At 38.1% G+C, this 144,179-nt stretch overlaps 1 protein-coding gene across 4 annotated transcripts; it reads left to right on the plus strand.

Annotated features, from left to right (window-relative positions):
- The first annotated feature begins 16,515 nt into the window (after positions 1 to 16,515).
- Positions 16,516 to 106,967, plus strand: Emcn (endomucin). 4 transcript variants are annotated; one of them, XM_036190619.1, is made up of 13 exons: positions 16,519 to 16,577; positions 16,608 to 16,720; positions 47,195 to 47,317; positions 53,955 to 54,029; positions 68,278 to 68,388; positions 82,586 to 82,624; positions 88,939 to 89,028; positions 89,262 to 89,315; positions 90,851 to 90,946; positions 94,575 to 94,599; positions 95,753 to 95,814; positions 100,764 to 100,837; positions 106,412 to 106,965. In XM_036190619.1, exons 2-12 carry the CDS (start codon positions 16,648 to 16,650, stop codon positions 100,796 to 100,798), a joined length of 783 nt encoding a protein of 260 aa, XP_036046512.1. In that variant the 5' UTR covers positions 16,519 to 16,577; positions 16,608 to 16,647; the 3' UTR covers positions 100,799 to 100,837; positions 106,412 to 106,965. The 4 variants fall into 4 exon arrangements, with proteins under 4 accessions (XP_036046511.1, XP_036046513.1, XP_036046514.1 ...); XM_036190618.1 differs by having other exon boundaries at positions 16,516 to 16,720; XM_036190620.1 differs by lacking the exon at positions 82,586 to 82,624 and having other exon boundaries at positions 16,516 to 16,720; positions 106,412 to 106,967.
- Positions 106,968 to 144,179: the final 37,212 nt, after the last annotated feature.

Below are 144,179 nucleotides of genomic sequence, written 5' to 3' on the forward strand. Positions count from 1 at the left end.
GTCCATGGCCATGAGTCCCCCGGTCCTTTCTTCACTGGCTCATCACTCTACACTCAATTGCTTTCCCCTGATTTAACCCATGGCCTTTCTCCGCACAAAGATCTCTGGGATTTGCAGTCCTCTTTCTCCGTCAGCCTCTCTCCTGGAGAACAGGCCTCATAGTGTTGTTGCTCCTTCACTCTGTGGAATGGAATTAAAGCATTTTCTCTCTCACGATACCAACATTGCAGCACTGTCTGGAACTTCTCTGAAGTCTCTTGGTCCTTGAGTAAAGTTCAAGCAAGCCTTTTATGCCCTGGCTCCTGCTCAAATTTCAGACTTGGTGTTGTGCCTTTCGTTCATGTTTCTATTAACCACCATGCCTTATTTTACTCTGCCACGAATATAACACATTTTTCTATTTCAGAGTCTATAAAATTTTTCAAACTCTATTTGTCAAACATTTACTCATTCTTTGGATATATATATATATATATATATATATATATATATATATATATATGTTTAGTGTAATTCCCTCAGATAATGCTATTGTTAGAATTAAGTCCCTTCACTGCACATTTTCACTCTTCAATATATTTCCTTTACAAATTCCTTCACATCTGAATAAAATAGTAATTGTTACCATTAAATCTTTGATTGAATTTCTATATTTTAAAGAAATAAGTATCATTAAATAATTTTTTTAATTAAGGCTTGTTTTCAAATCATGTATACTATGAAGTCAGGTATTATATATATCTAATTCATTCTTTGGTATTTATAGTCTAGAACAAGAATAGATTTATAATTTATATTCAATAGTTATCTTCTGAATGAGTGATTTAATCTGCATAAACATATTACGGCATTGCTTTGAGTCATTGTTTTCCTTGGACCCACTCCCCACATATCCAGAAAGCTCAGACTCAAACTCACCTCTGAGATGCTGAAGCTGAACACACCGGTACAACACTCCTGCTGTTTCTCACACAGGTGTGCAACACAGGGTGAGGCAGTGACCACAAAGACATGGGGGAAGCCACTTAACCTACCTCCTGGGACTTTCATGTGCATGTGGATTAAATGAGTATTTTTGTTCCTTTTAATGAAAGGGCGTTCAACTGAATGCCTTCTTTTTGCTTTAGTTTCTTGTAAAAACTCTAGCCATTTGTTTTTTTAAGATTTCATTAATGATCTATTCATCTGACTAAGTTGTCTGTTTATTCTGGGTTTTCCCAAAGGGAATTAGACATTTTTTTTTTCTGTGTGGTTTTGGGTTGGTTTCCTAGTTAGCATCTGCAGTATAATCAAGGACAAATGCTCAGGGCTCTAGGCAGAGGTTAAGGATGGCTCTCAGCACAAAATGAACTCTGTTCAGAGATATAAGCTTCAGAAGAATGAACTTTGCAACATGATTTGGAGTAAACAGAGGACAAGTGTTGTCTGGGCTTTTGTCCATTGTGGACTTCTCTAGCTCAGGATGACTGGGCTCTTCTGTAAACTGTTACATTGAGTGTGGAGAAGGTCTGTTTTATTCTCTAAGTATGGAAAGTGCAGCCAACCCATGAGTATCGTGAGTATGTGTGTATGTGTTGTGGTGTGGTGTGGTGTGGTGTGTGTGTGTGTGTGTGTGTGTGTGTGTGTGTGTGTGTAGGAAAGGAAAGGAGATGAGACACAGAAACAAGAAATGGAGATAGAGAAATGGAGACCAGGCATAATTTCAGGCTTGCTACTCAGTTCTAGAGTGTTTTCAGAGTCATGTTATTTAGTGACATGTTAGACAGTTTAATATAAACCATTTTTCTCCTCCAGGAAGGCCATAAACAGTTCTGAAGCTTATAAAATTTCATGGTCACTTTTAGAAAAAATTGTAAAGTGCTGGAGTAATTATTCATTTACAGTGGGAGACAAAAACACAACAAATTGTATATCTTTAAAATCCCACTAATACTATAAATGTCAAAAGAACTAGAAACACTACAATAAATATTCTTCTATTATAATAATTTCTATATATTTTTGTCTTTTTAATATTTGATTACTATTTCATGTGATTTAAAAAAATAGTATAAAAACCATTTTGTCCAGAAAGAAAAAGAAGTCCACATGGATTGATGGAACTTTCTGTTTAGTTACATTCTGTTATGATATCTAACCATGTCAGTGCAGGCACGCATGTGCGCGCGCGCGCGCGCACACACACACACACACACACACACACACACACATACACACATACATTCAGACAACATGCTAAATTATATTTGTTAGGATTCTTATCAAAACAAAACAAGTACATTGCATTATGTATTGAGTGTATGGAATTTATTAAGTGTCCCTCACAGAAGAGAACAGGAAACCACAAGCTGATTTGTCCTGATATGTTCGATGATTAGAATTTTCCCAAACTAGGCTGTCACTCCATACTTTTCAAACATTGTTTTGCTTACCCAACCCACAAAATTCCAGTAGGGAGAGCCATAACACACATTCTTATAATCATGCTCTGCTGAAGGACAATCAGAGCGTTGAACATTAGGGCACAGAGATAGTCACTTCTAACTTGATACCTAGACTTGACCATGAACCCTGGAAATATGCCATCAATCCTAACCAGACTCTTTATCCCTGTTCCTCTTACCTACATCCCCATGATACCAATTTCCAGTGCTGTTTGGCAGACAAAGGAGGCAATGGTGCAAGAGTGCTCAGGACTGATTTCAGCTAAAGCACAAACACTACAGCAGAGATATCACTAAGTGACTACGCCTCTGAGTTCCACCCAGAAGACCTTGAAAGGAACATCTGTAAATAAAAGACTCTAAAAGCTAAGTGCCATTAGCTTTGTGGTAATTCTGTCCCATCCTCAGTTTTGTCCCTGGTGAGGTCTCATCCATCAGCCTGTTGTGTTACTGCAGATCAGAATGGGAAAGGCCACCAAGTTAGACAAGAAATCTGGCCTCTGGCAGACTAGAGATTTGGTCTAGCCTCTTAAGGCACTGAGATCTGAGCTTCATGTCTTGTTCCTACAGCTTTTTGTCTTTTAGAATGTCAAGGAGAAAATAAATTTATCCCTGGCATAGGGAGTGCTTCTAATTTTCATTATGTTTACCAGGCAAGAATCAACCAAAGGGACAGCCTGCAATGTTTCTTTTGGAGGCTGGGTTTTCTATCTACAAAATCTAACTGCCATAACAAGAGCATATCTCAAATATGAAATTAACACCTTTCAGTGGTCTATGAGTTCTTATATCCCAAGGATGGCACCTTGCTAGCCTTGCGTTTCTTCTTTGTACATCCCCCTTCACCTTCAAAAGTCTCTGATCATGGCAAGCATCAGCTGCATAACATCATCCTGGGAGACAATTAGTCATCTAGTGGCAGGTTAGCAATGAGTAAATCTCCCATCTATATATTTTGCTGCACTGTGGCTGTGGGCATAACAAAGTAATTGAGGCTATAGTTTGTGGGGACTTGTAAGTAACGCATCACTCCTTTCCCTCTGGTCCTCACTGACTTTCCCACACTTACCCACATGCTAGAAAGCATGTAGTCGGGACAAGGCCAGCACGTGGGATACTGACAGAGCTCCTTATTTTGAAGCAGCTCTACAATGACCTATGTATGGAAATGTTAAAATACCTTCAGAAAAATTACATTCTTTGATTCAGGTGAAAAGGCTTGGTTCTCTTAGCTGTTGATTGACAAGCCTCAGGTTCTACCTAGAATTCACATGCAGGAAACCTTAAGGGGAACAACCACAACAATCTGAGGCAGGCAAAACAAACCAACAAACAAAAACCTCAGAGTGGTGCTTCTAAAACTTTAATGTGTATAAGATTACATGTGTGAGCTTCTCAAGACTGTTTTGATCAGATTCCTAGAGATTTTGCTTTAAAATCTGTTCTCCCCATCCCTCTTTTCTTCTTCTTCCTCCTTCTCATCTACCTCCTCCCCCACTCCTCCTTCTCATTCCTAATAAACACTCTTAGTGATTGTACAGTCACAATCCATTGCCATCCTCAAGAGAAGTTGCAACTATAACAACTTTTTTTTCTTTCTGTATGCTGTGAAAATATGTTGCTCTGATTGGTTGATAAATAAAGCCATTTGGCCTATGGCAAGGCAGCTCAGAGGCAGCTGGAAAATCCAAACATATAGAAAGGAAGGAGAAAGACAGAGCAGAGGAGATGCTGCCAGCCGCCGCCACCATGAGAAGCAAGATGTAAAAGTATCGGTAAACCACAAGCCACGTGGCAAAGTATAGATCTATAGAAATGGGTTAATTTAAGATATAAGAACTAGATAGAAAGAAGCCTGCTATGGCCATAGTTTAAAAATAATATTAGCCTGTGTGTGTTCATTTGGGTCCCAGCAGCTGCAGAACTGGCGGGTGAGAGAGATTTGTCCTGACTGCAGGCCAGGCGAGACACAGAAAAACTTTCAGCTACATATTTCCAAGCTCAAGTTAACAAACTTGAACTCTTTACAGAGTTATAAATCAGGTCAGCATCCAATTAAATTTGAGCCAACAGCTAGTCCTAATGTATACAGCTTATTCCCATTTTGTCTTCCACATCTAGAAGTTCTTCCTACATTTTGTCTGTTTTTGGAATCGCAATCCACTTAACTTTCTAAGTGCTAAATTGGGATGCTTTTCAGACAGACATATTATTTAACTTTGCATCTTCATAAACTAATACCTAAGAAGAGGAACCATGTGAAGGGTTCAACACAAGAAATCCACCAGTTTCCTGTCCCTTGGCCACACCTGCATTATAATTGGAGCTCAATATAATTTAGTTAATATGAATTGTGAGGCCTCCCAAAAGCAAGAATATCAGTGTAAACAATACACACCACCCATTGTTATTATTATTAATTATTAATTGTCTTAAGTGCATCCTTCAGTATCTGCAGAGATCAATGCAGGTTCCTTGCAGATGGCAAAACTGGGGGAGGCTGAAGTTTCCTGTATAGAATGGTGCGGTAACGACATACACCCTGTCCACATACTCCAAATCACTCCAGGTTACCTATACTATGCAAATGATATATAAGTAGTTGTTGGCACTTGTATCACAATAAATTTACCCAAGAGAGATAGAGATGATAGATAGATAGATAGATAGATAGATAGATAGATAGATAGATAGGGATGGATGGATGGATGGATGGATGGATGGATGGATGGATGGATGGATGGAGAATGGTTTAATTCAGGGCATTCACTCCATGATCAGTTGACTCTGTACACTTGCAAAGTGGGAAGAACATCTCAACTGTAGAATCATGTGCCAAGGAGCACTCTTTACTCAAGTCTGACCAGGAAGCAGAAACAAAGGGGATTCTCTTTTTCTCCTTTTATTTCACTGTAACCTCCAGCTCATAGCCAGTGCCAGTCATTATCTGGAAGGATCTACCATCTCAGTTACTCATCTCTAAAAACACACTCACAGATACACCCAGAGTTATGTCTCCCTGATCTCCTGGGCCATTCTAGAATTAGTCATGTTGACAATGAAGATCAACCATCACAAATCAAAGCACTGCTTTAAACCTTTACATTGATGTTGAGATCAGAAATTGGTGTGAATAAGTCTTTCTGTTTTCAGCTGTTGTTTTTATTATCCATTTTTATTATCTTTTTTTCCATGCCCAATACCACAAGAATTTGTCCAGATAAGTCTTAGTCAGAAGAAATCTGGTGAAACCAAATAGCCACTACGATCAACATTTTTTTTTGTACAAATTATCAGAAATTATATGAATTCTTTACATTTGGAGATACTTATTTCAGGATCAATATCAGAAATTGAGTTTCTTGACCCTAATTTAAATGTGCAGAAGGAGAAGTCTTCAGAAATGGATAAGGTAGCTTGACTGCAAAGTTACAATGAAGTCCTGCTCTAGAGGGCCCCAGTCATTGCCAGCACATCTGCTTGTTATTGTCTTTCCTCCCAGCATGCAACACATTTCCAACTTATATACATAAAATATATATGAAAGAACATAAAGTGAAATGATTACCAGTGTTTAGAGGCTGGGCCTGGTGCGGCCACATTTTTGGTGTCTTATTCAGAACTGAAATAAGCACACAGATTTGAAAGGTGACAAGAAAAATGTATTCAAAGCAATGAAATAGTCCAGGATGAAAGGAATATACTGTCAAGAGTCAAGCAAGGCACATGAGTAGGCCGTTAAAGGCCCTTGATGAATGTTTGGGGTTTCCTTTTATGGGTTTCAAGAGAGGAAAAGTTTTGTTCCTAAGGGTTGTTGTTTGGTGAGGCTTTTTTACTTTGATTGGCAGGCAGAATGCACACCCAATTATACATAAACCTAAAAGATGGTAAATGGTATTCTCCTAAGAGTTCATTTGGAGAACACTGTTTTATCGCACATGCAGCCAAAACTGAGTCAGGCCAGTGCAGCCTCTGCCCCTTGTGCACTGGACATGTCACAGTGTGTGTTTGAATAAAAACAGGGCATGGTCAAGGCGTTGCTAAGGAAAATAACTATTTCCATTGTCTGAAGCAGACACACAATGCAGGTGGAGGCCTAGCTGTGAGTAGGCTGCTAGGAGCATTGTTTGGAGAAGGCTGTGTATGTGCACATAGTACAAGTAGCTGAAGCTCCCAGGATGCCGAGTGGTCAGAAGAGGGATGTGTGCAGATCCCAGACTAAGTGCAGTTGCAGGTTCCTGAGCTGCTCTCCATGCTTGCCCCCTCTCAGAAGCCGTCAGTAGTGAGAAATAGGACAATTGAGCAAACCAGATCACTGATAGACTTACACTTTACAAACCCCCAATAAACCTGAAAATTCATCACTGGGAGGTCGTGACTGTTCATAAAATCAAGAAAGCGATATTAAGGAAAGATACAAACTTTTCCTTTACATTTGGAAACCCATGCTTAGAAACTCTTGAAGTTTAAAGAGTTATTTTGAGAAAATATAGAAAGGAAAGCAGTGTGATCTATACAGTGCAATGAATAATGAAATTCAGGGACTTTTATATTTATTTTTTGACTGTGACAGAAACAACAGTAAAATAATGTGTCCATTCAGTGTTCTCACCATAACTTGTCTTAATCGGGTCCCAGTGGTCTGGCTTGTTATTTAATAGGCCAAAGTGTCTCACATCTGAGTGATGAAGTGTGTCATATTCAAAAAGGCTACAGAAGCATGAGTTAACACATTAGTTTCAATAGAGTATAATCCCTGCTACCAAGCAGAGCCATGTGGTCTATGGCTCAGCACAGCGTAGTCCCAAAGGAATTCTACTTGGTATAAACCTAGAAGGCTACTTTGGAGGCATGAAATAAAACATGGGATGATTAAAAAATTAGAGCTAGACCCATTCCAGTGGGCTCATACCTCAATCACCATGTCTCAACCATGAGGGATTACAAAATATGTTGGTCAAACAGGAAAAAAAGTCTTCTGAAAACTCCCCTCTACAACTGTTTCTATAAAACCTAGAGGTTTTTTGTTGTTGTTGTTGGTTTTTTTGTTTTTTGTTTTTTGTTTTTTTTTCCTGTTCTGTAAACCAGTATGCCAATACAGTGTGATCCAATGGATGATTCATGGATGAACACTAAAGGCCTTTTGGAGCATATGGTCTCAAAATTAGAAAACACTAACTGTGCCTACCCATGGACTTGCCTTCTTGCTACTGGAAAAGATCAAACCCATATTAATCAGCATTTTATTTTGCCATATAAAAGGAATTTGTAGTTTAATTTAAGGTGATAAAAATGTTACAAAAGTAGATTTATTTTTAATATTGCTGTTACTGCTTTTAAAATTTTGGATGTTGCTAAGGAATCTTGATAGGAGTCAATTATGAACAATTAATGAATCTAAAAGGGAAGGCTTTCTTGGTGAGTCTGACAAAGAGGACCAGGAAATACAGATGTTTCCTTTTAGTAGCAAGCAAACATAAAAAAAAAAAATTTCCTAATGACCCATGCCAGTAATTACTAACTTGGAGTTGCCATTAGAATTACCAAGGGACGCTTCTCCCATATATATGCTGGATCCTACCTTGTGCTTCCTAAACTCTGTAGCAAACACTAAATATAAATGTTCTTGGACCTCTCCACAGGGTGAATCTGGTGTTAAGACTGAAGATAAACATGGACAACAAATCAGTGCTGTCGTATCAGGCTCCTCTGAGCTATCAACACCCCAGCCCTCCCTCACAGAGCAGGAAGTTTGTATTTTCTGGTTGGAAACACACTCAGGTGTGGCTCTGGTCCACAGCAATTGCTGTGTCATTTCCTCTGAGTAAAGGCGATATTTGGAAGGATGGTCAATAGAGTACTCCAGCTTTGTTGTTTATCCAAGGTATTTTAATGTTTAGTTAGATATATGTGGTACACATTGAGTGAAGTTGAAAGCATTTGTAAACAATTCTGGTTGGTCATGGAACGGAAACAGCTTGTTTTTGAGAAGCTTGTTGAGAAAGAAAATGATCTGCATTTTGTTAAAATGTTCCATCCTGATAAGTGAAGGGATTTTACATTGGCCATGCCCATAATTATTAACACCTGTTGCTAAAAATGAACGTATAAAAGCTTTACATGGTTTTGAGAAAATAAGCAAAGCGCTGTCTGGTTTTGACTTACAAATGAATAATGAAATATTTCCATGCAAACATTTTAAATAATAGTGTGTGCTTCATAGTTTCACAACCAAGGATTGTTATTGTGCAGGCAAATCAACCAAGACTTGAAGGAAGCATTTGGCTTCCTACTGTGTGTCATAGAATAGAAGAAGGTAAAGAGCGTCAGTTGTTGAGGTAAGTGATACATCACTCTTACGAGCTTTTCCAACAGTTCTACTACTGTGCAGGTGTGTTCCAAGTTCCCAAAGGGTCTTGGTCAATGTCCAATTAGTGTGAAGAGACACCAGAAGGCAACACTCATAGAAAAAAGCATTTAACTGGGGCTGGTTTACAGTTCAGAGGTTTCTCCCCATCATCAAGGTGGAAAGCATGGTGGCATGTAGGCTGGAGAGAAGCTGAAAGTCCTACATCTGTATCTACAGGAAGCAGGGGGCAGGGTTGGCTTGAACTTTTTGAAACCTCAAAGCCCACCTCCAGTGACACACTTCCTCCTACAAGGCCACACCTCCTAATGCCACTCCCTAAGCCTTCAAATATATGAGACTATGACCATTCCTATTTAAACTACCACACGTGCCTTGTGGTTGGAGGCTTGGGCTGTAGTGTGGTGGTACTGGAAAGTGCTATGTAATCTTATGGGTGGGTCTACTAAGATTCCTTAGGTCTCTGAAAGCATGAATTGGAAACCTTCATAGTTCCTGAGACACCCTGTAATTCTCAGGAGGTGATGGTTTTAAGAAAGAGCTAGCCAGCCCTTGCTGCCCTGCCTCCTCTCCTACCCCAGCTGGCCCTCCTGCCTCTGTCACCCCTCCCTTCACTCTTTCCCTCTGTCCCTGCCATTGTGATCCACCATTCCATGACGCACACACCAGAGAACTCAACTGATTGTAGTACCATCCCCTTGGCCCTCCCAAGCTGTGAGCCTGTGTCAGGCATTTCATTAGAATAGCACTAAACTAAACATAAGAGATAAAAACAGATAAACAAGAATTAGGGGTTCACCACCTGCCCTCATTCCTACTGAGACTGTGTTAAATGTAGCACTATTTCCCGTCAGTAAAGTAGATGTCTCTGTGACTCTGTGAAGAGTCATCATGAAGACGCCTCTGGACTTGGCCCTTCCACCCACCTCAGGTATTCTCATGAGTCCATGATGCACGGTAGACCTCAGCAAATGTCCTGGGATTCTGAAAGAATGTTGAAACTGGGCAGAACTGGTAGAAACTTAGGCAACTTGAGAATCAAACCCTAGACTGAAACAAAATCAAGGGCCAAAGAATGATGAGTGAATCCTCAGACGGGTCCATGAAATGTCAGTGGTATTATATATTGCTGGAGGTAAAGAACATCTGATAAACAGGGTAGGGGGTGGGGCCAATTGAAGACATCTCCTGTAGATTAAAAACAGAGCTGAGAATACAGCTTAATTAACATTAGAAAGTTAGATTGTGTTGTTAGCAAAACTGTGCTGAACTACAGAGACAGGTGAGGGACACAGAAGTTTTGCCATTGATGAGTTTACTATCCACCATAGGAGGCTGGTGATGTATGAATAATGTGCCTAGTTCAGTGCCAACTTCATCAAATTAAGACTTATCTAGAAAAGATAATAGGATTCTCCACTAGTTAGGATTTAGTGCCAAAATAAGCTTGACATACCAGGGGTTTAATATGACGCAAATGTTTCCAAGTTGCTCATGCAGATGTGAAATACTGCCCCACATAGTCACTCAGAAACCCAGTCCACGTGATCGGAGATAGATGACTTCTAAGACCATCAAGGAGGAGGACTGGAAGGCAGGAAGAACACACACCTGTGCATCTTTGCACTATTACACAAGTGAAGCATGTTTGAGCAGTAACAGGTCAGGGAGGGTAGAACATAGTCATTGGGGAAATCCTCTCACAGAACACCAATCTAAGATGTGTCACCCGAAGTTAAAGACCAAACTTAACTATTTGTAGGCATAAACCAATTTAACAGTCACAATTCTGAGAAAACAATCATATCTTAAGTCTCCGAGTACCAGCTGAGAAGCAGTTCCTTCATGACTGACCCAGAAGGGTTATAAATGAGCAACACCAGGCACTTTGCCTCCAACTTTAATTTCATGTTTCTGTGAATACCAAAAGCTGTGCTTGAAGTATGCTTTCTTTATTGAGAATGAAAAAAAAAAAAGGAAAAACTGACACATTTTTGTAGAACTAACTTAAACTTCAATTGATCTGGAACTTGAAAGAGGAAAAACAAATAAATCACCTCATCATGGCTTTAAGTTGGCTGAGTTGAACTTTTCTTTCGATTATTACAAAATGGCTAAAGAGAAAAAAAAACCGAATGGGGTGGTTCAGAAACTGAGAACAACTAACACAGGCAGGCAGAGAGGCATGTGCATACAGCCAGAGGGAAACTAGTAAGCCAGGTGGAGCATGCCAAGTGTGAAAAGGAGATGACACATAACTAATTCACATAAGCCTCACACTTAAAAAAAAAAAAAAAAAAAAGATTTGTGTACATTTATTTTGTGTGTCTGTGAAACAAAGGAATGCAATTCCTATGGTGGCCAGAAGAGGGCACCTGATTCCCCAAGAACTAGAGTTATAGATGATTTAAGTGCTGGGAACTGCCAACAAGGGCAATGGGCGTCCTTAATGCTGGAGTCACATTTCCAGTCCTAAATCTCACACTTGCATATGGAAATATCCAATGATTTTAATAGATGTCACTTGACATAAAAGAATTTTTTCCTAAAATGTTATTTCTTGAACACCAAAAATAAGACATATAGGCAGAAATATCAGACACAGGGTGCCACGTTGGCAACAGCTGACCTAATTAGGAAGTTTAGTTAAGGTTGTTTTAAAACTTATCCTGTTTGTGATAGCCATTATGACTGGGATGAAATAAAACATTAATGCTGTATCACTTCTGGGCATTGAGGTAAATGACTCCGAGTCAAATTTTGAAAACGTATGTATACACCATAGGAAAATATCACTTTTTCTAATGGTATGATATGATACGATACGATACGATACGATATGATACCAGACAATACAATATAATACAATCTATAATGATACAATTTCCACTGATAGAATCAGTGGAAACTACTGCTATCACATGGGAAGATTCAATATGTGGCAGTTTTCCTAAGGTTATAAACACAGGTGAAGGTGCAGGAATGGTTGCTGAACCTTTTGAAACAGGGGATTGTATTGTCTCCCAGAGAAGAGTGTTTTCATCATTTCATCTGCTGACAGATGTCTGGGTGCTTATGGCAGAGGATTTGTATATTTGCGCTGAAATAAATACATATCTCATCCCTGAGCTGTTGTTTTTATGATACCCCCATAGTCATGCCTCTGCGCCAACAGATTCGTGTAAGCTTAGGGAATCAGTGTGAGTCAGAAGATGATCTTTACATGTTGAATAAACAGCAATGGATGGATGGTTAGAATGTGGCCAAGAACAGCTTTGAAAACCCAAGGAGGCTTGCCACAATGTCTTAAGGAATGAACTGGAGCAATAATGAATCAGCGCTAGCCTGGCACACCTGGACCCAATTAACAGAACGTAAGTGAGGAAGAAAGATGCTTCTCTGGGTGCATAGGTTTGGCCAAATGGCTGAGAACTTTTACTAATGATGGTCATTTTGGTTCTGTAGGAGGGAGAATTGGTATCATTTCTACCATGAGTTCTAAACTTTTCTCATTTTAGTTCTCTTTCCAGTGGCTAAAAGAAACTAGCCAATTCCCATCTCCAGTAACAAGCAACAATGACAAGCTGTCATGTCTCATCTCCACTGACAGCACCTAACATTACACATAGCATGGAGCAGACTTCTGAGGATAAGGATTGGGTCTCTGTATCCCCTCTCCTCAGATCTATTTCTTTGGAAATCAGCTTATCACTCTGAAATAATGTTTCCTGCAGAATTCTATGGCATGAAGACATACCATTAAGCTAAAACAAGTTACTTTAGCCTAAACATTCCAGAAGCCAACATCAGGTTTCTGTTCTTGTTTTATTTTTTTTCCGTAGGCACTGTTAAATGACCTCGCCGAATCTCCCTTTTTCCTCTGTACACTATTGGAGATAGGCATAATGTCCACCCTCAATTTCCCATGGGGATCTAGGTACATAGAGGGCAAATAGTTCAGCCAGTGAGCACAGCACTAAAGGAGGGAACGAGGACTTGAAATCTGCCAGTTTGTGAGATCATCCCACGGCTTTCCAACCACTTTAGATGATTGTTTTGCTCAGCTTGATGAGCAGGACATGGAGGAAGGAGACACGCATGGAGAAGGCTTTAATTTGTGGCCTTAACAATGGTGCCACCTAAATAAATCTCAGTGACACAGGTTGGGAGAAGTCACCATTGTTACAGTCTTGGCATCCAAATCCTCTAGTGTCAATGATGTCACAGGCAGCCCTTGGAGTGTGCCTTGGAAGAACTCTGAGAGGGTTCTTGCATGACCTTACTTATAGCAATATCCTTTTCCCTTACACATGGAATTAAAATCATTTTTGTAAAGAAAACAAATACAAACACAATTTCTCCTTTCAGGCTAGAATAGTTTTGTTTTGTTACCTATTTTTCTTCTGTTAAAGTGCTCTTAAATCACATACTGTATAATGATTAAAACATTCAAGCTGGGTAGAACAGCGAATATTTAGTAATGCTTGTGTAAACACATATCCCAAATATTACATTTTAAAGTATTTACTCAAATAAAAATTGAAGGGCAGGGGACATTCTCTGTGACAGAAATAGAATGTGTTAGTTCCAGGAAAACATTTAAATCTCTCATATTATCATTTATTTAGATATGTGTGCACATGTGGGTGTGAGGTGACAACTTGGAGGAGTTGATTCTCTCTGTCACCTTGTCTGTCCCAGAGATTATACACAGGTTGACACAATTGGTGACCAACAACTCCACCCACCAAGGCACATTGCGGGCATTATAAAGACTTTTTAAGGAAAATAAATGAATCTAAGATTAAAATAACACGCTAACTCACTGTCTTCCAAGAGCTTCAATGCAGTGTCAAGTCGCTCTCCTCTCCAACCCAGGCAGGTCATACTTCTGCGGAAGGAGAGCAACAATCCTTGAATTTATGCCAAAAACAAGTATTACCCAAAATTAGACCTAATTATATTGGAAAGGCAAGAGTAGGTTAGCGTGCCATTCACCCATCTGTTTCTTTGATTTTGTAGGAAGATGCATCAACATTTTTGCTTCTTTGGTGTTTTAATTTTGGTAACATTTTGTTCATTTTTAGGTATCTGACTTTTGTCTTCTATAGAGAAGAAGTTATTTTTTAGGATATATATGTTGTTAACAGTTTTCCAGTTTTTCTATTTGGGTTTTTATCCTCTGGATATTGGGCCAAAAATGCTTTAATTTTCATGTGTCCTGTTATTGGCATCATTCATAAAATGTTCCCTCTAGCAAGTTCAATAACAACACTCATATTTTTCCCTAAAATTGTCTAAGTTTTGTTTCCTCATTGAAGTTTTTAGCATATAAAAGGGTTTTTTTGTTGTTTTTGAGGTAAGATGTAGGTTTAAATTTAACTATTTTAAATGGTCAGCAACAGGTTATTTACCATTTAGATTCACCTATCTCTAATCCATCTCTGTGCACATACCCACACATTAACGCACACATCTGTGAAATGTTTCTCTGTGCATGTAAACACACACACACACACACACACACACACACACATTGTATGTGTGCTTGTACTTGCTCTTTGGTACTAACCTGTCTCTTCTGGTTTTAAGTAACCAGCTTTAATTAACCCATTTTAATTACTAACCAGTTTTAACTAACCAGTTGTAATTAACCACTTTCAGTGTCTGGCGTATTGAGGCAAAGCTGGCCTCCTTTACTACATTTAGGTTGTTGTTTTGTTTCGTTTTCTTTTGTGTTTTCCTGTTTGTTCCTTTCTTTTTCAGCCAATGCTCCTCTGTCTTTTAAACAGCTGGTATTTAGAGCTGTACTGATAGCTCAGTGGGGAAAATGTTTATTTCGAAAGCATGAGGACCTGAGGTTGGGTCAAAGAGACAGAGGTAGTAGTGTGACCATGTGTCTTCAGCCCTAGTGCTGGGACTTCAAGACAGGCAAATCCAGAGCTCAGTGGCCAGGCAGTCTGGCTGAGACAATGAGCTCCACGTTTAGTGACAGATGTTGAAAAACAAAAAGGCAGAAGACATCAATGTCTGATCCCCCCTCATATCCATCTGAGTGAGCACAGCTGCACAAACAAGTGCATACACACGTATGTCACACACACACACCACACACACACACACACACACACACAATCAAGTAACAAAATAAATGAAATTAGCTTGAAAAGCTTTGAGAAATCAATTTTCCTGAAGTGGATGTCTAGTACCCATCATGAAAAAGCATGGCAATCATGTAGAGAGCCCCAAACTCCAAGGACCCATGGGAATTCAGGTGAGCAGCACTGGTGGTGAGGCCTCAGCCCCAGGAAAGCTCCCAAGAAGAGCAGCTTCCCAAGAAAAACATTGGCAAGCTGGAAGTGAGGCAGCATGTCTCACCCTGTTCTCACAGGGCCACATCCCAGTTAATTCCTGGGAAATGTATGTGTCATCTGTGCACACCATCTGGGCTATGCCTAATAAAGGGGACACCCAAAGGCATTCTGTTTTGGAAAAATCAGTTAAGAGGCTAAAACTACTCTTACTGTGTACAAAATTAAAATTTATAAACCAGTGCTTCTGAGACTGGACAGCAGTCAGGGTGAAATAAGCAATCTTTTCAAGTGGTTGGAGCCAATGATCTGCTCTGGCCACTTTTATATGGAGTCCTTCCATGGATGGTGTAGCAAGGAATGAGTATCTCCTTAGAAATGAGCTCAAGTATAACGCTGTAGCTTATTCTGGAAGACTTCATCATCACTCTTCTCTAGGAAGCCTGCACCTCATGATGTAGTCAAGAGCAGTTGGCATAGTGGACAGGTGAGGTCTGTGGCTCGGCACTCTTCTAAGTCTACTGTTCACAGGAGTGCTGTGGGGGATCCCTGGGACTCTGTGTCCTCATCAGTCAGCACTGAGAGCATTGGAAACGCTGGTTGGTATTTGGGTCCTGTAGAACACTTAATGCACAGGATCACTGATTTGCTGTGATGGCTTATTCTACCCAGGCTGTCCGAGGCACATTCCTTATACCCACAATGTTGTAATTTTTTCTTGTTCTTCGTAAAAACCCACCAATAAAACCAGAAATGCAAGGCAGAGATCTAGCTTAGTGGTGGTGCACAAGCCTAGTGTATGTTCAGTCTGTAACAAAGTAAGGGGAAAAAGAAATCTCAAAACCCAAATGAGCAGAGGATAGTCTGAGATCTTTGCTTAATTCTGTTAGGAATGTCTTGAAAAACCTCTCAGGATGTTCATTAGAGGCCAGTTTACTTTCTCAAGAGTGGAGCATGATCTAATAATTGCATTTGTCTCTAGAAGGTGGTATTCACTGATTTGGCTTTCAAGTAGAAAAGAGAGAAAAGAAATTCCTTGTGGATTTTGTGCTCATATCAAGCCCTTGGGAAGTTACAGCCTTCTTAGCAGGCTGAGCAGCTGCCTAATGCAGTGACTTTACAGTGACTCTAAAACGCACTTTCAAAACAAAAGTTAGAAAGCGCTCTGGCCCCTTCTTGAGCAGGGTCTCTTCCTGTTCAAATCCCATCCTGACCTTTTTGTTGAAGAAGAGCAAAATAATGAATGCAGTAACAAAAACACAAGTGGCCTGCCAAAGGAAGAGAGAGGAAAAAAGGAGTTCCTGTAAGGGGCTGAAACAATAAATCTCCTCTCCGCTGACCTCCCAAAGGGAGTGTGTGTGTTTCCTCTAGTTCTTTATCAGAGTCCCCAAAATAAGTAGGAATGGGCAGTGTCTGCTCACACACAGCACACCTTTTCCATCTGCTACTACGGCCTGCACAGGCTGGAGGAGTCCTTCTGTGCCTTGCCCTGGGAGAGAAGCCACCGAGACCATCCTAAGGAACCATGAGGCTGCTTCAAGTGACAGCCCTTTTCTTCCTTGTGTCCAGTCATCTCTGCCACAGTGAGGACAGCAAAGGTACGTTGCTTTTATCCTTCCGATGGTGTGGATGAGAAATGGGAGCTGGCGAGCTTCTAGACCCAGTTATCTTCAGGAGGTTTTCTCCTGCAATTCTGATGTACCAATTGATTTGCTCATGGAGTGCGTGGAGTGAGGCTGGGAGAGGCCAAGCAGGCAGAGCCACAGATTGAGAGTTTGTTTCTACCGAGGGGAAATGTTTGCTGGCCTGAACGTGTGTTTAATGGATTCATAAAACAACTGTGGAAATGTGTTGCCTTTTCAGAGACTAAGATAGAATTTTGGCTAATTCAAAGGAAAAAAAAAATGTTCTTTTATGTCATCAGCCCAGACTAATAAGAGAATCCCGTATGAAGGACAGGTTGTCATTGGAAACTGTGTTACTAAGGGCACTGGTGTCTGTCCCAGCTATCTCTCAGCTCTGGTCAGGTAAAGCTAGCTAGAGAAGTGAATGGTGATTCACTATTAGGAGACTATTAGCATCTTAGGTGAATGGGTAAGTGGAGATTGAAATTTATAGACTTTAGTTACAGAAGTATATGCAGATGTAAACATGATCCCCTAATATTTTGTATAACTTTCAGAACTTTAAAGATAGACATGTAAAACCCACCACTCACTGCACAGAAAGACCCTCTGGTGTATGTTATGCTGCCCTAGCGAGCAGTTGCAAGAATCATTGTTTTTATTTCTAACCATTCTTAAGTAACACAAAATAAACAGTTAGGCTTAATCAATAATTCTCTGGGCTCCTATCTTGTGCTGGGCAATGCAAAGAACATTAAAATGAGTAAGCTGCTTTCCTTTCCCATAGTAATAAATGTACTATTGAGAGAAATAAGCAAGTGATTCTAGTATTAGACAGCTCTAATAAGTATGAAAGCTAAAGCACAAGCTACCAAAAGTAGACACAATTGGGAGAGATTGGTTCTGACTCTGAGGGGTGTGGTGGGGGGAAGGGTATATGTGTGTGGGGAGTAATCCAGAAAACTCAATCCTAATTTTATTTGCTTGTGCCCTTTTCCAAAGGTTACTGCCTACAAAATTTTAATTTGTAGAACAATGAAAATTCAAAACAAAAATAAAACAAAGCCTGGTGGTGGTGGTGCATGCCTTTAATCCCAGCAATCGGGAGGCAGGGCCAGGCAGATCTCTATGAGTTTGAGGCCAGCCTGGGCTACCAAGTGAGTTCCAGGAAAGGCACAAAGCTACACAGACAAACCCTGTCTCGAAAAACCAAAAATAAATAAATAAATAAAAATTTTAAAAAAATGGTCCAACCTGAGTTACATCTTGTCAGTAATTTTTTAAAAAAATATTTTTATAAGTTTAGGATAAATCTGGAAGTCTTTCCACAAGACACATTTGCTTATCTTGCATCTGGCCAGAAAGTTATAAGAGCTACTGCAAATTTTGTTTTTTACAAAAGTATCCACAAGGTATCGGAGATCAATGGCTTGCTTCTCAGTAACTCTTCAGTATATATTAGAATAATTAATGAGAATATCTACTCTGCAACACACTGCTCAAAACTGTGTGGCTGATTAACATAAATTCTGAAAGCTTAGGCTAGGCTCTTCATGACTTCAGGTCTGCAGGCCTTAGAGTGTGCAGCATACTGCCAGCATATTTTAATGCTTCATGGGCTGTACATCTTGAAAATAACAAGGAAGAGGGTCAGCAGAACTGACCTCTACACTGTGACTGATTGTGAGAAAGAGAATTATCATGGAGGACAACCCAGAATGGCCGAAGGACTTTTCTACTGTGGTCATTTAGAGAAAACACCGGCCTCCTTCAGCTCACTGGTCAAGTGTCTACCATCCCTTTAGTGGGGCCAACTCTCTAAGGAGTTATTAGCCCACACTAGATATTTCTCACTGGGGCAGTGAAAATATTTAGACAGTATTTCCTTCATGTCTGCCAACAAACTTACTTGATAACTAAAGACCTGTATCTGGAATGAGGAAGACAGGAGAGAGGGAGAGGGAGAGAGGAGAGAGGGGAAGGGAAGAGAGGGAGAGAGGGAGAAGGAGGAGAGAGGAGGAGAGAGGGGGAGGGGGATAGGGAGGAGAGAGGGAGGGAGGAAGGGAGAGAGAGAGGAGAGAGAGAGAGAGAGAGAGAGAGAGAGAGAGAGAGAGAGAGAGAGGCTGATCTTAGAAAAGGAAGCTGCATCTCAGCACCACAGACTGACCCTTGAGAGTGGCCTGGGTGGGACTGAATGAGATTTTCCTGGCTGCTACGTGGATGACTTTGATGCACCTGGCTCTGCCAGTTTATGTTTCCTTAGCAGATTGGGCACAGGAAATGAAGCATTTCCTATGTTCATCTCGTCAGCTCTTTTCCTTACTCCCTGTACCAAGAGTACATTGAGTTCTGAGCTTCATCGGCTCCTCACACTTAGGATGATAAACACATTTATCAGCAGAGTCAGTTATTGGGGTTTGGGTAGGAGCCATTTCAGCTCTAACATTCAGATTGCCAAGTAAATGCGTGCTTTTTTTTTTTTTTCTCTGAAATTGACTGCTAAATACGATTTTTTTTTTTCTGAGAAACTGAGTGCTTCCTTTCTGCTGTTTTTGTCAGTCTCAGATTGAAATAAATATGATCTTGTGGTGGAGCTTTTGTTGAAATCCAGAGAATGATCTGAGTGGCAGCAAGTAGCTTTTGTTGATAGGATGCTAGCCTAGGAATTTATCGTGTCTAACTTGGAAAGCTGTTCTTTAGAAACATGTCCCAGAAGTGCCTGAAGGAAGCTGTCCCTCTTTCCTGAAGTCTCCCACATTGTATCTAAAATTGAACAGACACTCCAGTGGCTTGTAAGAATAGAGGAGTGAGCTTTTGACTGCCGAGACACAACCACATTCAATGAAGACTCCAGGAAAATGGAAGCCTGGAATCTATATGTATTTACTCCCTCTAACACTTTATTTTTAAACCTGGCATTAATTTAGAAGAGATTAAAGTGATTGGGGTAGGCAGAAACAGATGCCAGTCTATTGATATCAGAAGGATTTAGTTGCTTGGAGGAATTCATTTGTTAGTGACAGAACGTTCAGTTTTATAAAGCAAAAATTGATTGAATATACTATAAGAAGACACTATGCTAAATCCTGCAGCTTTATCAAAACAAATAGGTCCCATTTCTTGTATTAGGGAAAATGGGAAGAGTCAAGCAGTGCAAATTTTATCAGAGGTCTTGAGGAATGGAGAAAGAATGGCATAGAAAATTCACAAGTTGTTTAGTCTGGTGTGTTGGGAAATCACACAACTTCTCATGAAAATGTGATGAACACTGCAACTTGAAAATCGGGATGCTCAAGGTATTCAAGTAAAATGTCTTCAATAGGGACCTTGTTGAAAGAGTGGTGTATTCTAGTCTAGAAATAGAAAGAAGCTATACGTTGAGTATGGATGCATACTAGGAAGCTAATGGTGAAATTATTAAGGCCACTCCACATAGTTAAAAGGTATGGCGCAGTCCGGCAGTGTTCTCTAGAGAACTCTGCTAGGTCTACTTCCAGCATCCAGGGTCCTGGATCCGAGAGCACCCGGCATCCAGAACTCCAATCTTCAACATCCTCTCTCAGCTCTGCCTTGTAGGCGTGACCATTACCGAAGCCTCAATGGGGGTTGGAACTTCCAGATTAAAGCTGGAATGGTCCCTGGCGGTGGTGTAATACCAGCAATCGGGAGGCAGAGACAGGTGGATCTCTGAGGCCAGCCTGGTCTCCAAAGCGAATTCCAGGAAAGGCGCAAAGCTACACAGAGAAACCCTGTCTCAAAAAAACAAAACACAAAACCAAAGCTGGAATGGCTACCCACTACAGGAAGCACTGTGCAAAGTGTGGTAGCAGGAGATGTTGAATAGAGGATAGGAAATATAGATTAATGTCCCTGGAGCTGGAGCTCAGGATAAAGCAGATTCTTAATTTATATGAGGCCCTGGCTTAGATTCCCATACCTCCAAACAAATACAAAAGAAATATTGACTTATAGTTAATAATTGGTGCTTGTAGAAGGTGTTGAGCATGGGGTTTATATCATCAGAGTTATAAATTAAGAGGAACAGTCAGTAAGCAGAATACAGATTAGTCTGCTCAGGTCAGGAGAGATAAAGGACAAAGACCATTGCAGAAGTCACTGTAAGTCAGAAAGTCCACCACTGAGGTGAAAAGAAGGGTCTGGGAACCTTCAAGGATGTAGAGCCCATGGAGATTGTCTCTACATTTTACCACTGATGAGAACAAGCCAAGACAGGGTTGTGTGAATATTAGAATTGGGCAACTGGTTTTAGAGCAGAGACAAGGAAACATACAAAGAGATAGTTTAGGATAAAAACGGAAGCTGAGATAGTAAGTTTTCAATCCTGGTAGGATGTGTAAGCTGAGATGTACAATGGGAATCGAAATGTCCCAGGAGCTGGGGGGCATGTTGAGAGGTAAAGTATTCTCCAACTCTCAGTTCAAAGCTTGACATTCCTCACTGTGACAACAACATGGATACTCAGTTTCCTTTCTTCTGGGTGCCTATATGCTTTGCACATTATATGGAACTTAATTTCCATGATAGTTTTTCACTGGAACACCTTATTTCTTCCTCCACACTGCAAGCACCTTTCAGTTTGCCAGTAGCTATGGCAAATAAATAATATAATAAACAAATAACATAAATAAACATAATAGATAATATAGATAAAACCATAAACAAATAATATAAAAATAGTTATATGAAGTTGCTTAGTATTTCTGTTGAGCTTAATTTTCATCCATATTTCTTATATTGGAATAAGCAATCTGGTATAGTAAAAAGTAATTGCTATGTGGACTAGTTACAATGTGGGGCAAGTCCAGTAGGAAAAGTGTTTGGTTTTCAAGTCATTTGTTTAGTAGTCTTTCCTTCGTAACTCATTTTAAAATGGTCCTTTCCTAAAACTAAAAGTGATCATATGTTATCAATGTATGGAACATTTTCTGGACATTCATGAGATTTTCCTCAATAAATTCTCTTTGAATTTCATTTCATAGATCTGAACCATTCAGAAAATTGAAAAAAATTGTTGATACTTGAGGGTTTCCGAAATTAATTTGTTAGACAAGGGTCATTTCCCTTTTTATCTCAAGATTCAGGTAATTTTTTAATTCATGAATCATTATGGGATTCAAGTTACTCATATTCTATTTTTATTAGTAATCAATTTCCAGCCGCCTCTTCAACTCTAAGAATAACGTGAGATGGCACATTTCTAAGCATTGATTTGAAAAGTAAGAATTTTCTGTGACATCCAATTCCTGTGTCATAACCCTTTTCTGCTTCTGAACTTCTAGGGTCGTTGGGGCTTTACTGAGTCAGACAGTAATGTCTTCATTGTGTGGGAAGGTCTCTCAGAAGAGAAACTTAGGAGCTCAGGTTGGCACCTTTGTGCACCCCAGCACTTGACAGAAGAATAAACAGGAGAAGCATTAGCGGAGCCAGTGATACTCACAGAGGCCAAGAGGAAACTCACACTCTGAAGTTAAACAGGGGTTTTGTCTCTTACACATAGATACATCAGGAGAGCCGACAACTCTTCTCCAAATTAGAAGCGGCCACCGTGGGAGGATTAGACACCTGCTTTGCTGTTCCATGTAACTTTCCTGACCACATGTTCTCCAGCTATTGCTGAGGCAGCCATCTGTACACAGGTGTACCCAGATGGAGTTCTGCTTCACTTGGGGGGCTCTATTTGCTTTCTGTCTGATGCTATTCTGGTACTAACCTATGTTTCAGAATCCTACCTGATTTTTAAAAAAATCTTTGTGATTTAGCACAGTAGCATTAGCATTCCACAAGACAATATTGATGAAGCAGGAAGGAAGCCAGTAAGAGTACCTTCCATTTCCCCATTATTTATTTATTTATTTATTTATTTATTTATTTATTTATTTATTTATTTATTTGTGTGTGTGTGTGTGTGTGTGTGTACAGCAGGAGAATTATGTCTATGATTGTACAGGAGAAAGGTCAATGTCAAGTATCTTCCTCAATGTCTTTCCACCTAAATTTTTTGGAGACAGAGTCTCACTGAGCCTAGAGCTCAGTGACTCAGTCAGTGAGTTCCAGAGATGCTCTTGTCACAGCATCCCTCATGCTGGGATTATAGGTGTGCACCACCATGCCTCATTTTTTCCAGGGCAGGGGTGGATCTGAACTCAGATCCTCAAGCACTTTGTCAACTGAGCCATCTTCTCAGCCCAGTACTTTCCATTTCTTTCTGAATTCTTCAGACTCACTGCTCTAGGCCTCCACTCTTTCCCTTGCAATCCCAGTTTGTCCTAGACTGAAGGCATGCTCACTCTGATTTCACACCCTGCTTCCCAGGGAACTCACTTTTCTTAGGAGAAACGTTTGGATTTGGGTGGTGGTGTCCTTCACGGTACGGATCAGTTACAGCTTCTCCTTACTCAAATAACTGTAAAATGTTGATCCATCTCTTGTTGATAAGCTAAGCAATATTTTAAAAGAGCACCTGCTCTGAAGAAAGCAGTCGTGTTTGCATAGATTCAGTGATGCGTTCTATGTCTAAAAAACGTCAATACCATTGATTTTACTGAAGTGTGCACTGCTTATAAATCTCTTCAATGAGTCATCTTCTGCCTGAAATCGCTATTAAGTGTGGTAAAGACCAGAAAATGGTGATCACAATAGGATCTAGCCCACTTTAGCCCCAAGGGGTATTTGCAGAGCCTCTGAGCACATCTGCCTTTGGTGCTGCTAAGAATGTCACTCATTTCTTCTGTCACAGCATTTCAAGGCCATTGCTATCATATCTGTTTTTACCATCCAAGAAGCAGAGGCTTAGAAACAGTAGGAGGTTAAAGTGGGGTCATGTGTCATGAAATCAAACAAGGGCTGATGCTCTTCAGGACTTCCTGTGTAGCTTACTACCTGCCAGTGTGGTGACATTTCCGTAAGTTGAGTTTCCTGATTTAAAAAAAAGTTAGAAATCTACCACCTGATCAGTTGAGAAATGACTGCTGCCTCTCATGGCACCTATGAACTTCTGCTTAGAAGTAAAGTTTTTAGTATCCTGATTCAAATGATTCTTACATGATGGGTTAGAAGGAACTGCAGTGCCTTTTCCCATGCTGGCTGAAATAAAAGGGACTTACCTCTAATGTCAGTGAAACAGATAGGTGGTTTAGAGGAGAAGAAGGAAGTTAGGAATTCGTCACTTAATGCCAAATTGTAATAGTTCTAGACTCCGACTATCTGAATTCAGATCCCGTCTCTTGGATGAATGACTTCTGGTATTCTGAGTTATTAAATGGAGGAAAGTGCGATCCTTACCTAATAGGGAGATTGAAGAAGCCTATGAGGTGATGCACACAAAACAGTATAGAGTGGGTAGCAAGTACCATACACGTTTGGAACTTAATGTTCTGCCGTATATTATATCTCACCAATTAGAAAAGGTGCTTCCATTCCAAGCTGATCCCTGTCGGAATTAACTAATAAGTATGTTAATAACTAATAAGCTAACTCTCACCGGATGAAATATACATTCCTGAAATAATTTCACACAATGTAGTATTCTAGAAGAATGGATGCAGAGTAGGTTTTAGTCACAATATATGCAAGTGAAATTATACATGTGAATGTGTATAATTTCTAGAATGTTTTTCAAAGTTATATCACTTGTTTCATTAATCAATCACCCAGATCAATAGGCATGAAGAAACAGTGAATTTTATTTAATGGTGTGATTCCATTAATGATAGGTTGACCATTCTCTAGGACAGACACCACCCCCAAGACTATTTGTGCAACACAAATTAAACTTTATGGGTTTTAAAAAAAGAAAGATAACATGAAGTTGATTGGGTAGGAAAGTGGGATAGATCTGGGAGGTAGAGGAGGTGGGAGGGAATGTTATTAAAAGATATGTACAAAATAAATTCTCAGAATTAATATAATACTATTTTTTAAAGTTTATATTCAACGGAAATTCTTTTTGTTTGTAAGTCATCAGTATCTGCTTTTTAATTTTCTTAGAGGCAGAATCTAACTAGGTAGTACTGTCTGGCCTGAAATTTGCTTTGCAGACCAGGCTGGCCTGAAACTTGTTATATAAACCAGGTAGGCATCATAAACTAACAGAAATCTGCTGCCTCTACCTCATGAGTGCTAAGATTAAAAACATGTGCTACCACAGGTAGCAGCCCCACAAATAGTTTTAATCTTTCATAAAAATTAAGTATCAGTAGGTCTGAGAGGTGGCACATGTTAGTGATGGAGACTTGGCCATGGTGTGACAATGAAGTTTAGCCTTGCTTCTGTTTGTGACAGAAATGACCACCACACTGAACCTATGCTAGCATCAGTTCATCCATTTGACAATAATGAAAGGATATGTATTGACCAGCCCTCATGCCACACAGCAGTGAGCAATCTATTTTTTAAATGTAATATAAACTATGAATTCCCATTGAGTTGTTTATAATTATGGTAACTAATATTGAAATCACAGAGTCAATAAATTCTTTCAGAATTATTTCTTATTACCTGGGGCTCCATTGTCCCAATACTTCTCCTTTATCCATATACCTTTATGTTATTCTTTGTGGCTGTTCACATTGCAATGGTCATGTTTTAAAATAATGCTTGAGTTATAAAAATCACACACAAAACAGAGAAAACCATTTGTATAGCACATTGACTTTATTTTTAACTGAGGTGGGAAAAGAAATTTGTTTTGTGGTGAGAAGTGTGAAATTGCCCTCCTAGAGTGTTGAGCAAGTGTGAGGACATAGACATGTAGCTCCTAGATACTCTCCCCAGGGCAGAAAGGCTGCTGCTGCCTGCCTGGGCTCCTACTCCTCTGTCAGACTCTGGCATAGCTCCTGATTATGTTCCTCTGCAAATCTGATTTTTAAAGATGCGAGTTGCCTTTTACATCTACAGAATTAGCTAATTAGGATTTATTGATAGCAATCGCACAATCGAGGTTGTACTATTTAATGATTAAATCATGTGAATCAGTGAGCTTTTTCTAATTCTTTTTTTTTCTTTTGGTTTTGATGGCTTTGTTTATTTGATCTAATTTTATGTTGTATTCTCAAATTTGGAAGGATTACAAAATAAAATAACAATAACAAAAGACAATACTGTCAGTCTCCTGTGCACCTGTCAGTAGGACCCATGCACCACTCAATCTTACATGAATCTTCTAGCATGGAGGATAATGTCTCATGATCCCTTTTCCTATTCTCAGGCTCTATCTTTGGGTACATAGTAGATGGTTAGTTACTGGCCTTACTTTTATGTGGAAAGCTATATTTCACTGCAAGTCATCAGTTAGAAAGACACAGGGCATCCAAGATGTGTTCTGCTATTTGGGGGCATGTCTATTTTTATCCTTGATGATGTTTATCCTTGTTTGTTTCCCTGTTGCTGTGATAAAAACACCATGACCAAAAGCAACTTGGGATGGTGGGTATTTGGCTTTCAGGTTATAGCTAATCACTGGGGGAAACCAAGGCAGGAACTGAAGCAGGGACCGTGGAAGAGTGCTGCTTACTGTTTGGCTCCCATTCGCAAGTTCAGCTACCTTTCTTACACAGGCCAGGCACATTTGGCTAGGGATGGCACTGCCCATAGTAGGCCAGGCACTCCTACATCAATTGGCAACTTAGGAAATTGGGATTCCCTTTTCTAAGGTCTGCCTAGGTTTGTGTTGAGTTAACAAAACCCAACAGTGACACTTGGCTCTAGAGAATCTGTGAAGTCTTTCTTTTTGAGGTATGTTCTTGGTTGGTTATATTTGCTCTGTGAAGTTCACCTGCTATCTTAGTTTGTATGATGGAGATTGTGCTGGCCTTTGGATCATAACATCTGCCCAAATCACACCAGGGTGACCTGCAACTTCTGACTCAGATTTTCTTACAAAACAAACCCCCCAAAAAGTCCTGTAATTCTCTACACTATCTATCAGGTCATCCTGAACTTTCATAGTTCAAATAAAAGCATATGCATTACATTGTTTACATCCATCACTTCTCCAGTTAACTTCCGTCTAATCCTGAAAAAGTGGGGACATTAAATCATTCAGTCATTCTGAAGTTTTAAAATTTCCATAGGCCAGTAGTCATTCCAAATGGCATTTATGGGGTTGACATGGGTGTTAACAGTCTTTGTTGTGGTAAACTAGAGACCCAATCCTTCATAACACATTTATGTGAGTGTTATTTTAACAGGAAATTTTATCTAAAAATGATTGAACATATTTGGTAACGTAACAGAGCTCTTCTATTTTTCCCTGGTTGAGCCCTGGATGGCATCACAGCCAGGACTGAGCAATGTGGAGAATGCCCTGTCCTCTGAGCCAAGAGCCCTTATTCTCAGCCTCCAGCAGCTTCAGTTCATCTTGTGACTGAGACAAGCAGTTTTCGTGTCCTCCAGGCAGGATCTTCCACATCTCCAAAGCGAATGACTGATGAGACGGCCCCTTCCAGGTCTCCAGATTCACATTCTGACTGTAACAAACAGCTTCTGTACATTTTGCCCCAAGTTGCCATGTCTTCACTTCATCCTATCACTACTGCCAGGGCCGCCTGTTCCAGAGCAGGCCTCAGCTCTGGGGATTCTCACTAGGGCTGCTTGGCCGCCGGGTTTGGCATGTGAAAGGCCTGTGCTGCCAGGGATCACATCAACAAGACACCCTTCCATTTTCTTTTTTTTTAATGGCACTACTCATATGGCACTCGTTAACATCCAGGAAGATTTGCCTGAGAGGGAAAGGGGGTGGAAAAAGATCGGAGAATCTGCTGGGCTCAGAGAAGGAGCAAGGAGGGGCCTTGTGCAAGAGAGCCGTGATGGGGCACAGGCAATGGAAGGAGACGCCCTGAAAGTCCAGCTGATTGGGAAGTGAGCGCCCACGGGCCTCTGGCCATTCTTCGTTCTTCGGGCAGCCAACAAGGTTCCCCTCCATTACTACCAAACTCTTCCTTGTCCGTATGCAGTTTCATTCACCATCCCACCTCAAGGAAAACGTCATACTCTCCTACTTTCAGGGAAAATTTTGTTATGAATTGTATTTGCTTGTATTAGTTTAGGATAATAGGAAAGTAGACATGGCCAAGAAAAATATTCTCTGAACTACGGAAATTCCCTAGGCACTACAGCTTAAATTCCTACTTTGCCTGGCCCTCTCCTTTTAAAATGTCCCATTCAGTACTTACTCATAAGATATTGTTCACTCAATTCTGCTCTTCCCTTCCACCCTGTTAACCTGGGAGCACCCTGTAGGCTACTCAGGAAAATTATCCACTTTTAATAATAAGTTAATTAAGGAAGAAAATGCTGCATTCACTTAAGAGTCTCAGGTGGAGTGGGCATGTGGCTGATAATCCAAACATAAAGCTGGTTCCCATGAAACTGTTAAGATACAAAAAAAAAAAAAAAAAAAAAAAAGGACATTTATAGGATTAAATGACTAGAATTAACATAGAGACTGTGACTAGAGAGAGAAATTGAGATGTTGTGTTATTACAAATCCAGGCTAGATGTGCACATGTGCTTGATATATTGTGCACCCCAATAAACTTCTCCAGAGGTCAGAGAACAGAACAGCCATAATATTAAACATAGAGGTTAGGCAGTGGTAGCACATGCCTTTAATCCTAACATTCCAGAGACAGAGATCTATCTGGATCTCTGTGAATTCAAAGCCACACTGGAAACAGCCAGGCATGGTGACTCACATCTTTAATCCTAGAAAGTGATGGCAGAAAGCAGAAAGGTATATAAGGTATGAGGACCAGGAACTAGAGCCTGGTTAAGCTTTTAGGCTTTTGAGCAGCACAGTTCAGCTGAGATTTATTCTAGATGAAGACTCAGAGGCTTCCAGTCTGAGGAAACATGATCAGCTGAGGAATTGGCAAGGTGAGGTGGCTGTGGCTTGTTCTGTTTCTCTGATCATTCAGTGTTCACTCCAATACCTGGCTCTGTTTTTATTAATAAGAACTATTAAGATTCGTGCTACATGCACAAAAATGTCTAACATTGGAAGGCACAGTGACATTCAGTCAGCTGGCTCATCATCCTGGTAACACTCAGTCAATTAGGATCAGCAACCGAGAGGACTTAGGAACTGTCTCCCGGAAGTCCTAAACTAGACATGACATGAAATGAGAAGGTGTGTTGCTTGTCCACACAGTATTTTATGATTCCAGGAGTATTTCTTTAAAGAAAATTTGGTAGAACAGAATAGCCACAAAGAAATAAGAAAAAAATGGAAAGAGGAGAGGCATTTTCTTCATTTTCTTAGTAACCCTGGGGCTTGTATTTATTCAACATTTATACCTGAGTTACACGTGCCCTGTGGACATGCTCTCTTTCTTAAGTGTGTGTGCGTATCTACCCTGCCCGCTCCATGCATGCCCTGGCTGCCTATGGACTCCAGGTTTAACCCCATCACCTAATGTGTAGAGCCTGTGTTGCATCTAAGCGGCCAGCAGACAGTGTGCAAAACTGTCACCATGGTTTTGATGTTTTAGTGCATAATGAAGGGCTATTGTTTTACAGTATGATTCTGTACAACCAGATAGGCTTCCTGGCTCAATCATTTTCTGTTTATGAAGATGAAGAATCTTTATCTTAAAATATTGCTATAAATAATTAGTAGCATCAATTCATAACATTATTTTGTAGTCTTAAGAAATTAGAGAACTTAGAGAATGATTTAATTTATGGAGAACACACATCACCCTATGAGATTAAATTTGGATTGTTTCCCTTCATCTCCTGCTTACTAATTGTTGACAGTAAACTTCCTGTCCTTGATGGAACTATTGGAGGCCCATCCTTTTTCCTTCAGTCTCACAGTTCTGTGGAAAACTGAATTTGAAGGATGTATGAATTTCAAATTAGAACATAATCAAAAATAACAATTGAACTTTCAGTTCCGTAAGTCCTGACTGACGGTGATAAGCATGACTTCTGTTTTTAATTTTCTTTTTACATTTACTTGTTTATTTTGCGAGTGTGGAAGAATGGGTGCGTCCTCATCCATTTGGAGGTTAGATGTTAGTTGTTTCTTTCCCCCATTTGGGTTCAGGGGATTGAACTCAGGCCATCAAACTTAAAGGCACACTTCTTTACCCACTAAGCCACCTTGCCAGCCCCAACATAGCGTCTTTACGGGGTCTCTGTGTCTGTTTTCCTCTCCCTGACCAGTTTCCTTCCTGATCATTCCATGTGGGGAGCAGAGTTAGGAAGGAGTTACAGGGCTGAATGAAATGAATTCCTTAATGTGGTCATTTGAGTGAGAAATGTCCTCCACCATAGGGCCACTTTGTCCCCAGTCAGTGGCACTCTTTGGGGAAAGTTAGGGAACTTTTAAAAGTTGGAGTCTTGATAGAGGAATTACATCCATGGAGGCAGGATCTGATGGTTTTCAGCCTTGCCTATCTGTGGATAAAATGTGACTGGCTAGCTTCAAGTTCTTACCACCTGCCATGCCTTCTCTGTCATTATAGACTCAGACTTTGGAGCTACACACCAAATAAATTCTTTCTCCTTAAGTTGTCTTTGTTCATCATATTTTTATCACAGCAAAAGACACAAAATAAGTGAGATGCTATTCATCTATTCACTGGATTGCATGCAACAATAATAACAAGTGTATATTAGCCATCACTCACAAGATGAAAAATCTTATATTGAACAAGGCACAAAAATACAGATACATGTTTCCAATTATGTGAAATTAAAAGTTTCAAATCTAAAACCTATTACACTGAAATGAATATGGAGTCTACAAGAATTATTACAATGTCAGATAAAGGTTGCTTGTGTAAAGGTAGGAGGTAGGCCACTCATATAAGCACATTTCCAAAGAGCTTCCAGGTCACTGTTAGCCCAGGTTTGAGCTAAGATTTTATTTGTTGTGTGTGCATTCACTTTTTTCACTTCTATTTCTTACCTTTTATGATAAAAACAAGCAGTTTGAAGACGTTAACCAATTTCTGAAAATGTAAGCTAATAACACTCCCACTATATAGTTGGCACTTAGCGACTGTGTTGACTGAAAAAGAGTGGGTGTTCATCTGTGAGGCTTCAGCATCATACTATAGGAAAGCTGAGGACTGTGGCTGGGACAAATAAATATGGCTTCCTGTAGGTGGGACAACTCCAGCTTCAGTAGAATAGAACAGAGATTCTGAGCTAAGAAATTCAACAATTAAATTGCAATTTATTAAAACGAAAATAAGCAATTGTATTCAGTAGAGAAGAGTCTTCAAGGTCTTAGGAGTGATTATCACTTATCTGAGGTTGAATACCTTTGATTAGAAAACCTTAGGAAATGTCAGAAAGAAGCCCTAGAGGAAAAATGTCTGTAGCCTTCTCAAATGTTTGTTAGGAGAATGGATTCTTTTGCTAAATAAAGCTCCATTATTCTAAGTCCTAAACAATTTGTGAATACTCTATTTCTCCACATCTCTAGAATAATATCTATTAATACAAAAGTCTTTTATACTTTTGAATTTAAATTATGCCATGATTTCCTCTCATTCCACTTTGAGTCTCTTTAATTTTAGAATCTTTCTCATTAAACCTTGTTTATTTGACTTCAGAAACCCGCCTCTGCTCAGGCTTCTCCCCTGCAGTGAGATAGCTTTCTGCATGATGTAATTGCCTTCAATTATTTTAACAGAGGTGTTCATTGTCCTTAGTTAGCTGATGAATCTGGTGATGATAGTGGCTTACGTCTGTCATCTCACTAATCTGAAGATGGATGCTGCAGACTTAAGGCTAGCTGGACCACTCAAGATCCCTAGTCCCCCAGGAATGCTGAGCGTGAGGCAAGGCAGGATTTTAAGTCCACATTCAGGTTTGTTTGCTGTGTTTGTTGATTTCTTGAAGACAGGAAATCGTTATCTGGAACAACATTTTTCAACTCTCTCACAGGCTTTTAATTCTTTTTAAATTTTAACTTGCCCCAGAACCCCATCTAAATGAGAGTAGAAGTACTTTTAAAAATATTTGCAAAATGATTAAACATTTATCAAAAGCACTCTTGAGCAAAGCAGTGTGCCTTGTTTCCCAGTGGAATTCTTCAATACCAAAGCATATCTTCCTGGAATTCAATAACAAGGGTATAGTACTTGAATATCCTTTGGGAATTACAAAGAAATTTTATGTATGTAATCTCTACAAACCACTAAAAGCCTTCCAATGAAGTACATATCTTTTTAAACTTATAATAATCTTTTAAATTCTTTTCCTTTTTATTTTATTTTATTTTATTTTAAGGTTTATTTACTATGTATACAGTATTCTGCCTGCATGTGTCCTTGCAGGCCAGAAGAGGGCACCAGATCTCATTACAGGTGGTTGTGAGCCACCATGTTGTTGCTGGGAACTGAACTCAGACCTCTTTCCAGCCCTAAATTATTTTTCTTAAGATTTGTTTTTATCTATGCACATATGTGTGTACCTGTGAGTGTAGGTGGCAAGGAGTTCAGAGAAGGATATCAGATATCCTGGAACTAGGGTTATAATCAGTGTGGGTGCTTGGAACTGAACTCCAGTCCTCTGCAAGATTAATATATGATTTTAACCATTGTGTTACCTCCCAAGTCCGTAATTTAACAAAATGTGATTGAGACTATAGGTACCTTTAAAATGATGCTAAATTTGGTATACTAATAAAGAGAAAAATAGCACATGTAAATTAAATTTGGAAGTTTAGCCAAGAAATAATTGTATTTTTCTGTGACTTAAAAAAATTGAATATTAACATCTAAAAACTAATTAACCTATGAAAAATAATTTATGCATACAAGATGTGCACTCAAAGACATTTTTAAAAATCTCAAACAATACACCTACAAAATGCACAAAGTGTGAGCTTCATGATTATAAAATACAAACATGAATCATTTTAGTTGATAAGTAACTATCACTTCCATCTTTAGTAAACCTAACACATAGTGGATTTTCAGTAACTATGTTGGGTGAAAACAACTACTAAATGTCCCCTTGTGGGCTCTAGGACAAGAATGCTGGGGAAAAGAGTATAGACAGTACAACTGAGCTTTAGTGAAAGAAAAACCATTCACGTTCTAGAGGTGCTTTATTAAATAAAAAGATGGAGATATAACACCTGTACAGCTAACAAGTAGAAATAAAAATGTCTTAATTAAGAGATAGCTGGGAATGCAGCTTATCCACTGGAAAGCCATGGGAATTAGGGTAAGTAAGTTCAAGTTCTATAAAAAAAAACAAACAAAAAAAAAAACCAAAAAAAAAAACTTCAAAGATTCCTCTAGGGTGCAGAAATTCATGCCTTAAAATCTAATCATCTCTGTCCTTGACAGTGACCTGCCATAGCCAATCTCAGCATGCACACTGGTCTATGTCTAGTGGTATTGAATCTGAGTAAGTCATTTCTACAGTGTGTCAGAACTGGGTTGTATGAGTAGCAGAGTACAATGAAGTTACATAGTAACAAGCTGTTTTCTACCTTGCTTTCTTGGATTGCTTTATTTGGGGGAAGAATCAGGAACTTCATGGGGACCACTAATGGAGAAAAACCCAGCACCTACTTAACCAGCCATGTGAGTGGCCTGAATCCGTTGTCTTCTAAGTGGATTCTTCAAGGTCACCCCACCTTTGGCCTTGCCAGTCCCAGCCAACACCTGACAGGTGCCAGAGAGTAAAACAAGCAAAGTCACACAATTCTCAAATTGCCACGGTAAAGAGAAATACTAGATGATTGTTTTTTTTAAAACCACATGTTTAGGGATGAATTACATTGATGAGCTACTTAATACAACTGCTGTCAATGAAAGCTTGCACTATATTTAAATTTTTGAGACAAATTCATTCAGATGCTATGAAATATCATTTCACATCTTCATTTTCCTCCTCCTAGAATTCAATTTATACCTTTACCAATGTTAGTTTTTCTTTGTTAACTTTACTCTTGCTTAAAATTCAAAGAGTAAAAATGAAATTCACATTGTTTTAACAATCAAACCATTGTTGAAGACATAGCAATGGTTACTTCCTCGTTTTTATATAACAAAACTTTGTCAAGATTTAAAAATAAAGTATCACTTTATTCCCAAGCTTGAGTTTTCTTTTGTCTTTTGAAATTCTTATACCATTCTACCTTTTTCTAGTTTTACTTTTACACTTTGGTTTTTCATTCATATTTATTTCTTCTAAACTTTATCCTATAAATAAAGTAGTAATTTCTCTAACTCTCTTATTTGCCTTTTCCCTTATTATTCAAGATATTTTAAAGTGCTGTTTAGTTTACTGCCCTTTGAAAACTGGATTCCACTGACTACTCAAATGTAAAGATGAGATGTCTTTGAAGACAGTTGACAGCTGTGTCCTAGATGAAGGAGTTCAGCGGTTTGTTTCTTTGTTAATCTGCTCTGCTGCTCACTATGGTGTGTGAAATGAGAAATCAAGTCTTGCTTAAGGCTATCTAGATGGTTGTAGGCCTTTTGGCTCCTTTTTGTGTACAATATTTCCTCCGTATTGGTATTTGAGACATTAAATGATTTTCAGTCATCTGCTCAGTCCTTATTTTCTATTTGTTATCAGATCTTGAAATAATACTGATTGTGTACCCCCCCCCCCATGGGACTGGACTAGGCCCTCTGGATATGGAAGATGGTTGTTTGGCTCAAACCGTTTGGGGGGCACCCATGCAGGGGTATTGGGATCTGTCCCCAGTCTATGGGCAGGCTTCTAGAATCCAGTGCCTGTGGTGTGACACCTTGCTCAGCCTTGGTGCAGTGGGAATGGGCTTGGACCTGCCTAGGCTCAGTGTGTTGGGCTCTGCTGACTCCCCATTGGAGACCTTGATTTGGGGGATGTGGGGATGCAGGGTGGCTTGGGAAGGGGGGTGGGGGGTGGGAGGAAGGAGGAGGGGCGTCTGTGGATAGCATTGGAGTGAGTAGAAAATTTCTTAATAAAGAAAAATGAAAAAAAAGATATAGTGAAAATAATAATAATAATACTGATCTTTGGGACCATGTGCCTTTAGATCGCCAAGGAATTGGATATAATCCCCATGCCAGAATTTGAGAAACCAATTTTTCCCTCAGACAGAGAAGCTGTGATTTGGTGCCATACAATATCCACGCCTGGCTGGAATTTAAAAGACTTTGTCAGGAGTACCATTTCCAGTTTAAAAATGGTACAATTAATATCACTAGATGGTCTAAATGATCATAGAATTTAGAATAATATTGATCTAAATTTCCATATGCTTTTGGTTTCCTAAGGCAAATCATGTGTGATTGGTTTTCTCATGTTTTTACTATATTCTAACACTCACTGATTACTCTCTTGAAGTTGAGAGAACAGGAATCAAATTGAAGCCATCATAATTAAAGTTGTCTATCAAAAATCCAACGAGCCCAATTTGGTAACATACGTCTATAATCCCAGCACTCAGGAGGCAAAGGCAGGAGAAAAGTGAGTTTGAGGCTGGTCTGGTTATACAGCAAATGCAAGGCTAGTCCAAGCTACATAATGAGAATCTATCTCAAAATAATACTTAGTAATAAATAATACCTGCTCTATAGTGATGGTGGAGAAATAGTTCAGTGGAAAAACACTTGCTCCCCAGCACGCACACACACACACACCCACACACTGCTCCAGTGACTCTTCATAGTATTTGTTTTTATGATTACTTTTACCATGATCTGTGATGTCATTTTATATTGTATATCATAGCACTACATATTATAAAGTCAACTGTTTTTTTTATTTTTTAAGATGAGCTAACATTAAGAAAATGGAGTAAGGAAATGTTAGTACATAAATAAGAAGCTCTGAAAACCTGTGTGGTAACAAGGCTCCAAGTGGAACAGAAGTAGCTGTAATTTGCAACCCAAGTCCCTAAGAACTCACACTTTAGTAGACTGCTGCAGGCAGATTTGGCATTTCTTTTTGCCAGTTTGGTTTCTCTCCCTAGAGCCTGTGGCAGTAGACGGGGTTTGATGACGCATTGATGATTAGTCAACAATTCCTCTGAATGTACAAAATACATTTTACCTCAGTTGTTCCCAGATTTTAAAATGACTGTACTTAAAGAACCATAAACCCAAACTTACACTGTATTCCACACTATTCGGGTCACAGAAGAGCTGAGGTTTCCTTACAAGTAGTAACAAATACGTAAAATAATGCTTTAAAAATAAACATAAATTCAGAGTTTCCTTTAGTATTTCACAGGTTCATTGTAAATTCAATGCAGTTCTTTATTCTCCAGGTTTTACCAGGTGCAAATTCTACCTTAGAGGGTAGAATAATTATTGCAGCATTATACATATTCAGTCCAATTCAAACAAAGCTTAATTATATTTAGCATTTAATAAACATTTAGGACCTAATGACAAATACCGCTGTAGCTGGAAGCTTTTCTGTGTCCCACCCAATCCCGCAACTGCTTAAACCCAATTAAGCACACAGAAGCTTATGTTACTTACAAACTGTATGGTCTATGGCAGGCCTCTTGCTAGCTAGCTCTTATATTTTAAATTAACCCATTTCTGTAAATCTATATTTTGCCACATGTCTTGTGGCTTACCAATACCTTTACATCTTGCTTCTCCTGGCGGTGGCTCACAGCGTATGCCTTGCCTCTCCTTTCTCTTCCTGTCTGTCTGTTTGGATTTCCTGTCTGCCTCTAATCTGCCTTGTCATAGGCCAAACAGCTGTATTTATCAACCAATTGAGGAAACACATATTCACAGCATACAAAAAGACATCCACACCATACCTCACTAGTATTAAAAGATGCACAGATGCATGTAAATGCCATTAAGATTGTCTGGAAATTGATAATTCTCACATTTTTCCATAATTCTAAATTCCTGAAATGTTTAATTATATCAAACACATTCCAGTGGGCTAAATTAATGGTATATTGCTAATAATGTGACATTACATATATATTGATTTTTTCTTATGTATGCCTCTGTTACTATGTCAGGAAAGTATATTTAATTGTTATGAAGTGAACTTGTTTTCAAAATCAACTCATAAATATGCCTTGTGATACACTTCTGGCCTTTAGACTTAGAAAACCTTCTAAAACACTTTCCTTTACTTTGGTGTTGCCCAGGTTGGGTAACCCTTGCCACTGCACTGAAGTGCTGATCTCATAGTCCATTTCTTTGGATTATCCTCATATATGTAAAGCAAAAAATTGGCAGCCAACAGTGTATCAAAAAGCCACAGAGACAATTTACAATTATCCTCTGCTTCACAAACACATAGTTATGACACAGAAAACATACATTTCTGGATTTGGTAGATGACATTTAATTGAATAAGGAAAGGATTTTAGATAATGTCAGTGTCACCATATTTCTTCATTATTTAATACAATACCATGAGACTGAAAATGGACTCTGAGCCCTTGGGAAATGTCAGAAAGTGTGACACGCGATGGGGAATGTTCTCGCACTTACCTTTATTTCCAGCCTTCTGCATCCATCAAATCTTGTATGTCTCTTTGTTCTTTAGGGCACGTCCTTTAACTTTGCTTTAGCAGGGACCAAAATGTGTTTCCTCTTTCCTTCATGTATAGCAGATAAGAAACACTGAACTAAAGTCCTGGTGTATATTTCCAGAGGCTAGCAAAGGCAGGGAGGTTCCCACCAGAGAGAGGCAGAGTGAAGGGCACACTTTAGATGGCTCTGCTGCTTTGCCATGTTCCATCTCAACCCTGGACATTCCTTTTCTCCCATGTCTCCTGTGATGAAAAAGTAGCTTCTGGTTCTCAGCGAATTCAGTTCTCTGGTTCTTTTTTTACATCTGGTTCTGTGCATCGTTTTAAACGTGTAAGCTCATCTACTAGATGGATGAATCTGATCCTATGGTCCTCAGCAAACACCATTCCATCCAAGTCTTTGTCTTGGGATGGAGAGAGACCTGGGAGGACTTTGGCTTTCTAGTAAAAACTGTAAGGCAACATGATAGAAAGGTTTCCATCTAGGAGAATGAGATACGTTTGAGTCAATCACAAAGGAAAGGATGCAGTTCACTTCTTATCTTCCTTGCCAGTGAATGTAGGCCTCCAGTTCCGTATCCTCAGCAGACTATCAAGATGTATGCTTGCCAATCTGGTGTTGAGGTCTTATCCTGGAAACATGTCAATCGCCTACTACTAAGTTAAAAAAAAATCTGTGGTAATGAGGGCTGCATCTGTCCCACAACATGCAGAGTTATTTTTAAGTATATGAAATGCAATTAACCCACAAGTGACTTCTTTGATGGCATCTTAAGGAAATTCTTCAAAACATTAACTTTTTTAAAATAAAAAAAAGCTAATCTCTACAAGCAGAAAAAACACAATGTTATCCCTGTTCCCAGTTAAGTACCTGATGCTCTCCTACTGAGCATGTGGTTCAGACCAGCTTTACTGTGAAGACAAGAACACATGCAGAGAAAGAAAAAGCAGGGTTGGGGATTTAGCTCTGTGGTAGAGCGCTTGCCTAGCAAGCACAAGGCCCTGGGTTCAGTCCTCAACTCCACAAAAAAAAAAAAAAAAAAAAAAAAAAAAAAAAAAAAAAAAAAAAAGCAAGGAAGGACTCTGTGCTGGAACTCAGAACTGATCTATACTGCAACTAAAGAGCTGTAACTCCCTGTCCTATGGACATTTGTTTTCTTTAACTGTATATTATGAGTCACAAGTGTCTACAGTGGTTCTCCATTTGAAGGGAATGACTAAGAAAAGGTAAAATTTCTGGCTGAGTTCTATGATGTTATTAAAGCCTGAAGTGGTCAGACCAACATCACTACTGAAGACATACTATCTGAAAATCGATGGCAACAGCTTTCTCAACTTTGGAAGAGAAACACTCCATCTACATACCAAAATATCTGAGACTCTAGGAACATCATAGTAATACTCACTAAATGGGGTAAGAGGAATTAAACACTACTAATTGGTTAGCAATTTTAATTATGATTGTATTAATAGAGCTCATTGATAAATAAAACAGCATATATTTGGAGTTATTATATTAACATATAGACACTATTTAGAGTAACCTACAGGTCTCATATTGAAACTTTGGGTCATAAGAGTCATATATGCTCAGGGGTCAGTGGTCATCTGTGGGAAAATCATCAGTAAAGTTCTTATAGAAATGTGACACACAGTCACTCTCTCACTCACCCCTTGAGGCCAGCTTTCAAGGTTATTTTCTTCTACTCTGCATTCATTCTTTCAAATTACTTTAATCAGAGTTTCTGGGAACAAGTGTTAGCAATATAGCAGTAAAAAGGAACAATCAAAATAATTTATTAAATTTAGCCAAGTGGTCACCAACGAAAAGGCATGATTAGAAAAATCAGGTTGTAATTTATGAAGGAAGGTAAGTTTTCTTCAAAAAAACCTTTATTCTCTTGAATCTACTGATGGAGTTGAAAATCTGGCTTAGCCGAATGTATTGCAGCAATATTCCCAAGCAATATAAAATTTACCTGTCCCTGTGGTAGGACTTCAAATTTCCTTCATGTAATAAATGTTTCTAATAGGAATAAACCCAAGTCTACCAAGCTTTTTAACCTTCTCATTTACCTTTTATATATTCTAATCTTTTAACACACATAAATTCTATGTTTTTCTCCATAAGACTGAAAACAGATATGGTATAAGTCAGTTTTTCATCACTATAATGAAATAGTAGAGGCAACAAACCTTAGAAAAAGAAAGGGTTTTTTACTCCTTCTGCTAGGCTCAAGGGCAGTTCTCCAGTTTATTGTCTTTCATTCATTATCTTCTGTTCGTAAAGGACAGTATACGTATGCACAGGTAATCATATATTTTATATATATAATATATATACATATATGTATATACATATACATATAAATGGATAACGTGCTAAGAAATTCACTCCTAGCTCTCTTGTAACGCAAAACCTGTATTAAGACCATAGTTATATCTAGGGAATGAAGAATGAGCAATGAAGCAATACCATTCTTTTTCTTTGAGTTCTGATAGTCTAATTATACATGTCTTCATGAAATCCCCTTAGAGGTAAACTCAGTTTGAAGACACTTGTGCTTCCTGTATCTGGAGGTTAGTAACTCCTTGCAGAAGGAATTTCAGCCATTATTTCCATAATTTATTTCTGGCCTTTTTTCTTTTTGTCTCCTCCTTCTTAAATGAATGCTGCATACAGACACGTCTCTTGGAGGTTTATAAGCCTGAACAATTGCTTTTTGTGTGCGTGTCTTTCTGTTCTTCCAATTGGATGATATGAAATGTATGTCTTCAAGCTCTCCGCTCACTTCTTCAGCTTGTTTTGCCTGCTGAGCTTTCTACTTCATCTTTTAGTTTAATCAGTATGTTACTTCTCTTTAGAATTTCACTTTTTTTGTTACTACTCCATTTCCCTATCGAAGTTCTCATTTTGTTCATGCATTGGTAATAAATATCACTATGGATGTGACCTCTCTCTCCATGGGGTCTTATTGGAGCCATATGAAACACTAACAAACACTTGTCTATAGCAATCTCGTTCCTCAGAGAAGCAATAATATCTAATAGTGTAGTGCTGTTGGAGAAGCAGACACACCAATGGATGAAACAGAATATGAATCCAGAATGGACACAGATGCCATGGCGTTCAGCAACAGCACCAAGTACACACACTGGGAAAGGAGCTATTACCCCAATAGATGGAATTGAGAAAGCTAAATATCCACATGTCAAAGAATTAAATTGTACCATATGCAAAAATCACCTAAAATAGATTAGAGACATATGTTAAGACCTGAAACTATACAATGAGAGGAAAACATGCAGAGAAAACTGTGGGACGTAGTATGGGTAGGTATGACTCCGTGAAAGCATGAGCAAAATAAAAAAGTAAATAAGTGAGATCACATCAAAATAAAAGCATATGGACAATGTGGGAACCCACAGAACAAAGAGGACATCAGTTGTGTCTGGAGAAAGCATTGCACAGAACACATCTGGAAAGGGTTAATCTCCAAAGTATTTGAAGAACTCAAAAAACTACAGGGGGAATAATTTTAAACCCTGATTTAAAATGGGCCAGAGAATGCTTGTGCAATGTTGGTAGGAGTGCAAAGCAGCTAGTACAGGAAATAGTCTAGAAGTTACTCAATACACAGCAACAACACAAAGAACTGAAGCAGTAAGGTGGGGGAGATGGCTCAATGGATAAGAGCACCAGAAGACCAGGTTTGATTCCCAGCATTCACAAGGAAGCTTACAACCATCTCTAACTCTAGTTTCAGAGAATCTAATGCCCTCCTCTAGCTTCAGTGGGTACCAGGCATGCACGTGGTATACATACAGACACTCATACATATAAATAAAATAAATAGATCATTAATTTTTTTACAATTAAATGGAGCTATCACAATGCAGTATATTGGGTATAGGAACAAAGAAATCAGTGTGTCAAAGAGACAACTGTAACATATCTATTCCAAAACTATTCACAATAATTAGGCTAGGGAATCAGACTAAGTGTTCATCAACAGAGAAATGAATAAAGCAATGAGTGTAACAAACACATGGGAATGCCATTTAATTTGTAAAATGGGAGATATTGCAGCACCTTATGTCTGGGGTTGGAGATCATTTTGCTCAGTAAAGTAATCTAGACTGACTCAGACATGTGATACGTCACCCCACTTACATGTAAAATAATCCTACTAAAAGAAGTAAAGGGGGGCACAGTGGATGTAGAGGCTGGGAGATGAAGGCAATGTGGCTGTGACTGAGGAGGACAGGCTCTCAATTAGACTAGAAGAATATAATTGAGGTTTTTCAGAGATTGATATTGGAAAATGTGTATTATACACCTTAACATCACTGTGCGGAAATTTTAAAGATTCAGCCACAAAAAATAAGTATTTGAGGTGGTTATTATGTTCATTAACCTTATTTATATAACTATTCCACATTGTACTTAGGAGTTACAACATCATTTTTGTAGCCTGTAAATACTTTCAACTATAATTTGTCTTTGTACAATTAGGGCAAGAAAAAAAATCTTTGATTTTTCAGAAAATTAGGAAAAAACTGTCTTTTTCAATTTTACCCTTTTGTCACCTGGAGTAAGTAGCCTTTTGGCTGCTAAAAAGAGCAATTAAATTCAGCTAGGACTTGGAGAAAATGGAAATAAGAGCAGGTAATTCACAAGAAACCACAACTCAGCCAAACACAATGGCCTAGCTTCAAACGTGTGCCTTTGCTGTTTCATGTATGAAAGTCACTATTTCTGACTCTGGTGATCTGTGAGTCAGAAGTCTCTGGTGGGATTTTCTGTGTTTCTGGAGAATTTCTGGGGAAAGTTGATGAACTCAGGAGCTTGATAAGAATTAAGCTGAAGGTGTGGATTGGAAAAGCAGGCATAGCACTTGACTAACCTTAGCCTCTGGTTGGCAGGTCCCAGAGAGGCACAAGGCGGTGCTCCCACAGGACAGGCAGACACTGGGGCTGATCCAGAGATGACCTGAGGGCCCTGCCTGTGACGATTGACAGGGATAATCCTAGCATCTTGTTACCAAGCAGATGTCAACAGAGCTCCTCAAAATCAGTTCTTCTTTTGACTCAGAATCAGTTCTTCTCTCGACTCAGAATCTCTTGGGAAAAAGAATCCTAGCACAGCCCTCTGAACGTCCAAGAGGACATAAGGGTCATTCCTTATCCTTCCCACCCAGCCATATGAATATTAAACACAACCATTGCCAGTGTGAGCCTAAGGGATAAATATTCATCAATCAAACTTGGCACATAATATAAAAAGTCCTGTAATAAATCTCCACATCTAAACTATCCCATTATTAAACATGATCTTCAAGGAATCACATTTGCAAACAGAGAGTCTCTGGCATTGCCCCCTAGAATTGAATGGAACACTGGGTGGGTGGAGAGAATTGGCCCTGTAATAGCCTCTGACCCGCCAAGCCTCTCTACTTGTCAGCCAGAACGCCTCAGATCCTCAGGTCCATTTGCAGATAATGTTCTGTGTTTAACAAACTCATGGATGCAGCGCTGAGTCCTGTTTTCCCCAGAGGGGCCAGGTGGCTGAGACACCTGTCCATGCCTGCAGCCTGCCAGACTTGGCACTCCCTCCCTTCTGCACAGACGGCTGGAGACCCAAGGAGATGGCTCTTTCAGGTGCAGAACTTCTCCACTTATTTAAGTGTGTTCCAGAGAGGGATAAGATTTTTCTATTATCTTCCCACTCCACTCAGTCCAAGTAAGAAATCTAAGCACTCATAACTTCTGTCCCTTCAGGGGTATTTTTTAGCTTGAGAATGTAATCCAAAGCTTGTTTTTCAAGTCTCCAATTGCTTTGAAGTTGCATTTTAAAATGGGATCTTCCTGTCTTTATTTCCCAAAGATCTAAGGGTGCCAGACACAATCAAGGGCCCCTTCAAGGTACTTCGATAACCTCAAGTTTACTTGTCACATTTGATCCCACATTTGCATATGAAATACACATTTCTGTGTTATGTTTAATAATCCAGTTCCTCTCAGAACCTCTCCCCCAAACAATTATTGATTATTATAGGTATGTTGTATCACTACATTGCACATAGCCATGTCTGCACTGTATAATTATACAGTGTCAATTTATGTGGCAGAACTCTGGGTTTCTCATGTATTTTAGCACTTATCAAAATAGGTGTTGAATAAATGTTTATCAAGTTAAATGGCTCTTTATCTAGTAAATATCTTATTAATTTCTTATGAGAAATGAAATTTAAGAACAATGTAAAGATACCATTTGACTACATCATTGTACATTAAGTTTCTTTTTAATAAAATCACTTGCATCTAATTTAGTTGGCAGTGAATCAGTGATGTCTCTTATGTCAAAAGACAAGGGATCCTATTACTAATAAAGGGGGCAGGGTTACAATGAAATGGATGGTCTGTAATTGCCAAGCCAGAAAAGATCATCTTCCCCCACGGGTTTAAACCTTCCCTCTGAACTTTTGCTGGTAGATTAAAAAAAGTGAAGTAAATACTTTCTCAGAGACAGGTGAGAGAACACATGCACTCCATGTACTTAAACATCACAGTGGAGGTGGGGACAAAGACAGATATCCTCTTGTTGCATGATAGACGTTTCCCAGAGAGACACCCCACACACACATACACACACACACACACACACACACACACACACACACACACACACACACACAACTGTCCATTCCAGAAAGGGAATCCATGACAGAACAAAGTCCAGCTAATGTGAATTTTTACTGGGGTTACTAACAGAAATACTGATGAGGAGTTACTTAGAGGAATAAGGATGATTTAAAAAAAAAAAAAAGGAAGAGGAAAGGAGAGAGGGAGGGAGGGAGAGGGAGAGAAAGGGAAAGGAAAATAAAATAACAAAAAAAGAAAAGAAAATAGAAGTTGCCCCACTGAGAAGATGGCTTAGGAAACCTGAAACCCTGGAGGTCTCTACAAAAGTTGCAGGCTGCTCCACAGAGAATCATCCCCCACACCCCCATCCCCCCAACCCTTGTTCCCCCCACTCCCCACTCCGCCCCACCCCCACCCACCCCCACCCCCATCTCCTGCAGCTAGGCTGCTCAATGGCCTCTCCCAGCAGTTCATTCCTTTGGAATCTTCCAGGACCCCACTTTCCCAGACAGGTGACTTTGTGTTTACCTCTGAGCTCAGGACCACCACCACCCCTGCCCCTGATCCTGGAGGGACTGTTTCAATTCAGAGGAAATGGCTATACATAGATTGCGGAAATGCTAACAAGCTGAATTTTCCACCAGTTGGCACTATGGTCTTTGGAAACAGCCTTTAATAAATTCATTTTCTAAGCAAGAAAATTCAAATTCGTGCTACTTTAGGATACAAAAAGGACTCCATCCTGAGGTTTGACCAAGGTAGTCACTTAAGATGCTTCCTGCACATTCAACTTATTGTTTTGTTTTGTTTTTTTCTTTTGACAAATATTCTACAAAGGACTTTTTAAAAAGAATTAACATCACTGGGTAACCCTTTCTCAATAAACAACAAACAAACAAATCCTTATTATTTTCACTACCAGCATTGCAGAACACAGTCTTAGAGCCCACGGTGATACTCTGTTGTTTGCTGTATACTGCTATTACGTTCCCCACCAGACTAAGAGGTATTTGAGGTTGATGTCAGGAGGGATATAACAGAGCCTTTTACTGTATCCGATCATGATTTTTATATAAACAATCATTCTATGTTTGTTGAGTAAGGAAAGGAGTGAGGCAAGAAATATCTCTGGAGATGGGGGTGGTATTTGGAAATTCAGATTGTTCCCATTTAGAAAGTCTACATACAGGGCTTATCCAAGCTATTTACTAGTAAATTTAGTAGTCTAAATGGTATACTCATTTGTCTTTAAATAATTTATCCACTTCAAATTAAATTTAGAAATCCTACTAGATCATGAAATGAAAGGCTAAACAAGAGATAGACAGCTACACCAAAATGGCCATGAGAGGGGCTAACCCCATCCAGACGTGTCCAGCTCCCTGCTGAATCCTGGAGGTGGAAAGGCCAAACAAAAGGCATGGAATCTACCTCCAGAGAAGAAAAAGCTTTTGACTTGATTTCCATAAAGCCTGTGAAAACACAGCTCTTTTCTGTATGTGCTAAACACCTCCCTGTTGCATCAAGCCCTTTCCATTTACGGTGTCCATAAATGGAGTCAGCGCTAAGAGCTAACACTTCTGAGCACCTCAGGGCTGTGAAATGAACAGCAAATACATCTGCCTCCGGACATCAGAGACTGCATTTCCCTGATGTGCCAAATTTTACTTTGTCTCTGACTCAAAGAAAGTTTTAGATACAAAGTGAATTTGAGATTCCATACTGATGCACATTTACTGCTGGGACCGATCTAGTTCAGGATATGAACCTAAGTCCTCATTGCTCTAAGTCCATCAGCTTTACATAACCTACTTTATACACTGGACAAACCAAGGCAAGACAGAGTAATGCCTTCCTCAGAGGGTTGATTTCTCTATGTAGACATTTACTGTATTTATGCCATGTGCCCACAGTCTCACTTCTGTGGACAGACTGCTGCAGTTGTTCTGAATGAAGAACAATTACACTTCTGGTGGAAGAGACACATGCACACACACACACACACACACACACACACACACACACACACACACGGGGCGGGGTGGGGGGAGGCAGGAATCCAGAGACTAGACTTATAAAATACAGGGTCAAAACCTTATCTACATGCTAGTAAATTATAATCGTGTCAGGAACTAATCTCATCATAGACTATTAGTTAAGCCTTATATATTTCACTTTGGAGACATGATAAAGCAGTGTTGACTTCCCCGGTTCTGCCTGTTATGGATGAGTTCCTTCACATGTGTTAAAGGGTTATCATTACAAAAGAAGCGGGCTAAAATTCATTTCCTGCATTTCCATAACTTTGGTTTCCCAAGAATAAGCACAATTTAGAGAAATAAGCAATTTGAAAATATGGATTTATGGTGGCCCCAGACGTAAACTATCACAATTGTTTAATTTCTTTAAAGTTTATTGTCTTTCTTGGTAAGGTCTCACTCTCTTGCATTTGCAAACATATATGATAAAATGACTATTTAAAAAATAAAACATAAAGCATAAGCTATAACAAATATATTTTTGTGTATAAGAGATACAATAAATATATGTATATATAATAAACACATATAAACTATAAATTATATGGTCTATAAATGTGTTTTATATAAATGACAAATAATAGACTATATCAATTAATTTATACTTTACATATAGGGAACACAAAATAAAAAATATTTTATACAAGAGAGAAAAAAAGAATAATCAAGGAAGTACATACAAATATTGGCATTTTAGTAATGAATGACTTTAGTGTGTTATTAAAATATATAGCAAAATATCTACTGCCAGAGAACACATATTTGGTTATTTTCTCTAGTGGAATTAGTTATTGTAAAAAATAGTGTAAAATTTCAAATATAACATTATGCATTCCTCATTTGTCATCTCAGCCATTATGTAGCCCTAGAAATACAGACAACTCTGCCCATCATCTAGAAGAATTCACACCATTGTGAGAAATAGACGAACCTGGGGGACAAGTACTAACCTACGATCATTTGATTACAACTTGTAAATTGGTCCCAAATCTAATCTCTACTAATTGGGTTAAGATAATATATATGATATCATATATATCATATCACAATAAACATCACACATATATGTATTGATAGATATATAAATGACAGATAGATAGATGATTGATGATGATGATAGATAGATAGATAGATAGATAGATAGATAGATAGATAGAGAATACATTCACACTCAATTATGTTAGTTAACTATAGTTGACTATACTAGTCTGTTGATTGAAAAGATAAATATTAATGATGTAACCTAAGTATATCTTTTTTCAGATGTTCAAAATAAATCTACTCCATCACTGCCAGAATATTCTACAACAAAATCATCTGTCACGACGCCAGGCACTGTAGCAGTAACAAATCTTAGCAACCTGACAGTTGGAACACCAGCTAAAGGTAGGACCTTTCTATATAGAATGCAGTTTCCCTTAAGAGCAAAACTAGTAGGTCCTGCATAATGTACTATGGGAAAATAATTGTTATAAAGCTAAGTGATGTCTCACTACTTACAAATTCCTCTCTAATTTGGAGGCCTTGCTGCGTTTCCTTAAGGATGTTCTTTTGGATCACTTCTTGTTTGGGGAAGGCTCTATTGTGACTGTTACATAAACAAAGTTTATTTTTAGAGAAGAAAACAATTACCATACCTAAGTCATAAAAATATCTTTTTAAATATCTCAGTTCTCCACTTACATAGCACAGCTAACAATTGGAAACTGTACAAACTGACAGATTTTGTTGGTCATATGTGCTAATAGATTTAGTTTGAAGATTTCTGTAACAATTTTATCACAATTGTTATTGGATGGAGCATCAGCTAGGCCAAGAATTTTGGCTAAGTATTAAAATATATTATTTAACTGTTTTAGTTGGGGTTTCTATTGCTGTGAAGAAACATCATGACTGTGGCAACTCTTTTCTTTGTTGTTGTTTTTTGTTTTTGTTTTTGTTTTTTTCGAGACAGGGTTTCTCTGTAGCTTTGCGCCTTTCCTGGAACTCACTTTGTAGACCAGGCTAGCCTAGAACTCACAGAGATCCGCCTGGCTCTGCCTCCCAAGTGCTGGGATTAAAGGCGTGCTCCACCACTGCCCGGCTAACCATGGCAACTCTTATAAAGGAAAACATTCAATTGAGGTTGGCTTACAGTTTCAGATGTTTAGTCGATTATCATCATGGCAAGAAGTATGGCAGCAAGCAGGCAGGCAGACATAGTGCTGGAGGAGGAGCTAAGAGTTCCATATCTTGATCCGCAGATAACAGTGAACTATCACACTGGCTGTGGCCGAAGCATATATGAGACCTTAAAGCCTGCCATCACAATGACACATTTCCTCCAACAAGGTCACACGTCTTAATAGTGCCACTCTCTACAGGCAAGCATTCAAACACATAAGTCGATGGCAGCTGTTCGTACCTATTCACACCACCACATTAACCATCTTTAATATTTTGCAATGTCCATGGGCCTGGAGGCGTATGCCTTTAATCCTATCACTTGGAAGGCAGAGGTAGGTAGATCACTATGGATTTGAGGTTAATCTATTGTGCATATCAAATTCCAGGGCAGCCAGGGCTATACAGAGAGATTCCATCTCAAAAAGAAATAAAAGGAGAAAGAAAGAAGAAAAAAAGAAAGCCACTATAATCACTCAATTAAAAACTCAAAGGATTTTCAAGCCAATGTTTGCTACATTGTTTATCTTGTAACACAGAAAATAAATAAATAAATAAGATATCTCATTCAGGCTCAGTATTAAAAAGGAGAACAAATAAACTTGCTAATTAATTACCAGAAATTTGAATATTTAGAGTAAATGGATGGCTGAAATTCTACCACTGTATTTCTCAGCTCTGTACACCTTCCTCAATTTTCACTCTAAGGTCAGGCTCACACATATATACATCAACAATCTGGGCTTGAATGTGATGGTAACTTAACAGACCAAGGGTATCACGAGTGGAATCTATTTCTACCATGTTTGATTCTACAGTGAAAACAAACCAGTCCTCACAGAACTCCTTGACCAAATCAGAAGAAAGCATACTCAACAGGGCCAACATGGGGATTTTAGTCCCAGTATATCAGAGACTCTTATTTCTACCAAAGGAAAGCTCCAAACAGAGCAGTCACAGCCTAGGAAGTCTCCAGCCATCTCTTGAGTGTTGTGTTTCATTTTTATGCATGTTCTCATTTCTGTTCTCTCAGGCTTCAAACAGGATTTTTACAGAGTTTGACTATCTACTTTCTTCTCTAAGCTTCAACTGCCTCCTCAATAGGAATTTGGCTCTAAGTTGGCAAGAGTGTATTATGTTTGCAATCAGTGATATTTGTACAAGAGCCAAGATAGAGAATGTGGGTTGCTGATGTTACATCCAGGCCCCCATCTCTATAAAATTCTATGGCCAAAAGTAATATCCTAATAATAACCCAAACCTTGCAACAACATTTCGTTACATGAACCATAGAGGCAGTGATTCAATGAAACATTTTGGGCAGAATTGTAATTTGTGATGCCAAAAATGCACCTTTGATGACATTATTACAAATAAGTTAGGACATTATTTCAAACCTGCTTGTATTGAGACAGAGAAAGATGATTTTTTAAAATCATTTTTGCAGTGTATGTCCTATAGTTGGGCATGACACACCCTTCTCTGAAGCAAGGGTGTGTCACACTAGTATGTAGCATAGCTCACACAAATGTACACCCATATGTTTCTCCAAATTTCTTTTGACAGACATTGCTGGCAATTTATATTACCCATTTAATAAATATTACACTTTGGTATGTGTTCTCAAAAGTTCTCCTAGTGAATTTGAATTGCTTACTTTCAAGTGTAAAATTATAATAAATCTTATAAATTTTGTCTTTTATTAATTTGTGTTACAAAAATATTCAGACATGTTGTAAAACAAGGAACATTTTAATTATTCTCCCTATATTCACCTCCCTAAAATACGTTTTTACTGATTTCATCATATTTTTTCAACTTTCCTTGTAGCCAGAGGTTTTTCTACATCCCACCCAGTCCCTAAGCTGCTTATAAAATAATCATTCAGCCACTTAATATAAATTATAATTGTTTGGCCAATGACTCAGGATTATTATTAACTAGCTCTTACAACTTAAAGTAGCCCATTATTATTAATCTATGTATTGCCATATGGCCGTGGCATTACCAGTCTGCTGGCATCTTGCTCTTTTGGTGGCTGAATGGCATCTGCCCTGACTCCACCCTTTTTTTTTTTAACCTGTATCTCTGCTTGGAATTCCCACTTGACTCTAAGCTGCCTTGCCATAGGCCAAAGCAGTCTTGTTTATAAACCAATGGGAACAACACATATTCACAGTGTATGGAAAGACATTTCCTCTTTTGTGTCCTTCTTTCTTCTCACTTAAATCTCTCTATTTATTCGGTAATTAAAGTATTATGGAATCCACACTAAAAATGTGTCTCAAATCTTGAGACAGTTTATTGCAAAGCTACAATGCCATTATCAAACCTACTTTCCAAATTATGACTTCAGAATCACTTAGTATCAAATTAGAGTACTTTTAAGTGATATAATCTAGTAGCCATGAATATAGTAGTGAGATGGATGAGAAGGAAGAAAGTCCATTCTGGGGCCTCTAATGAGACCAAGTGACACTGCCTGGTAGAGCAGCTTGCTACAAGGTAGGAGAGGCGGGCTCACCTGCATTGTGAGAAACAGTCTGGTGTGGAGGGAGCAGAGCAGAGGGCAGTGACCAGGCAGCTGGAGGAAGATGGGCTGGGGTGCTAATCAATGGAGAAAGAGCACCAGAGAATGAAGACATGAGACTAGCTTGGCCTGGCCTGTTTAACACCATTCTGTACTAAGGGGAGTCGGAGTATGCACACTGGCTGAGCTCATCCTCCTAAAAGTAACACAGTTCCATAAAGTAATGAATAGGAGGGGAAATCTGCCTTAATTCCTCATGTTCTATCTAAGTAGTATGTCAGGCATGTGAACAGCTTAGGCAGGTTTATATGCTGACCTCCCCCCTCAAAAAAAAAAAAAAAAAGAAAGAAAGAAAGAAAAGAAAAGAAAACCAACCATTACATAGACCAAAATACTTCACACACACACACACACACACACACACACACACACACACACGCACGCACAGAGCCACTTCTCATTCTAACTTTCTTAAGGCCAAGACTGTGCTCTGACACACAGTAAAGGATTTATAAACAAAAGAAAAACTATAGAAGTCTGTTTCTTCTCATTTTTGGCTTCCTAATCAAATTTTCTTTGTTTAAAATTCAAAGGAGAGTTGGTTCCACAGAGCTTATAAGTGTCTTCCTTCTGCCAATGGCATTGATTCCATCACAGGAAACGTGAAGAAAAAAAAATGTCTGCAATGGAGCAGAGAATTCTCCTCGCAGCAACATAGCTGTAGTGGAGAACTGATTGACAGCTTGGCCTGGAGCAGGTCTTGCTTTCAGAGACTTGCCCAATTACAGGCAGGACTCGACTTCTTTCATGGTGTTCATCAAGTGACCTGTGCATTTTGTGCAAAGGTCAAACAGTGAGAGTTAAAAGATAACATCTTGCAGGCAAAATGTATCATCATCAGAAAATGAACTTCAAGCACACCAAAATAGATCTGGAACTTTGTCTTTAACATTGATTGTTATTCAGCTTGGTAAAGAAACATTTGATAGTCAATCCCTTTACTTTGGAGTCCTGGTATATTAATATCAACATGATATAATTGGTTACAAAATTAAACAAAAGCCCTGTATAGGTTCTCAGTTGTTTATAAAACCCAGCTACCAAAATACTCAGTTAAAAGATTTTTAAGATTAAAGAATGCAAATAAGCCCATTTGAATGTAAATTTTCTCATCTTTTCCCCTGGACAGTGTCAGATGTCTACAAAAGACAGCTTCTTTCTCTTCTTTTTTAGACAGGGGTGGAAAGAGAACCCCAAGGATGGAGATGCACCCATGTTCATTTTCATTTTAGAACTGTCATTACACTATATTTGTTCATTTTGCCACACACATGTCTTCCTTCCCCCGTGTGGTTTTCAGGGATTGAACTCAGGTCAACAGGCTTGGCATTAAGTGCCTTTGCCCACTGAGCTATCTCTCAAACTCTGCACTTCCTTTATTTAAAAAAAAAGAATAAGAGAGTGGATGATAATGAAGTGGTGTTAATGAGATAAATCAACTAATAGAACAAAAACTTTTCAGAATTAATATTAAAATCTCAAGTACAAAATAAGCATTCAATTTTAACTATAGTCAGAGATGTTTCCAGTCAGCTATTTCATATGAGACTTTGCTACAGTGATGTTTAAGTTGCCCATCTTCTGTGCAGGAAATGCATACTTAAAACTGCAAAAAAAAAACCCCAGATTATTAAAACCTAGTCTCATAAACTTCCTTGTATGATTAGCTGGAAGTACAATAGGTTTGTGTGCCTCACCTTTCTCTTCTCTGTTATCTTCCTGTCTATAAGATTGAATTGAAAATGAACACTGTGGAAAATGTTGCAAATACATGTTCACTAAACAATAGTAAAGTTATGATACAATATACTTTATACACACACACACACATATATGTGTGTGTGTGTGTGTGTGTGTGTGTATGAGTGTGTGTGTGTGTGCAGTATCCACTTATGTTTATATCAACTTCAGTCAGTTTCTCTTAAGAATTATTGTGGATTTCAGGGAACCTCTCCAGCACTCTGCCTATTCCTGTTCTCATGTGGTCTTCATTTATCATGGTCTGTTATTCCTTGTTCTCCCTTTCTGTTCTTGATCCAGCTGGGATCTCCTGCTCCCCTAAGCTTTCTTTCCCTCAAACCTATTTGAAATTGTTGAATTGTTTATGAACTTTAAATTAACACAAATGACAGTTGCCATTAGTTACCAGTAGTTCCTCATAATAATGGTATACATTTTTCTTCAGAATTTTAATATATTCAGCACATAAAGAGAAATTCACCATACCATATGTACAGTGCTACACATATTTAAAAGTGGTTACTGATAAATTAGTACCAATCCAAAAGTGTTACAGTTCTCACCACAAGCACATATGTGTATGCATATGTGTACATACACACAAACACACACACTCACACATACACACAGATGTCCTGTGAGGTAGTAGACTTGTCTGAACAGGGCTTCCTCCAAGACTTTGTGGGCAATATCCAACTTTAAGCATCTTTTTGCTCTAGGCAATTTCAGGAATAATTCGTGGCATTTAATAAATATTCTTTTAATAAAGAAGTACAAGGACATGAAGATCTACAAAAAACCATGTTGTGTCTTGTGCAGTTGACACAGCTCATGATTTTGACAGTTACTCTCCAGTAACATTTGCTTCTTTCTCAATATACTTTCCAATGCTCTTTAGTATTCAAGAGTAGGGCCCCATATTTACTGGGAAATGCATTACAATCTTGCTTCATACATGCATGCCATACTATTTGGATCTCTGAAGTTTATATAACAGGTATTCAAAGACCATATAATGAATGAGCAGATTAATTTCAGAAGTTTCCAAATTCCTCCATGTCTATTTTTTATAGAATTTTCACTACCATGAGTGACTAAGTTAAGGAAATGAAATATAATTCTGAAATACAAGTTACATTTTATGATCCTATCTGACTGGATTTTTTTCCCACAGGAAAAAAATAAAATTATTTTTATCACTAAAATTTAGTTTTTGTAATACTTTTTTGCATGTTTAATGATATCCAGGTAACAACCTGCAATAAAATCGTGGTGTTTGGATCATTCATACTGTGTGTGTGTGTGTGTGTGTGTGTGTGTGTGTGTGTTTAAATCAGTCATTCAATAATTTAATACTTGCATTACTCTTTAGATAGAATGAGCTGGAAAACAATAAAAAGGTTGCTTAGTATATATGTAGATTTATTGCATATCATTTCTAAACTTGACTTGACTTTTATTCATTCCTTGGCAGATGAGGTGAGATTGTGATTAATAATAATAATACTATCATCTACCCTATCAAACTAGGAACAGCCAAAGGTGAAATATCCAAAACAACTTTGGTACCAGCATTTAATTTACAGACACCAGTGAAAGGTGAAGGTGAGTATTGATGCTTTTTGTTGTAGTTGTGTGTGTGTGTGTGTGTGTGTGTGTGTGTGTGTGTGTGTGTAAAACTCTTGGGATTTTCTATAGATAACATGATGTCATCTGAATATGGAAAAATTTAGTCTTTATTTCCAAAGTCAATGCCTTTTATCTACTTAAGTTTATTATCTGCCGTTTCCCTTTGGGAGAACTGCTGGAGTGCTGCTGAACAGTTGTGAGAAATGACGTCATTGCTTTCTTCCTAACTACAAGAGAAAGTTGTCAGTATCTCACCAGTTAGTGAGATATTAAACTCCTATGATTAGTTTTTAAAGATGCTTTTATCATGTAAGAATTTTAAGTTTTCAAGAATGATTTTTCTCATTATTTCTCATATTAAGGTTGCCATGTTATCATTTTTTATTTTATAAAGATGGTGTGTGACTTTGATTGCTGTATATTGAACTAATCTTGCTCACTTGGCAAAAATTCCCTGTGGTCATACTATGGAATACTTTTCCTATGAGGCCAGCTTCACTTATATTATTTTGCTAAGAATTTTCATAAGAGATATAAGTTTGTAGTTTTCCTACAACTTTTGTTTTCTTTTAATACCACAACATTATTAGCCTCATTGGATTGAGTTGGATTGTGGTCTGTTCTCTGCAATTGTTTTTGAAAGATTGTGTGATCTTTTCATATTACAAAGGCAAGTTACCATTTTAGGAAACTCACCATTAAATGAGGGTACTCTTGTCTGTCTTCTTTTTCATCAGAAGAAAATATCCTAGTTAAAACCTATGAGGAGCCCCAATGTCAACAATTCAGACAAGTAGAAGTTGAATCACTACGTGGAAAGCGGGGTGATGAAGGTGGGAGGAGAGGTGGATTTGGGTACATTTTTGAGACTTCTGTACAGGGTCTAGTACAAACAGAGGAATAATAAAAATATAGAGAAGAGAAAAAAAGCTACTAATATTTTCTACCCAAAATCATCAGGGAAGAAAGCAATAGGGAAAGAAAGTTCAAAAATCAATATGATACTGGAGTTTCTAAGGAAGAAAGGGGGCTTTATTAATTATTTTTATATTTCTTTATTGTATTTTTTGTGTGGGAGTATTTTGCCTGTATATATGTCTGTGTGCTGTATGTGTATGTGCCAAGTGCCACAGAGGCCAGAAGATAGTGACTGATGCCCAACCAGTAGTTACAGATGGTTGTGAGCCACAACATGAGTGCTGGGAATTAAACCTGGGTCCTGTGTAAGAGCAGCCAGTGTTCTTAACTGCTGAGGCATTTCTCCAGCCTGGCTGATGATATCAAACTACCTCAACTTGTTTGATTTCTGTACTTTTTATAATACAGAAGGCCACTTCAAATAGCTCTGAAATGGCCTTTTATTTAGAAAAAAAGGTGATGTCTTATTCATGGCCTAATGCCTACCGAATCCTATTTTGGTAACTGGGGTTAGAAAATAAAGAAATTTGATGATCCAGTCACACAGTTAGCAATGGTCTAAGGAACAATCCCAGTCCTCAACCATAGCTCATCTTAGGTCCTTTTGCACTCTCAAGAGTGAGGATCTTGCTGTGTGCACAACTCCAATGAACCTATTTTGTCCAACAGCACATAAAATTTTTTTCCCATTTTTCTCCTGTTAAAAGTTCAAGTCCAGAGTCTGGAGAGATTGCTCAGTGATTAAGAGTATGTACTTCTCTTGCAGAGAAAGGATTCAGGCTTAGTTCCCAGTAACCACATAGGGCAGTTCACAACTGCCACATTTCTGGCTGCAGAGGGTAACTGTATTCATCTGCATGCGCGTGCGCGCACGCGTGCACACACACACACACACACACATATGTGCACACACACATGCATGCACGCACACAGACACACTTGGAAGAAACATTTTTTAGGTGTTGAAATAACACTCACCTTGACTGCTGTTCTCTTCTCTTCAGCACACTCCTATAGCTTAGCTTCAATGTCTTGAACTCTTGTTCTTAGTAATGAATACTGGAGAGAACCAAGTCTTAATTTGAGCTATGTTCCTTCACATAGAATTTCCTAGAATTTCCTCCTTACTAGTGCAACACTGAAAATAGCTGACAAAGTACACTATTTCACTATTTCTTTTCATTCCAAAGAAAGAGGCCACAAGAGTCTTCAATAAGCTCCTATTCTCCAGTCTCCACTGATGCTTAGAAATATCTTCCTAGTACATTGAGTGTAGACATCCAGACAACCCACAGTCTTACCATAAGTTCTTTGAAATTATCCCAGAAGGCATTGAGGGAATCCAGACATTAATTAAATCTGTCCCTAACTATTATCTTGTTACAGATACAGAATTTCTATAAATTACTGACTTCAAGTCATTCTTGAATGTGATTCTGACAGCTGTCACTTTAAAAAAAACTGCTGTTCTCCTAGGAGTTAGTAAGCACACATTAAAATAATGGCAGTCTTAACAAAGAATCTGTGAGTGTCTTAAATCTATGTAGCTCTAAATTAATTTTATTATGCAATGTTTAAGAAAATAAACACTTCACGAATCTGCTTGCTAGTGTTTCATTGAGAATATTTATGTGTGTGTTTCTTTCTTGTTCTTTTATCCTGCATTGATATCAGGGCAATACTGGCTTTATAGAGTAAGTCAGGTAGCATTCCTTCTATTTCTATCATATGGAAGAGTTTGAGGGACATAGTATTAGCTCTTCTTTAACAATTGGCTAAAATTTGGCAATTTATCCAATCCTGGCCTTTTCTTTGTTAAGACACTATCTTATTAGTGCTTTAATCTCACTGTTACACAGTTGCTTATTGCTTATATCTTCTTGATTACATTTTGTTAGGTTGTATGTGTCTAGGAAATTGTCCATTTCATATACATTTTTTAGTTTGTTGGAATATGCACTTTCTAAGTATGTCCTAAAAGTCGTGTGAATTGCATTGGTATCTGTTGTGATGTCTCCCTTTTCATCTCTAGTGTAGCAATTTTAGCACTCATTTTCTTTCTTTTGGTTAGTTCAGCCAAGCTTTTGTCAATTTTTGTCTTTTCAAAGAATCAACTATCCCATTGAATTTGTGTACTGTTCTTTCCATTTCTGCTCTGTTCATTCCCCTGGATTTTTCTTATGTCTTTCTTTCTATTGACTTGGGATTTGGCTTTCTGTTTTCCTATGATCTTTAGATGTATCATTTTTATTTGTGTTCTCTCCCATTGTTTTTAAAAGTAAGCATCTATAGCTGTAAGCTTCCCTCTTAAGACTGCTATTGTATCCCATGGGTTCTGGTAAGTTGTGTTTTCATCATGATTCCATTCTAGGGATTTTAAATTTCTCTCCTAGTTTCCTTGATGACTCTCCATCATTCAGTAGTGTGTATTCAATCTTAACATTTCATTTTCTACAATTTATCCTAATGATGATTTTTAGTTTCTTTCCACTGTGATCACATAAAAGATAAAAAAATAAATTCAATGTCCTTGCATTTTTTGGTATATGCTTTGTGTTATATACTAAGGTCTATTTGATAGAATCTCTGGAATATTCTCTTGTAGAATTTTTATGATTTCATAACACATCTTGACCTTTTATCAATTTTCAGTTTATTTTTGTTTGTGGTAGCAGATAAAGGTCTAATTTCATTCTTTATTTATTACAATCTGATTTCTCAGCAACATTTATTGAAGAGATTATTCTTTCTCCACTGTGATCTTTAGGTGTCATGTTAATTATTAGTTATGCATATTTGGTTTTATTTCCCAGTTCTCTATTTTTTTGTTTGTTGTTTCCCTCTTATATATGGGATTTATACCAGTACCATGCAATTTTGATTACTGTTGCTTTGCAACATGGCCTAAAATCAGAAAGTATGATGTTTTCATACTTTTTATTCTTCCTCAAAATTGCTTTGGTTTATTGATTTTTGTGATGCCATATATATTTTAGAATTTGTTTGTTTGTGTCTATGAAGAATGTAAATGGGATTTTGCTTCAGATCTGCACTTTGCTCTGGGTATGATGGAGATTTTAACTAATTCTTCTAAGCCATGAGCATGATGTATCTGTTTTTGTTATATACTATTTCTTCCATAATTGCCTTATAATTCTTAATTTTCAGAACCATCACCTTTTAGATTAAATTTATTCATAAGTAGGTTTAGACCATCTTTTAAAAATAAAACTAAGCTAAATGTCATTTCTGAGCTGTAACATTAACCAGTATATGCCTTAGTCAATGCTAATCTTGTCAAAATTCATTCTCTTGTGCCAAATTTATTTTTTTTAAAAAAAGATGACTTTACTCTAGGTATCAGATAAAGCAGTGCTTTCCATCACAGAGTTTCAAATGTATAAAGCAGGTTTTCATTCTTCCTCTACAATTAAAATAATAAGGTTTCCCCCTTAAGTCAATCGGTTTTAGCCACATAACATAGTAAATCACTAAAACAATCCATGGCCCTATTAATTATTTCTCACAATAAACTTAGTTTCCAAAGTGCATAAAATTAATCTCACATTGATAATTCTAGAATAATGGAATTAATTTTGCACTTGTTATTCCACTCAACCCTAAGCAATGATTGACTTTAAGGGGACAGGTAAGTCATTTCCCTTAAACTGTCAATCTGGTACTGATACAACTCCTTCAAACATGTTCCATACTAAATTCACTTTATTCTAACCCCTATACAGATAAAAATGCTTAAAATGCTAAAAATTTCAAAAGACCTGGACTCCAAAACCATAGGTTCTAACAGTAAAATCAGAATTATCTCGATGTTATAATTCTCCTATAAATTAAAATGCAATCCAAAACACAGTGAGATGCTACTTTACCCCTCTGAGAAAGGCTGTTATCAGAAAGCAATAACCATAATGCTGGTAAGTAATATAATTAATATAGATATTATTGTGTGAAATAATAGAAACATTCCTCAAAGTAATTAACATTTAAACAATTATATGATCCAGCAACCTCACCACTGGATAGACATCCAGGGGAAATGAAATCACCAGGTCAAAGATACATCTATAGGCCCATGTTCATTGTAGTATAAATTACAATGGTCAAAAAATAGAACCCACCCAAAGCACAGCAACTGATGATGGACTTCTGAAGCTGTAGTCAGGTACACAGTGGAATAATATTCAACCATAAAAATAATGAAATGCTGACTAAATGGGTAGAGATGGACACTATGCTAAGTTTAATAAGTCAGCCATAGAAAGACAAATAACACCAATCCCACTTGCATGTGAAATCTAAAATAATTGTCATAGAAGCTAAGATTAGAGGGTACTTACTAGAAGCTGGAAAGACTAGGAGACAGGGAGACTTAGACAAAAGTTCAGTGAGGTCAGAGTAAACATTTCTAGTCTGCTAGTCTGGTGTACAATACAGTGAATATAGTTTAAAAACATACTGTCATCAAAAAAAAAAAACAAGAAGGATTTGAAGGCTTCTAATGAAGAAATGACATTATTTGAGGAAATATGTTTACCTTGATCTCAATGTTACACAATATAGATATGTATCGAAAGAGCATGTGATCCCATTAAAATGTATGGTAGTTATAGTTTAAATTTTTAAATGAATTTAATTAAAATATTAAATTTCGCTTATTTGATTTAATGTATATATAGCATTCTCTGAAGTTACAGTGTAACTTATAGTCAGTCCAATGGGAATACACACTGAATTCTAAGGAAAGTAGTCAGAAAAACTGAAAAAAGCAATATTCAAGTTTAAAGGCCTGCCTCAAGATGGATTTCCTTTTACTCTGGAGTATCACTGCTCATTAGCTGCAGTCTGGAACATACTTTGTGTGAATCAAAGTATCCCATCAGTGTATAAACATTATAGTGCTCAGATGTTAATAATCTGCTGTGGGATGTCTTTCTGTATGCTGTAAATATGTGTTGCTCTGATTGGTTGTTAAATAAAGCTGCATTGACCTATGGCAAGGCATCTTAGAGGCAGGCAGTAATCCAAGCAGATAGACAGGAAGAGAAAGGAGAGGCAGAGAGATGCCAGCCTGCTACCAAAGGAACAACATGCCAGCAAACCAGCAAACCACAGAACACATTGCAAAACACAGATTAATAGAAATGTGTTAATTTAAATTATAAGAGCTAGCTAGCAAAAAGCCTGCCATGTGCCATGCAACTGGTAATTAATATAAGCCTCTGAGTAATTATTTTATAAGTGGCTGTAGGACCATGGGCTGGGTAGAATTGGAGAAAAACTTCTGACTACATTTGACACCCAACATGGGACACTGATCCACATAGACCTAAGAAAGTTTAAAGATTCTGAATGCACAGAAATGAAGCCACACTAGGCTTCCTAGTCTCACAGTCTCATGCCAGTAGCAGTGCAAACTCACCTCCCTACAGCTGCCTGAAAGATGGAGCTGGCTGTCAGCTGCCATAAGCTAAGCAGCATGGCAGATTCCCACCACAGTACACAGTGCCATCTCCAAGCCATGCAGCACACTGTGTGACAAATTTAGCTTTTGCTAGTACAAATTTTTTAAAAAAGGGGTGGGGGGATCCTGCATTACATGCTCTTGACAGAGGCATCAATCCACTGCCTCCCAGAATCAGCAGAGAGTATGGCTCCCAGAACTGGTGGTGAATTAGCACTGCCATTTTGGAAAGCTGAGGTGGTCAGAGCCAGCAGCCAGGCCCCCACAATCCCATGGCCCACTTAAGAACAGATTCAGATGGAATAAAACTCTAAACAGTTTACAGTATGTGTAAAAATGTACATAGGCTTGTAAGAGAGAGGAAAAGGAGTATATGCAGTTATATAAAGAAATAGATAGTTTTTAAAAAATAAAGTCTTTAAAGAGACAGTAAAAGTAATATAAAAAACAAGCCATGTAAAGGTGGAAATTACACAGAGAGTTTAGATTATATTGTCTTGGGGATTTTTAACTGCAGAAAGACATTTGATTGTAAAGGCTACCAAGTTAAACCAATATGTACATTTTAAGGGTATCTTGACTTCAAAATTTGCATCTAAGAATACATTGCTTTGGAAAAGAGGTTCTGCTTTTGTTTCCACAGAAGATGAGAACCTATGGATTCCTTTCAGGCTAATATGGCTTGATCAGCCAAGACCCCCTGAAAGGTCTCCAATGACACCATGGCCCAGATGATCCAACATCCAAAATCAACTTCAAGGCAACTGGCTCAGAGAATATAGCCTCAGTCAGGACTTGGCCATAATTCTTAATTTTCTCAGGATCCCCATAAGATTTCCAATACCCCCTACCAGCAGGAAGTAGTATGAGAAGCTATGCTCAAATTCCCAAAATATTGTTTGTAAGTTTTTATTTTTATTTAAAGGGGGTTGATTATAAATACAATCTCTTTGTAAAAAAAAAAAAGTGGCTGTAGAGATGATAAGATAAAAGGTTAGATTATTGTATTTACTTTTAAAATTTGTTTAAAATGTTTTACATTGGTATGGATTATAGTTTATTGATACAAATTTAAAGTTAATTTTACTATATGTATGTATATTTCTACTCTTGTTTAAGGAATATTTTTGCAGCTCATTTGAAATTGTAATGTATAATTAAGAAATATAGATTAATAATTAGTTATCCATAGTAATCAAAATTATAGTCATGTTAGATTCTGAGCATATCTTCATGTAGTACCAGAAATGGCAAACCTTTACATCTTTTATAGTATTATGCTCCATACCTTAATTATGCTCACCTCAGGTCTACTACATACATTTTAAAAAACATTATCTTCACAGCATCCAAGACGCCCCTCCTCTACCTCTTTGTGAGGTAACTGAGTACCTGTCCTGAACTGAGTGTGGCCTCTCATTCCACTTTCATCTGTAAAATTCCACATTAAACAGGTGATTCTCTAAGCCATTGGGGTCTTCTGTTACTCCATCTTTGTTTTTAGGTTCTGATCTAGAAACATTCTACATATTTCTGCTGTGCATCATCTCTTTGAACACAAATAATTGGTGACTAGTGCTGTCTCACCAATTATTTTTGTCAGTTTTTGCTTCTCTTCCTGTGCCTTGGGTCCTACCCAGACCATCATTGCCTAGAACAATGTTTTGAAGTGATTCACCTCCAGTTTTCTTCCAGTGAGTTTAAGAATGTTAAGTCTTACACTTAATTGTTTGATGCCTGTAGTTAGAGTTTTCCTGCCTGGCCCAGTCAGGACAAATCTCTCTCACCCGCCAGTCCCACAGTCGCTCAGACCCAACCAAGAAAGCATACAGAGACTTACATTTGTTTAGAAACTGTATGGCCGTGGCAGGCTGCTTGTTATCTACTTCTTCTATCTTAAATTAACCCATTTCTGTTTATCTATACTTTGCCACATGGCTTGTGGCTTACCAGTGTCTTTACATGTTGCTTCTCATGGCGGCGGCTGGCGGTGTCTCTCTCTAGTCTTCTACTTCCCAGAATTCTCTTCTCTCTTGTCCCACCTATATTTCCTGCCTGGCCACTGGCCAATCAGAATTTTATTTACATAGAGCCATATCCACAGCAGATGCCTTTTAAGTTGCTTTTTGCATAGAGTATAAGGTAAGGTTCATTTCAGTCTTTCACTTAAGAATACACATCATTTATTGAAGAAGTTATTCTTTATCTAGTGAATATTTTGGTGCCATTTTTGAGAATCAGCTGGTTGTAGATGTAGTGAGTCTTCTCCAGGTTCTCTGTTCTGTTCTTCGTCTATGTGTTTGTTTCTATACCCACACCCAATTTTGTAATTACCCTAGCTTCGTAGTGCATTTTGAAGTCAGGAAGTGAGATGACCCAAGTTGATTTTTGTGCTCATGATTTACTTTCACTCTTCACGGACAATTGCACTTACATATAAGTTTTTAGGAATTATTATAGTTTCATAAAGAATGTCATTGGTGCTTTTATGGACAGCCATTAACTGTAATTTTCTTTGGGTAATACAAATTTTTTGCAATAATAATTTTCCAAATCCATGAACTTAAAGGGACTTTTCAATTTATATGTGTGATGTGCGTTTTTAAATTTTTAGCAGTCTTTTTCAACATTTACTAAGAAGTCTTTTAGTTCCTCAGCAAGGCATATTCCTAAGCATCTCATTGTTTTGGGTAATTGTTGCTCTTTCATGATTCTTTCTTTATAAATTCACTATTGGTATATATAGATATTATTGATATTTATGCTGATTTTGTATTCTATTATACAACAGTATTGATTTTCTTTGTAAATTCTAATACTTATTGGATGAAATCTTGATGATTTTTTTTTACAAATTAGATTTATTTTATTTTATTATGTGTGTATTTTTCCACATATATGTATGCCATATGCATGTCAGGTGCCAACAGAGGTCAAAAGAGAGCATTGGATAACCTGGAATACAGATGGTTGTGCGCCATCATGTGGGTGCTAGGAATCAAACCCAAGTCCTCTGCAAGAACAGTGTTCTTAACCACTGAGCAATATTTTCATCCCCCTTTGAGATTTTATATATATTGTTTCAACTGAAAACAGGATAATTTAACTTCATTCCTTCCAATTTTATATAGTTTCTAATTTCCTTTTTTCTTTTTTAGTTGTGGTTAATATCAGTTCTATATTTAGTTAGAGCTAAGAGAGTGAGTGTGTCTTATTTTTTATTCTAGAAGAATGTTGTTAGTTTTATCAATTCAATGTGATACTGGCCATTGATTTGTTACATGTAGTCTCTATTATCCTTGAGTTATTATCCTTGTATCTCTAATTTGTTGTGGACGTTTATCATGAAATGTCATTGTTTGTCATCTTTTGAGATGATCATATGATTTTTTAAACTTCAACTTGCAGACTAAGTGTATTACATTAGTTTATTTGCACACTCCATCATGCTTGTACCCTTAGGCTTAAAATAACTTGATAATTTTAAGTGATCTTATTAATACATTTGATTTTCTAGTACTTTTATTTTTCTGGATCAAATTTTTTTGTTGATAATTTCATATATGTTGACAACACATTGTTACTACTGTCCACCCCCTCCCCTATAAGTCCTTTCCAACATTCATGCTATTTTGATTTGTTTTTGACTCATTGGTTTTTTAACAAAGGTCAAGTGGCAAAAAGTTTGGAAGCATCTATTGGATCCTGACAGGCTCACCATTTTATATACAACTGAAGACAATTACTGTCCCTCCCCTAGAATCCATGAGTAGCCAATAGTTCAGCAAAGGGAGGTAGCACCCTATGAGCTCCTCTCTGATCCTTAGATGGATACAGCTACAATTGAAATGAATGTGGAAACATCTCCAAAATATAGAAACAGAACTACCATATAACCCAAATCTACCAGTCCTTTGGAGTATACTCCAAAGGACTCTAAAACTAAAGAGACACTTGCTCTTTCGCGTTCATTGCTACTCTAGTCACAGAAAAGGAAGCAGTCTAATTGTCCATCGACTGATGAATGGATGATGAAATGTGATACATGTATATAATGAAATTTTATTCAGGTATAAAGAACAACACATGTAAATGCATGGAATTAGAAAAGAAATATGCTGAGCAAGGTAGTGAGCCAGGTCCAGAAAGACAAATGGTGCCTGTTTGTGCTCTTCCACAGGTCCTAGCTTCAAACTTCTTAATTTGTATGTTTAACTTGGAGCATCTCTAGAAACCAAGAGACTAAGAGCAGGTCTTTGATGGGGTCAATGTCCTAAAGGAAGGGAGCTATTAGAATATACATTTCCATTTCAATGACAACCTTTGCTTTCTGTCTATGTGGGGCTTTACTAGTCAAGTGAGTTGGTGGGCTGTTACTGGGTATTTTACTGGGTATTTTTATACTTTTAATTCACTCTGACAATCTCTATCATCTATTTGAAGGATTTAGTCCAATTACATTCAAAATTATTATTGAGATTTTTGCTTGTCATTTGGTTTGTTTTCTTCTGGTTGATTTGAACATTCTTCATTTCCTTTGTTATTCGTTTTGTGGTGTGAGGGTTTATTGAGCCAATAGCATTATATTTTTTTCTATATTCCTTTTGTTATTTTGTCTTTTTTTTTTCTTTTCCAGAGCTGAGGACTGAACCCAGGGCCTTGCACTTGCTAGGCAAGCACTCTACCACTGAGCTAAATCCCCACTCCCTTCTATCTATTCCTTTTGTGAATCTACTTTTCTAGTGGAATGTGCACTGACACTTGCCTTGGTGAGAGTTACAGTCTTTCTTTCACTCTGCAATGGGCGTTTCTTTGAGCATCTTCTGTGATGCTGGTTTGATGGACATGAACTCCCTTAGGTCTTGCTTGCTTTTGGATGCTGTCACTTCCTTTTTATTTCTTAACCTCGTGTATTCTAGTAATGTTGGTTGGCAGCTTATTTCTTTTAGACCTTAGAATATAACTTTCTATTTCTTCCTAGCATGCAGGAGTTTTGTTGAGAAATCTGCTGGTAATGTAAGGAGGAGACTATGACATTTCCCCCCCTCAGATTTTAGAATGTTTTTATTGTCTTAAAACTCTTAATATGTTATGAAGAAAGGTTTTTGGTCATTTCTAGTGGTGTCTACTTGGTCTCTTCTGTATTTCTCCCAAGATTAGAAAAAAAAAAAATCTCCTGTTGTTTTTCTACAAATAGAGTTGCTATGCCCTTAACTTTTCTCCTCCACTTTGGGTGGATATTTTAAAAGCCTGATTTTTTTTTTCACTTAATTCTGTCCTGAAAATCTTGGGTTCTGTCTTAACTCTTCCTTCCTGTTTACACTGCCTTCCCTCCTGTTTCCAATTTTCTTCCTTTCTTTTACTTCTGACTGGAACATTTCAAAAGACCTACTATCAATTTTATACATTCTCCCTATCCCATGGTCTAGTCTGTTACTGGGCTGTAAATTATTTGATTTCCTGTATTCTTTATTTTCAAGAGTTTTGCTTTGTTCTTTTAAAGGCTCTCCATCTCTACTGAATTTCCCATTCATGTTCTACCATCTTCTGATTTTTCACTTAAAGGTTTGATTGAATTCTCCTGGATCTCACTGAGCTTTCTAATATTCATTGTTTTAAATTATAAGTTTTTTAAAATAAAAAATTATTGACAAATAATCCACAGAGCATACAATTTGTCCATTTCAATTCAGTGGTTTTTAGTCCAGTATATTATTTTATGATTTTCCCCAATTTCATACATGTAGAAAATGTTGTGATCATATTCATTCCCCAATTGACTTTGTATCATTTTTTCATTCATGTTCACCTTTTTGGTCATCCCAAATAATCCCTTCTTATTTTCATGTTGTTTTAGTCTTTTAAGTACTTCATTGGGCAATTAATCCACTTAAATTTCTTTGATGTTTGTTGTTGGAGTTATTTTGTTCCTTTAGGAGCACCCTAGTCATGTTTTATGGTATTCCTGTGCATCTATAATGAGATTCAAATATAGTTAATACTTTCCTGTAGTGGCCAGCTCAACAAGCAGCTTTCTTCTAAAGATGTAGAGTAAGGTGTAATATTGTAATACAGTGTTGTTGACCATTTCTATCTGGGCATCATGTGTCATCTTCATCATAGGTTCTTTGTCTATAATTAATAACCCTAGGTAGAATGAGTATCATGAAAGAATTGGACACCTACTGTCTCTTTGGACAATGTCAGAATAGAGATACTCTTAAGTGTCCTGGCAGATGTGGTGCAGATAGTTGTATGTGGGTCTTCACCTGGTGTCTGGTTATACAGTGAGAGTGGTAGCCTTACCAGATGATGGAGGTTTCCTCAGGCACTGCTAATGGTAATCCATCCACTAGTAAGGGACTCTGGTATGATAATGGCTCAAGAGTGATAATGATCTTAAAGCATTTATCATCTGTCCAGTCAAAGGTATAAGTAGATGTTCCATGGGGCAAGACAGCACCATCACTTATACTTAGACCTTAGGCAGGAAGACTTGATGATCCATTTTATATCATCTGATGAATTCTTAGTCAAAGATTTCTAAAAAGGAGCTCTTCTTAAGACATTTCCCAAGCAGACATTGAGTTGCTAGTGGAAAATACCGACTTTATCTGCTCATGTCTTCTATTCTCAAGTGTTAAATCTGTATTTGAAGTGAGGGGCATCTTTTGAATTTCTGAGCTATCAAAAATATCAATGTCTGCTCTTCTGCAAAAGGCTCACTACTATTTTCTTAAGTATTTCCCCCAATTTTACACTTTATGATGCCTCTGGTTTTATGCCCATTTCTATGTTTTCTTTCTCATATGTGATTAACAATGTGGTTTGCATTTGAATTTATTTCAGTTTTGTTTACATTTTAAATCCTAGAGTGTTTCTATCTGAGGATGTATTTGTCTACTATTTATAAACTCTTTCAAACACTATTGGTTTCTCTCACACAAATGCCTCCGGAACATTAAGAATTTTCTTCATAAATTCTTGGTTTTTATCAAAATTCCAAGACTTGCTGCACTGGAGGGCAACAGAAATCCCTACTTCATCCCATTCCATAATAATAATCCTCTAAAATGCTTTCCTACCTAGTTCATATCTATGCAGTACAAATTGTACACTAACTGACATTCATGTATAGGCCTAATGTCCCTATACTGAACTTTGAAAATACTGAAGAGCACTGGTAATTTCAAACATAATTATACAAATATAGGTTGCTTCAAGTCAACTTTTTCCAGTATTATTTTTTAAAATCTTGGTTTACTTTTGCTTTTCATTTTCCTTTTAAAAATGACTACACATGATTTAAGATAGATTTTATTGTTCCTGGTATCTCCCACTTCTCTGGTTCTTCTACATGCATGAAGTCCTCTCCTAGGCAGCATGAAAACCATAGTGTTCTCTCTAACTGCCACCATTTCCATATTATCTTCTTTCTAGTGGTAATTAACTGTTTTAATTGAATGTGGGTGGATTCCAGACATGACACTCTTCACATGAATGTTACATGACTGGAGAAATTACTGAACTCTCCAAGTCTCAGATATACAATGATTTTCATTAACTAATATGTAATTGATAGTATCACATATAAGAGCAGCTGGCAAATACAGAGGAAACTTTAATGTCACTCTATTTTCTTAAGTAATTATCTAGGTCATTCTCATGCTGACCATTAGAATGCTAGATTTCTAAATCTTGGTCCAAATGTTTTCACTACTGTACCTTGAAGATGTAAATGGATGTGGGCATGAATGTTAATGAAACTAGCTAGTGATCTATTATATTCCTGATGATGCATGTTCTTTTTGTTTTTTCACATAATAGAACCAATAACTCCTAGTGTCATAAAGAATGAAGTTACCACAACAAACACAACAGTGCCAAATCCTCCTGTTTCAGATGCTGTTTCCACCCTACCAAGTTCCCAGCATAAAAGTAAGTATGATTATTGTACTGCTATTGTACTGTGTGAATGTATTGGATAGGACTACCCTCAGATTTTTTTTTAGCCCACAGTTATAAAAGATCCATGCTCCATCTGTGCTTTCTTCTACTTACCATCAAACAAGGCAACAAGCTGGCAAACTTGATTAGATTTTAACTTACAGTCTACCCACACCCACAATGGTATGAGTTCCAATGGAGTTCAAGACAAAGCTGAGTCATTGTTTACTAAATCATTTGTCTTCAAGAGGACAGTCAGTCAGCAATATACCCAACTCTGATAAAATTAGAACATTCTCTCAAAAAATTAATCCATTGAAAGTTATTCACTAAGATATAATGTGAAAAGGTATAACACTGAAAGAAATTGTAATGTAAGTTGGAAATATTCATGTGAAGAAAATTCCAACAGAGAACATCTTCAGTACATTAAGAAAATAAATTATACCAATTTCCAAAAATTCAGGAATGATTGAAAGATTTAATGTTTCCTCTTGAATACAGACCAGCCAAAATGCTTTTGATAAGGAACAAAATTCATGAATTTACATAGCTCATTTTCTAAGTTTATTCGATACCTGTAATAATCAAGTTTGAACCTCAGGGCTATTTTGGTTAATGAATGAATCATATACAAAATATGAGAGAGTATTATCCAAAGTACCCTTGTCCCCTGGGTTGCTAACTAGCAACATCCTGATGATTCCCTTTAAACCTTAATTTTATGACTGATAGTTCCACAGGTCATGATTATAGGATACAAGTATTTGTGTCTGAAGCAATCCTAAAATCTAGAGCAAAGAAAAGTTTGCTTTAGGAGAAAAGAGCTAATGAGATTTCTTCCTTAACCCCCTCTTCTGAAAAAAATAGAATTAAAATAAAACATTTCTATAATTTTTAGCATTCTTTTAAAATCACATTTAGGGCTGAGGGAACAGCTCAGCCGTTACAGGTTAGGCTCACAATCAAAAATAAAATCACATTTATTTCTCTCATGCTATTCTTTCATTCCATCTGTAGAAGATAAGCTCCTAAAATTATAAAATCTTACAAACAGAAATCACCATCAATTCGTTCCTCTGAAATTATAGTTAAAAAAATGTGGGATTATTGAATGCATTTATTAACTAACTGATATATCACCATTACTCTCGTTGTGAGCCACTGCACAATGCCAGCATAGAATTAGCCTCGTGGCCAATGACAAAAACCGTTCAGAAGGTAAATATTAGCTGGTGCTAATACAAATGGATGTATTCATAATTACAAAAGGGGGTAGGGACAAAGGAAGTGATGCTGATGCTGCGAGTTTCTCTGGAGTCCAGGATGCCCTCTGAACAGTGGTATTTAGCGAGGAGAACTGAACAACGGGGAAGTAAACATGATGTCTGTAGAAGAGAAGCTGAGGCACACATGTGGAATTTAGGCTGACTAACAGAGGAGGCCTGGTGATTGGCATGTAAGTGTAGTAGATAGCGTTAGAGTAGGGATCAAGCTCTTCTCTGTACAAGGCCAAATAGGTCACAGTGAATTCTAATAACTTCAACAGGGTACAGAGCAGGATCTTGTTCATATCTTCAAAAGACATGGCATCAACCAGAAGAAATCATGGTGCTAAAGTTCATGACATTTGTTGTAGTGATATATTGTGTACCCCAATAAAGCTTATCTGAGGATCAGAGAACAAAGCCAGCCACTAGATTAGACATAGAGGCCAGACAGTGGTGGGACATGCCTTTAATCCTATCACTCAGAGGCAGAGAGCCATCTGGATTTCTGTGAGTTCAAAGCCACACTGGGAACAGAGGCACACGTGGTGACATATACCTTTAATCCTAGCACTTGAGATCACCTGTGTTTGCTTGGAAAGGACACAATGCCTTTAATCCCGGGAAGTGATGTCTGGGCAGAGGAAGGTATACAAGGCACGAGGAAACAGGGACTCATGCTCTTGTGGTTGGCTTGTTCTGTTTCGCTGATCTTTTAGTTTTCACCCCAATATCTGGCTCTGGGTTTTTATTAATAAGACTGTTTAGTAATTTGTGTTACAATTTGTCTGGGCAATGATTTCTTGGATATGACCATAAAATCACAGATAACAACAACAAAAAAGGACAAAGGAGTGATATTTATCAAACTAAAAATCTACCTTGAAATGTTCATGCATTTAATAAGTTAAAATAATAAGTATATAAGAAACTCAGACAACTGAATAGCAAAAAAAAAAAAAAACACTAAGAAAATAAGAAAAATACTATTAATTACTGATGTTAACCTTCTTTTCAGCCACACTCCTCGTCCACATTGACCATGCCCCTTTTCTAGTCAAATCTCATACTTTCAAGTTTTTCAACTCTTATTTTTTTTCTTCTAACTCTCATTGGAAATGTATCTAAAACTAGCTACATTATATATGTGTGTGTGTGTGTGTGTGTGTGTGTGTGTGTGTGTGTGTATAATAGCCTAAGTGCTATGCAAATCTGATATTTCCTCTACCAAATTAATCCCATTACTTTTTTTTCCTCATTACTTTTTAACTCAACTTCATGTGAAGTGTTAGAAATTTGGGGGAAAGTAGACAAATTTTTAGCCAGAATATAACAACCATGGCCTTTAGTTCAATATAGAGTCTACTTGAAACATGGTGAGCACAATCTTGACTCTCCAGAATTCCTGTCAACATCATGCTCTTTAGGACTTTCACCAGGACCACCCATCTAGCATCCTACACTCTCTCGGGCCCGTTTCTCCAAACATTTCCAAATTCACCCTGAAAACCAGTTCCAACAACTAAAGAGCCACATGGTATCAGATTCAATCAGAGCAATAATCCCTATTCTTTGGTGCCAAGTTTTTGAATTAGCCACATCTGTGTGGTTATGACAAAAATCTCTGAGAGACTAACTTAACAGAGGAAAGACTGCTTTGGTTTATGGTTAAATATTTCAGGCCAGAGTCCTTGGCTCCATTGATTCTGGACCTATGATAAGTCATAACATTGTGTTGGCAGGAACATCGAGTAGAAAGCTCCTTAGCTCACGGTGGCCAAGGACCAGAGAGAGAAAAGAGACCAGAAGAAGGTATTACCCACCTCCAGGAGCGGCTCCAGTGAGCTACCTCTTCCAATTGGAACTCACCGCATAAGGTTTCCCGAACATCTGGATACAAAGCATTCAAAAATAAGTCTGGGGGCATTACATTCCTACCATAACGCCTCCCATCTCAAATATATCAAAATTTCATACTAAATTAATTTTGTATATTATAATTTATCAAGTTATGAAAACACTTTTCAAAAGTTACCCAAAAGCTAGAGAAGTTAATACATTATTTATAGACATGCGCTAGTTTGTCAATCAAGAGTCTCTTAGGAAAATGGGATTTCAGTTGAAAAATTGTCTCTGTCCAACTGATACATGAGCATCTCTGTGAGGCATTTTTCTGAATGCTGATTGAGATGTGTGGGCAGTATCACCCCTGGAAAGGTGGGTCTGGGGCGCATAAGGAAGGTAGATGAGCAAGCCAAGGGAAGCAAGCCAGTGAGCACCAAGGCTTCTGCTTAGCTCTCCATGCTCCTGCCTCAAGCTCTTGTCCTGTTTCTCTCAATGGTGGACCACAACCTGCAAGCCAAAAGGAACCTTTCTCTTCCCCCAAGTTTGTTTTAGTCAGTGTTCTGTGACCGCAACAGGAAAGCCAACTCGGACCAGACATCAAAGATGTGTCAGTCCACCGTATTGAATTGCTCTAGTCTTTTGGAATTAGTAGGCCCGTGTCTCACATTTCTCTAAAATGTGATCCTCAGTGGGCCCTATTTATGGAACAAAAGTTGATTCAAATCATAAAAACATTACTGCAATATGAGACAAAATATAAGTAAAATGTAACTATTTCAGTTGATGCAGCCACAAATCCATCACTTTTTTCTTGAAAGAAGCACTCAACAAAATGGAAATAAAGGAAAATTCCATCAGAACAATAGATTCACTTGACACTTCATAGAGAAAATCGCTAGATTTCCACTCTAGGATCTGGAAGGAGGGTGCCCTGCCTCACTTCTTCTAGCCCACAGAGCACTCATTGTCCAGAGCACTCAGACAGGAAAAGAAAGGTGTGCAGACGGGGCCGAAGAGGAAAGCGAGCGCCAGTTTGAGAGGACGGGGTCCGTAGATGAAATGACCTAAATAGTCCACACAATAGCAAATGCCTTGAGCAGGTGGAGAGGCCACAAAACAAACAAACAAAATGACAAGTATGAGTTTGTGCACAGATAAGAAATTACCCCCTACATGAAATTAAGAAAACAAAATAATTTGTCATATGTCCAAAATAACAAAATATAAAGGAATAAATTTAATCTACAGAACTCTAACTATCCTCAACTGCTTATTGACATATATATATAGACTTTGGAACTGTTAAATTTCACTGCATGGTTTTGTTGTTGTTGTTGTTTTGTTTGCTTTTTTTTGAGACAGGGTTTCTCTGTGTAACTTTGTGCCTGTCCTGGAACTCACTTGGTAGCCCAGGCTGGCCTCAAACTCACAGAGATCTGCCTGGCTCTGCCTCCCAGTGCTGGGATTAAAGGCATGTGCCACCACCACCCAGCCATTTGTCTGTTTTTTTGTTTGTTTGTTTTGGTTTTGGTTCTTTTATTTGTGGAGCTGAGGATCAAACCCAGGGCCTTGTGCTTGCTAGGCAAGCACTCTACCACTAAGCTAAATCCCCAAGTTCTTTCTAATAAACTTCTTTTGGAAGCAATGTTGACATCTGATGTTCAAGCCTATAAATACTATTCAAAGAAATGAATCTGATGGATACCCAAGGAACACCACATCTCAACTACAGAAAGCAAATTATTTGCTTACTGACGAGGACTCTTTACTATAATATATCATGGCATGGGGCAAAAAAGTCTCAATATTTATTAAAAAGTTATCCAGTATTGCATTTAAGCCAGCACTGCAGTAAAGCCTATGACTCCAAAATGCATAGGAAGAAAATAGTGATTCAGATTTGCTTGTTAAACAACCAATCTCAAGAAGATGAGGCAAAAAGGAATAATAAGCCCAAAGAAAGTAGAAGGCATAAAATAATAAAAACAAGTATGAAACTCATGAGCTAAACAATAAAATAGGCCAATAAAATATAAAATTGTGATTTTAAACATGATGCAGCAACAGAAGCTAGGGAGAAAACAAAAAAGAGAAAAGCTACAAAGAAAGCCTAGGAAAGAAACAGTAATTTAAAAAGTTACGTGCCCCAGTGACCCAAATGCAAATAGTTGAACTCCTGAAGGAAGAATGAGAAAGGTGGAAAGAAAAATATTTCCCAAATATGATTTAAAAACTATAGACCAGTGGGTTCAGGAAGCATGAGGAGTCCAAAATAGAAAAAAACAAACAAACAAGGAAACCACACCAAAGATAGAGAGAAAATTTTGAAGTAAGTTGTTGGGAAAAAAATGACACATTAAATAAAGGAAGATGGGAAATGACAGCAGAGCTTCTTCAGGAACAATGCCTGCCAGAAAACAACGAAGAACATCTTCCCTACTGGAGGGGAAACTGTCACCTTAGTGTTCTGTGAGGCCCTTTACAGACGTGCAGAGCTGGGGAATTTCATGATGAGTAAAAACCTTCAGCAAGAGAGAAATACCACCAGACAGAAATTTAGATCTAAATAAAGGGAAAGAGTGCACCTGAGGCTTGAAACATGTTTAAAGAATATGTGTGTGTATGTGTGTGTGTGTGTGTGTGTGTGTGTGTGTGTGTGTGTAAACAATAGCGTAAGTTTTGAGATGAGAGAGGTCACTATACTGTTGCAAGATCAATAATGGAAAAATTGTAATCCTAAAAGAAAGCTTAATACAGGGGCTGGAGAGATGGCTCAGGTCTGTGTACCAAGGACCCAAGTTCCATGCCCAGCACTCACAACAAGAAGCTCATAACTCTAACTCCAGCTTCAGGTGTATCTGGTGCCCTCCTCTGGTGTTTTGTGACACCTGTACCCATGTGCACATACCCATACACAGATTCGCATACATACACATATACATACACATAATTAAAAATAATGATTTTTTTAATTAAATGCTCAATCCAAAAGAAGGCAATAAAAGAGAGAAAATAGATAGGAAGTTAAAATGTTGGGATTTTCATCTTTAAATCAAATACAATGATGACAGAAATTATAGCGCATGAATTAAAATGGCTTAAACATTTCTGTTATTGAAACAAAACATATTCCAGCTACATGCAGAATTTTAAAATGAACTTTAAATATTAATTGACTGGTAGTTTAAAAATGAAGAAAGACGTCCCAACATTACAGGGGCTGTGTTAACATCAGGTGAAAATGATTTTAAAGTAAATGACTTATTAGGTTTAAATAGTGTCTTCAACCCAAACCAGAACAGCACATTGAGCATTTCACCAGTACTTTATAAAAAACACCTAAACTTTGACATCTTTGATGATGGATTGTTTAAACAAGAATTTTATGGAAGCTCCATGATAGATGTGAATCTAAGGCTCTTGCTAATTAGAGAGATAGTGTGTACGCATCTCTCAGTAAAGCAAAGATTTCCTAAAGAGCACATACCCTTTAATAGTCCCACAAAATATTAATTACTTTCCATTTATAATTGTCCAGATTTTAGATGGCCATTCCTCAACCAATGAAGGATTTTTGTTGTTGTTGTGTTGTGAAATAAAACTGGAAACTTAAAAAATTAAGCATTCTATTTGAAAACAGAAAGTGTGTGTGTTAGGGGTAAAAAATTAAGTCTATTATTTGGAGTGTGGAAGCTTCTGAAGAAGCTTGATGAAAACTGCAAGACATTTTCAATAAAACAAAACTGAAAAATTATCTATAAAAAAAAACAATCCACCAGTGTAGAAACCAGAAAATGTGAATGAATGGATATGCTAACTTTGAAAAACTACTATTAATTAATTAATGTTCAGAGAGGCCTTAACACATGCATGCTGACACTAAATGTCCTATATACAAATGAAAATACTTTACTAGCTAGTAGGCAACTAATGGATGTCATGTAATAAGTACTGCACGAAGTCTAGATGAATTGCAGTGGTCTCAGTAGGTTACCACCCCTTCCCTCTGGAGAATAAACCCATCTAACATGGCAGCACCTGTGTGTGCACCGTCTGTGGTTCCTGAGTCAGTTGAATGAAGGTGGGAAATTTTGGGTTTCCTTCACCCATGAGGCTTAGAAGCACTGTCTAGTCTTCATATCCCACTGAAGAAAGCTTTTAGTCTTAGTTTTGGTGAAGCATTTTGTAATTCCTTCAAGTACCTTGGGTATGATGAGCCATTAGAAACCCTGTTAGTTTGCTGGAACTGTCATGACATGTTTATACTCTACATACAAAGTTCTTACAGAATCATAATGATCTACTTATGGGGAAAAGCCTTCCAACATTTCTTAGCATACAAATATCAAACTACTATATCTTTAGGTTGTATTGTGTCATGATTTTTGATTCCTAAAGTCCTTCTTTGAGTTGCTGACTAGTTAATTTTTAAAATTGTTGAATGAATTTTGGCTTGAGATTTGAACAGATTTTAAGCAATTTCTGAATTTTCCCTGTGCATAATTCTGCCATTTTGTACTGCAGACTTACATGAGATGGCAGACATAGCACTGACAGTTATCCAACCAAGGCACCAGTCAGCTGGAGACTAGGAAAGATAGTCTTTGTCTTGCAGTACCAAAGGCTTAACTCTTTATGTAAAAATAAACAAACACACCCATCTCAATAGTATAAATATACCTTCATATTTAATAAATGGTAAAATTATATGTATATTAGAGGAATAGGTAAAACTACTTTATTTTGACTTATTAACAATAAATGATTTGTACGTCTATTATATATAGCTATGTACATGCAAGCTGTACATCACACCATCTTTTGCCTTTGTGTCCATACATCAGTTCCTTATCATGATCTCCTATCCAGTCTATGCTTTCACTCTTGTCAAGACATCTGTTATGGGATCTAAAGCCTACCCTAATCTACAGGAATCTCATTTCAATATCTTAGCTAAATTGTATTTGCATAGATCTTTTTTCCAAATCAGGTCACAGATTCTATATCCACAAAGCTTTTGGAGGGATGTCACCATGAAACCCAACTCAGACCAGGGACCTGTGTTAGCTCTCAGTGCACCTACCTCTGTTGCCACACATTCACCATCTCTCTATAGTCCTGGGCACTGACCTGTGGTCCAAAAGAAATAGCAATAACAATGATTCCTGTGAGCCAGCACCTGAACTGCACAGGCAATTTATGTAGATTTATTTAATTTTCTCACCCTGAGTCTCCAGTTTGGGACTAAGGTGTTGAAAATATGACATTCTCTTTGATTCTCTTTTCATTTCCTGTGCTATTGTGGTTTGGGACCCACATGTGTCCCTTGAAAGCATGGTCTTCACGTGGCAGTATGCAGAGGTTGGACTTTTGTGTGGTGATTGGCTCATGCAGGCTCTGGCCTCAGGATGGTGTGTTACATTTATGGATGGCTTTGCTGAAATGGCCTCTACCAGCTTGCTCCATTATGTTCCACCATGACATGCTGCCTCACCTGTGCCCAAAGCAACACAGCCCAGAACCGTGGCCTGAAGCCTCCAGAACCGTGAGGCAAACATACCTGCCTGCCTTCATGTGTGTCTCCCTTGGGTGGTTTCTCACAGCAGGGGTAAGCTTCCATGTGGGTATATTTTGTTAGTTTCTGCGAACAGATGGGAAAGAGGGATGGAAGACAGAAAGACAAGCGCTGGGCAAGTCCAACACATGGCCTGTGGGTCACACATAGCTGAGAATACAGCTGAACACACAGTTGTAAACTTTACGGGACATTTTTGAGATTTTTTTTTAAATTGTAACTCAATTGAGCAAAGGTTCAAGTGTAGATCATAATTTCATATCACAATATCAAGAGATATTTTGGTAGGAGAAGTGAATTTGGTGTTTTTAGCCTGATTGGAAAGAGACATCCTATACATGCCCAGAAATCATCAAGAAAGGAACGTCATATTCCTTCTCCCTTGAATGAAATCTGATATGGCTGAGGAAAGAATATGGAATAAGTTTATGGATTGATGGTTCATTGCAAATAATTATGCAATAAAGAAATTTAATTGCGTCTATTTATTGTATATAAATGTTATAATTAATAATTTAGACTATAATTGTTATACATTTCTATTTTATAATGGTAGTGTTTATATACAATAAAGATATTAGCAAATAAACTTCCTTATCGCAAAATTATTCATGGTTTAATGTGGAGTTTACTGCTATACAAAAAAGAGTTGATTTCACAATAACTGAGTAGACATTTTGTAGGTGCTACTATCTGACCATGTGAATGAGCTACACCCAGGCCTTTGTTCTCTAAGGCACCACACCTGCCTTAAGACAAAGGTGTCTCTGATCATGCTCAGAGAATGTTGGGTTAGTGATTATGAGTAATGATTCTTAATTCAAAGGGCTTAGTTTAAAAAAGTAAATACAAACATTCATTTGTGTTGTGGCTTTTGGCCAGCTATGAAACTCCTCTGAGCCCTAGGTTGTTCATCTAGAGCAATGGTTCTCAATCTCTGAGTCATGGCCCCTTTGGAAAACCTCTATCTCCAAAAACATTTACATTACAATTCATAACAGTAGCAAAATTATAGTTATGAATTAGCAACAAAAATAATTTTATGGTTGGAGGTCACTACAACATGAGGAACTATATTAAAAAACCAGTTTCAGCATTAGGAAGGTTGAGAAGCACTGATCTAGAAAATTGTTACAAGATAAAATCTGGCATGTGGATATTGCTCAGTAAGGAAAAAGTCTGCTGTGTAAGCGTGAATACCTGCGGTCAGATCCCCAGCAGCACCCTAAAAAGTCAGGCCTGGTTGTATATGCCTCTAACCCAGAGATCGGAGGTAAAGACAGGTGGCTCCCTGTGCCTGCTGCATGGTCATTGTAGCCATTGGTGAAGTCCAGGTCAACCAGTGAGAAGCCCTGACTATGGTGATATTTTGTTTGTGCTCTAACAAATAAAACTTGCCTGGAGATCAGAGTGCGAAGCTAGCCACTAGAGGCCAGGCACTGGTCGCACACACCTTTAATCCCAGCACTTAGGATCTCATGCCTTTCATCCCAGTATTTGGGAGGTACATGTCTTTAATTCCAGCATTTGGGAGGAGGAAACAGGAAGCGATATGGCTGGGTGGAGAGAGGAAGTGATAAGGAGGGTGGAGACAGGAGCTCAGCCCCTTTCAGTCTGAGGATTCCTAGAGGTAAGTAGTCTTTCTAGTGTCTGGGGGCTCTGCTTCTCTGATCTTTCAGCTTTCACCCTGATATCTGACTCTGGATTTTTATTATCAAGACCAATTAGAATCACGCTACACCTGACCAAAAAAAAAAAAACAAAAAAACAAAACGTGGAGAGCAATTGACAAAGACACTCAACGTCAACCTCTGAACTCCACAGACTCATACGTGGGCAAGCATACTTTCACACACTGGGACACACACACACACACACACACACACACACACACACACATGTATGCTCACATATACAAATTGAAACCTCATAGTATCCCCCATGGACATTAAACTGAAAGGAAATAACATCCTCATTGGATGTTCCCTTCAAACCATCATAGAGAATCTATCACATTCAATGCTGTCATCTATCACCTTATAATTTAGAAATCATTAATTTGTCTGATTGCCAACTCTGTCAATGCTACTTAATGAACCAAGCCATTTACCTGTGACATCCAGCCAAGGATTTAACCCTATCTTTCCCCTTTTGCTGGCTAGCCATTTGATATCATTTGCTGTAGATGCAAAATAGGAGGAACCTGCAGAATAATAGTCTTAGTCACATGCCCTAGTTTAGACAAATCAAAAATAATCTCATGTCCATGTCCACTGCCTTAGTGTCAGATGACAGAATAATACAAGGGAAATTGCTTACAGCTTATTTTTCAGTAGAAGTAGATAATCATATATAAAAAATAGCTCTATATATTCTTGCTCCTGCATTTAGCATCACATTTTTTGTACCACTATAGTGTGTTATCTGTAAACACAGTCTCTGCTGTGAAATAAGTAAAGTTATTTATTGTATTGCTGATAAAGCTTTCTGATTTAAATGATAGTGTTTAAGTTTAGCTTTGGAAATATATTTGCAATTTTTAAGACCACAGTTTCATATTACAGGATCAAACTCAACAACAGACTTCAACACTTCTGTCTTCTACTGATCATCCAACTGAGAATATTAGCAAAAGCCTCCCATGTGCATTTGCAGTGTGACTTCCTTCGTTTCCTCTACAGTCCGACTGTGGCCTCCTGACAGCACATATGCGTCCTTACAGTTATAAATAAAAACCAGAGATACTCACACTTAGCCATATGTCTCAGCATTCATTTTTACTGAGATTTTTGTATCCTCTAAATTGAGTCTAAGTTAAATGTATTCATTTAAAAACAGATTGTTGTCTTCAAACTATTTCCTCTATTTCAAGAAGGAAGCACACATTCCTTCTTGTTTTTTTGTTTTTTCCTGAAAGTACTGGAGGTCAGATCCAGGCATTGGGCATGCTAGGCACTCTTCCACTGAGCTATACCCAAATTCCTGATTTATTGAGAGATAGTCTCACTACAGAGCTCAGTCTAATCTCAAACTTGTGATCCTTTTGCCTCAGTTTTCAAAGTGATGGAATTATAGGCTTGTGCCATTATGCCAAGTCATATTCTATTCTTGATTAAGTATTGAAAATTGCAGAATTTTGTCCTCAGTACTTTATTCCTCCATGTACAGATATATGTATGGACTTTGACCTTGGACTATTCAGAACTGATGTGTTTCTTTACACTCCAGCAAAGTTTCAGGACACAGTTACAAACAGTTCTTATCTATTTTACATTCACATAAAATTATTATGCATTTTGGACGCTGAAAGAAATGCAAATAAAAGAGAGCCAGTGGGTTTTGTCTGATTCAAGCTTAAAATTGTTCATTCCCATACAAGTCTATCATCAGGAAAGGTTGTGACCTGATATTAAAAAAAGGAAGAAAGGGTTTTGATTTTCTTTGTATTCTAATCCTAGCTGCTAATAAATATTTTACCTATATCTCCCAAAATGCAGCATTATGCCACTTTCAAAAGTATTTTAATTAGTTATCAAAGCAGGAATTAATTATATAAGCTTTATACTTAGAATATTTAGGAAGAGGAAAACTGTCTCTTTTAGTAGATGGGTTTGGAATCGAAGTCCTGAATTGTCATTGTGGTTCCACCTTTAAGACAGTAATTTGATTTCTCTCAGCTAATATTTGCAGTTCAACAAAATGGGAATAATATCTCTTATAAACATCAATTTTAAAACTCACCATCCTTTTCCATATACCAGAGACATACTCTGGCATATCCTAGGGATAGGTACTAGAATAATAGATCTATGCAAGACAGAAAATCTATCCTCAGGGAAACACAATCCAGCCAACAATAAGCCATTTTTCAAGCAGAAAGTAAAGGATACCATAGTAATAAAATTGCAATGGAGCAAATCAAATCAGGGAACAGGCTGGTGTGAAAGGGGGTGCAGAGACAATTCAGTAAGGTGGCTTGAGAGAACCCTGAGGCACAGGGAAAAACAAAGAAGCCCAGGTCTGGAAGAATTCTGTATCTTTGAACGTTTGGTCTATCAATACTAGGTACAAGGTGGAGCATAAAGAGGGAGATAATGGGTCAGAGGACTGAAGAGTGAGGTAGGGTTCCTGATAGTCTATGAAGACTGGCCAGCCACACTAAGAAACAGGCAGTGGCTGGTGAGTCAAGGTTATCTTTTAAGAGATTTTCCTAGGAGCTCTTGGGAGCTAGATGAATAAACTTTTACTCTAGAGCTTCAAAATATATCAAGGCACACAGAAAGGGGATTTCAGAAGGGCTACTATTTTCTGGCCCTAAGCAACCGGGAGACAATGGTCCCTTGCACTGATCCAAGAAGGTGCAGGAAGAGGTAGGCTGTAGAACACCATTCAAGAGTGCTGTCTGAGGTGTGTTGAATTTGAGATGCTAATGTTGGCAGTTGAAATGAATATACATGGGACACAAATAGTTTGTAAATGTTATTAGGTTTCTATTTGTTTTAGAAATATTTTCTATATTTTTCACAAGGCAAATCCCCTTCATGGTCCATGTCTTCAAAGTTACTGAAAAGACTTTTTCAAAGATTCTGTAAGGTGACTTTCCTTGTTGATATCTCTCCTGGACTGTAACCACCATCCAGGAATCTCTTAAGTTTCTAGCATAGCTCTCTGATTTTGCATCTTCCCTAGATGATAAGATGCATCAGGTCTTACCAGGATGATAGCACAGGTTAGCCCCTTCCGCACAGGAATCAAAATACCTGTGGTTCACTGTGTTGTGTTTAGGTATTTCATTTGTAAGAGTATGTAAAAATAACCTGGATCAAGCCACCAGAGAAGCAAAATACGCCCCCTGCCTATTTTTCTAAATAAAGTTTTATAAAAGTAGAATTATATGCTTTCTTTGGGAATTGCATATGGCTGAGTTCCTCATATGTGTTCTTTAGGTATTGTGTATGACTGAGTTCCTTCTATGCTTTCTCTAGGTATTGTGTATGGCCGAGTTCATTATGTGCTTTCTTTAGGTATTGTGTATGTATGACAGAGTTCACACAGACAGAGCTGAGAAGTTGCAGCAGACACTTCATAGCACACTAAGCCTTGAAGAGGAAGTTACAAGCCAGGTAGAAGTTACAAGGCTGGTGGATGTCTTGTGAGTTCAAGGCCAGTCTGGTCAACAGAGCTAGTTCTAGGACAGCCAAGGCTACACAGAGAAACATTGTCTTGCAAACAAAAAGAAGTTACAAGTATAATGATTTATACCTTTGAAGATACCATAAGGAAACTGTTGTTTAAAAATTAAGAAAAGGGAAGAGACCAAAAAGTTAATTGATTCTTGCTCTGAGGTTTCCTGGAATCATAAAGCTCCATGATTTTATAACTTGAGTGACAAATGTATCCAAAATAAGCTGATGTCTATAAAACTTACCTTTTAAACAACTGTTAAACCAGATATTATATTCAACATTTAATTTTAGTGTTTTTATTTTTCCCTTGAAAGCTGAGAATAGGAGTTCAATCAAAACACCAGAAGTGTCAGGTAAGTTCATTTTCTCTTCTTTGAATATTCATCAAATACCCAAAGAATGCAACCATCTAGGTATCTCTATATGCACACACATATGCAAGCTTGAAAGCAGGGAGAAATAGAAAACAATGCAGGACAATTAAATGTTAGGAGGCATCAAGTTTAAAAGCTGAAAGTAGGAATATCAAGGATAAGCCTGAGGACTCTGGTGGGGGTAAGCAGAGCCAGTCCTGGGGAAAGAACCATGTCTTACCTGGTTCTGGCTGTATTGGTCAGTGTGTTCTCTCAAAGAAGTACAGTCTCTTCACCTACTTTTACACAAAATCTGGTCATGACACCCGAAAGGATATGGTAAATAACAGTTAAAATCTAGGAAGTTCTCATTTCTGGCCACCTGATTTTTACTCTGAATTAATGTCCAACAGTGTCTCTAACAAGATGGAAGTTGAGGATGTCCACTGAAAATTGTCTTCTGACCTCCATATATGCCATACACTCATACTCATACTCACAAACATACACATGCACACATACACATGTACACATCATATATAAACAAATACAAAATTTAAAATAAGCATATTTTAGAAGATACAAAAAAACAGGTGTTTCTAAAGCAGGAAAAGTCAATGTTCCTACTCAAGGCCATGAGGCAAAGGGATTTTCCTCTTTATTCTACTCAGGTCTTCAAATGATTATACACTGGGGAAGGCAACCTTCTTCATTTTGTTTACCAACTCAAGTATTAATCTCAACCAAAAACACCCCATAGTAAGACTTGGACCAATGTCTGGGCACCCTGAAGGTACATGTGAATAACCATCACAAGGACATTAAGCTTGGTAGAAAAGCAGAAGCAAGAACAGACAATATATGACCAACACACCAAACCATTAGAAAGGAGGAAGGGGCATGTTCACTGTGCTCTCCACCTCCAGGAAGCTGTGAAAAGAGGCATGCATCACTCTACAGAATCTTGTCCATTGAGTTCTCTATCATTCAGTGACAGAATGTTGACCTTTCTACTCAGTGAAGACCCACTCATGCTAGGAATATACCTATCATAAGCTGTCTACAGGCTGTAGCTCAGGGTTTTATAATATCAAAACAGTTAACTGGCTCTAGAGCTTTCATTGAAATATTTGCTCTACAGCCTACTTACAGTGTGATCTTGGGAGGATGTTTAATCTTTCTGGGCTTCAGTTTTTGCTTTGAAAAAATGTGAATAATAACTCAATAATAATTGAAACAGTTACTCTTTGTAAACCGTTAAGAATAATATCTGATATATAGTATCCCATACAAATTTGAAGTAAAATCCTTTTTAATATTTATAGATACTGATAATGGCAGAGAGAGAACATTTCAAACCTTTCAGAGTTCAAAAAAAATTTTATTAACCTTATGGATAATTATACATAAGCATATAGAATAGTCTTACTTAAAAAATTGTTTAAAAAACCTTACTTAAAAATCCTATGGAAGCCAGGTGGTGGTGGCACATGCCTTTAATTCCAGCACTAGGGAGGCAGAGGTAGGCAGATCTCTGTGAGTTCAAGGCCAGCCTTGGCTACAGAGTGAGTTCCAGGAAAGGTGCAAAGCTACACAGAGAAACCCTGTCTCAAAAAAAAACAAAAACAAAAACAAAACAAAACAAAAAAAGTCCTATGGAAGAATTGAAAGGGAAATAGAGATGGTTTTTGAGTGTATTTAACTTATACTTCCTCTCACTCACTCTCAGATATGTTTGCCTCATCTCCCTAAGTCATACTATTTCTCATCCTTAAAGCACAAGATTAAATATACTTTCTCAGGGATAAAATAACCTGGAACTTATGGAGGTAGTAGTATCCTGCTTTGTTTTTTCTTGGATCTCATGCATAAGTTCATGAAATTTAATAACTATTTAAACTTGATAAGAAAAAGGAAATCCTCCTCCCTCAATATCAACTTCTATAGAGTTATCTAAACTAAATATATCTCCATTCACAATTATTTCCAGGTAAGAGTGTGTTATGTCTCAGGTTAATTACCTTGATGGCTCAAAGCAAAAGGATGCATAGTAGAGATAAAATTGATATCGCTGTAGGAGTTATCCCAGTTCACTAATATAAGCTCTGAGGAGATGCAAACTCAATCTCAACCACTCAAAGGCAGAACAACAGCTCTCCTCTGGTGTTCTACCTATTAACTGGAAAGAGAGTTCCATCATGAGTATTTGTACATAAAAGCAATGAAAAAGAAAGAAATCATGTGACCAGAATCTTAGTTCTTAAAGCTGGAAGAACATTCAATGATCCTATCCTCATATTCTCCTCTGCATGCATAGCATTCACTATCTGAATGATGTATGTTCTAGTTGATTTTTATAAAAAGCCATTTTGTTTCTGATAATGGAAGTCCAGTATAGACTCTCTCCTTTCTCTGGGTGTCAGGCTGTTTGACACCCATCCTTGTGGCCAACATGACTCTCTACACTTGTGTAAGTTTGCCTTGGCTCTTATTTCCTGATTCTGATTTATTCACCTACAGTATACATCATTACCAAAGCTTCTCAAATCTTTCCTTTGCTGTGAATTCATAAGATTTCATAATAGGTGGCACAGGCTCACTCATCATGACCCTTGGAATACTTTTATGTTTGTTCTTCAACTCTGGTTTCATCTAGATCAGTTTGAAATCCCTCAACTGTATCTTATACTGTGCTGTACTTCCTTCAATATTCATTGTTAGGTACAGAGTGGGCCTCTATTTGTGGTTATTATTGAATGAATAAAAAAAGAAACAATGTAACATGTCAGCATGGATAGGGAGGATCTCACAAAGCCCCATCCTTAGATAAAGAGCTACAAGAAGTTAACAGATGCTCAGAGAGGGGAGTCAGTTGTCCTCAGGGACAAGATTCCTAATTTGTTATCTAATGCCAAGCGGTCAACACTAAAAACATATATGCAACACTCAATGAACTCAGCAGGTTTTATTTATATGTTTATACACATGTATAAATACAACAATAACTAAAGGGGGAAAACAATGAAGATAATATCTGAAAGTAAGTCAGAGAAGCCATTAGATAGCAAGAGGAACTGACGTGGAGAGAGGGCAGGATAGGACAACTGAATGGAAGCCTTCTAGCTTGACATTCATGTTTAGGAAGTTTGAGAAAGGTCATCAAGGAATCCTCTAGCTCAAAAGCATCTTCAGGAGGCATTCACAACTCTCCAGAAGCAGTGGGCACGATTGTCCCTGCCAGGCAGACACTTGGCTTTGATGAGCCTTGGAGCAGTACAGCTTCAGGCCAGCACAAGATGGAGTTCAGACAACAAGTGGGGAACCTCAGCCACTTACATTTCCATAACTGCAGTCCTTTGAAGACCATTCTCTAGTCAAGGTCTGATTCCTTAGGACAATAGTAAAGGCCCCTGTTAGTAAAGTTCCCAGTGACGTAGTCAGTTTACATGTATGTAGTGACACATGCCTTTGATCTCAGCACTCTGGAGGTAGAGGTAAGCAGATCTCAGTGAGTTTGAAGCCAGCTTCCTCTACATAATGAGTCCAAGGCAGCCAGGACTACACAGTGAACCTGTGCCTAAAACAACAAAAAGTCCCACTGTCAGTAACTATGCGCAAAATGTGAGTACATTTCAGGAGAATAGGCTTGGCTCTAAGAGAACTTGCTTTACATAGCTTGCTCTGAGTTTTGACCTGAAGTTTGTAAATTGCCTTTAAATTGTAACACAACACCTCTAGAATTCAGTGACCACCACAGTCACCAAAATCAGGACCCATAGGCAAACTGTGTGACTGATCTAAGAGTGACATGTTTTCCAGCTTCTTCCACTCCTGACTAGAGAAAAGAAATACCAAAAAAAAACATGGAAATATCTGAAAACTCAATTTCACACAGCTAAATTCTGAATTTTTGAGGAAATTAGATGATCTCTCTTTAATTGGAAAGTTCAACTTTCTAAAAGGCATAATCATACATTATAGCAATATCCTATACCATATATTAGATGATATTATATAATTTAAAAATAACCATACTGGGGCTAGTTATTCTCCTAGACAATTTAAATTTATACTTTTTTAATCTTTACAGCAACAATATGATGTAAAACTATTTTAACCCCTCTTACATAAAAGAAAATCAGACAAAAGGAGGTTAAGTAATGTGACAAGCCTCTTCAGGAAGGAAGCTTTACAGTCGAGTTTAGCCATGGCACTAGCCTTCAGAACCATGTTCTTAACTACCGCATTGTTCTTCATCTGCCCCTGCTACAACACTGATATTTCAGTAGAAATTTGTGGTAGCAGATTTTCAACACAACTAATGAAGATCATCAGACCACACTATGAATCCCTCTGTTATAGTCACAGAGAGAATAAACGTTAGGCTCACAAGGTTTATCCAAGTACCATTCAGTCATAGGATCATGCTAAAGACAGGGTTTCTCAAATTGTGGAGCACTAATAAACATCCTAACAAGTACTTTTAACTAAGTAGAAATATAAAAGTAATGCAAATAGTATTACATACAATACAGGTAAGCACACAGGTGTGTATGTGTATGGGGTGTGTGTGTGTGTGTGTGTGTGTGTGTGTGTGTGTGTGTGTGTGTGTGTTGAACGCAGAAAAGACTTCTTAAGTAAAAATTACAGTTAAAAGAAAAACAAAAGTAGAAACTTGGAAGTTTCTGTTTTAGCAGCATTGATCATCCATGTAAGAAAGGTTAACATGGCAATCTTCCGGGTCATGGTTAAGAAGGGTTAACATAGCAGTAACTACTGGCCCTGGGGGATCAACACATTTTAACTCAGAAAGTTTGGCATGGTGTCATTTGAATCAGAAACAATCCCTCCTAAAGCAACTGTTGGCTTGAACATGAGGAAGAAATGAGGTGGGATATGGAGTCTTGGAAACTAGCTGTTGGTAAATCCCAAGACCATTGGTTCTTCAGCCAACCATCTTATCCTCTTCCAAAACACCCAAAAGACTATTCATGCCCGTACAGCCCTTGACACCGAAAATCACAGCTAACAGTACCGAGCTTTCAGCCAGCTCCCACTCTTTCGCTTAATATTCCTTTTTTTGCCTGCTTTGTGCACTAGCCTGACATTTCTCTTTGTTCTTATGGGCATGTATCTAGCTCCCTCCCACAGATCTCTTGCCTGGCAAGCACAGTGTAGACTCTCCACATGATTCTTCCCCCACAGAGCATACAGTGTGTGCTGTGCTGTGGGTGGCAAAGGAAGAAAAAGCAGCCATGGCAGCCCTAGAAATACCAGCCTCACGGGTGTAATTATATAGGGCCTCAGAACTTCTAACATGTCTTAAGCGGAATGAATGTCTCAGTGTTGGGACATGGTCAGCCTTGCTCTAGGGCACACAGGCTGAGGCAGGAGCTACATGGGAGGTATGGTGAGCATTACGCCTTTTGCACTCTGGGAGTTTTGTGAAAATATGAGTCAGCAGCTATCATAGAAAAGAGAACTTTCTGCCACGAGAGACAATTCGTTTTCCAAAATTCTAGATTACATTTCATTTCACGATACATGTGACAAAATTACAAAGCATTCAATGTTCGTATTTTCTTTCTTTTATTGATATGCCATGTATTATGTTACATATATTAAGCTATGTTGTCTTACATTTTAAAATTTTCATAATTTTTATTCATCATAATAATCTGGTTAGTCCTCTGATTGAATATGGCAGACATTTCCCTTGAAGGAAAAAGGTTATGGTCAATGGAGGAGAAAGAATCAGACAGCCATTATTCCATGGAAGATGTTCATATGGCTACAGAGCTTCACAGAGGGAAATCAAGGAGTCTCCATTGGTTCTTCCTCACTTCTCATCAAAGCCTTCGTAGGGATCTTTTTTTTCTTCAACCATTGTGAAATACCATAAAACCTGAAGTTTTCTTCATTTACATTTATTTTAAGCATATGTAATAGACAAAACACAATTTCCCAAAGTTAAAAATATCTGAAAAATTATTAGTGTTTACCATACATGTACATCTTGCAAGAACCTCCTGATTTAAGTTCTGTGCACTGTGGACTTACTCAGATTTTCTTGGCCAGTTCTGCTCTAGACAACGTGATACTGATATCCAGTTTATGTGATGCCAAAGTCAGTCATTTTTCCAGAAGAAATACATGGAAGTCAAGTTCACCAATATTATTTTATACATTCTATTATATAAAACAACAGTGTTTTCCCTGATCTTTGAAAATGCAGACTGTTTAAATCTACAAAGAAATCCAATATGAAGACTTAATACTATAAACTGAGTCTGGGTTTGTGATTTTTCCTATAGTTTCTACTCAACTGCCAGATGCCTTGCCTAAAACCACGGTGTTGCCCTCAGCATCACTAACAACTGCAAAAACCATCTCACAGCTGCAAGGTATAGTTTTTGTGTACCTGAAAATAAATTTATTCTATTTTACTGTTCTTTATGAAATGAACACTATGCATCTTGATTTTTAAAACAAAGCTCTTACAGGGTGAAGGAAAATCTTACATTGGTAACATCATAACTATAAATCATGGATATTTCCTTAAATAGTAGAGGGAAGGTTATATGGATTAACATATTTATCAAAGGTGACTTGTTTGTTTCCTCTCTCAAAATAACAGACACTGAAGATGGAAAGATCACAGCCACTCCATCAACCACCCCCTCTTACTCCAGTGAGTAACATATGAATCTCCACTCATGGAAATAGACTTGTAGAATATGCAAATGAGAACAATGAAAGGGTGGGGTTATGAACAGCCTTTCTCAACTTCACTCAGCCTGTAGTTCCATGATAGTTCAAACTGCAACCTGCTTTAAAAATCCCCCATACATCTGATTGTAATTACTACACCATGGCCATTTTCTTCCTTTCTTTTCTTTTTGTTTTTCTTTTTCATTCTTGTCCTAGTGGTAAGCAATTACCAAAAAGGACAAATAATGACTTGATGTAACTGTATTCAGCTACAAATCACCATACTAATACATTTTATCCAAATAATCATGCTATATCAACATCATGCTATCTTCACTCGTCAATTGAATATTCTTAAGGCAATTAAATTATAAAAACAATATTTTTTCACCTTAATGAAATTTTATCATATTGATGGCAGTTAATTTTACTTTAACTTGAACATATATAAACAATATAAGACCTTAGAGGTGTGTTGAGTCTGAAAAAATAAATAATAGTTCAGCTGTTCCCTTAGCAATTAACAGTAAGAGGAATATATATGAAGCTGGAATTACAAATGATTATCTTTGGTTTCAGTAAAACCATTTCATTAAAAATGTATCACAGAAGGAATTGACTCATTGATATATGGTTTTTCCATTTTGAGGAGGAAATAACAACACTCAGGATCTGTGTTAAAGTGTGCTTTAACATTGCCTCCTGATAGTGGAATGTAAGCTACCCTCCTGATGAATTAAAATATTATTGCCCCTTGATAAATAAGCAAGAAGCATAGAAGTGAAGAGATGGAATATCTGACTAACTCTGCCTCTCACTGCTCCTTTGCTTCAATCACTAAACTTTTACCTCTGAAATCACTATCACTGAAAACTCAAAAACTCTCTTGTTAACCAAAACAGGGAAGCCTTCCTCTAATTCACAACAGCAACACACCCTTTACAAACGTATGTCCAAGTGTGCATACCTACCTATTTGAGCTATGTTGTTAGACGTTCTAAATTGCTATCCAATCAATTTACTTATGTTCTTTTACATGTTTTCTAGTTTTAAGGTAACATGTTGCAAAGATACAAGTTTCAGCCTTAAGATTAGAACCACCCAAGTCAGCTGCATTTTTTTAAAGTAACTTAATAATAAAATACCTAGATAGATGAGAGAGAGAGAGAGAGAGAGAGAGAGAGAGAGAGAGAGAGAGAGAGAGCGAGCAGTTTTAACTCTAATCTAGAGAACTGTTGCCTCTAGTCTCTCTCCTTATGCCCCAGCCTCCGGGAAGATGGGAAGCCATCTCCTTGAGGTTTGGAAGTTTAAGAAAGGCTACAAGAGTGACATCAAGTGGATATGTCAGAAATGACAAGCAGAGCAAATGTGTAAATCAGATTAATTATTGCCCGGAATATAATAGTGTTTTGATAGAATGTTGTTTAAAGAAGGACGCATGCAGGTTGTGTCCAGTGTGGTCTATTTGTATGGAATTAGCATCACTCCAGCTGACAATGTCTCCAATAATTTCAGGTATTATTTTGCCTGTGGTTATTGCGCTGATTGTTATAACACTCTTGGTATTTACTCTGGTGGGTTTATATCGAATGTGCTGGAAGAGAGACCCAGGTAAGTAATGACCTTTTGTTTTGTTTCATTTTGTTTTCCCAGAAGTAGAATGGGGGTTTGCTTAGTGCAACCTTGCATATAAGACTGTCAAAGGGAGAAGAATTTTGGTGACAATACCATGTCACCCGATCACAAAGAACAGGGGGAAGAGGTGGAGAAATTCTTTGCATGCTATTCAAAGTAAGGAGCGATGACTCAGATCTATTTAGAGTAAATATGGATCAATCCTGGCTAATGAAATAGCCTCAACTGTGAGGACAGTCACAGATGTATGCTCCAAAGACAATTAATGTGCAATTGGATGTGTGGCCTGTAAGCAGAGGAGTGTGAAAATTTGCTTTAGAAGTCCATAATCTTAAGAATCACACTCTGGGACCTATGACCCTTCTTGGAGCCTCAACTTCTTTCCAACATAGATATCTTCTGTGGTGGTATTATGTAGCAGGAATCTTAAAAGGTCTTATTAATAAAATCAAACCTAAGGCCAGTTTATTGGGGTGAATGCTGGAAGATTAGAGAAGCAGAACAAGCCACAGCTACCTCACCTTGCCAGTTCCTCAGCTGATCCTGTTTCCTAAGACTAGAAGGAAGCCTCTGAGTCCTCATTCAAATGAATCTCAGCTGAACCACTGCTCAAAAGCCTAAAAGCTTCTAGTTTCTGGTCTTCATGCCCTATATATCTTTTTGCTTTCTGCCATCACTCCCTGAGATTAAAGGCTCATTTCTTGAGATTAAAGGCATGTGTCACCATGCCTGGCTGTTTCCAATGTGGCCTTGAACTCACAGAGATCCAGAGGGATTTCTGCCTCTGGAACGCTAGGAGTAAAGGTGTGCCACCATTTTCTGGCATCTGTATCTAGTGGCTATTCTGTTCTTTGACCCCAGATAAGTTTATTAGGGTGCACAATATTTTGGAGAACACAATACCACTACAGTGTTATGCAGTTTATTATTTCTTTAAATAAACCTTCTATTGTAGAGTAGACTAATATTTTAGAGTAGATAACTTATAAGGATGATACCTTCCCTCATATTCCTCATCTAGAGACCACCACCATCATCATCAATCCTCTGTCACCATTATCATCTTACCGTAGAACAGTACAGTTGTCTAAACCAATGAGCTGGTGTTAATGAATTATTCTAAACAAAACTCTCTATGTAACTCGTATTCCTTTCTTCTATATTTAGTTGTCCCCCTAGACCAAGGGTGGTACTGTCTGTTGAGCTGATGCTCCGTCCGTACCTCCCTTGGCTCATTTAGCTCAGGTATTTCCTCTACCGCATGAATTCCAATTCATTAGGAGTTCCAGTCCTCTGCCCTGGATGTGCTATGATGTTCAGGTTTTCATACATTTATCCATACTTACCATTTTCCTGGAACATCAAGCCTACCCACCACTTGGCTTCTAGAACACACTTGCAACTTACCCTAAAGGATTCAACCAACAATAATCTATTCTACCTTTTGGTAACATACCACTTTATTAAGTAGAACAGATTATACCATTAATTTTTACTCTACAAAACTGGATTAACAGCTTCATGGTATTATAGAATGTTTACTTTTCTCTGTGCCTGCATTGCCTGTGAGCCCAGCTACAACTGTCCTACCATAAACCGTATACAGCTCACCTTGCATTATGCCTGATATATAACAGTAGACTTGTATTCTCTGCTTGCTGAGTTAAAATTTTTAAATAGCCAGTGAAATAGATCTTCCCTTTATTTTCATTCTAACTATTACACTAACAAAATTCTAAGCCTCTTAAGCTATTAAGAAGGTAAAAGGTGCTTATTTTTATATGGCTTATAAGCTGCACAGTTACTTTCTTACCCCAGGACACTAACGAATGTGGGTTAGGCCAGCCACTCACTGTGCATCTCACAGGCAGTTGGAGCAGATCATGACAGCAAAGGGAGAAGTTAGCAGACCCAAACAATGGCATTCATTTGAGCTCTGGGTGGAAAATAATAAGAAAAAAAAAAGGAAAGAAAAAGAAAAGAATGTGCTTTCCTGTAGGAGTGAGTGAATAAACCTCATAATGTCTAAAAGTTACTTTCTTATCCCATTTCCAAAGAGGAAATAGTACTTGCATAAACCAGCCCCCTCCCGTCACCTGTTTTTAAGCCACCAATCTTATTTCTATGGGAATATATAGCTATTACAGTATCACAGTTGAAGCCTTGGGTGTTGAGTCTAGGAGATGGATAAAAACTAATATGTTAAATCTACTTATAGAAATACTGTGTACTGAAAAAGAATTGTTTAACTGGAAAACTTTGAAAATGCTTGAGGTTAAGAGTGACATTTTCTATTAAAGCTGACTTTAAATGAATAAATCCTTACCACTCTGAAGAGTAATTGTGGAGATGTATGGTGCTCTAAAACCAAATGTGGAAATGATGTAATCAGCCAGATCTATTTGGTTACTGTTAGCTTTGTTTTCACATAGAATTTCCAGCATTGTTATCTTTAAATTAGCACCACTAAACACCTGCAGTTACTCACTCTTTAAATACATGAGGGAGACTTTATTACATTCAGAAAATTAATAAGCCCATTCTGCTCTCTGGAAGACAACATGAGTCAGAAGTTGGAAATCAAACTTATCTGAATAATGTTTGCCATAGATTGAGCTTTAACATAAGCATAGAATAGATGCAGAAAGTTTCTTGGTAGGCATCTATCTGCTAATTAACCCACTGTTACCATACTCTAAGTAAAATGCTAAAACAGGCAATCAAATATTATCAGCTCACTCTGAAGGGGGACTATGAACATCAGAGGTAATATTGTATTTGGTACTTACGGTAATAAAAACATACTGCTAGACCTTGCTGATGGGAAAAGACATGGTTAGACATCATTAGTGAGCTGCATCGGGGTATGATGGGTTAATCTTAGGTAGTTAGAGTTCTAGTTGGATGTCTTGGGTTGGGCAAAAGAACTATAAGCAGCCTAAATATCAATGTTATCCAAGGTTTTTATGAAAATAATAACTCTCAAAGGCAGAAGAGATATGTTCAAGAGGCCGATCCCAACCATGAGCTAGGTTAGATATGAAGAGAAACTGCCACAGGAGCCAAGTAGAATGGGATATAATCAAGAGCAAAACAAAGGACTGAAACAGCTGAACATTTGCTTCAGGAGGCCGTGACCCTGAAGTAGGAACCATCCTCCAAGGGGTTTCTAAACTTGGAAAGATAGCCGCCTCAGTGGTACTGTGAAGGCCATTCTTCATTGGGCTGTGATTTGTCTCCCCAAAAAGAGCAATGGGTAAAGGAGAAGAGAAAAGTCTGTTCTCTGGTTAAAAAGGGCAACTGATACTTTGAGAAGAAGTTTCTCACAGATATCAAATATGTGCAAGTTTCTAGTGTCCATGTGATAGACAATCCAAGATGGTACATTCTCAAAGTGATGTGATGCTATCTGGTAAAAATCAAACCAGAACCAAGTTCTTTTATTTAGTAGTTTATTTAACAAGGATTGCTCCTTGTCAGAGGGAATGTTAACTGTGCCTGAGGGAATGTCTATGGGTAGTCAGTAAGATTAAAACTGGTTCTAAAAGCAGTTTTAGCAGAAAGCAGCCCAGATCTCATATTTAATAACTGTCTTCTCTTCTAGGCACTCCAGAAAATGGGAATGATCAGTAAGTTGGGCTGCATCACTGTTTATCTTTTTCCCAGAACTTTCAATCCTGTCATTTAAATAGGGAAAAATTTTGAACTTGTACTTACACTTTATGTATTGTTTTCTTTATATATATATAGAGTAGCTACCATACATGGGATTTGGCTATTTAAAGACAACTAAAAGAGAAGGTTGCTGGTAGGTATGGACAAGGTACAAGACAGAAAACAAATCAAAATAAAAAGGATGAGGAAAAGATTTAGTGAAGGGCTGAAGGATGAATATAACAAAGCAAAACATGTAAACCACATCTGGTATTTTAAGATAACGTTCCTGATGAAATGTTCAGCACGTTCACCACAGCTAAGGAAAACAGTGCCTGCTCTTCAAGCTGCCTCTAGGTAGCTTTGCCTGGGTGCAAAGTTGCTCAACTTTGACTGTCAGAGCAAGCAGAACAGCTGATCGCAGCACAGGCAGCGATTACAATCAAGGGGCTGGTAAGCCAGGAGACGTGTTTGTTCATGCTGGAAACAAGAAAGCCACTGCATTTTTGTTGTTGTTGTTGTTAACCTAAATGTATACCTTTTGTTTATAGTAGTGGTGGTGTCCTTTTTTTCCCCCACTAAACTGTAACTGTTATAGAAATAATGACTCTTGATTGCCTACCCATCTTACTTACAAATGGAGGCTCTCAGGATATCTAAGGAAAGAAGCTAGGTTTTGGAGCTGGAATCTGGAAAACAACATGGGAAATTCTCTTGAAAACAATTGGTTCAGACACTAAAATCTTGAGATCTAATAAAATGAGTGTCCCTGGACCTCACTTTTTGATCAGAAAGTTCACAAGTGTTTCTGTGTCTTCTACCTCATAACTGGAGACACAGGCAATTTAGACCTGGTGACGTTCATCTCCATGATCCAGATGATGTTTAACTAAACAGATGGTCACCACTGTGACAGTGATAGGACCTGCCATCTTTCTTCAAAAACTACCGGAAAAGGCTACACAGCATGTCTGTGCTTGTAGTGAAGGGACATGGAGTTGGCCATAGAATCTTAAAAGAAAAAAGCTTTGCCTGTGCCTTTTCTTCACTCTGGGACAGATCTGTTTCCTTGTGAAGACACACTGTCTGTGACTATGGTGCTAACTCAAGTGTTTCTGTATCAAACAGGCCTCAGTCTGATAAAGAGAGTGTGAAGCTGCTCACTGTGAAAACGATCTCTCATGAGTCTGGTAAGTTCCCATTTGGTTAGAAGACACATGACTAGATGGCAGTCCTGCTACAGCACTGGCTTTTAGTCATGTGAAATAACAAGCCAAAGCAGAACTTTTTGAGAAATAGTTCAGCTGTAGCTCTTAATAAATGCAAATTCCTGCTATGAAGAAGAGATGATCCTTACATTTTCATAAATTGGAATTTTGAGTCTTGTATTACTAGGGTTGCTTTTGGTAGATGTACAGATGTGTTCTAATGAATGAGTGGTGACTAGACACTTTGACTGTTCTGCAGAAATGGCCAAAAGGCCAGAAAGTTTAACAAGGTTTCAAAAGTTCTGTTTCGTTTTGGGCAAGAGGTGTGTGTGTATGTGTGTGTGTGTGTGTGTGTGTGTGTGTGTGTGTGTGTGTGTGTGTCCGTGTCTGTGTGTGTGTCCATGTCTTCTGTGTGTCTGTGTAGTCATTTGGAATCATGATTTGTCAATTAAAATATAAACAGTGGACTACATTATTTCACACAATCTCAACTAATCTTCCCAAGAAACATCAAATAAATTTTCCTATAGACATAATATCCACTTGTGCTTTTGATTCCCTATCCATATTTTACTCAATTTGAAATGTAAAATTCTTGCAAAATGCAGATGTGATTTGTCTTAGATGTGATTTTGTCAAGATCCATAACAAATAAGATATAGGCTTGTTTTGAAAAATTAATGGTTATTTTCCCTTGGTTCAAATAGACTGATATCTAAAACACTGATGTCACCCAACAGAGAAATTAAAAACAACCTCTAATTTTCACGAAGTAATCCATATAGTTCTAATTTAAATATCAAGTCACATGGTTCCAGGGTGCATGTATAGAGTAAAGATCTATGTAATAAACATTTTTAGTAGTTAAAAACAATTTTGTAAAACAACAAGCTCTAAGTATTGTCCCAAACCAAAAGCAAGTTATCAAAAATTTAATGTTTCAGTGCCAGGCAGGGTATTCCATGCGGAGTAAAGAATCATAGAAAAAGCACCGAACGGGAAGAACCAGGGCCTCCAACATAGCAGAGACATGCCTTCATCCTCTCTCTCCTCTTCCTCTCCCTTTCCCTCCTTACTGGAGATGGAACCCAGAGCCATGCTAAGTGATTGCTCTCCCTTTCATAATAGTCTCAGTCCACCATTTTTCTTTTAAGAGAAATCTGGTTTTTATTCTTGCTTCTTTAATATATTGGTGCATATGTCATTTCTATGTCCACTCTAGTTTCTCTCTCTCGAGGAACCCCATCTAATGGAGCAAAAGAACACAGATCATCCATAGAGCCGTGTGAATCCATGCCTACCTAGGACTTTCCTGGCTACTCACTAGCAATGACTATATAGCCAAGCATGTTCTACTGATCAAAGAAAGGAGTAGGAAATTGAGTAAACAACCTAACTGTGTGCTAGTTAGCTCGTGAGAAAGCCTGAGCATGATAACAGTGCTAATCATGAGAAATTCCCAAGAGTCTGCCCGTGTCCGGCCAAGAAAAGTCACAATGATTCTGTGTGCTGCCCTGTCCTTCCTTAGGCGTTTAAACAAGTGCACTACAGTCTCCTTGGCTCTGGAGCTGTGTGATGAGGCAGTGTGCAGGAACTCCAAGTGACACCGCGAGGAGAGGAGCTGCCTCTAATAAAGATCTCTGCCACCCACTTCTAGGAAAATGATGCCTCCCACTAGGGTCATAGGTTTCTCAAGAGAACTCCCCATCCCTCCAAACTGAAACCTTCTTAATTTCTGTTTTACACATTGAACCTCACATCTGGCTCTCTCGGGGTGGTACTTGCAACAATAAGTGAAGCTGACCATATGGATAGATGATCTTCAACCTTACATGTTTCCCTTTCCTTCCTATGGGAGTTATTAGGACCCAAGTTTGAAGCAGAAATATTATCTTGGGGATATTAAGAAGTAGTTTCTGGTACTTACATTCCTTCCCAGTGAGATTTGGGAGCCACACTGCTTTCAAAATTACCCCAAAGGCCAATCCAGCTTATTACCATTGGAAAATGCCTGAATGAGTTAGAAATTGATGATTCAGAATTGATTTTAATAGCTTAGAATTAAGAAGCTAAGTATAATGATCTTCAAAGGGTCCTTATACTACAGAATTTTGATTAAAGTCTATTGTTAACAGAACTTGGTGGCTTCAATGTTCCAATCAAATGTCTTCTCATTGCCCTTCAAACTTATTCAAATAAAGATTTTCTTTAGAAAATCTTTCTCACCACACTGGTAAGAAGTTTAATTTTTAAAATTATTTTACATTTGTCTCAGGACCAATGCTAAAATCTTTCCTAAAATATAACTAGACTAGAGCCTGAAATGATAGAGTTTAATATAATTTCACAAAGTTTAGCTCAGTTTTTCTACCATCACCCATATAATCATCTCAAAATACTTAAATGAAAAAAATCATCTGATAAAGGAGTCATCAGGCCACTCACCAACCATAATTGAAGACTGCTATAATTTACATTATTTATCTCAAGTCTAAGTTATACAGTGTTAATTAATATACATAAGTAGGAGTACAATGAAATTTACGTAAGTGGGAGTACAATGAAATTGAGGTTTCAGCAGCCATACATGGTTTGGGGTACAGTCATTGCCTCACTATAGAATCTCAGGACCTTTAAATCAAAATGACTGATGTCATGATAGAAAACTAAACGAATGTTTCCAGAAAAGGAAAAAAAACTTTAAAGCCTCATACTTTCAGGGAAAATTCTAGTGCATTCTAAATTATTTTTTGTTGTTTTGCTTTTTGGTATTTTTGTTGTTGTTTACAGATGCCTCAGGAATTCCTATTAAAGTTCTTATGGTTTTCCCAGTGCTAACAGTTTCTTATCCCCAAGTTCTCTCCCCCAACCTCTGGGTGGGTCACCATGCTCATCTACCATACTCCCTGGTTCCTTTACATATGTTCTTTCTCAAGCAGTCTGCTACTGAAAACATAGTTCATACATGTTTAAAGGTGGAGTTCATCTTCATATAAAAGAAAAAGTGTGCTACTGTGTAAGGAACTTGTGCTTTCAGAGGAATGACATTTTTTTAGGAAATGTAGCCAACTTAAACATCCCCATGTCTTAAGTGCAGACTATATGCCCAACATGATGGGTTAAGTGGAATTCTCAGACTGTAACTCAGAGATTATATATTTTGCCTCACTTTTAGCATACAAGGCTAGAAGAAATTTGAAGAAAGTATTTGACCACACACACACACACACACACACACACACACACACAGACATATATATATATATACATAAAATAAATTTTAAATCACATATTAAGTACAAATTGATGCAACCACTGTTGGCATTTGGCATCTTCTTACCTTCCAAGTGCTCCTTATCCCTATGTTTGTGGATGTGGTCTTTATTCTTACCACAGTGTGTTAATTGTTTTCTGTTCCTGTGATAAAATATCATGACCAAAAACAACTTAAAGAAGAAAGGGTTTATCTTATAGTTCCAGAGAGAGAGAGACAGAGAGAGAGAGAAAGAGAGAGAGAGAGAGAGGGAACAAATGAGTCAGCCCTATGGTGGGAAAGGCAACAGGAGCAGGGGCTAGAAGCTGACCACGTTTTCATGCACAGATAGAAAACAAAGACAGAGAACAGGAAGTATAGCAAGGTTATACCCTCGAAGCCCACCCCCAGGGCCATACTCCCCCAGCAAGGTTCCCTCCTCAACCTCCCTAAACTCCCGAAGCAGTGCCACCAAGTGGAGACTAAGTTTTCAAATACATGAGCCTGTGGGGGACATTTCTCAATTCAAATCATTACATACAGGTATCATTATTATAATAACTGTTACCAAATTGTGACGTTGCTGAATTTTTCTCACATTGTCTATTTCTGACTGGACAGAACTTAAGGCCAAATATTAAGAATTGTAATGAATTCTCATACAATGTTCTTTATGTGATTTCTGCATTTTGTTCATTTCTTATTCTACTTCAAAGTCAGGGGCTCCAGGTAAGTGATGTGCCTTTGGCAAACTAAACAGGCACAAGCAGAAGGTTGTAGTGTGGTTGGGGCTGCAAGGGATATTACACTGTGCTCGCAAGTCCTCCAGCACAGACCTAAGAATCACAATTAGAAAAGGTTCTGAGTCTGTCAGCTCTCTGATACTATTTATTACCGCCACACCTGTAAAAGTGACTGGTGACATACACATTGTTACCAGAAGACAGATGTGTTCACCACTGGCAGACAAAAGCTGGATAAGAGGAGGACATGTATCCAAACAGACAGAGAATCTTATCCATATTGCTGATATAGATAGTGACAGGTGCTGATACTGGATACTCCCTGGAAGAGGCGGGTCCTATGAAACACGTTAGTCACGGACTCAGTACCATGGAAAAACTGCTTGGGGACTCTCATCTTCCCACCATCCAGGTTCATCCTCTTACCTTTATACTCAGTAGCAGAATATTACTGAAAGTTTGAGCGATGTTGCCTATGTGCTTCCCTGAATGTCACTAAAGCATTCCCGTGGGCTTATAAACTATTTCCCCAAAGTTCCCACTGAATTATTTAAACAGAAGAACCCCAGAATACCTTCTTGATAAAATGTCACTTTAAATATATAGTGTGGGTTTGCCTAGGAAAAGCCACCTCACATAAGAGGAGAGTCTATAATGAACCACCTGGCATCTCCCCTGTGATGTCTCCTAATCCACACTCTCACCTCCAGGGAGTTAGTTAGCAAGGATCCTTTAGGGTGAAAATACATGATGGCCAAAGAAAGCTCATAAATCTTAGTAAATAATTTCCAGTCGATACCAAGAGGCAAACTGTGGCTTTAATGGCAATCTTGCAGAAAAATTGAACTTTACTTGAAAAAATGAAAATCTAGGAAACTTTATTTTCATCTTTCATCTCTCTGAGCACATAGATCACACCTACCCTCTGTTCTCAGGCGAGCACTCTGCACAGGGGAAAACCAAGAACTGACAGCATGATGAATCCTCCTTACACCTGGGCAATAAATATGTAAGTTTCCTAATTCCATTCACAGATATACTCATTAATATCTGTTTTCTTAGCATGCTATACTTCAGATTATTTTATAGACTTTAAATCATGAACATTTAATGGTTGGTGTCAATGAAAACGTCGTTGGCTATCTGTCTAAAAGCAAACTATAAAAAAAAGGGGGGCCAGAAAAATGACTGCTGTCTTGATTATAGAACATTCTTCCAGTGGCCCTCCCTACTTGCATAAGGAATGATGCAGTTCACTCCTCCTGCATATGGGTAATGCTTCCTTGTGAGTACAGCCCTCCTGTACCTGGGTTAGGCAAGGTTCCATAGTGTAACGACAACCCTAAGGACACAGGGACAATGCTGACAGACCTGTAGTTTATTGCAGGGAGGGATACCACACAGAAGCTGCATGGGGTTAAAGATGTGGCTTTCTGCCATAGGCTGGTCAGAACTGGTGGTTCAGCTCCATAGCAGACACAATTATCTTCCTACCATAGGGACCACATCCCGAAGCACTTTCTCTCTAGATCTAGGAACCACGGATATGTGCACAAAACTGTTCAAGCAGAGTGAGGAAAAATGCAGTCTCAGTGAAGGTTTCTTAATTCCCTACTAAATATGATGACTTGTGTTTGCTATATGACCAGCTGAGGAACACAGCTTTTATGTGGTCAAGGAGACCAGACAGAAGTGATAAATCTCACACAGCAATAATTATTAATCCAAAACCAACAGAAGTCCTCAAAAACATGAATTGCCTTTTGATCAGCATGTTCCTGGTCTGGACCAGAAGCCGGTACACTTTCCGGTATTGACGTGGTTCTTATAAGAAGTATCAATTAAATGCTGTTGTAATTAATGGTTGGTATTTTATAGAATATGTAGAAAATTTATCCTTCAGAATAAACACTAAAAAGCAAATGAACCAGTAAACATGTTTGGTACTAGCCTGGCCAAGCTGGTCATCACTCTGAGTAACATGTCTAAGGTGAGGAGTGTCAGTGTTCAGTACACAGCTTGTGTCTACTGTCCAGCTATTAATATGTCAGTCTAACAGACACTCAATTGTTTGGTAAGTACATGGTGATGTCACCAGGAAGAGTGGACAGCAGCAGAGATGCCCATCCAGATGCAGACACCAACATCACAAACTCATCTGCTTCTAACCTGCTGTTAGGGTGTGCTGCCCTAAGAGGGATCTAGGGCTTTATCCTTCTTTTTGGAATGGTCACTTCCAGAGCCCAGTTGGAGAAGCTGGGTGTGGTGACATGTGAATTGCCCTTAATTAATGTAAAGGAAGTTTCCTTGAGAGACAGCTGTAGTTTCCTGTAGTTGGAGACTTTCTCTCCAGCCCCCGCCAAGCCCTGCCAGTCCGACAGCCCACTTATAAAATAAACACACAGACGCTTATATTATTTAAACTGCTTGGCCATTAGCTCAGGCCTACCATTGTCTAGCTCTTACTCTTATATTCAGCCCATTTCTATTAGTCTATACTTTGCCACGTGGCTCGTGGCTTACCTGTACCTTACATCTTGCTTGTCATGGCGGCGGCTGGCAATTCTCTCTCCCTCAGCCTTCCACTTCCCAGAATTCTCTTCTCTGCTTGTCCTGCCTATACTTCCTGCCTGGCTACTGGACAATCAGTGTTTTATTTACACAAAGTGATATCCACAGCAGTTTCCTTTCAACTCAGTACTTAGTAAAGAGATGTTTTCATATTTACAAAGACTCAAAATGCAAAAGCCAATTTTCCAACTTGGATGAAGACAAGAAAGAGAAGAATAAATTGTCTGGTCCAAGTAAGTTTAATAAAAGAAAGTATTGTCCATGGTGGGGCTGTATTGCACTCGGTAAAGCACTTGCTCACCATGCACAAAACCCCAGACCCCATCTCCATCATCGTAGAAAACCAGACAGGGTATCACAGCACTGGAGATTACAGATAGGAAGATCTGAAGTTCAAAGTCATGCTCAGATACATGGCACATAGGAAGTTTGAGGCCAGACTGTTCTGCATGAGGCACTGCCTCAAATCCAGAGAGAGAGAGGTTAGATGATAGGTGGATGGATGGATGGATGGATGGATGGATGGATGGATGGATGGATGGATGGATGGGCAGATGGATGTACAGAAGGACAGATGGACAGGCAGGCAGGCAGACAGACAGACAGATAGATAGATAGAGGTCTGTCAGTATTGTCCCTGTGTCTTTTTGGTTGTCATTACACTATGGAAACTTGCTTAACCTGGGTGCAGGAGAGCTGTACTCACAAGAAAGCATCACCCATAGGCAGGAAGAGTGAATGGTGTCATTCCTTATACAGGTGAGGAAGGCAGGGAGAGACATGGGGGAGAGGGGGCATTATCCAACTCCCATTTTGAAGTAGCCCTCAATCCTACACAATGAACTATAGGCAACTAAGGAGTGCTGAGAGACAGAGAAAGTCTTCTCCAGCAGCTGGTTATCCAATACCAGTCAGCCCTGAGGGCATGCGTGTAAGTAACAGTATATAGACTGAGTCAATTGGTATTCAGTGATACATATATATGCATATGCATAGATGCATTTAACAACAATTAATGAAAAAAAGCCATGAATTTGAAATAGAGAAAGGAGGGGTGTATATAGAAGGTTTGGGAGGGAGGGAAAGGAAGGGGGCAGTGATATAATTATATGATAATATTAAGAAATGAGAGAAATGTTTTAAAAGTCTAGTCTGGGGAGATGGCTCTGTGTGGAAAGTGCTTCCTGCACATGTGTCCGGGCTTCACTGTGGATTCCCAGAACCCATGGAAATGTGTGGTAAGTGTGGCAACCCCCTTGTAATCTCAGTGCTCAGAAGTAGAAATGGGCTGCCCCAGAAGCAAGCAAGCTAACTAGCCCTAGTAGCCAAATGGGTAAGTTGAGTTCAAAGTGAGAACCCCTCCCTCAATACACTAGGGTGATCAAAGCAGACACCATCAACTTTGGCCTCCACACATACCTGTAAACATATGTGCCAACATGCCAAAATAGATATAGCCACATCACATATAATATGTACATATCATGCACATACAAAATATATCTTCCTGGGCTATGATTTCTTGTTCTTTGATTTGCAAATCTATACGACTCTGGTTGCTCTTCTGAATAATTTGGAGATTGCATAACTGTATTCTGAAGAATAAAGATCAGAAAGGCGTAGGAAGAAACAAGTTTGACATCTGTCAATTGTACCATCTATTTGTGTTACTTTTTCTTCAACATACATATTTCTGTCACTGTACTAAGAACTGAAGAACCAGTGAGTAATTTCTAGGCTGTCAACTGAAAATCAGATCTCAGTGCAGAGATTCAGAATGAACTGGAGTGAGTTCATCGGAATTGGGGAAGGAAGGGAAGCTTCTGAATCTGTACGCAACAACAAACAATGTGCAAACAATCACTTACAATCAAATTTTTCACCTCAAATGAACATTCTAGATGTATTCAATGCTTTCTGTTTCACCTGTTGATCATCCCTTTTTTTGTAGGTAATTATATTTAATGTGAATTTGCCAGGTAGACAGGAATTATGAAAGACTTTTGAACTGCAATCTTTGACTTCTGTACAACATTATCTACTGGGAGAATAAAATCTTATATAAGAAATTAAAAAAAAAATTACAGAAAGATTCTGGCTCATGCATTCAAATCTGTCCTGACACCTGCTATGTTTATAATAATAGGAAGATTGATAGGGCTCCAGATGATAGCACCCTCACACTGCAGAGGTGTGTCATATTAGAAGATGAACTAGTCAGGGTGCTCCAGAGGCACAGCATCTATAAAACAAATATATTCTACAAAGGAATTTGTTCAATTAGCATACACAGTGTGGGCTGGCTAGTTCAACAATGGCTGCCTTCATATTGCAGAGACTGAGAACCCAGTAGGGGCTCAGTCCATGAGGATGAAGGTCTCTGCAGTCCTACTCTGGCGCTGAAAACCTGGAGGGTTCCTGGGGGCTACTGATCTTCAGTCCACATTTGATACCTAAAGAAGCAGGGCTCTGATACTAGTGAAGGGATGCATCGGGGCTGTGGTGGTATGAGTCTGGCAAACAGGCAAAAAGCATGTCTGTCTTTCTCAGCCTTCCCTTCATTTGTACTGCCACCAGAAGGTGGGACCCTGATTTGGAGTGACTCTTTCCATTTCAATAAGAGAAAATCCTCACAGGTATCCCTACTGGCTTATCTCTTAGATACTTGATTCTAGTTGAACCAGGACACCACCACCATAAGGGCCTTAATACTACTTTATCTTCAACTTTTTCTCTATAGTTCACTGTGATACCAGCTGTGAGAACAAAGATGGTTTTATCCTCAAAATAGTTGGCCCCATACTAAAAATAGCTATTTGATTGTTTGGAATCCATTTAAAAATCTTGTGCTTAGCCAGGTGGTGGTACCACATACCTTTAACCCAGCACTCAGGAGGCAGAGTCAGGTGGATCTCTGTGAGTTCAAGGCCAACCTGGTCTACAGAGTGAGTTCCAGGAAAGCTAAGGCTACAGAAAAAGACCCTGTCTTGAAAAAACGAAAACAAAACAAAACTGGTGTTTACTTTTGAACGCCACTATAATCAAAGAAGCAGAGCTGCGTGATGTGCTGTCATACGCATTTTTCTTGATAGTTTAGTACTCCTTGGCAGGTATAAATGTGTCCTGCTATTGTTCATTGAGATTATTCTCATATAAAGAGTAGCAAAGGTGGCATGACTACAGAATATAATTTGTTGTCACACAGAACTCCTGCTAAGGCCAGAGTCTTTATTGGTATATGAATTTCATAAACATTTCTATTCAAGTAGGTCCTGTACTTTGACCATATATCCCTTTCTCCTTTTTCTTCTCTCTTCCTTCCTTCCCAAGACAGCCTCATTTTTGCTTTTTATGTTATCTATATAAAATCTAAGGTACACACACACACACACACACACACACACACACACACACACACAACAGGTGCATACTTTGTCTTTCTGATTCTGGCTTATTTCACTTAATATGTTGATTCCCCATTTGCATCCACTTTCTTGTTCCCTCACTAGTAGATCTCATCTCCCTTCTGCTCTCACATGTGCTCAACCATCTGGGATGCTCTAGAGAGACATCAAGAATGTCCTCACCTACAGTTCCTTCTACACCTTAAGGCTTATCATGGACTCTGAATACCACTCCCAGAACACAGTAATTGTCTAGCTTGTACAAGACTCAGGGTTCAGTACCTCACACTGTTTAAAAGAAATTTAAGATGTAGGCTGGGAAAAAGCAGAAACAGTACTATTGTTATCACCCACACTTCCAGCCTGTGTGCTTGCATGAATCAGGGAAATAAGAGCAATGATGGGATTACGGAATGAGGGCCAGTTTGGGGAAGGTAATCATTGTCTACTCAGAATGTTCATATTGAAGTGTGTGTGACATTTGTGTGACCACTGTGTATGACAAAAATTTAAGGAAGTCACTAATACTTCTTGCCTAGTCTTCCTCACTACCTCTGAGTTCTTCACTTCCTTCAAGCTGATTTTTTTGTTGTTTTTGTTGTTCACAGGTAGCTTCTAAGATCCAAGGATGGAAAGGAGACAGTCCCAAAGAACCAATCCCATCTCATGGTCTCCTCACAAATCTACATCAGTTGCCTGTTCCTGCAAAGGACTGACATACCATAACCCGACAGAAACATAAAGAGTTCTAGATCTCTCCTGTCTCAGATGTAGTCTGAGATGAGACTCTAGTTTTCAGGGACATTTCTAGGAGGAACTTTTATGAGCAGTGACCACTCAGCCCAGGCAGGTGGGATCCTGAGAGACAAGCCATAGCTGAGTTTAGAGTTTCCAGGGCTTATATCCTTGATCCATGGAGACCTGCCTATCTTCTTTGTGTTCATATATTAGCTAGTGTTAGTATTTATTGTTTCCCACTATGTTACTGCAGGGAGATTTTGCAAGTGTGTTATTATGTTAAGTAGAAATCATACTATGTTCCTCTGTACAGACAGGTATGTTATTCATGTTTTCATGTGTTACTTTTAATAAATAATGGCTGTACTCAGCGCACTAAACATTACATCATGACTATGGTGTGGCACTGGCATTGTATTACCATAATTTTGATTGGTTGGATTGATTTTTAGAATATGAATTATAATTAGACTATGAGAAAAACATCTATAAAAAGCACAAAAGGACCAGAGGACTGAAGTATCAGCCAGTGGTAGAGGGAAAGAAATTGCCATTTCTATGTTTTTTTTCTCATTTGTAATTCACACCATGTGACAAGAATGCCTGGTATCTTTGTGATACCAAGAAGGTAGAAGGGTTAGGTTTCTTTGATTGATCCATTTAGCTCATACTATCTCTGTGAGATTTTTATTTATTTATTTTTAGAAACATCACACTTGGGTTAAGCAATCGTTACTAAAACTCCAATGTCTAGAAAATCAGCATCCCATCAATATTTAATTGGGATGTTATTTTTCAATGTGTCACCTTCCTAAAAACTCAGTAGGAATAGAGTACCAGTCCCATCAAGAGCAGTTTCTGTTGTTGAAACCTAATAGATCAACCTTGACCACTTCTTGACACAAGCAATCCAAATATCAAGTTAGCTGAAGTTCTGAGAAAAGTTCCAGAATTAACAAGCTACAACTGGTAGCTTTTTTTTTTTAAACAACTATGATTTCTTTAGCGGAAATTAATAAAAATTTGTCTTACTGCTCTGAGGGAGGGTTTGATGAAGATGGGAAGATATATTTTATAGCACCATGATGATTTTCTTTCACTGAAAAGCATATGAAACCTTTCAGCTGTAGGGTCATAGACTCATTTTGATTTTTACCTTCCTGATATTTGGGCTGTATCTAATCAAAGATCTCAAGCAAGCATATATACAGTTCTGATGGGTATCTATTTTTCTGTGAGAAGGATAGAGAAAAGGGGACCAGGAAAGAAAAGCTGACGGGGAGGTTGAGTATCTGCGCTACATATGTTTTCAGTTTTGGACTGCTTTTTAGGTCAAAGATTCTAAAGGTGTGAGACAGTGGTTGTGGCCCACCCAGCAGGGGGCAGTTGTCTTTGTTCCAGATTGTTCCAATGAGCTCCTCAGCCATTGTTAAACAGATGCATTGTAGAGAAAAAAAAAAAAAAAAAGAACTCTTTTAATTTGGCCTTAATGCCTTTTCTCTAACTTTTATAAACCTTGTTAGTACTAACCTGGTCATTCTATATTAGCAACCAATCATAAGAGAATTGCTCTAAAACTAATAACCAAAGTGTCAAATCTTTATTAAAGGTCAAATTGATAACAGAGAATTTCTGGATATACTCAGGCAATTCTGTAGCAACAGTCACTAAAGTAAACTCAACTCTGTATTTTTATATGTGACTGATGTCCCAGGCTCTGACAAAATGCTGAAGGCATATATATATATATATATATATATATATATATATATATATATATATATATACACATACAAAGATGTATTTTGAGTGGTCATACAGTTTTCTGTATCACCAGTTCCCATTCTCTATCAATCTTAGATTGAAAAAAGCAGGAAAAGACTTGTATCTACAACGAACAGACTATTTTATATTGTCTTTGTTCCCTAAATGCATCTGCTTATATGTTTATATTACATTAAGTATTGCAGTATTATCTGAAAACAATTTAAAGTACATGGGAAATATGTGTTGTTTATATGCAAATATGTCATCATTTTATACAAGAAACCTGAGAATCCACAGATTTTTTTTTTCTCCTCTGATACGCTCAGGGATTATAAAAGCAATTATCTGTGAATATTAGATCAAGGGTCTGCTATGGTCTCAATCAGATGAGTCATCTAAAGAGAAAAGTTGACAGTGGAGAAGGATCTAGGCCATGACCACTGATTCCATTTGCCTGTGGCAAAGAAACACATCACAACTGAAAAGAATGGTAGATACCCCAGCTCTCACAGTTGGGAGATGAAAGAGAAAAAGGAAGAACCCAGCATCACCTTCAAGGGCATGGCCCCTAGTGGCCCCAGTACCTCCCCCATTAGGTCCTACCTACTAAAGATTCCACCACCACCAAAGCAGCGAACTGGGCACCACACCTGTAACACACTAGCAGAATACAGTAGTATGGAATACTGACAATACAAACCGTGTCAGGGTTAATATAGAAGATAGTCACCACATGATGAATTAAGCCTCTCAACTGAGAATCTGGGATGAATTATCCACAGAATTATTCCTTAAAACTTCCCTAGGAGAAGGATGTGGTGGCTCTTGTCTGTGATCATAGAACTTGGACACTGAGGCAGGAAGATCCCTCAAGATTCAACTAGCATGGGCTACATAATGAGTCCCAAGACAGCCTGTGATACAGAGTGAAATCCTGGCAAAGAAGAAGACAACGAAGAAAGGGGGGAAGTGAGAATACAAGTGAGAAGGGAAAAGAAAAACTTTCTCTGGAAACATTTCCATCCCATTTAAAGGGTACATTTTAGAGCTCCACAGGCTTCAACATAGTTATTTTCTGTTCCAGCATACATTTTAAAAGGAAAACATAATTTTGATAGATCATAGAAAAATATTCAATAGTACATTCCTAGACTTAAAATTAAAAAAAAAAAAATTATACCAAAGCAAAGGTCACCAATAATAACTTGAAAGTTGCCAAGGACTGTTTAACATTTAGAAATGAGTAAATATTTTAAATCATGGTTTGTTTGTTTTTTAAAAAATGAAGTTCTTGGCCAGGCAGTGGTGCACGCCTTTAATTCCAGCACTTGGGAGGCAGAGCCAGGTGGATCTCCATGAGTTTGAGGCCAGCCTGGTCTACCGAGTGAGTTCCAGGAAAGGTGCAAAGCTACACAGAAAAACCCTGTCTCGAAAAACCAAAAAAAAAAAAAAAAAAAAGAAGTTCTACCCAAGCAATAATGAGAAATACTGACAGTTATCATCATGCCTAATGCTATGAGCCAAGCTTGCACTGTGCTAAAAATGCCACAATTGATACCACGTTAGAAACATCATCAAAAGATGTACAAGTCAACACAGAAAGTTAAGTAACTGCCCTGAGGATTGTGCAACCAATAAACAGGAAACACTTATACTCTAGCCTTGTTGTTCTTCATTACTCTCCTCTATGGTCATAGGCCTTGGTTTTCTTAATCACACAAAGCAGTGAAAGCATGATACTCCTGATGACAATTTTTAAAGATGGGAAGCAGACATACCATTCCACTACTAACACTTAAAAACCCAAACAATCATCTTAGAAAACGCACTACAGGTAACACTGTGCTAGCATACAAGCATACATAAGCACAGGAGAAACCTAGAAGGTGCACCTTGAGAGCCTGATGTTAGCTCAGTCCAAACCAGCAGGACACAGAATCCTTAACCAAAGTGTGCTCATCATTCTGAGTTGAGGAGAAATACACCAGAGGACAGGAGCTAAAGTGGCTAGAATTGGTAGAAAACAGAATCAGATAAGAACTCACACAGAGAAAAGCCTTAAAAAATCTACATGCAGGAAACTGTAGAGGTAACACAGAGCCAAATGCAGAGTTAAAAGCCCAAGAGGTCAGAGCAGTAGCTGAGAGCTGAGACTTAAAACCATATATAGATAGATAGATAGATAGATAGATAGATAGATATAGATATGAATTATATAATATATAATATATATTTATGTGTGTGACCAAGGAAATAAATAAACTGTAATTATTATTAAAATTAGTTAATAAAACAGATTCATAATCAAAGGATGAACATTTCACAGCTAATTAGATGAGATTTGTGTTAACTTAATAACAACCAGCCAAACACAGGTGTTTGAAAAGAGAAAAAGAAAAAAAGAATCAATAAATAATCCTCATGGGCATAAATACCACTGTTATAAACTAGATATTAGTAAATCTGATACAGCATATTTTAAAAACTTCTGGTGATGAGATGAATTCCAGGGATCCCAGCGTATACTCTTTGAAAATCAGTCATTATACTTCAGCCTATTAAGAAAGTAAAGGAGAAAACACTGTGCTTTATCTCAGTAGACAGAAAGGGGCATCTGAAAAAATTCAATATTCACTCATGATAAAATATTTAATCTAATCAGGTTATTAAGAATTATCATAAAAGAAAAAGAACCTAACTCTTACACAAATGTTAAAAAGTCTAAATTATTTCCCCTCAAACTAGGGAAATAAAGAAGATGCACTCTTTTATCACTTGTTTCAAGTGTTGTTGTTGGGAGGGGGAGGTGTCAACAAGACTTAAAATATATTATGAAGGAGTTTCTTGATATGTGTGACTACTACAATTAAATTAAGAATATATAAGCCACTTAAACAGACCCATAAACAGAACTGAGACTAAAGCAGCGATAGAAACTCTCTCCATGGAGAGAACCCCAGGACCAGACGTATTTAGTGATGGATTCTACCATTATTTAAAACCACTTTATTGTAAATACCTTGCAAATTTGAAAAAGCATCATGCAGTCAGGATAATATAACCACTACAACAAGCTCTGTCTGAGACCCACTTCTATACAGTGAGAACATCTATCCTGAAGCCAAGCAGCTTTACTTTGGATTTTTCACCTATACCACCAATTGTAGTGGGTAGCCATTCCAGCTTTGATCTGGAAGTTCCAACCCCCATTGAGGCTTCGTAGGCAGGGCCGAGAGAGGACCCTGAAGACCTGAGATCCTGATGGGCTAGCTCTCTTGGTTCCTGGACCCTGGACACTGGAGGTAGACCGAGCAGAGTTCTCCAGAGAACACTGTCGGACTGTGCCATACCTTTCCCAGACCCTGTACCATACCCCTCCCTTGTAAGTTACCCCACAAAATAAATCTCCCTTTTAACTACATAGAGTTGCCTAATATTTTAACCAATAATCAATTATATTATTATTTATCAGCCACAACATGAAAAATCCATGACACAGTTTAAACCAGAAAAAACAATTAGCTTTATATGTTCTCTCATGAGTCCAGTGTCCTTTACCTGTGTTTCATCCTTCCTCATGACCTAATAGTAAGTAGCCTTTCTTGTTCTCCTTACTACTAATGTACCTGCACTTACATACTATACCCATTTACATATATGCATGTATACATTATAGGCTGGGATCTGCATGTGAGGGAGAACATGCTATTTATTTTTCTTTCTGAGATTGGATGACTTCAATATTATACACTCTCCTGAAAACTGTGTGATGTCATTTTTCTTTAGAACTCAATAACACTCCATTTTATATACATCCCAGATTTTCACTATTTATTCATCTGCCGATGGACAATTAGACAGATTGCATTTCCTCATCATACAATAAATAGAGCAGCAGTAACATGTAGGGTGAAAACTTCTCTGTGTCTACTAAACTTTTAAGGAAGAGATAACATCAATACTCCTCAAACTGTTCCACAAATGGAAAGGGAAGAACATTATCAAATTCATTCTGTAAAGCAAGTGTTACTCTGATACCAAAAGCAAAGAAACACACACACACACACACGCACACGCGCACACACACACACACACGCACGCACGCACACACATGCACACATACACAAAAAACTACAGATTATTTTCATTGATTAAAATAGACACCAAAAATACTTTCAAATCAAGTTGAAGGAAGCATTAATAAATTCATACACTTTGATCAAGTAATTTCAACCCAAGGATATAAAGTTTGTTCAATATATGCAAATCAGTAAATAATACATTTCATAGACTAAAGGACAGAAATTGCATAATCATCCCCTTGAGAAAGTTCAATACGAATTCACATAAAGCCCTTGCAGAAACTAGGAATAGAAGGAACATACCTCAGGAGCAAACTAATAATCCACATTACAATAAATAAAGAGTAACTAATAAAAGAAACTTCTCTAAGATAAGAATTGAGGCAAGGGTGTTCACTGTGACCTGTTTCCCCAATATAATGCTTGAAGTCCTAGCTGGAGCAATAAGACAAGATAAAACAATTACACAGGATACAAGTAGGGAATATATGATTTTATATTAAAAAACACTAAATGCTTATGAAAATTCTCTTAGATGTTACAAACACTTTCAGCAAAATAACACTATATAAAATCAGCTATGAAAATCAATAGCTTTTCTATATATGCCAATAACAATCTTGCTAAGAGTGAAGTCATGAAAAAAAATATCCATTCACAATAGCTTTGAGTATATAAGACACCTAGGACACCACAACCAAAGCAGTAAAAGATTTCCACAACCAAAACAAAGTGTGAAGACACTGGAGAAACAAAGTAAATAATAAGAAATAGAAAGAACTCCCATACCCATGGATTGACAGAATTGATACTGTGAATAGCTTATATTTCTGAAGATGATCTACAGAGTCAAGACAATTTCCATCAAAATTCCAATGGCATTCCTCATAAACTGAGAAAAAGTAACCCTAAAATTAATATGATAGCACCAATAAGTCCAAATAGCCCAAACAATTCTAAGCCAAAAGAGCAATGTTAGAGGTATCATAATACCTGATCTCAAACTACACTACCAAGCCATAAAAGCAAAACCAGCATGGTATTGAAACAATAATAGACATGTAAGATAATCAAAAGAATAGAAAACCCTAAAATAAACTCACACATGAGCAACCACATAGTTTTTGATAAAAAGTATCAAAAATATACATCAGGAAAGAAAACACGCTCTTCTACAAATTATGACAAGAAAAATTGACACCTACATTTACAGGAATAAAACTGAGCCATATCTCTCACTCTGCACAAAATCATTTTGAAATTGAACAAATATTTAATGTAAGTCTTGAAACTTTGAAACTACTACAGAAAAAAATATATGTGCAGACTCTCCAAGATCTAGCAAGGACTTTCTTAAAAGGTCTCCAGTAACACATATCATAATTCTAAGAATTGGCAAGCAATATAATGTAAATTTTTTTAAAAAGTCTGCAGCAAGGAAAATTACTACCAGAGTGGAAAGGGAACCTACAAAATGAGAGAAAATTCTTGCCAAGATAACATCAGATAAGGGATTAATATCTAGAATACATAAAGAACTCCCCAAACCCCAAACTAAGTCATCCAAACAATGATTGAATTAATTAGTTGAATAAATAGTTCTCAAAAATGCAAATGGCCAATAAATATTTGAAAGGGTGTTCAACACCCATAGCTATCAGGGAAATATAAATTCAAACTGATTTGAGATTCTGTCTCACCTCAGAAAACTGGATATCATCAAGAAAAGAAATAGCAACAAATGTCGATGGGGAAGTGGAGAAAGAAAAACCTGTACACACTGCTTCTGGGGACATAAATTGGTGCTGTCATTATGGAAGTCACTGTAGAGGTTTCTCAGAAATACAAGCAGCATCATATGAACCAGCTTGTGACTCCTGCGTAAGCTAACACCGCAGAGACACGTACTCATGCTGGGCTGGTTTGGTTTTGGTGTTGTTGTTGTTCTACTATTGGTGTTGATGTTGTACTATTCATAAAGCTTAAAAAATGGAATCAGCCTAGGTATCTATCAAGAGATGAATGGGTAAAGAAAATGAGGTACATATGCCCAATATAGTTTTGTTAATCATAAAGGAAAAATCATGGTATTTTGGAGAAAATTAATGTGTCTAGGGATTATTATATTAAGCCAAATAAGCCAGACTCAGAAAGATAATCACCACATCTTTTCTTTCAAATACAGAATACAGCTTTTAAATTTATATATTTATGTATATGTGTATAGGTCATGAAAATAGAATGGAGATTATGAGAGATAAAGAATAAATCTTAAGAGAGAGAGAAGATCATTTTGTAAAGATAAGGTATAAAATATATGTGACATGAATGAAGAAGAGAGGATTATGGGGGGATGAAGAGAAGCCAGAACGGTGTGGGAGTAAAGCCTAGTGGATGAACAAGAACAAAGTTTAGTGACGTATACATTTGAAAATCTCGTAACAAAACCCACCACTGTGTACTCAAATTAAAATTAATTTGAAATATTCAAAACCAACTAACATCTTTTCAAATAATTAAAAATGGAAATTAAAGATAGCTTTTTAAATACTGCCGATAGTACTGTCAGCAAATGAGAAAATACTCAGACATAAACATTTGAAATATGTGTACTCTGTGCTCTGAAAGGCGCCAAGCTTCTGAAATATACCAAGCGACAGTAGGTCAGCAATGAGAAGACCAGGAAATGTCACCTGCGGGATACTGGTCTGGTTTCCTCGCAGGGCCAATCCAATCCAGCATTCCTTGTTTGTGGGAACTTAAAAGATCGTGCCGAAGTTCATTTGAAAATGCAGTGGAAGCAGAATAGCAAAAACCATTTTTAAAGCTTAAAAGGGGAAGATTCACACAATCAGATTTATGGACTTACTGTTGCCGCTGTAACACAACAGTATGGCATTGACTTAACACTGGAATTTAACCAGTGAAACAAAATAGAGGCTCCAGAGAAATACGTACTTACCCTCTATGCATATCTCTAGATGGCCGATCAATTTTTGCCATATGAACCAATGGGGATAAAATAGCCTTTACAATAAATTGCTGTGATATGACAAGACAGCCACATACAGAAGTAGATGTCAGTAGTTACTCCAAATACACTAAAAACTGTGGTAAATACTGGAATGGTTTCCAAAAGAAGACATATATTTTGAGAGATACATTCACTATTATTTGTTCATCAGGAAAATGTAAGGTTAAAGCAGAATGAGCTATTAAACATACAAAAATGGCTAAAGCCATAAATATAAGTTGTATCAAGAGTTGATGAGAATATGAGAAACTAAAACTCTCAGGCTTTGCAGGTGGGGATGTAAACTTAAAACCATTGGAAAATAATTTGGCAGCGCTATTTTTATTATTATAAATTTTATATTATAATTATATCACTCCCTTTTCTCCTTCCAAACCATCCAATAAACTTTTCCTTCCCCTTCTTTTAAATTTAACCTCTTTTTCATCAATTATTGTTATATGCATATATGTATGTATCCTTCCCCTTCTTTTAAATTTAACCTCTTTTTCATCAATTATTGTTATATGCATATATGTATGTATATACATATATATTTCTAAATACAATCCATTCGGTCCTGTAATATTACTTGTAGATATGTTTTTAGGGCTGACTATTTGGTATCAAATAATCAGTTGGTGTGCTCTTCCCTAAGGAAGACTATTTCTCCCACTGTTGGTATTCCTTAGTTGCCTGAGTTCTATGTGGAGAGTTCAAACCTCCTGAGCTTTCCCCCATCCAGGTGTCTATTGTTAACATTGTTTAGTTCATGTTTGGGCAGTCATACTGGTGAAACTTTATGGACGTCACCTCTGACATTACTAGGAGGCACAATCTCACGGCAAACTCCCTGATCCTCTGGCTCTTACAATCTTCCAGTCCTCTCTTCTGCAATGAGTTTCAGGTGCAAGAGTTATATAGTAGATATATCAATTGGGACAAGAATTACACTGTACATTTTGATTGGCCTTGGTTTTCTGTAATGGTCTCCATCTGTTGCAAAGATAAGTTTCCTTGATGAGGGGTGAGAACTACATTTATCTATGGATATAAAGGAAAACATTTAGAATGATGTTAGGGATTATGCTGATTTAATAAAGTGATGATTGTAGGTTCTCCTCCAAAATTCATGGCTTCATTAGCCCTGGGTAGTTAGTATGGGTTGTTGACTGGATCTTAAGTCCAATTAGAAAGTTGTTGGTGACTACCAATGTGTGCCACTACTCCATCATTGTGCCATGCTGGTCATTGTTATGGTTCATAGGCATAAAAGTAGGACTGGGTAGGACTGTTAGTTGTCCTCCTTTGGAAGCTTGCATGGTACATTCTGATATCATGAATGCTAGTCCTCAAGAAGGAAACATTCAGGTCACTTCCCACTCAGGGGCCTCTGGGTCTTGCTTCTGAAATGTATGATGTCTTCAGCAACAGAGATTTACTTTCCACCTCTGTTGAGGATACCTAAGGCAATGCCAATAGCTTGAAATGTTTTGGAAGTCTTTTGGATAACTCAGGCTTGCTTTGTTTTTTTCTTTTTTGTTTGTTTGCTGGTTTGTTTAACTAAGTATAGGCATTTCACATGATCCAGCATTTTTGTATGTATGGGTTTTTTGTTTTTTGGTTTTTTTTTTTTTAACCTAAGATGACTGAAAATATGCCTTGGCTATAAAAAGACCGGTAACAAATATTCATTAGCATCTCTACCCATCATGGCCAAAAGCTATAAACAATGAACAAAGAGTAAGGATTAGTCACACAATAGAATACCATTAGGGAATAAATTGGAACAGACCACTGAAATGATATCCCAAACTATGTATCAAGACAGTCTGAATCCACCTGCAGAAAAGAAGTCAGACATGGTAGAGTGAAGGCTCCATGACTCCATTATATGAAATCCAAGAAAGAAATCAGTTAAGTATCTGCCTGGAGCCAGGGTTGGAGGGGAATTATCAGTAATGGGGAAAGGTATAGAGGAGCTTTTGGGATAATAATACTCTTTAGTTTGGTGATAGTGTTGGCTATATGAATATATATGTTTATATATACCTTTGAAAAAAGCCAATCTTTTGCATTTTCATTTTTGAAAATTGACTTTAAAATGCTTAAAGTACTGGAAAAAAAGGTTAGGTCAGCATCTTTCTGTTATGGACTGAGCTGTGTCCCTCAAAATTCAGAAACAAAAAGCCTAACTCTCAGTACCTGAAAATATGCTCGTGTTTGGAGACAAATTTTTGAAAAAAAAATAATTAACAGTAATAGAGTCTCTAGAATGAGATTTATCCAATAGTACCAGTGTTTTTATAAGGACAAAAAATTAGAAAGCAGGAATACACACGTGTATGCATGTGCAAGTGTACACACACACACACACACACACACACGATCATATGAAGTCATGGTGTCATCTGAGAGCCAACAAGAGAGGCCTCAGAAATAAGCCATCCCTATTTATACCATGATCTTGGATTTTGAAAAATGGGTTTCTATTATTTAATCTACTCAATTCCCTATTTTTCACTAATGTCAACCCTGGAAAACTAATACGCTTTTCTAGTATTATTAAAACAATTAAATAAAATTATAAATATTAGAGCAAATGAAATTCCAACATTTTCCTTTCCTGGTTTTGCTAGTGACTGGGAAGGTCTATATTCAAGAAATTTTCCAAGCCTGAGATTCCTCTCTAATAAGGCAAATATACTAAACCACTATTCTACAAGTAAAACAGATCCATCTAAATCTGGAAACAACTCAGTAAGTACCATTAAGTAATATAGTAATATCTATAAACTTTCTTCAATGTTGACATCCTTCAAATAAGCTGATCAAATGCTCTAGTAGAGAATAATGAAGAAATATATCAACAGTTATCAACAAATAAGCTTACTCCCTCTCAGTAATGGTTAGTTTTGACTATCAACTTGACACAATCTAGAATTACCTAAGAAGAGTAACTTCATAGAATTGTCTTGATCTACTCAGCCCACTGTTAGTGGTGCCATTCCCTAGGCTGGACCATGAACTGTATAAGAGTGAAGAAAGAAACAGCAAGAAAGTAAGCAAGACTACATTTATACTTTCTTTGCTCTTGACTTTGGGTGTGATGTGACTAACTGCTTTGAGTTCCTAGCTTGAAATGATGGGCTGTAACTTGGAATTGTAAGGTAAATAGACATTCTCCTTCTCTAAATTGCTTGTTGTCAAAGTAGTTTATCACAATAACAGAAATAAAATACTCTTCAAATACTAGAATACTCTTCAAATGTCCTTCTGGTGACTCGTCTTGGACTCCAAGACTTCAGCATAAAGCAACTAAAGCAGCTATGTTTAGAAAAGATGTCCTGATAAGTCAAAGCCTATACCATAGCTATGACCAGATAGTCTCAACACTACTGATATTTAGAGATATGCTTCAGCCATGAGGAAGGCATAAAGATAGCAATTTGAGAAAACATTGTTTAATATTCAAAAATGTGTTAATTTTATTTATAAAAGGTAAGCCTGAATCATCTCAATTTAAGTATCTTTATTGCAAGACAATATTTACAATGTTTTCAAGGCTAAAAACTTTAGCTGTACTCCCATATTTAAGGGTAGGTCTGATTTGTTTTCTCTAGTGTCATGTGTTTGTGGCTGTAAATTCATTCCCTTGCTTACAAAATATCAACTAAAATGTATGGGTATGTGCATGCTTACAGGGAGGAAAGGGGTGTTCGTGCATGTGTGCATGGGAGGCTTGGGCATGTGTAGGTGTGTTTGTCTTTATGTATGTGTATATGCATGTGTTTGTGTGTATTTATGTGCACAGACGTGTATATGCATGCACATGTTGGATGTTTATGTGTTTCTTCACATGCTATATGCACATGTGCATGTATGTGTGTGTCAAAGGAAATAATGGTGCTATGCTATTGTGCTGGCAATATATTATTAGATATTCCCTGCTAATCAATGCTATAGTACAGTGGGCTTGTGCATTTACAATATGAATGTAAGCACCATGCATGGTAATAGCTTTTGACTTTGAACCAAAGTTAAAAAACAATCAGAGGTTTAAAAAACTATTAGTTTCTGCCATGCTGTGGTAGTTTGAATATAATTAGCCCCCATAAGCTCTTACGAAATGGCACTATTGAGAGGTGTCACTTTGTTAGAGTCAGTATGGCCTTGTTGGGGGAAGTGTATCACTGTGGAGGCAGACATTGAGGTCTCATATAAGTTCAAGCCATGCCCAGACTATTTCCTGTTGCCTTGAGACCAAGATGTAAGAACTCTTAGCTCCTTCTTCAACACCATGTCTGCATGCTGCCTTGCTTCCCACCATGATGATAATGAACAAAACCTCTGAACTGTATGTAAGTGAGCCACTCCAATTAAATGTTTTTACTTTGTAAGAGTTGCCAGGGTCTTATCACAGCAATAAAAACCCTAACTAACAAAGAAGTTGTTACCAAAGACTTGGGTATTGCTGTGATAGGTCCGGCCATGTTTTTGTTTAGAGGAATTTGGACTTTGGTACTTTAGGTTAGGAAAGCAGTGGAATGCTTTAAGTATTGCTTAGTCAGACATACTGTGAGACAATGGTGCTGATAATGACTTCAACTGTGGGGAACTGGTTCAAGAGGTTTCAGAAGATAAGAACTTTAGTATGTTGCCTAGAAATCATTCTTGTGATATTCCGGGGGAGAATGTGGCTGCTTTTTGCCCTTGTCTGAAAAATCTGCCTGAGGCTAAAGTGAAGGGCTTTGTTGACAGAGTAAATCTCAAAAGAGCCTAGTATAGACTCTGTTATATGGTTACTAATGTCCATGCTTATGAAGATTTATAATGAAAAGAAGCAAGATGAACAAGGAAAAATACAAAATTTATAATTTGAGTGCCAGAGCTGTGGGATAGTTGCTGAGGATAGATGCTGACAGGGAATAGAATCAATCCAAGGAAGTATGTTGCAGTCAACAAAGCTGAATGAAGTTGGAGATCTGAAGAACATTTTGATATCAGACATGGAGATGCAAATTTCAGAGTTTGCAAAACTGATTTTCTGTCTTGCTTTGGTTCTGTATTTCCTCACTATGCTCCCTTTCTTATGTTTTGGAGTGGTAATATATATCCTTACTATTATATGTTGGAAGTATGTGATCTTTTTCATTTTGATTTTATAGGGAATTACAGCTAAGAGATTGCATGAATCTCAGAAGAGACTTTGAACTTTGAACTTTAAAACATTGTTGAGACTGTGATAGACTATGAAGACTTTTGAAGTTGGGTTAAATGCATTTTGCATTATGATATTATACAAGCTTATGAAGAACAAGGAGTCAAATGTGGTAGTCTGAATAAAATTTGCACCCATAAAATCATATTGGGAGGTCTGGCTTTGTTAGAATAGGTATGGCCTTGTTGGAAGAAGTATATCACCATGAAGGTGGACTGTCATATATGCCATGCTCAATGTCTCAGACCACTTCCTGCTGCCTATGGGCCAAGATGGAAGAACTCTTAACTCCTTCCCCAGTACCATGTCTACCTACATACTGCCTTGTTTCCCACTATGACAATAATGAACTAAACCTCTTAACTTCAAGTGAGCCATCCCAAAGAGATTTTTTTTCCTTTATAAGAGTTGCCATGCTTTTGGTGTCTCTTCAAAGCAATAGAAACCCTAACTAATACAAATGCTTTTCCTACTAGAGTATCTTGAATCATTTCTTAAGGCTTAGATGACATGATGAATGTGGAGGAGCCATCAATGAGGCTTTGCATTAAATTCCATTTTTCTGCTGTGCTTTCTGCTACTGTCTATGGTCTGTGTGTGCTACATTTAATAAATATCATTATTATCTGAGAATTATGGCTCAGAAATATATTGGAGTTCACTTTGGCATGCTAGAAGCATGTGCTTAGCCTCAGCTCCATCTTATTATTAGGATATGACCCGATCCTAAGTATCACCAGGACTTTTTATTACAAAAGAACAGTGACTGAAGTTCTGATAGCTGAGCTCCCACTCTGGAGGTTCAGAGGATAGAAGATAGAACTGCATTCAAATTGAAGAGAAAAGTGGGATTCTTTCAATAAAGTTTTAAGAACTGTGAGTAGGATGATAGGAAGTATTGAAATAATCTCTATACTAAATGCTAACAGTTACCATGTCATCATATTATACCATCACCATTACCATCTTCATCATCATCATGATAATCACCATCATCATTATCATCATCATCTTCATCTTATTAGTTCAGCACATGGCTTTATGGACAAGATTTTTTTAAATGACATAGTAAGTAGTAATTTAGTCCTAAAGTTTGTTGTCTGGTAGACAGTAAACATGAAGCCTAAGTAAGATAGGAAGGTGTTTTGTAGTGGGTAGCCATTCCAGCTTTGATCTGGAAGTTCCAAGCCCCTTTGAGGCTTTGGTAACTGTCACCCCTACAAGGCAGGGCCGAGAGAGGACCCTGAAGACCTGAGATCCAGATGGGCCAGCTCTCTTGGTTCCTGGACCCTGGACACTGGAGGAAGACCAAGCAGAGTTCTCCAGAGAACAGCACCAGACTGTGCCATACCTTTCCCAGACCCTGTAAACTGTCCCTTCATTTGTAAGTTACCCCACAAAATAAACCTCCCCTTTTACTACGTAGAGTGGCCTTAATAATTTCCCCAATAGTGTTTTTTACATACTGCTATATGAGCGGGTAAAATGTTGAGTAGAAGAAAACTGAAAGCTACATGATATTACTTCAAAATCAAACTACATATACTGCTGTGTGCACAAATTTAGTGAATGACAGTCCTGATGGCTAGATAGGGATTCAAGTCTAGGATCCATCAGTTATCTTTCTAATTCGAAATTGAAAGTGTGGGGAGATTAAGCAAAATAATATATGCAAATAATTTGGCATAGTTCCTAGCATATAAACCACACATGAAAGATAATAACTTTTTATCAGTTAATTTTGTGTTGCTGTGATATAATGCCATGACCAAAAACAACTCTCTGAAGAAAAAGTTTATTTTGGATTATGATTCCAAAAGGGCAAGAGATCATCATGGTGTGAAACATGACAGCAAGGAGTGGGCAGGGGGGAAGAACTAGGCAGCTAAGAGATCACATTTCAATTACAAACTGGAAACAGAGACCAGGAATTCAAGTGAGTCAAGGCTGCAAACTCTCAAAGGCCACCTTTATTGGCATACTTCCCCCAGCAAGGCTGTACCATCTCCCCAAACAGTGCAAACAACTGAAGATCAAATTGTCAAATACCCAACCCCACAGAGGACATTCTCATGCAAACCACCACAACTCCAAAGTGTGTGTCAGAAAACTAATACAGACAAGTAACTGGGTACCTAACAGTGGAAAACAAACAGAAGTCATATCCTAGAAAAGTGTGGATACTTTCTAGATAAGTTTAAGAGAGTCTAACTGTATTTCATGATAGTATTATCTCAGGGGAACAAAACACAGAAGAAAGATAGAAAGAAAAGCTGCCTGTGACCCGAATGACTTCATCACTCTCTTGATCTGCTAACTTTACCTTCAGGCTTTTTTCTTATAAAATTGCACATATCATAGTAAGCAGAAACACTTATGGCAGAAAAAAAAAAAAAGTCCAAAACTTCTTGAAGTTTCCAATATACAACATAAATTTAAACTTTTGTTATATAATTAAATACATATATCAACTAGAGCAAAGGAAGAACTATCATTCTTTGCTGAGTTAATAACAGTTTTACTATCATAACAAGAAGGTGAATTAGAGGCAGCTGAACAATTAGCTGAACGTTATCCACAAAAATATAATCAGCACACACAACTCCCAAAGCTCTGAACAGACTTCATTAAATGTGGAATCATTTTCTTTCTTAATACAGTTTAATTGGAAAACATGAAGTGATTTCCTCAAATGGATGCATTTATCCAGTGTTTTGACACATTCATATATATAACTAAATAAATATAAATACATATGAATGGTATGGAATATATGTATATGTTGATAGTTTCATTATACTATTCTATAGAAGTATTTGTATATAAATACCTTTAGTATTATAAAATAATTGTAGTGGGTAGCCATTCCAGCCTTGGGCTGGAAGTTCCAACCCCCATTGTGGCTTCGGTAATGGTCACGCCTACAAGGCGGGGCTGAGGGAGGACGCTGAAGACCCAGGATCAAGAGGAGAGTGTAGTTGGAGTTTTCCTGCCTGGCCCAGTTAGGACAAATCTCTCTTACCTGCCAGCCCCACAGTCACTCAGACCCAACCAAGAAAGCACACAGAGACTTACATTGTTTAGAAACTGTATGGCCGTGGCAGGCTTCTTGTTATCTGCTTCTTCTATCTTAAATTAACCCATTTCTGTTAGTCTATACTTTGCCACATGGCTTGTGGCTTACCAGTGTCTTTACATGTTGCTTTTCATGGTGGCGGCTGGCGGTGTCTCTCCAGCCTTCTACTTCCCAGCCTTCTCCTCTTCCTTGTCCCGCCTATACTTCCTGCCTGGCCACTGGCCAATCAGAACTTTATTTACACAGAGTGATATCCACAGCAGGAGAGGCTTCTCTTAGTTCCAGGAACCTGGATGCTGGAGGTAGACCAAGCTTCCAGACTGCGCCATACCTTTCCCAGACCCTGCAACCTATCCCTTCATTTGTAAGTGACTCCACAAAATAAACCTCCCTTTTAACTACATGGAGTGGCCTTAATAATTTCACCAATAAATAATTGTGAATCTATGTTGGCCTTTTTAAAAATAAAACTTGTCTCTACCACATTGGATGCTATAGAATTCTCTGGTTACTCTCCATTACTCATTGACAAGTGGCAATACAATCTATGGATATATAAAGTACCCTCACTCAGGGTGCAATGCTGGTCAGAATCTTATCTTTCCCTTCACTCAGTTGCTTGGTCTTGATTCAATCATTTGTGTTTCGGTTGCATTTTGCACTCTGTATTCAATAGTCTGCATTTCCAGGGAATCTGGGAGTCTTGTTAGAAAAGCTCACGTCATAGTGAATATAAGTGTGGGGCAGGTGCACAAGTTGGCTGAAAAGCCATTTCAAATTACATCTTTTATATCTGTTTCTTCAGCTAAATTTCTTAACACATGGGGGGATTTCCGGTCACAGCAGCATGTTTTAACTGTTTTGAAATCTCCTTTTCTGTATCATTTGTATTAGTCACCTATTCAATGAGTTTTCTTCAACCTCCTCCAGGGGTTCTCTGAGGAATTTCTCCTCAAGCCCCAACTAAAGACTCCCCCCCCCCCCGCCGCCTTCTTCTCTTCCTTCTTCTCTTCCTCCTCCTCCTCCTCTTCATTTCCTCTTAGTTATTTATTACAAAATCACAAAGAAATCAGCCAGGGTAACAGGGTCAGAACTCTGCCCACAAGAAGCTCAATATGGGTAAATAAAGCAAACAACAAAATCATTATCTTTTTTTAAAAAGAAGGGCAGAATAGTGAGTTGATTCTGTAACTTTTCTATGTAGTTACACATCCATTTGGTAAACATTTAGAACTTACAAATAAGTGTTCTGGAAGCAAGAATGAGATAAATAACCATGCTATCGGGGATCTGTCACCTATATTATACTTTCATTTAAACTTTATGAGAACCTTGAATAAGACTGTTACCATAAAAACTAATGATGGGGGGCTGGAGAGATAGCTCAGTGGTTAAGAGCACTGCTTGCTCTTCCAAAGGTCCTGAATTCAATTCCCAGCAACCACATGGTGGCGTCTTGATCCTGGAGGACATGGGAATGGAGGGGAGGGGATGGAGGGAAGGTGGGGGTGGGGGTAGGGGCAGGAGGGGGGAGGACAGGGGAACCCATGGCTGATGTGTAAAATTAGAACACAAATGTAATAATAATAATAATAATAACAATAATAATAATAAATAAAGGAGAAAAAACTAATGATGAATTCTATAATCCAATCTATTTAAAATGGACAAAGAGAATGCATCTTAGATGGTTTCCAAATGGCCCACTTACAGGGCTGTTTGAACCACATTAAAAAACAGAACTAAATTTCATGAGTTCCCACTAGTTTGGTCAGGTTGTCTTTGTAAGTTTTCCCCATCATGATCTTGATACACTTGCTCATAGAATTCCTCTCTTTTTGACTGGACTCCTGGAGCTCTGCCGGGTGTTTGGTTGTGGATCTCTGCATCTGCTTCCATCAGTTACTGGAGAAAGGCTCTATGATGAAGTTAGGGTATTCACTAATTTGATTACTGACGTAAGCCAGTTCAGGCACCCTCTCCACTATTGCTAGTAGTCTAAACTGGGGTCATCCTTGCGGATTCCTGGGAACTTCCCTAGCACCCTGTTTCTCCCTATCCCCATGATGTCTCCCTTTATTGTGGTATCTCTTTCAATGTTCTCCCCCTACCATCCTGTTCCCTTATGTTCTCATCCTCCATTCCCTACCCTCCAATATCCACCCCTTATCCCCAGTTTATGACTGGACTAGGCCCTCTGCATAAGTGAGACAGTTGTGTAGCTTGATCTGCTTAAGGGGCCCCCTGGCAGTGGAAGCAGGATCCATCCCTGGTGCATGAGCTAGCTTTTGGGAGCCTACTACCTATGTTGGGACACCTCCTAGTGCCTTGAGGCAGGGGGAGGAGCTAGTACCTGCCTCTCCTGAATGTACCAGGCTCTGCTAACTCTCCATGGGAGGCCTTACCTTCTTATAAGAGGGAATAGAGAGTGGGGGTGGGGGTAGGAGAAGCTGGAGGGATGAGAGGAGGGAAGAAGAGGATCTGTGATTGGTATGTAAAATGAACAAAAAAGTTTTAATTAAAAAAGAAAATAAATAAATAAAAATAAAAAATAAATGGGTTGAGTCAGTCAAAATAAAATAAAATGAAAGAAACAGGAGAACTGAGAATCTGCCGAATGTTAGACTTCGAAGCAGAGCTTGTGATGCTGTTTGTCACAAGCATGTGTAACCTAGTAGAGATGAGGTGGGAGTTAGAACTCTGGATCTCAGGAGAGATATTCCAACCAGAAGAACAGATTCAGATCGCGGAGATGAAGACAGAGCAATGGGAATGACACCTGGAGTGTCTTCCTTGAATGGTGCTCTTGGGTGTCTTCAGGGTGTCTTCCTCCGATGATGCTGTCTGGTATTTCCTCAAATTTACAAGTAATAGAATTAAAACTCGTTTTAAACAGCATGGGTGTGTTCTCAGAAAAATCCTAATTGACATCCTAGCTGGATGTTAGCTCAAATCCCTTACATAAAGATTTACACAACATCTGCCTCTTTCAATTTGTGCCACTTAACTTTGTCTTGAAGATAAATCTGTACAATTTCCGTTACCGGGAGGATGAAGCCAACATGCTTCCCAAGTCTCCAATTTCCAGAACACTCGGGATGAATGTATTAATCCAATCCCTTAATGTGCTTAGTAACAACAACAACAAAAATGTAACATGGTATCTTCCTCATTGGTATTTCTACTTGTTTTCACACTGGGTTTAATTTTGAAGCAAATAAAGAATTTTTTTTCTTTTAGACACACCTCCATCCATCCATTTCATAAAGGAAAACCTTGCAGGGGTGGCCTCCATGTACTTATTAAAATGTTGTAGGAATCTTCTCCAACAGTCTAGAGATGGCAATTCATTATTGTACCACAACAGCTTTATACTCCTAATCATGTCCTTAGTCATTTTCACTGTATCCAGAGGCCAGTGTCTACCACCTGAAATAATGATGTCTCTCATCTTCTTGAGACCCTTTTATCACTTCAGACGGAGAGCTGAACTGGATAACTAGGAGACACAGTAACAACAGGATTTGTTACAAAGGGCATCTGAATAACTACACAAATAAGGAAATCGTGTTTGGAATTGTAATGGCCAGCCTTCATTGCTAACTCCACTGGACTTCAAATTCACCTAAAAAGCTCATCTCTAAATGTGCCTACCCAGATATTTCCAACAAGATTTAACTGAGGAGGATGATACTTCCTGGGTATATGAAACACTATACCATGAACTGAGACCCAAACACAATATTGTGTTCCCCAATATATTGCACACCCTAATAAACTTATCTAGGGTCAGAGAACAGAACAGCCACTAGATATAGAGGCCAGAAAATGGTGGTACACACACCTTTAATCCTAGTTGTCTCCTAGCCTTCTGGAGGCAGAGATCCATCCCCGGATCTCTGAGAGTTTAAAGCCACATTGGAAACAGCCAGGCATGGTGACACACGCCTTTAATCCCAGGAAGTGTTGGCAGGAAGCAGAAAGGTATATAAGGCATGAGGACCAGGAACTAGAGCCTGGTTAAGCTTTTAGGCTTTTAGCAGCAGTTCAGCTGAGATCCATTTGGATGAGGACTCAGAGGCTTCCAGTCTGAGGAAACAGGATAAGCTGAGGAATTGGCGAGGTAAGGAAGCTATGGCCTGGCATTCACCTTAATACCTGGCTCCAGGTTTGTTTTTATTAATAAGACCTTTTTAAGATTAGTGCTACACAAATATAAAAAGAAAAAGGAGAAGGCAGCTGAGTGCCATAGTTTGCCACTCTTTGTTACTGACAACTGATACTACAATACAATATGACCATCACTTCCTTTTCCCACCACGATGTCTTTCTCATCATGATGGACTGTGCTTTTTCAAACATGAACAAAAACAAACAAACGAAAACTTCATACCTTAAGTTGCTTATTTTTTAGGGCAATGAAAAGATTAACTAATAGAAAAAGTTTGTAGGAAGGAGTGGGGCTGTTGCTGCAATAAACCTACTTAGGAGGCCCTTTGGTCTTAGGAACAGGTTTGCAGGAAGGAGGAGAGTGTGTGGAGCTGTGAGCTAAGGAAGCTCTAGAATGTGGAGAGAAGAGATCAGTGGGCTATTTTTGTGACAGATTAGAAAAACAAACTATGAAGAGAACTGGAAACAGTGGAGGCCTCTCTCAAGAGACCTCACAGGGAAGCAAGGACAGTATTGGCAACCAGACTAGAAGCAACTCATGTTAAATGTTGGCAAAGAATCTGGTGAGCTGTTTTTATTTTTGTTTTTACATTTCCTTCTATTTTAAAGAACAAAGTCTGTGGGCCTCAGCTCTACCTTGCCTTTCTCCCTCAAAACCCAGGGTTTAAGTAGGTTTCCTACTTGACAGTCACTGCTAAGACTGTCCACTTCTTCAACACATCACTGTGCTGACAATCGACCAAAGACCTTGAAAATCCCTAATAAAGTTTCCTAGCAGACTGAATCTTCATGTAGTTGAATTCTTAATAATACCTACTCTATACTTTAATCTTTTAAATTAATTTTGCACTTTTCTTCCCTTGGATTTGAGTTAGTGTTTTAAGCAATCGCTCCGGTAGATACCAAACAAACACTGACCGACTAAGGCAGAAACACAGCTCCAACTCTAGCTTAACTAGCTGAAGTGCATTATCCACTTCTATAACGCTTTCCCACATACAGTTTTCACCACTTCATACTCACATGGCTTCCCTAGTCACTATTCCTCTGCCTTATGACCAGCCGCCCTTCTGAATTTAACACAATCCACATATTCTAAGACGTGGTTATTCTCAGCAATCTATAGGAAACAAAATAACCAAATCCCTGCTAGCTATCCTCTGCTCTCTTTTGCAATTGCCTGTGTGTGTGTGTGTGTGTGTGTGTGTGTGTGTGTGTGTGTGTAGGTATATGTGTGCCCATATGTATGCAGGTGCACACTTGTGGGCACTTGTGTGTGGAGACCAGAGCTTAATATCAGGTGTCTTCTTCAAGTGTTCCTCCAACTTATTTTTAAATAAAAGACAAGGTCTCTCTCTGAACCTGGATCTTGCTGATTCAGCTAGTCTGGCTGGCCAGTAAGCCCCAGGAATCTTCCTGTTTCTGTCTCCCCAGCAATGAGACTACAATGCCTCTGTGACCATCTTTTTATTTGAATCCTACAGATCCAAACTGAGGTTCCCACACTTGTATGGCAAGCACATCCCCAGTTGAACCATCTCTCCAGCCCCTTCTCAGGTGGAGAGAACTAACTGCATGCAATTGTTTACCTCTCCTGGACTCTGACTATAGGCATATTTCCCAGAATTCTCTTCTCTGTGACTCTTCAACTTGATGGTTTTCTTTAAAGATTCATAACATATGCTTTGGATATCGCTCTGTACAAATAAAATGCTGTTTGGCCAGTGGCTAGGCAGGAAGTATAGGCGGGACAAGAGAGAAGAGGATTCTGGGAAGCAGAAGGTTGGAGAGAGACACTGCCAGCTGCCGCCATGAAAAGCAAGATGTAAAGACACTGGTAAGCAACAAGCCATGTGGCAAAGTATAGACTAACAGAAATGGGTTAATTTAAGATAGAAGAAGCAGATAACAAGAAGCCTGCCACGGCCATATAGTTTGTAAACAATGTAAGTTTCTGTGTGCTTTCTTGGTTGGGTCTGAGTGACTGTGGGGCTGGCAGGTAAGAGAGATTTGTCCTGACTGGGCCAGGCAGGAAAACTCTAACTACAAACATATTTTTCATGTCACCTTTTTTGTATCTCATTCTATACTTCTACATAAAAGTGCCCTGTAAGCATTTTCTAATGTCAAATCATTGTCACACCTCTCTATTCAGGGGACAGGAAAGAATCCTATCTTGACACATATCTACAATAGTCACTTAATGCTAATGAGATGAATAAATGAACTTGTGATGATTTTACTTAGAGCACAGTTTCTAAATTAAATAATTTAGGCTCTGTCATGTCATAGAACTTTACCAAGGGAACTAATCATAATAAGACTATTTAATTTTTTTTTTCAGGAAGTTGACCCAATTCAGTTTTTCTAATGCCCGACTAATGCAATAATTGTAGTAACTATGCATCTGCTAAGTAAATTCTTTACTGAGCACCTAGAATATTATAGACACTGTGGGTATTTCAGATATAAAATAGAAAAACAGTCTAAGTTGTTGGTAAACAGAAGTCATAAAAAAGCATAAATGTATAAAATTGCCTGAAACTAAATTAAAAATAAGGAAATGGTAGTAGGAAATCTCTGCTTCAGAGAAGAAAACAAGTCTGTTTCCAATGCAAGGCCATGGGAAGCAAAACACATTTTTCTTTTCTCCCTGCTTGTGCCATTCAGGAGGAGGATGTGAACCAACCCAGGCATCACTGTGGTTGCATGGAGTTTATGTGAGGCCAGAAATATGCTTTTCCCATAGCCTTCCTCAGGCACCAAACCTCTTCCTATAGTCAAAGAGAATCCACAATACTCAGATAACTATCAGTCAGAATATGGAAACGGGGCCTCAGTACATGCCTTTTTAAAGGCCCCTGGACTAGAATATCCTAGGGACCACTTTTTTCTTCTACTTCGCTGATTTCTCTTGTTAGGGAAGTTGGGGAATTGATGTGGGTGTCTGAGATGGAATCTCAGTGGGGTAGACTTAGAGTAAACAATTTAAACTCCAGATGACAACACCGTGTGCTTTAATTTGCTCTCTCAACACGTATGGAGGAATATTGAACAAACAAATCTCTCAAGTAGATGGACAGTGGGGCCAAAGGCAATCCATATACCTTGCTTATAGACACAGGCATAGATCCATCTCCCTGAAGAAGGAGTAAACAACATACTGAGATTGTAGAGTCTAGGAAGCAAAGCAGCAGTGCAGGTTTTGAACATGATAATAAGGACTCAGGAAAAGAGCACAGATGTAAATCTGATTGTGGTGATATTTTATTTGTGATGAAATGTGATATTTTATTTGTATGTTAATAAATAAAGTTGCCTGGAGATCAGAGTTAAATAGCCATCAAGCAGAAGTCCAGCAGTGGTAGCACACACCCTTAATCTAATCCCATGGCAGGCAGAGTCTCTGTGTGGTCAAGGACACAGCCAAGTATTGCAACACGAGCCTTTAATCCAAATACCAACCATAGAGATTGGGAGGTCTGAATGGACAAGCAGTGAAGAGGAAGTCATGTAACTGGGCTTAGTCCCAATAAAATCACATAGGAAGAAGTTATCTCTGGGAAAGCTACTGCTGGTGGTAAGCTAAAGCTAGTCATGGTGATTGCTTTGATCTCTTTGGCTATTACCTCTGTATTTGGCTCTGTGTTTCTTGTTTACTAAGAATTCTGTCTACATCTAATTTATCACAAAACTCAGGGTATTTCTCTACAAAAGCCTATGGCCCTGGTGACATAGTTACCCTTAAAAAAGCACAAGAGACTTAAGAAGCAACAGTGAATGAGGGACAGAATTCAGATGCCTGAGGGAACCAAATACAGCAGGGGAACTGAATTCTCTTCTGGGAAAGCAAAGGGTAAGCATAAAACAAGGGGAAGAAAACAGACAAAACCAGAAGTGGGAAAAAACACTGTGACATGGACATATTTCTCATTTTTAATTAGGAAAAAAATGTTCACAATTGTGGACTAGTAAATACAAATATGCTGATAAAAAACATGACTTTGGGGGGAACATTTGGAGCTGCATTTACTAAAGAAGAAATAAAAAACTGAAAAATGTGCTAAGATTGATGCTTTTTCCTCCAATGTGCTGTCTTCCCACAGAAGCAACTGAGGGCTAAGGCAGGCAGGTGTGAGGCCAGGGTTGGGAGGGGGTTCATCATCCTCAGTCCTGCAAGCCAAGGACCTCCAGAGGGATGGATCCAACACACATCCTCCTTAAATACCTTTGGGAAAGGATGCTTTGGTTTGGGGAGGAGTTCCTTTCTCCAGGACTTCTTAAACAATATTATCTAGTGGCCAATATAGCTATAAATTCCTTAAAATATTTAAGTCCCCTCTCCTTCACTTGAAAATCTCCAAATCAGCTCATTCTGATGCAATACAAAATAGCTTCAACCCTACACAAAGTACAGACCAACAACTTGACCAAAGGAAGGTTAATTACTTATAAGTTGGCAGGCTGAACTTCTAAGACCTGAGGCCTCTTCCCTTAACTTGTAGATGACCACCTATCTCTTCATACTGTCTTTCCTCCATGTATGTGTATCCCTGTGTTTCTCACTGTAACTGTCTCGATGTCTTTCTGCCTCTCCCCTATTCTCATTCTCTCTCTCTCTCTCTCTCTCTCTCTCTCTCTCTCTCTCTCTCTCAGAGAGATAGATAGATAGATAGATAGATAGATAGATAGATAGATAGAAATAGAGATAGATAAAGATAGATATAGAACACACACACAGGATTAGACACAATTACCTCACATATTTTTGCTATGCAGAACTCTACCACTGAGCTCTATTCCTAGCCTTCATTTATTTTTATTCACATTTATATTAACTATTAGAGTTATTTTATTATTTAAGAATTATATAGTATAATTTTTATCATATCCTTCCCCTTTCTCTAACTCTTTCCAGATCCCCTTCTACTTCCCTACCCAACCAACTTCTTGTTCTCTTGTTCTCTCTCTCTCTCTCTCTCTCTCTCTCTCTCTCTCTCTCTCTCTCTCAAGTCCAGTTTGTGTTGGCTAACTACTCATGGACATAGGGCCTTCCCTGGAGTGTGCTTAACATATCAGACACTTCACTATTAAAAAATAAGAAGACTGACTTTCTTCTTCCAGCACCAATCAACTGTCAACTGTTTCTCAGGCTAGGATTTTTTTCCCTGCTTGATCTTTCACCGGTACTTAAGGAATGGGAATAAAGTATAATAGATATTCTCAGAGACAATATGGAATGATCTTTAAAAAAAAAAAAAAACAAGGAAAGGAAGGAGGGAGGGAGAGAGGGTGGGTGGGAGAAGGAGGAAAGGAAAGAAGGAAGGGACTAAAGCCATGGTATCACTGGTGTTCTTGATTGTACACTACACTTGAAATTTTATGACAAAAAAAATCCCAAAGGTATGTGTTAAAAAATAATCCAGGAATCTGCCAGGTGGTGGTGGTGGTGGTGGCAGTGGCGGCGGCGCATGTCTTTAATCCCAGCACTCAGGAGGTAGAGGCAGGTTGTTCTTTGTGAGTTCTTTGTGAGGCCAGCCTGGGCTACAGAGTGAGTTTCAGGACAGGCACCAAAACTACACAGAGAAACCCTGTCTCAAAACAAACAAACAAACAAAAATAATAATCCAGGAATCAAACTGAACATGAAGAAATCTTAAGAATAAAGGATCCCTGTATATGTGCGCAAACGTGACATATTTTCAAAAATGTCCATATCTAAACAAGTCTGAGACTTTTCTAATGATGTAGACTATTTAATGGTTGGATGCAACATGATGTCATAATTTCGTCAGCAGTCTTCTTTCCCCTAGCAGGTACATGAAAGAATAGTTTGTCTTCCAATGTATGAATACATGTGTTATTTAACATGCTCTAACACACATTAGGTATATCTAAGTACTGGGACTATGAAGGAAACATGCCCTCCATCTCTTATAGATTGCCACAACCTCTGTACGTATAGTTAATAAAAAATAATATAGTAAGAAAACAGAACTGTGCACAATGGGTACTCCACAGTGGGGAAATAAGTCATACTCAAAGCAAATCTCAGAAAAATCTGGTACCTTCTGGGGCATCCTGGAGCATAGGATATGATGCTTAGCTGCACAAGACAAAAGGAAGAGAAGTTAACCAAGAAGTTAACCAGAAGAGCAGCCTGTGCACACAGCTGAGAGCAGGGAGACCTATGACTAACTAGAAAAACACAGAAAAGTCTAGAACAAGCCAGGCAAAATGGTGCATGCCTTCATCCCTGCACTCAGAACTCAAGTAGAAGGATTATGAATTTGATGCTATCCTGAGCTACAATGTAAGACCCTGTGTCAAAAACAAAATACAATGAAGACTAATAGAAGCAAATGAAGGCCGTGAGACTTGCCTTCCCAGATCACGACAGGCTGGTGTGTTCACAGTGGCAGTTTGAGTCAATTGTGCTCAAAACATGCAAAGTTGCCTGTAGGCTACAGGAATTTCCTCTGGATATTTTTTTTAACAAGTCATGCAGATGTTTCCTAGCTCTGCTGTAGATGAATTCCTAAATGGTCTTACTAAATAAAAAACATGGAGCCAAATATAGGGGTGAAAGCCTTGGAGATCATGGAAGTAGGAATAGTCACCAGCCAACATTACCTCACCAGCTCTGCAGCTTCCAAATTCGAGCTACTTCCTGTCTTACCCATGCCTATATTGCCTTGCTGTTCTGCTCCCTAATTGGCTATCTTAGACCAGCTACCTCACTTCCTTGTCACTGCCTGTCTGTACAGACCTCCAGGTCTCTATGGTTAATACTGGGTTTAAAGGCGTGTGTCACCACACTTGACTCTGTTCCCTAGTGTGGCCTTAAACACACACAGATGTTGCCTGCTAAGTGATTTGATTAAGGGCGTGTGCTGCCTGACTTGGTTTACTTTAAATGGCTTGCTATTTCCTCTGATCTCCAGGCAAACTTTATTAAAGCACAAATAAAGTATCACCACATTTCAGCATAAATAAAAAATCACCACATTTCCCCTTTTTTGTCTAATAAATTTTTTTTAAAAATTAAAGTTATAATATAAGAAAAATATACATTAAGTACAATAACTATATAAATATATACAAGCAATAAATACATCAACAATGTCTAGTCCATTTGCATTGACAAATTCAGAGAAAATATTCCATTAACTATCCTATTTTGGTGAGTCCAAAATGTATCTAATTCTCTTTCTATTCTATCTTCTATTATCAACAGAATACTATCTTATGATGTCTTTCAAATTTATATACTTGACACCTCTTACTGAGTTTCTTTTCTGAATTTCTTAACAAGGAAGATTGTTACTATAACTATCTAATTTTCAGCTTCCTCAGAGACCCAAGAGAGAAACAATATTACCTAGTAAAACAGGAAGTGCAAACAAGCGACTTCCAAAAAAATGTGAGTCAATAGAAACAGCCAGATGCCTGGACAGTTACCCAAGGTTCCTCTGAATGTTGGGACATCATCTTAGGCCTACCCCCACCCCTTACATGCAAAGGTACTCTGTACTGCAAAAACTCTGATGTAATTTGGCAGTTTTAGAAGCCTGGTGTCCAATACTTAAGAAAAATCTTAATGTTTTCTATCTTGGTCAATGTTGGGTCTAGTGTTTTCTCAGCCTATTTTTAATCATCCTCAGGTTGTACAAGATAGACTTTAATGATAAGAAATGTCAGTTAAATTTAGTTGAAATTATTATTTGACTAATGGTAGCAATATTTAAGTTTTGAAAATGTTTCCTAAAAATTCTGAAACCTTACATATATTATTCATACTATGTATTTATATACATGTATATTTCAATGTTCATTAATCAACTTTATTATATTTCCACTCCACATAAAAAGATAATAAAAATCATAACCATGAGGCTTAGAGAGAGATGGTTTAGTGGTTAAGAGCATGTGGCACTCTTCCAGAGGACCTGAGTTCAGTTCCTAGCACCTACCAAAATTGAGTTACAACTGCTTGTAACCCCAAGAATCTGATGTCCTCTTCTGGCCTCCACAGTAATTACACTCCTATGCATATAACCCCTGTATAAACACACACATACATATAATTAGAAAGAAAATAAATATTTTAAAGACATAATAACAAACAGAAATTGAGACCATAATAAATTTGAGGCACTAGAGTAAGATCCTGGCCTTCACTCTGACTGATTCAGGTAGATAAGTTCTGTTACCATCTATACTTTGCAGATAAATAGAAAATGGTGCTTATTTTATTTGTGGGCTTTTGTTTTGTTTTTTTATTTTTTCAAACACTAGTAAAGGCCTAGAAGGTCTATCTTTGTGAATTATTGGCTTTATGAGCCTTGGTAGAGCCATTTAGTTACAATGGGTTCTGCATCTGTTTGCCACAGGGTACTAAAGCCAAAATATGGTAGTATACATCTCATGATTATTTTAGTAGTCAGTAAGAACATTCTCATTCTACTTCTTCATATCTATATCACTATGCTAATTTATTCTAATTTCCTATATGATATCACAAATTGTAACTGACACAGCTACAGGGTTCCTCAAAACCATTGCACACTACTCCCAATTTGAAGGACCTCTCTGTACACAAAGTGTTACCACTTCCTGGCTCTGCCTTAGTCCTCAAGAAGAATAGAGATCAAGGAGAAAGACATCAGGATAAAAAAGGGAGTGGGGCATTGGCTTGAACATCCACTCCAAGGCACAGGTCCCTGGCAAAGGCATGGCCATTGAAGACACTGCCATATCCTGCTCTATTGTCCAAGAATTAAATTTGTTTCATGTTGTGTTTAGAACAAATGCCAAGCACAGTCCAAATACACACAGTGCCCTGTCATAAGTTGTGCCTTGGAAAAGAGTGCAGTCTAATGTACTATCTAGGCAAGGATAGAGGAATGCAAGCAGAACACAGATTACAAAGTAAACATGTTTCTGGACAATGAAACAAACTAGGGACACACAGATCTTTCCATTTCACTCTGTGTTGCAGAGAGTTGAGCAATGTTATTGATTCACCTCCTGCATAGGTTTGTTTTGTGCCAGAGGGCCTTTATGGAGATGTTTAGTCCTCTACCCCTATACCTTTGGGGAAACTTTGGGGTATTTTTCTGCCTATAGTCAAAATCTCAGTTGGCTGCATGCATCATTTTTTTTCCCTCATCAGTTCCCACTTCAAAATGCTTTAATCCCCAAAAAATGTGTGTTGCTATGGTGATTCTTTCTGTAGTTGCTAGAAGCTTTTGTAAGATGCAGCCATCCTTTTGCTATATATCAGTTTTTAGAATTACAGCAAATAAGAAAAAAGTGAAGCCTCACTTGTTAGATTAGGATGTAGGTACTGAGCAGTTGGGAAGTAAAAATGAAGCAGTGTTGGACAGTGGGCATGGTAGAACACAGATCCATGGAGAAAAGAGCTTTGAATGCTGACTGCAGAGTGAAACATTCCTAAAGCTGCAGATGCCACTGCAGAACACAGACCCATCTGTTCCTTTCAGCTTAAATGATCTCAGTTTGCAGGAGCCCCATTAAGTGACTCCATCAACTGAAAAATGTGTGGCCTTAAGAAACCAGGGGTCAGTAACTAGGGCCTACTGGCCAACTCTATCTTATCACCCGTTGTTGTTGTTGTTGGTTGGATGTGTGGGTAGGGGAATAGGGGAGGGTGTAGGTGGGTGTTTTATTGTAGAAAATATTTTACTATACAGGGCATAAAAATGGCTAATATACCACAGAAAGTGCATCACATGTCACAAAATATATATTATATTCAGCAAATGTGTTTATTATATGTTGAAAATTGTAATATCTTCCTCAGCACAAAAAAGAAATTGTTATAGAGTTCGTTCGCTATGTAGGGAGGAAACTCTTTTTCTAGTTTGTTATAGTAGTCTATCAAGTCTCAGCCCAGAGCTGTCAAGTTACCTTTAAAAGGATGACCAGTAATCAAAGGAACTTACTGGCTATTAATTTTAAAAGCAGAATTCTTCTGGAACACTTTGTAATTCCTGAATTAGATGATATTTTTTTTTCCACCAGCAGGTCAACTTTCATTGCCTTCTAACAGCTGCTATGGACATCACAACAGACAGAAAGCTGTCGATATGGAACGCATGTTGCCCTTGCATACCTATGGCCTCAATGTCACTTCAGAAAGCTCTGTCCATCTTTTATCTTTTTCCCCTCGAGACAGGGTTTCTCTTTGTAACAGCCTTGGCTGTCCTCAAACTAAGAAATCTGCCTGCCTCTGCCTCTGCCTCTGCCTCTGAGTGTTAGGATTAAAGGCATGCACCAGCTCCATCTTTGTGTCATCCTCTAATTTTTGTCTTTATTTTTGGAACAGGGTCTTATGTAGCCCAGGCTGGTCTCAAACGTGTTATGTACTCAAGGATGACATTGAGTTCCTGATCCTCCTCTGTCATTCACATGCTGGGATTACAGGTGTGCACACCATGCCTTGCCTCTCATCCATTTTTAAATGGAATTAGGGGATGACAGAGAAAAAGACAAATAATCTTTTCCTCCCCAAAGACAATGCCAGTAGCTTCCAATCCCTCTATGATTTCCTTACCTTAACAATAACTTTCTTAATGATGATTTCCTGGAGGAAATTCTATTAAATTCTGAAAAAGAAAGAGAAAAATAGCATTCAGAACTTAATATATAAAGCGCTATACAAAAAAATATGAAAGCTATATTAATCCAATTTGGACTTTCAGATATACTTTTTAGCACAAATATTCATGCCTTATGTAAGACCAAGAACTGGTTTATGATTCTCAATCTGTGGAGTGACATCCTGAGTTGAGCCTCCCACAATCTCCCCACCCACGGCACCTAACCCAGAAAGAGCAGGGTGCAGAATTCAAATTAACTCAGGGTAAATAAGATACACATTATTTTAAAAGATGGTGATGAGTAAGTGATAAAAGCCAGCATTTGGAAGTTTAGAAACATCATTTTGATATATTTGTTATCCTTTCTTTATTCTGTTTGAGAGCAGCATGTATGTGTGTGTGCAGTTATATAAATGTGTTACTACTAAGAAAGAAACCATGGATTAAAATGAAATCAGATATTCCTCTCTCAGCTCAGTCTTCTCTCTTTGCATCCCAAAGTGGTTTCCAAAAGTTTACATGATAGTAGCCTTTTAAATATTTTTTCTTCTTTAGAACTCATGTTTCAAGCGTCCACCTATCACATGCTAAATTTAATGAAGTAGTTATGTGTTTTTCTATTTCTGCTCAATAATGAACATGCATATAACTATTCATCCCTTCTGCCAAGAAGCTTATAATACTTAGACTATCGTTACAAGTTGACATAATTTTCACATGAAGACAAGAATTAAGGTTTCAGTCACAGACTGCAACACCTTCTTTGTCAGGAGAAGATATACAGTTTCCATATGTTTGCTTTAAAACACAATGAACATTGCCTACAGGTCTTTGTTACTAAGGCTGTGAATCCCCCAAAGATCTCAAGACACAGCTAAGAAATAAGGCTCCAAGACATGGAGCTGGGATTCTCAACCTTTATTCACCTTAGTATCCAGGAGACACAATCTACTCTCACAAGGAGCTGTTGATCAGTGGTAGACTCTGTCCATGTTGACCACCCCAGGCAAGAATGAGCTAGATTCTTGGAAAAGAAAACCCAGCCTTTGAGCAGAGAGAACATATCTCTTGAAAATGTACCAGAGGCAACTCTAAAATGACTCCCTTAGCTGAAAGTTGACTGGGGGTAGTGGCAGTTGCATAATTCCTGGATAGAAAAGGGCTTTTATGAAACCAAGTGCTTTATATGTACTTTAAATGTGGCTGGATTAGTAAAGAAATTTTTAGGATGTGGATGATTTCCATTCATTTTCTATATTTTGGAAGACCAAAGTAGTATCTTCAGTCATTTTTGAACCCAGACCACTCAGAGAAATCTGTTTTCAAATTTGTAAAGGCTGAATTTAATAGGTTTGGCTCCTGTCCCATTGATGAGCTAACAAATGCTACTTAAACACTTTCAAAAACTACAGAAGTGTTAGTGGTGTCTCAAACCTCTAATCTAGTGTACAGGGCTCTGGGAGGCTAAGACAAGGACTCCATCTCAAAAGGAAAATGTGTTGAGAGAGAGAGAGAGAGAGAGAGAGAGAGAGAGAGAGAGAGAGAGAGAGAGATATGCAGACAGACAATGATATGGGAAAGAGGGCTTTCAGGATATGTAACCAAATTACACTGCAAGTTCCTCTGCAGAAGACTGTCATCTCAGCTCCTGGGTGGCCTTTTTCTTTGCAGGAAGGAACTATGAATTCAGACACTATGATAAAACATGAGGAAACACACTGAATGTGGGAGGCTAAACTTATTGTCCCTTCTCCATGATAATGAAAAATGCCTCCCACACTCCCAAAGATAGCATTCCAAATGAAATGGTAAACGTGAATGCACCAGTATTTTGGAAATGGTAGTCTTGGGCATATCTGAAGTTGATTTTGTTGAGCTTTGATAATCTGCCAAAGCCCTCCTTGTTGTTTCCAAGGAGCTTATTATTAGCTGTACTCAAAGTGCTTGGCCACCTTGAATACATTAGGGTAATCCCTGCAGCTTTATCTTTCAATGATTTGGAGCCAGAGTCTTGGCTAATTTTATTTCCAGTAGAAGTCAAACCCTGCCAAAGATTCAAACTTGGATTCATTCCCAAAGCCAATCCTGCGTATTCTGAATGCATTATTATCTTTCACAGTAGAATTTTGCCAAACGTAAGAACTGTGCAAATTTTTAACTATGCAGCTCATGGAATAAGATCCAGGTAGTTGATAATTTATACTTTAGGGACTAAGAAATGATAAGTACAGCAAAGGCCCAAGAAAAAGTAGAAGGGCTCATGAACAAAACTGAGTTCCAAGAAGCTAATGTATCATCTGAATGTATGTAGGTGTCCATCTAAATAACAAAGACACTGCCATTGTAATAGCCTGTGTCTAGGGGAACTTATTTTGTCCTACATAGATAATATTACTAGTCTGTTTTCCATCTCTTTGACAAAGTAGCAAGGTAAATCAGTTTAAGGGAAGAAAGGCTTTTTGGGGGCTCATGAGTTTAAAGGTTTTCATCTATCAGTTGGTCCCCTTACACTTGGGGTGTGCTGTGAAATAATCCTTTTGTGCACTGTGAAGATGTGTTGCTCCAAAGTTGGTTGGCCCATAGCTAGGCACAATTTGGGGGAGAGGGGAAGAAAGAGTGCTGGGAAGAAGGAGGGCAGAGTAGGAAGAGTCACAAGCCAGACTCAGAAGCAACATGGGAAGTTCATTGATGAGGTAAACAAGCCTCAGTGTAGCTCATAGATGAATAGAAATGGGTTACTTTCAGTTGCAAGAGCTGTCTGGAGACAAGAATAAGCTATCAGCTGATCATTTATAACTAATAATAAGTCTCTGTGTGGTTATTTGGGAGCAGGCTGGCAGGACAGAAAAGTTCGGCTACAGAGGTGTGGTAAGGTAGCAGCACACCATATTGGGCAACACATGGTAGGCAAAACCCATTCGTTTGCTGGTGGCTGGACAGCAAAGAAAGAGAAGGAAGGGCCTGGGTCACAGTATCTGCTCAATGGCACAACCCTCAATGACTTAGATTCCTTGCACTGGGCCTTACCTCCTATAGACTCCACCACCTCCAAATAGTACCACAAGCTGATAACCAATCCTTTCACACTTAAGCTGCTGAGAGAGACTTGAGATCCAAACTACAGCAAGAATATAACTGTATAGCATTAGATTAATGACTGACCAGAGAGGAAATAGAGGTTAGAAAGATTATGGTTAGTATGATAATTAATGACACCTGGATAACTGGAACAGTTACTGATTGGCTGCATGTTTCAGGTCATATGAAAGCAGGCTAAGGAGGATCCAAAAACAGTTAATACTTTATCAAAAAGCTTAGGCAAAAATGAGGAGTAGTTCCTCAATGAGATGTGGTGAGTCCTGAGAACAGAGAAAGTATTGAAATCAGAAAGATGGATGTTGGCTACACATCCACCATTGTGCTGTTCTTTGATATACCAAGCTCCCAAGCACAAAACAAATGCAAACCAGTTAAAACAAAAGGCCAATTATTATGCATAGTGAAGTTCAGCAAAAATAAAGGCTTACTGAGTGGTTAATAGATGCCTGGCTATGAAAATTACATTGTATAGTAAAGAAATGATGAAAGCAAATGATTCAGAAGATTGAATATAGATCAATGTGACCTTCTGTCCATTGTCCATTGACCAATGGAGGAATCATTAGAAGTAATCAAAGTGTGATCAGGATTAGAATGTGGGTGTCTATTGCTAATTCCTGATGACCATGATAGCTAATATAGTATAGAAAGTTAATTACCCACCAAAGTTGCTGGGGTATACAGAAGACTCTAGGAAGTATCTTCACAGAGTCCATTCACACTTTCTCAAAAGTCAGTGAGTGTAGACTGATCCTTGTTGAACGGGGTTATTGTACTTGTAAAACATGGCATCTCTTGTGTTGAGCTGCTAAATAGTTTTCAGATTTGCATGAACAATTGAGTCAGATCTGAATCACAAAATAGCACTTTGCCCCCCCCCCACCCCGATCTTTTTCATGCATCCCCTAAACAAACATCCCTTTCCACTGAGTATTCTGTAGTGGTCAGACTGTTTGTCACACAGGAGTGGCAGTGGCGCTTCTGAAAAATTGTCTTCTGCAGCACGATTTGTGAATTTGGTCACAGAATTGATCACAATGACTGGACTGATGTTTCTGCTGTTGGGAAGTGCTTGCTCGGATCTCTGGGAAAGAAATCATCACTGTTTTTATCCTCACTGAAGCACCCAGACATAGGTTCACTTTCCTCCTTTTTTCCCTTTAATTCTTCTGCCATCCACACCTAATTTAATAGTTTTCATATCTGTGGAGAATAATTTTATAGAGAGCTTCATTTTCAGTTGCAGATATTATAATAGTTAATTCAGAAATTTTCAGTTCTAATGAATTATTCACAACTTACAAAGTGAGTATTGGCTTGGATTTGGTTATGATTATATCTCTTGTTCTGCTATGTTTAAAATATAGGGGACAAAGAAATCACTGATGTCATCTATTGGAAAATATCACTGTGATGCTGATCGTTTAATGAGACAGCAATAAGGCTGCCTTTAGACTTAGTGTGACTCGTTTATGTTATACATTACACAAATCAAATTTCTCTTGTACCTACTCAGCACAAGTTTCAGATTTATCCCTTTAATAAATGCACAGCAATGATCAGGCTGCAGATTTGAGGACTGACAATATACAGAACTCTCCCTTTGGGTACCATTCACTTGAAAGCCATAGAGGAGAAGGCTGTGTGGTCCCCACAGAGTAAAGGTATGATTCAGAATCCTACTGGGTGACTCCACAGAGAAATGGTTTTCTTCTGAGGATCTGGGTTGTTAGCAAATCTATCATCTTGGTGACTGGTTTTGTTGGCTATGTGCTGTAGAATGTCAAGTAATGACGCCATCTTCACTATTTGAATGAAATATCCCTTTCATGTATTTGTTGAGGGAGATAGAAACAGAGTTCCATGTACCCAGGCTGGCTGGAACTACTGATCTCCTGCCTCCACTCTTTGAGTGATGGGATGACAGGTGAGCACCTCTAGACCTGGCTAACGCTTAGATTTCCAATTCTATCTGGCAAAGAAATTTCACTGTCTTTCTTTACCAATATTCCTAGTATCTATAGATAAAGTGTTTCTATTGGTGCCTAAGGTACAAAACTTCCCAGGGTAGATAGATAATCCCATGTGGTCCAGCCAAAAAGTTTTTCTAGCTCCTCCCTTCTTCCTCATCAGCCACTGAAGCACACTGCCATGTGTTCACAACCTCTACCCCCAAACCTCAGAGCTGGTGCCACTTACTGTGTATATTCTAGTATATGCTTATTTCAGTTTGGGGATTGAATACCATTGCTTCCAGAAAACACTCTCTCAAGCTTTAATTCCCTGAGGAAAAAAGGCTGGCATGGAAATCATTCTGCTAGAATTTTCACAGTTTCCTGATAAGTGCAGTATATATGGGAGAAAAGGTGAGAAAGCAGGACTATGTAGAAGTCTGTAGCAAAATTTCATAGAAACCTCAGCTGACTCACTGGCAAGTTCTGAAACCAACCTTAAACAATTCTCCAATTGGGAAGAGTGGGTCATACTGATATCCAAAGTCAGTTTAGGTACTGCCTCCACAGTGCCAAAACCTTCAGTGAGACAGTGCCATCCTAAGACAGCACTAAGGTGACCTGAAGCTGAGG

Source organism: Onychomys torridus, chromosome 6 (assembly GCF_903995425.1).
Source record: "Onychomys torridus chromosome 6, mOncTor1.1, whole genome shotgun sequence".
In the NCBI taxonomy this organism is placed as follows: domain Eukaryota; kingdom Metazoa; phylum Chordata; class Mammalia; order Rodentia; family Cricetidae; genus Onychomys; species Onychomys torridus.

Excerpts from the sequence above, each read along its gene's own strand:
- Emcn (XM_036190618.1), top strand. The coding sequence starts at position 16,648 with ATGAGGCTGCTTCAAGTGACAGCCCTTTTCTTCCTTGTGTCCAGTCAT. Across the intron at positions 16,721-47,194 it reads CCACAGTGAGGACAGCAAAG|ATGTTCAAAATAAATCTACT; the intron begins GTACGTTGCTTT and ends ATCTTTTTTCAG. Across the intron at positions 54,030-68,277 it reads GACACCAGTGAAAGGTGAAG|AACCAATAACTCCTAGTGTC; the intron begins GTGAGTATTGAT and ends TTCACATAATAG.